This window comes from Festucalex cinctus, chromosome 9, assembly GCF_051991245.1.
Source record: "Festucalex cinctus isolate MCC-2025b chromosome 9, RoL_Fcin_1.0, whole genome shotgun sequence".
NCBI classification, from domain to species: Eukaryota; Metazoa; Chordata; class Actinopteri; order Syngnathiformes; family Syngnathidae; genus Festucalex; species Festucalex cinctus.
The window spans coordinates 20,975,248-21,097,143 of NC_135419.1; the positions used below are offsets into that span (position 1 = coordinate 20,975,248).

A 121,896-nucleotide genomic window follows, 5' to 3' on the forward strand; every position below is an offset into this window, starting at 1 on the left:
AAACGGCTTTGAAAAGGGACGAATTGGGATGCTTTCAGTTGGAGTGCGTCTTATCTTCTCACACACCAACAACTCGCTCTGCTTTTCTACTACTCGGGAGGGAAGCGGCGACAAAAGGCCGCTTGCCTTCTGGAAGCCGGAAAAGAAGAAGGAGAAGAAGAAGAGAAACGACGTCATGGTGATGAGCGATAGAGCGGCTAATTGTGTGGCGGGAGATAAAGGCGGAGGCACTAACTCCCTCTGGGTTATCTGCTCCCCTCGGAGCCACTTTTAGTTAGGCGAAGGGGGGTAAAAAAAAAAAAAAAACTTGTTAAAAGGGGGAGAGAAAAAAAGGTGCGAGCGAGGAGTCACAAAAGGCGTTTATCCTGGCGGAGTAAAGCCGACAAAGGGAAGAAATCTCGGCTTGGGCTAATTACAAGCCAGGTGATGAAAGAGACGAGCAGAGAGAGAAAATCCCGTCTTTTTCTCACTGTGGAAAAGGTGGAGAGGTCGCCGCTTCTCTGCTGACTTTGTCTCGTGCGGATGAATGAGGCGAGGGGTGCGAAAGAGACTTGCGGCGAGGAAGGTCGTTAGCGGACGCTCGTCTTCATCGGCCAACTCAAGTGTCGGCATCAAAGGGAAGGCGAGGTTTCTGCGCCGTCCGCCAGTCAGGCGCCGAAGTGGCTTCGCAAGACTTAACCTTGTCGACACGTCTCTTTTATCGACTTTGCTTGTGGGATAAAGTGTGGGAGAGGCGAGCCTAGCTGGGTGGGGAAGTGGCGGACTGGTGACTGTTTGTGGCTCTGGTTGCTCAATGGCAAGCCAGTGACAGGTGCGTGATATGATATGTGAAAGGTTGATCGCAGATCTTTGGGTGGTCATTTTAGCAACATTAGGAATGAAATCTTTGAAAATGGATCTCTTTTTTTGTACATTCCTGAGTAGTTTCAGTCAACTTAATCAGGGTGAATGAAAGCATCCATTTGGGTTCCTCGGCAAGACCTTCTACTGTTATGTTCTGGAGTTGGATCCCAAAAAAAAACCGCAGACACCAATAAGAGTTTAACACTTTATTCGCATAACATAAGAGGTGTGGAACTAACTTGACTAGACCAGAAGAAGGCATCATGGATCCAGAGGCATGGAACTAACTTGGGTCGAGGAACAGGAGACCAGAGGAGCAGATGAACAGATGAGCAGGTGGCCAGATGGACAGATGAATAATTCGGCAGAAAACACACTTCTCTGTCAGACTTATATAGACAGCGAATGGCTCTGATTGGCTGCGGCCAGACATGTGGGTAACCCTGATAGGTTGTTGAAACAAGACTGACATGGATCGCTGCTGACGGACACGCGGGTCAAACTGATTGGCTTCTGATCAGATAAAGAGATTAAAAATTCCTGACAACACATAATTACATGCCGATAACGATTCCTGACATCACATAGCTTCTGACATCACATAGCTTGTGACCAGTTGAAACTAGTTGCTGGTTACATGCTGATTGCATCAGTTCAAATAAAACAAAACACTGTAGTTACATGCCGATTGCATCAGTTCAAATCAGACACTTGCCACAAACAAAACACAGGCATGACATCTACGGTAGTTGCCGTTCCCAGTCACCACTGACATGTCAGTGCCGGTCTTTGGTTGGTTCATGACAGCTAAGTCACAAGTCAGTGGCGTGGTACGCCCAATTCACACTGACTGCGGAACGGACGCGGTGCTGGTTCCGTACGGACGCTTCAAGAATAGAACGCATTCAAGTCTGCGGTGCAAAATGGATGCAGCGATGCGGAAAGTGTCCGCAAGCATTCGATTTTTCGCGGATGCCGCCTGCCGATTTTCATGAAGCTGAAGAAATTAAAAGAGCCGGACAGGAACTCGGGTGTCTCGCATCAAGGTAAATTGTGTATATTTCAAAATAAAACCGCTTGCAAACTCATTTTTTTCTGAGAGAAGCTAGCTAATTACATAGCATGACATGAGTCGGACATTTAAGACAAAAAATAAACTCAGAATAAATCAATAATGACAAAATAACACTATTTAACTATTTCACTCCCAGCACATTTTTCGCTGTTTGCAAGGCCCACAAAATATTGTGTCCTATTGTTATCAAAACATGGAACCTGTCAAAAGAAAGTTGAGTTTTTTCTTTCATCAGGAAAAAGAAGTATATTTCTATCTATCCATTTCCTTTTTGCAGTAATTCACATTAGAATATAGCTAATTTTCATCAATATTCACATTCCTGGAGAAAAAAACGACTGTTGCATCATGGCCCTGGTTGATCTTTTGGTCTTCTGCCACCTGCTGGCCGTTTTTTGGAATAACTTCCATTGCTTTAAGCCACCTCTTCATGTTAGAAGCTGTACCTGTGTGAATTGCATGATAGCAAGTTAACCAAAGGCCACTGATATGTCTACGATAGGTCAGTACGATAGCTTCAAAACAATTTCACCTTGTGAAGATGTTTTGGGTTTTACTTGAAGACATTGCAGGCGAATACAAACTTGACGTGAGGACGGTGGAGCCGCACTTGGAAGCTCGTCGTGCGTGTTGCAGCAGCCGGGACGACTTCCAAGGAGAAGATGTCTTTGGCATGATGCTCCCTTCTTAAAGAATGGACTTTTGCTCCTGATTTATGTGCTCCTTCATCCTTTTTACGCTCCGCTCCGCCTCTCCAAATAGCAATTTGAGCAGGATTATTTTGGAAATGTCTGCGAGCGGCAGCCAAGAGCGAATCTAAAGTACTCCTTTATTTTTTATGATTCGGCTACAGTGGACCACGTCGGCTGCGTCATAATCAATCATTCAGATGGATTTAGCGGAGAGTTCTCCTCAAAGGACGCTTATTTATTTTTCGTCCCGCCTCGAGTCATGAAAATGTAGACACAGCCATGAAATATAAATATATACAAGCTGCAATATGCTTAATGCAACATTCATTAGTACAGCGTTTTTTTTTTTGTTTTTTTTTGTTTTTTATTGCACCATTAAACATCAGTGACAGCTCAGTGGTGTATCAGTAGCAGTTCAATTCCAGGACATTGGCATGTTAGTGGTACGTGACGATGACAACAAACTGGCATATCAGTGACATTCAGTAGCAAACTTGTGGCAAGTCAATCGCATGTCACTGACAGTTTAAAGACAGGTGAGTGGCAGGTCTTTCGGTAGATCAGTGGCAGGTCTTTGGTAGGTCAGTGGCATGTCAGTGACAGATTCCTGGGAAGTGTCAGATACAGGGAGTCCTCAAGTTACAAGAGAGTTCCGTTCCTACGCTAGCGATGTGTCAGGGTTCGGAAGTGTGGTGGTGGACCCAAGTGCAGGAGGCGGAACGAGTCAGGGAGGCAGAGGTGCTCAAAAGCAGTCAATTTAATCAAACAAAAAACTAAAGTGGCATACAGGCTTGGTGACAAAGAATAACAAAATACCGACGGGAAAAACTATACAAGAGCAGACTTAACTATGGCAGCATGAACGTAGGGAAACAGGAATAATGAACCGACAAACTGAAGCGAAAACCGAATAACTAAATACACACACTGATTGAGCGTGATGAGACACAGCTGGGCAAGACACAAGTGGAAGGGGGAGCTGATTGGTTGACACATGAGGAAGGGCAGGCAAACACAGGTGGACATCGGCGAGGCTTAACGAGACTAGGGAAGACAAGGAAAGCAGAACAGAAACATGACAAACTCAAAACCCAACAAAAACAAAGCAAACCCTACCCCAAACAGAACCAAAACATGACACGATGTAATCCGAATTTTGACTTAAGTCGGATTTAACCGCTAAAATCGATATTTACATCACAATACCTTGTAGAGTAATTTTAAAAAACATATATGCACCACCCGGAAGATGCCGGAACCAATATTTCCTGTTTCCACATGGACATTCATTGCTGAAAGATAGCTAAGCGAAGCTAATGGAAACTTCAACATGGAACTGTGACGCGCCTGATGGCGAGCCGACCTGCTCGATGGACACCCGTTGCTGGAGGTAACAACAACACAACTTGAAATAACCTTAATAAAATGCCCTGATTACTATGGGAAATCAATAATAAAGAACGTGTTACGGATGAGGCACCGGCACTGTAAAGTCAAAACACCGTAGGTCGCCTACGACATAACTATGTGTTATATACAATGACGTGTCAGTGGCATGTGTAATGTGGGATCAGACCGATCAGTGGCATGTCTAGTGAGAAGTAAGTCGGTATTTATCCTGGGTCAGTGGCTGTTTTTTTTTGTCTTTTTCTATGGTATACATAGCCACTGTTATGAAATCGCTTCCAGATAAGCGTAACGATGTCTGTTGGTCAGGTCAGTAGCAGGTCACTGACCAATATGTGACATGTCAGCAGCATGTTTAATAGCTGCTCAATGGCAGGTTAGTGTCATGCTCGAGTCTCGTTTTCTTCTATAGAATATGTAGAGACTAGTGGTGCAAAGGATCATCATTGATCCATGGTCGGTTCAGCTCACGCCCGATCCGCGGATTGGTTGGTGGAGGCGGGGAGAAAAAACAACAAAGTGCGCATTCACAGTCGATACCATTCTGACATGTCAAGGAGGCTGAAACATACTCAATGTAATACGCTAAGCCTAACTAAAAAATAAAGCTTACCAAATACAGTAACACATTGACGGCAAAGCAAATACCCTTAGTACTCTTTTACTTTGAAGTTCGCCTATGTCGTGTACGGCATGATGGCTAGCTTGACTTCCCTTTTAGACATTACTTTCTCATAGTTGACAGATTGAGAGTGAAGTTGCGACCAACGCTATCCCGAACTCATGTTCAATCGCTAATTTAGGACGCCAAGAAACCTCTAATTAATTATTACGTCATTGTACAATACGGCAGAAGGCTTCGACGTAAGCAGCTAGTGCTAGCTGTTAGCATGGCTCAGTGCATCGTGTGTCCTCAAGTGTGAGTTGCTTGCTATTATTGTCTTTTTGTTTCTCCTCTAAACTGGCCTTTAATTAAGCCCGCACAAACTTTATAATAACACTGACACTAAAGGCTTGAAAGGGGTTTGAAAATGTTGGCTGTGGGGAGAAACGGAGCAACTTACTTGAATTCGTTCTCAATATTCTGGACCAAGGATACTTTGTAATTCACTCTCCATATTTAAAGGATCCGATCCAAACCGTGACTTTTGTGATCCGTTGCACCACTCGTAGAGACTTTTGTGAACTAACGTCTAGATAAGTAGCATGTCTAGTGACAAGTCAATCAGCAAGAGTATTTAAGTGCTATGTCAGCATCGGGTTTTTGTTGTTGTTCCAGGCCGACCAGAGATTCGGTTAGGCGCTAACTTCAGAGGCTGTTACCTTGTACTGAGTCAATCGTTTTTTTTAGGGCAACATACCATTGTGCTCATACCCTAAGGGTATGTAAACCTATGAGCACAACTGTAGTCTTGGTATAAAAGTGAAGCCCGTGTCACTGTGCCGCCAACAGACTTGAACACATTTCAATTGTTGTGAATACGACATTTTGAAAAACAGAAAGCAGCCACAAAAGAAGCACTTCCTCCCACCTCACCACCAGCCTCAACTCAACTCTACCTGCTGCCGCTGCCAGCGAGCGCAGGCAGCAGCAGCAAGTCTACGAGTGGGGGCGAGAAGCAGGATGACGCCAAGCGGTACGCAGAGAGCCACTTTGTCATCTGTGACACGCAGGAGGAGAGTCTCTACACAGTTGCCAGCGCCACTGGAGCGACTCCTCGGAAAACCCGCTAAATAAATGCCAGCCTTCAAATGAGCTGGAGAACAACGTCAGAAGATTCGTAGCATATCTCACGCCAGAAAGTCAGTGAGATGGCAATGGCTGGTAAGTGGCAGGGCAGTGGACTGTCCAGTGGCATGTCACTGGCAGATCGTTGACAAAGCCGTGTGACAGGTTGGCGGCATGCCAGTTACAGATAAGTGCCAGGTCCACCTTAGGCAAACCCAGGTACAAAGGGTAAAACCTGCCACAATTTGGCTTTGGGGTGCTTCTACTTAACCGGCAGGTAAATGAGTTCGCGGCAAGCACGTTTACCTGACATTTTTTACTTTCTGGACCTGGATTTGTCACCTCTGCAGTTTGGATGAAATGGGAGTTTCAAAGAGACATCAATGAAAAGTTAATGTGGAGTCAATGGCAGGTCGGTGGCATAACTAGTGGCATGTTACTGGCACTCTTCTGTCAAGTGGAAGTAAAAGTGAATGTAGGGTGATTGTTCGTTCTCCGACGTCGTGATGGATTCTTCAAGAGATAGCGCCATCAACTTCGGCCATGTTTGAGTGGCGAGCAAGCTGCTGAGGCGGCAGGAAAGGAAAAATGAGGCCAGCTGAGAAGGAACGTCGGAGGAACGCGCCGACTGAGCAGCTTTAAAATTAAGCTTGATGAAGTACGCTGTGCATACGCACCCCCGCGCCCCCATGCCCTCCCCCCCAAACCACTACACCCGCTACACCAAAGCATACGTGCTAAATCACCGCCACGTCATATGACTGAATGGGCGCAGCGCCCTACATGTTAAAAATACAAACGCAACACAGCTGCTGACGACGCCTTCATTCTACAAGAAATAATGACCGCACAACCCCCCCAACTGGTGTCTGTGATGATGTCATCACTTTGAAAATGGCATCGGATGCACATTCCTCAGCAAGTCAAGTTTAGTAACCAACGACTCAGCTGGTGTAGCTGGGGCCGAATGGTTAAGATTGTCACCCGCCATTGGGGACACCCCTGGTTCAAGAACATACCACCCAGACACAGCTGTGGTGTCCATGGGCTAATTTCTAGGTTTTCCTGTATCGGAACCAAAAAAAAAAAAAAAAGAGGATTATTTTCTCCTTCTCCGTTGAAGAACCTCAATTTTTTGTGTTATATAAGTTGTTTTCGTGGACTCTCATCGACAGTAAGTGGCATTTAAAAGTTATTGGTGACTTATGGCAGGTCCCTATATGTCAGTGGTAGGCCATTCATAAGTTAGTGACTACGTTTACATATATTTACATAAGGTCAAAATCTGATTTCTGAAAGGTTTGGAGTAACCCATTTACAGTCATTTAGTCCCGTGAACACAGTCAATGCAATCAATTGGAATCTCCTCATCCAAACTGCCACACACGGTCAAGGCCATGATGCAAATAGACGTCAGTTTTGCTTCTTACCTACCGTTAATAAAAGACATTTTCTTGATGTCCTTCACCGCAATAATAAAGTAATCGGTTTTCTCCTCACTCCAAAAGTGTGTTACTGTGCTGTGTCTTGAGTTTCGATGTTTGTTTCTCTTTAGCTGATGTATTTTCGGCTGGTTGCGGACCAGATGTAGCCGTGTATGCAAGTCAAAAGTCCAACATTCCATTGCAGCTGGAGCACAAACCGTTGCTCCATTCAACGCCATACATGTATTTATGACCAAATAATCGGGTAAGAGAAGGAGCAACCCAGTGGTTTTATTCAGGTGGATTTAAAAAAAAAAAACGGAACATGAGTATAATCAGGTTTTTTTGAGTGGTGTTACACAACCACAGTAAGTGTTACTGAGTCAATCACATCATGTCCAGTGGAATGTCAGTGACAGGTGACAGGTTTTTGAAATGTTAGTCAGTCAATCAGTCAATAGCTCAGGTTGCCAACTTTCACCTACTGAATTACTTGAAACTAAGTTACTAAAACTAAACTGCCATTGTGGGGGGGCGGGGGGGGGGGGGGGGGGGGGGGGTTTATTCTGATTCTATGCAGTCCTGAAATGGAAGCAGGTCAACGTTGCAGCTTCTCGTCGAAAATGCTAAATATGCTGACGTGGCTCCCCCATGGGGGTGGGTCCGAATGGGGGGGGGGGGGGGTGCCCGGTGGAGGTAAACCCGCCCGAGGCTGCGTGCGCACGTGCGCAGACATGACGCGACCTTTGCAGCCCTCCGCGATCAACGTCACCGGCTGAGCGTTTGACCTTTTCCCACCTTGCTGAAAATAATCATTTACTTGGCTCGCTGACTGCGCACCGCCACAGCCGCTGCCATTAAGGGTGACGAAAGTTGAAAACAAACTTTGGTAACAGTTTCTTTTTTTTTTTATACATATATATCAAGCATCGGCCATTTTAAATATTCGTTGTCACAAAACAGCGAGATCTTGCGGCATGTCACTGTCGTGTCAGTGGCTGATACGTGGTATTTGTTATTCACAAATGCCGGAGAATACATCTTCAACCGCTCCCGCACATTCGTTTGCAGCCGACCTTTTTTAGGTTGGACCAAAACAATAAGTGCCAAAGGCGAGATGGAAACAAACAAACAGACGAATGGACGTTGCAATTAATTCTTTGCTCGCAGAATTGCCCACAGTTTCCTTGTTGAATTTGAACTTTGTGCATTTTTATCTGGTAAAAATATCCGTGCTTTCGTCCCTAAACCCTCCCTGAGAAGAGACGGAAAATGGCATTTTCATCCGTTGCCCTGATTGGTCAAAACCAAGGTGCAAAGATACCGCATCGTCCAATCAGCTTGAAGTATTGTACAGCAAGTCCTGCCTTTCCCATACGGGCCTGACTAAGTGAAGTACCGGATTAATAATGTGAAGAACTCCCTTGAGTGAATCACAATTATCAATCTGGCTGGCGAGGTTAGCGAGTCACTGGCGGTTTGGTGTCATCCTGACAGATGATGGGCATGTCGCTAGCAGGTAAGTGACAAGTCATGGTGAATAATTGTTCTGGCGGTGACATATCAATGGCAGGTTGGTAAGTACTACAAATCGACAAGTGACGAGTCAATGGCAGTTCATCAGACAATTAGGTTTTGGGGCGGCATGGCTCAGGTGGTAGAGTGGTCATCTCTCAATATGGCACTTTATTGTACTTTAATTTATTTACTTCAATCTCCGGTGTAATAACCTTATTTATTGATTGATTGAATTCTTATTTTTCATGTTGTTATTATTATTATTATTGTTATTATTAATTCAATCTCTGGTGTAATAACCTTATTTATTGATTGATTGAATTATTTTTTATTTTATTATCTGTTCTCATTGCTGCTGGACATGTAAATTTCCCAGAGGGAGCCATCCCAAAGGGATCAATAAAGTCAAGTCTAAGTCTAAGTCTAAGGTGTTAGCTTGGATCCTCAACCCTTGTCAAAGTGTCCTTGAGCAAGACACTGAACTCGAAGTTGCTCCTGATGTTGTGCCAGTGTCGCTCCTGTCATTTGGCGGATGCTAGGGACGCTCACAAGCAGAAAGGGCGCCTGAGAGGGGAGAAGTTTGTTTGTTTGTTTTTATCCGAAGCCCTGCGCTCATCACATCACCATGTGCACACTTACTCCAGTACTCATAAATCTGTACTTTACGAGAGAAGTACGCATACGTCAATCAAGTCGCCGGCTGTAAATGTGATGCTAGCCTAGCCCGATGATAACTGACCTGAACATGTGTATAACCGGAGCTCTTTAGTTAAGAAATCGAAATGAAAACATGCTGTCCTGGCTCAAAGCTTCAAAAAAAGACCACGGTCAGACTTTGAGGTAGATTACTAGAAGACTACCAGAAATCCTGCCTAGGGTGCCAAGTTGCTTAGGAACGCCAATGTTCTGCGCGGTAGGTCAAATGAGGCGACGGTGTTAAAATGCTTGAAGTAGAAAAGTTAGTCACATGTCACAGTAACAGGTCAAGCGGTTGACATCGTTTGTCAGTAACAAGGTAGTCGGTAGTTCATTGTCGGTAGAATGTCGCTGTCATGTTACTAGCAAGTTTGTCAATCCAGATGGGTGGCAGGTACTTGACAAGTCAGTCATGAATCAATGGCATGTCGAAGGCATGTCACCGCCACAGTGCTTAGTAACCCATCTGCTCATTTGTTTGTTGGTCTAATGAGGAGAGATCAAAACATTCTTCAACATGCAAATTGGGTTTCACATTTCCGAGAAGAATAAAACAATTGTGGAGTTATTTGTGAGAGCATTAACGAGCTGATGAATCATCTCTCTCACGGCTTACATTTGCATACAAAATACACCACATTACCCGTGAGATAGCTCAACTTTTAATGAATTTATTGGCGCTTATTTGAGCCCGCGGAATTATCTTGCATAAGCTTTATAGCACTCATCGTGATGAGGCATCATTTTACAGAAAACTTGCTGAGTTGGTGCATCGCGTCGCTTATCCCCTTCACGCCCTCTTTGTTGTGGGAAGTGTTCTTTTAAAACTGCTGTTTGGTTGTACTTTTTTTTAAGGTCAAATAAAATCACTTTTTTAGGCCTTTGCAATATTAAAACATACAGAACATGTAGCATTAGCTTCACAAACCTGATCGAACCAATGTTTTAAAATAAGAACTCCCTTTAAAGCCAGTTTGACTTGTCAACGTGAAGTGGGTTTGTCAAGAAAAAATAAGAGATAAAGTTTGCCATTGTGCTGTAAATGAGCCATTTTAGTGTCATTTTGGCCATTTCCAATATATGGAGTCCTCAAGTTACGAAGTATGCGACCTACACTGCTTCGACTTTACGGCGCCCGTGCCTCATCCGTAGCGCCTTATTTTTCATTAATTTCCCACAGTAATCAGGCCATTTTCAAGTTTTTTAAAGTTGTGTTGTTGCTACCTCCAGCAACGGGCGTCCATCGAGCAGGTCGGCTCGCCATCAGGCGCGTCATATTCCCGTGTTTAAGCTTCCATTCGCTCCGTCAGCAATCAATGCCCGTGCGGAAACCAGAAATATCCGTTGCGGCATCTTCCGGGCGGCGCAAATATGTTTTTCAAAAATTACTGTACAATGTATTTTCATGTAAATATCGACTTTAACGGTGAAACCCGACTTAAGTCGAAATTCGGTTTATATCGCCAGCGTAGGAACGGAAATCGTCCGTAACTACGTCAGGTTTTGGTGCTTTATTTTGTGTTATGAATTTGATGCTCGTTTATTTATTTTTTTATTTATTCATTCATTCACTTACCTACTTCTTGTTATTAATTTATTTCTATTTATTTATACAATGTTTTGTTTGTTCCTATTTTACTTATCTTACTCTTTACTGCATGACCGATTTCTGTTTCATGTACAGCACTTTTTATACAGCAATGCTTGTTTTAAAGTGCTTTATAAATAAAATTGAGTTGAGTTTCCCTGAGGAACATAAAATTTGGTACATTTGTCTACGAAAAGTTGAATACAAAAAGTCACGATCATGAGGCGACACTCAAAAAAAGTTTCATGAAGCTACGAATGAAAAGATACAGAAAGTCTTAAGTTTTGGTTTTCAATTTCAGTGTCAGTTCAATTCAAAATTTTATTTCATTCTTTAAAAAAAAGAAATGAAAGGGGACCGAAAGAAGTAAAACTTGTGATATCTGCCCCTAATCAGAAAATAAAAATGAAAAAAATTAATCGGATACTTTAGACTCAATTGCGAACTGATCATATTATCAAAAAATAAATAAAAAACGTAATACCCAGAAACCAGTTTGAATTGGCAAGATAGAATTTAGTAGAACCACAAAAAAGTGTCAAGAGTCAAAGTCCAGACACAGAAATTTGTCGTGTAGACTTGCAGCAGATAATTTAGGCTCATTCAGCTCACTTGAACTCCAATCATATTTTCAAATTCAGACCCACAGAAGATTCTCAAGTAGTCATACTTGAAAATACACCAGGAAGTCTGCCATTTTGGCGCAAGACACTACGTCTTGTGTGTGATCATGATGTTGGGGAGATTCAGCGGAATCCCCCGCTGGCACAAGTTTATACGTGCAAGAAGTCTTTGACTTGAATCAAATCCGCCGTCTGGCGCACATCTCACATTTCTTCAGCGGAAAACTACTGTTGAATCGGTTGTTTTGTTAGCATACGACGGACTTCCGTCTGCCGCTGTCATCATAAAGCAGACAGAAAGAGAAGAATATTTCTGCCGTGAGCCGCAACAAATAATTCCCGTTATTTTCAAACAACGGGAGAGCGCAAGAGGACTCATTACGGCGGCGAGGACGAGGCCAGCCGGGGCGGGCGGCGGAATCAGCATAATGGCGGCCGTGTTTGGGAAGATTGCGTGGCCGCGTGTAAAATAAAAGTGCTATTTGCCGCCTGTCTTCAAAAACAAAAGGATAAATATGTTCCATTTTCCCCCAACTTAGCTCTCATTTCACGCTGTTCTCTCGCGTTTCATTTCACGCTCGGCTTCAGCCTATTTATAGATGACGTGGAGGAGGGAGGCCATTACTGCACGTGTGCGCGCGTGTGTGTGGGCAGTGTCACATAAAAATCACATTCCAACACAAATTGAGTGAAAGCTACGTTGAGATTTGAGAATAATGTTCTGCCTGCGATCCGTCATCTTCGGGGAAAGTATAAAAAAAAAAAAAAGTGTCAGGTGTGCTGAGATGTTTCACCTGAGTGGAGGCAATTCATTAAGCAACTTTCGCTTCATTTGGCTTCATTTTCTCCTCAATGTTTTCCCCGGATGGAAAACAACAGAATGCAATTAAAATAAATACAATTTGCGGTTGAATCTGCATTTGAAAAACCGCCGTCATATTCGGTGTTATTATTTCATAAAGTCCGGGCTGTTATCAAACATGTAAATGAAGTTCGTTAGGGTTAGGTTTAGGCCGAATTACTCTTTAAATCACCACCATGAGAATTCTTTGAAAAATATGAGAAATATGAAGAGACCACTGGAAAATGATTATTCCAATTTTGGATGTGAAAACCGTTCACGTGCTGCAATCCGGAATCTTCTGTACTTTTTAAAACTGTTAACTCGTCATCATTTTGTTGGCAGGGGGTCGGAATAATGCGAGGATTCCGCCGCTTGGAAAATGTACTTACTTCCTGTTACGCTTCCAAATATTGAGCCGATGCATAATTGCACGTATTCTTCAAACTTGAATAATTGATGACCTCATAACGAGCGCACTCTTAATTAGCGGCGCTCGTCTCTGCTGTGGAATATGCACCCCGTGGAGGATGGAAACCCCCCGAAAGAATGCTGTATGGTTGGGGTCAGTGATACCAGCGGAGCCTTGAGATATGAGTGACCCAATTTATGAGGTTGGGCAATTTTTTACTTGGACTTGCCAGCAAAAAATTTGAGGTACAACGAGCGTTGGATGGTGACAGTGAACTCAACATACCTAAAGTCAACAAATCTTCAAGCTGGTTATTGAAACTCCCAGTTGACTCAATAAAATGATTTGAGTCTTATGGTTGACTTTTCCTGATCAAAAAACAATCATCAACAAATGAGAAAACAAAGCAATCATCAAGGAGTAGGAGGGTTCGGGTTGAACTTTTCCTGATTGAAGATCAATCATTGACTTCTCCTGGTCATAAATCAATCGTCAATGAGGGATGCACTCTTACGTCTTTTAATTAAGTTGGATGCTCTGGGCCGCTGCCACCCCAAAACATCTGTACAAGGGATAGACCGATAATGCAGGCCGATTATTGACGCCGATAATTGGGCATTTTGACGAATAGTATTGGTCTTACTTTTTTATTTTTTATTTTTAAATCTGACGGCCAATATAAGGGATCTTAGTGACCTATTTATTTAATATCTATTTATTTTATAAGAGATGTTGCTGACCCTGGGAACCTTCTGAACTTTTTGTTTTTGTTTGACGTTAAAACAAAGAAATGTGAATGTTTAAGATTTCAGGTATCTTTTAGTTTTGGGAAAAAATAATAATTGTAGAAAACTATAGAGAGCTATCAAGTATTTACTTGTTTAAGTTTCTGTTTCACTTTTTAAGACGTACTGGTAACCTTGGGAGCTCCCTTAACATTTTTTTTTAGAAATTAAAAACAATGTCTATTATCTAGGATTTAAAAAATAAAACTTCTACATTTTGAAAAGTCAGAAAAATTGTTCTATAAACATGCTTTAAGACATTACAACAGAGTCAAGATTGCCACTTAATGACGCCAATATTCCATCCCCCCGCCCCCTGTATTATTGAAAATGAATCTCAGTGCCAAATAACCAAATAATAACCATAATAATAATAATAATAATAATAATGATAATAATAATAACCAAATAAGCCAAACCCTATTTAAAAAAATTACGCCAATATTCTCCCCCCTTTTACCGGAATGAATATCAGCTCCAAATATCGGTTATTGGTCACCTTGACTGCTAAGAATCGGCATCGGAAAAAAAACAAAAAACATCGGTCTATCTCTGATATGTATGACAGAACAGAAGCTAAATTACACGAGTCAGCAAGAAAACTATTTTGATCAACGGAATCACTGAAATACTACATTGACCGGAACACAACGAGAAATAAAAAACAGGCAACTTGTGCTGAGTAGCGAATATTCTCCTGCTCTTTAAAGTCATGGTGGAGGCTCCTCCCATCCGTGATACTAAAAACAAACAACAACATGACATCAGTGTGTCTTCTAGGGGTACAATCTTATGCACACGTCTAATGAGCTAGCCCGGCTAGCACCACGCCTGAGCGGTCGCCGTCCGAGGGCGATTCGGGACGGGATGAGCGGCGCGGGACGGGGATCGATACTGGATTAAGCCGTTCCGTCCACTTAGGCTGACATAATAGCACTAATGGATTCCTGAGGGAGCGCAGCGGCGTTATGCCAACGCTGATTTATGGCGGCCGCGGCTTTTAAAAGGGCTGTTTAAAAAATGAGAGCTTTCATAATAAATACTTTCCCCCGACGCGGGTGATCAATCGCGCCCGCGGAAGCATGAAAACGGATGACGACAAAACGGATGCTCGCCGCCGTCCAACTTTTGAGACGTTCTGGACGGGAAGTGCGTGAGCAGTTGTCCGCGTAAGAAAGAATTTCAAATTTAGCCAACAACGCCTTGTGATTAAAACTCACAAGTTTGTCAATTCACAAAGTTTGAAGTCTCACTTCATTTTTTTTTTTTTCTAGTGGCAGATATTGTTAGTAAAATTGTAATTGTAAAATTGTTAGTCTGAGCGTGCGGGAAACCTCGTTGCTCGGACACGGCTTTTTCAAAAATTTGTTTGTTTTTTTTTGTTTTTTTTTAAAAGTCACTTTCCTCAAGAACAAAGTTGTATTTTATTCAAGAAAAAAAACAACATATTTAGTCTTTTGGGGGGAAACAAAAAAACTTTGAGTTTACTTTAAAAGAAGCTTTTGAAAGTTTTTAAAGTAAATATTTTTTAGGTCGCACAGTGTTTGCTAAAAACATGTTAAACTTTTCTGAGAAAATAGGTAAAAATACTGAAATAAGATTTTTTAACAATGAATAAATGTGTTTTATTTCATTAAAGTTATACTGATTTAGGGTTAGGTTAATAGCAAAAAAAAGAAAGAAAAAAAGAAAAAAAAGGATTCTTATGAAAAAGAATTTATTTCCAATGTAATAATGAAAGTAATGCAGAATACAGTATACATATCAATAAAAAAGTTCTATTTTCAAGTCTGTTTTAAAGTCTTACTAATTTCTGATAATATAGGTCAAATTTTATGAAAGTTATATTTGCAAAAAAACATAGTTGTTTTTTCTAGGAGTATTTTTTAATGATAGTCTTTTTCAATATGTTTAGAAAAAATAATGTATTTAAAAAAAAAAAATCCAAAAAGTTGGAAGTACGAAAACAATTCAATATCAAGAAAACCATGTAGGCCAAAAAATAGGAAAAATATTATGGGAATATATTTGTATTTATCACATAAATAAAAGGGAACAGATTTGTGGTTGAAGTGTGACCCCAATAAAGAAAGCCCCCTGCTGTTGTCTGTCACACCTGTCGGCTGTGCTTTTCCTCTCATGCCAGGTGACCTTTCACTTTGCATCGGGATGGCAGCACAAATATGTTATTTAAACGATAACGTGCCAAAAAAAAGCTGATCTTTCCTTCCTTGTTGACACGAGCGTACAACGAGGACGGCAGGAAGTTGACCCCTGCCTAAAATGAATCGTTTTGGAAACGCATTAAAGGAGTTGCAATACCAAAAACGAGCTGAATGGGCAGCACTGCACCACCTTGTAGAAGAAGATACGAATGTAGTTGAAAATCTAGCTGAAGGTACAAAATATTTATGATTTAAGATTGTCGGACCCGACTTGTTTTTAGTTTTTTCGTCGGGACAAATCCTGTTTTAACACACCTCAGACCACAAGATAAAAAAAAAAAAAACACAAGAAAGTCGGGGATTTGACATCCTTGGTTGAGAAATAAATGCAACCATAGTCTTTATGTGTGTACCCACAGATGAGTAAGCTAAATCATTAGCAATCAATGCTAAGTGCAGTGCAAACATGTACAGGCCACCGATTGCAGCAAAAGTACTGCGATAAGTTTTTTCTTCCTTCCGTACAAGTCAGCCGCGCCGATAACTAATCAAAATGAAAAATAAAGTGTCAAAATGTTTGTTGTTATTTGCGAAAAAGCCAAACGCGCGTCATCTAATAAGAGTTGATTTTGTTCCTATTTGCGAGGCGATGGCGTAAAAAGGCCACGCGAGCGGGCAGAAGCGTCAGACGCTTTTTAAAATGTCATTTTCCGCCCGGCCGACTTTCAAGCAAAAACAAGCAGCCGCGTTGAAATCACCGCCGGCTCAAATCAGCGCCAACGCTCGCCGCCAAATGTCAAGCGGCACGCCGCGCAGCCACGGGATGTTTGCACCTTCACACCTCCGACAACAAACCTGCGCTCACGACGTTTGATAGGAAACGCACTCACCGCTTGATTTTCTTTCTTCCGGACGCGATCGCAAACGTTGGCGTGGAATCCACAAAAAACTTTCCCGAGTAACAACAACATATTGAGTGACTTTTTTTGTGCTTTTGGGTGATGTCCAGAGACACGGACAGACGGACAAAACTTCAAACAAGTCTTTTACGTGTCCTCAGAGTCGTCGCAGGTCCTGACATTTTTTTTTTTTTTTTTATGTATAGAGTAAAACGCTTTCAATAATCCGAATGAGTACTCACAAGAAACAGTCTTTGCGCTGCATACTGATACGGATATTTACGGAAGAGGATTAGGACCGGTGAAGAGAGCACAAAAGTTTGGCAGGGTTCTCACTTTATTTGCATAATTTTCACTCTAAAGTCAGAATTCTCAGAATTCTGACTTTAAAGTTAGAATTCTTACTTTAAGTCTGACTATAAAGTCAGAATTGTGACAATTCTGACTTTAAAGTCAGAATTTTCACTTTAAAGTGAGAATTATTATTATTATTAGAAGTAGTAGGAGTAGTAGTATCAAAATTCTGACTTTAAAGTGAGAATTCCGACTTTATTCTCATAATTCTGACTTTATAGTGAGAATTTTGACCTTATTCTCAGAATTCTGAGACTTTAAAGTCTGACTTTCTGAAAATAAAGTCAGAATTCTCACTTTAAAGTGAGACTTTAAAGTGAGAATTCTGAGAATAAAGTCAGAATTCTCACTTTTCTCACTTAAAAGTCAGAGCTAGTTAATGTCAGAAATCTCACTTTAAGGACTTTAAAGTCAGGCTTTAAAGTGAGAATTCTGACTTTTTCTCAGAACTCTGACTTTAAAGTCAGAATTCTGAGATTAAAGTGAGTGATTAAAGTGAATTCTGACTTTACTCTCAGAATTCTGACTTTAAAGCCTGACTTTAAAGTCTTTAAAGTCAGAATTCTGACTTTAAAGCCTGACTTTAAATAAATAAATAAAGTCAGAATTCTCTAAAGTCAGAATCCTGCAAAACCTTTTTTTTCCCCTCTCTTCACTGGCCCTAATTCTCTTCCGTAGATATTGATGGATATTGATTGATATTGAGCATGTTATTCATGTCGCTCTTGTGCATTAGCCCGAGGGTGATTGTGAAGTTTCTCTCGTGGCTTAATGGCGTTGGCCGGGCGCTCGCTCGCTCGCTGTGATTGACGGCTGGCATTTCGGCGTTAAGAGGCGTTACGCTTTGCCACGAGGCGGCCGAGAAGCGGCCCAACCTTTCAACAATCCGCATCCTAACGTCCATCTTTTGTTCTCATTAACCCGCCAAATGAGGTCAGCGGACGGCGGCAAAAAGATGAGAACGCTGACGGGCAACACCCGGATGGCAACACGGAGATGACAACACAAAAGAAGGGAACGCCCGGACAGCAAACCAAAAACAGCATATTGAAGACAACACAAAGATGATGATGCCAAGACTGCAAGACAATACAAAAAAAATATAACGCAAAGATGGCAACACAACCACAATAACAGACGTGAAGTTGGTGACACAAAGACGACAACAGAAAGATGGAAGATGTGAAGACGAAAAGACAGCAACCTGAAGATGGCAACTGCAAAGACGGCAAAATAATGACATCAAGTCGACAACATGAAGACAGTTACACAAATACGACAACCCAAAAACGGCGACACAACGATGACAACACAACGCAAAGAAAAACTCTGCAAAGTTGACACAAAGATGTCGATGCAAAGACAGTAAGACGACGAGGACAAAAGACTCAACAATATCGACACAAAAACGGCAATCGTATCAAACCCGATCAACTGACACATTTGATTGAAAGACGTTTTTTAACAAACCACTTGTTTGCAAAGAACAAGAACCAAGTCTACGATAGTGTATTAGGGCCACGTACAAATATTTTTTGCAGCGGTTGGGGGCAATACGGTATTCAGAGAGAAAAAAATTTGCGGAATATTGCCCCGAAACTCTAAAAATATAGGTAGTCCTCGAGTTACGCCGGAGTTACGTTCCTACGCTAGCGATGTAACCCGAATTTCAACTTAAGTCGAATTTCCCGATGAAAGTCAATATTTACATCAAAATAATGAATAAAAAAAAATCAAAAATACATGAAAATTTAAAAAATACGATGCTGTACGATTATCCGACTGAAGCCCAAGTCTTTGCCGATGTTTGTCGGTGTCTCTCCTTTCTGCGATCTTTTTATGATGTCTAGCTTCGTTTCCATGCTATTTGCTTTTCTTTTGGCTGGACCGACATTGATAGTATACGTAGCTTTCTTCTTTGGGACCATGATGCGGAAAAAAAAAAGAACACAAAAAAGCCGAAGATACTCCCACAAGTGCACAAGCGCTAGCAATAGCTAACGGCTAAATAGCGGACAAGAGGAAAACACTGCGGCCAAAATGGCGGACAAGGAGCCAGCCGTCATACAAGTCAGACATGATGACAAAACGACTCATCAAGATTCTGGATTTGAAACAATTGATGTATTTATTACAAGCCTGAGTTGTAGCTTTTGTCATATAGTGTTTACTTTTCTTGCCAATTGGAAATGTCACCGTGTTGATCTGCTGCTCCTCAAGTGGACGTGTTACAGCTGCCGGCTTGTCCTCACCTGTTGTCTCTTGCTAATCATTTTTGACGAGCAGAGCACATGGCAACACTTTAAAAGCAGACAAAAAAACAAAACCACACAGGATACAGCACAATGTTCAGCTCTGTTGGCTACCTTTGGTGTGCTTTTATTTTTATTTTTTTAGTTTATTTTTTTTTCTCTCTCTTCTTCCCCCCTGTGAATGTTGTGTTTGATTACCTGAATGTGACACATTCAAGTGCTTGTAATGTTGAAAATCAAGTGTTTCCTACGCAAATCCAACTTCATTGCTCTGCAATTTAGGCTCATCGATCTGTCTTATATATTAAGTCCAAAGGGGGGGACTCTCTAGAAAATTTTTGTGTGTTGTGTGCACGTGACAATGGCAAAAGTGACCCTAAAATGACTTCGAACCAAAATGGCAGATCCAGTATGTGATTTCAGACATTTTGTGTGTCTCGATGGACAACATGCCGACCAAATTTCAGACTGCGAACTCAGTGAAATTGCCGTTTAATTGCCGGGCTATATTGAAAATGAAAATCCAAGTGGAAAGTATCCCTGGAATCACCCCTAAAATGACTTATTCAATCTAAAATGGCTAACTTTGGGTGTGTGTGTGTTTGAACCTGGCTTCTTCAGACATTTTTGTGTGTTTATTAATGGTCAACATCATGTTGGAAAATGAAAGTCTCTTTGGGGGCGGTTTCTTTTCAAAATCCTGTTATGTACAGCCACTGACCTGTAGGGATGTAACGAAATCCAAACGTCACAATGTATATTATGTTCCCCTTCATCTGACAATTAGTGTAGGTTTTAAACATAGAAGGGCCAAAACATCCCTAATGAAAATTAGATTGCACTAAAACTAGCCACCAGAGTGCTAGAACTGCATAAATGGAAATCAGCCTGACTTTTTGAATAGATGTGTTGAATTTAAATATTGTGAACATGACGACGGCGATATATTATGGCACTTTTAATATCACGATATCGCGCTTATTGTTACATCCCTACTGACCTGTATATATTACTGGATAGCTGATAGCCCATACACGCTAGTGCAAGCCGCTGAAGTCACAGGGCAGCCATCTTGCTACTCCCACCTCGTGAGTAGAGTACTGTAAAAACTATACGGTATATGTGCAGATGAGACATATACAGCTCGTGGGCAGTTAATACCAAGGTGGTCACTATTTTTTTAACAAGTATAAATAAAAAAAAAAACAAGTGGACGGTATGTGCTGCATTGAAAACACCCTTTTTCTTTAATCGCCAATAATAGATTTGGCAAAGGCACCTTTATGTTGAAATACATTTAGAATTCTTTAATTTAAAAAGAATTACACAAGTTTCCTCCTGCACTAAATATCACTAAGCATATCATTTCTTCATGTATTTAAGTCAAGTTGTAAAATGTCTGAAGTACTCGTTTATGTTTAATACATTTAAAACACCATAAATCATGCTGTTTCTACTAAGTACTGTCTCAAATGTTATCCAGTTTGGATACTGGAAATGTTAAAGGTTCGAAAACGTTTCTTAGGAGGAGCAATATGGCCGACTTGCGACCTCAAAAGTCCTGGCCTATCCAGTCAAAAATACATATTATATATAGATCAGTGTGTACAACTGTTCCAATTACACTTGTGATAGTGACTTGAAAACAAAATGGTTGAATTCCTGTTTGTTTTCAGGCACTTGGGACATTTTTGATGGATCTCATGATTGACAGGCCTACCAAATTTCAATTTGTTGCCAAGTGAAATTGCCTTTGCGGGTGAAAAGAATCGCCGTAATGGACCCCTAAAATGTGTTATTCAACTCCAAATGGCAGACTTCCTGTATTTCTTCGTGAGGTTTTGTTTTGTTTTGTTTTTTTGTTTTTTTGTTTTTGGGGGGGGGGGGGTTCAATTAATGATTGACGTTGCTAAACACTCTTGGGGGCGGAGTTTCTTTTGAAAATCAGGTTGGGTTCAACTGAGCCGATGAAGCTGGCCCCTTTAAAGCAAAATGGTTGACTTCCTGTTTTCATGACTTTTTGATTTTTATTTTTATTTTCTTAATCATGATAGACCAAATATCATGCCAATTAATCAAACTTGTTGAATTTTTGAATGGCCAAAATGGGTTAGCGTTCGCCTCACTTTTTGGATCTCCCACCTGAACCACAAATCCTAAATGGAAAGATCCCCAACTGGCCCACCCCCGGATGAACGCAGCTGCAACAATTGTGCGAGTGTGAGAAGCTGCAAATGTTGATTTATTTGTCGCAAGATTGGTCAACTCTCCAATTTGGAGGAGGGTCTGGTCCTCGACACTTTTCATGCACGTGGGCATCGCTTCATCCGTCTCTGTCTCCTCCTTTTTGTTTTCCCGCTCCACCACCCACCATCGCTCATCATTTGGAATCTGAAAGCCGCGGCTAGAAAGGAGGCAGGTCGGAAGCTCATCAGCAGCTACGTAAAAAACACAACAACTCCCGCTCATGACGTTTCTGACGGCTTTGTTAATGCCGCAAGGAAGCCGCAAAATATTCTGAACGTTGTACTTCCTTCTTTATTTTCTTTATTGTTGTTGTTCTAGTCATGGTTGTTTTTTGTTATTATTGTGTTCGTGTCATTTTTGCATCTGTGGTCATTTCCTTTATTGTTGTACTGCTGGGTTGTTTTTTTACATTGCTGTTTTGTTGTTTTGTCTGTCATTTTGTTACTGTCATCTTTAATGTTAGCTATTTTTTTGCATAAATAGTTTGGGGGGGGGTTGTTATTGTTGCTGTCTTTTTGTTTCCATTGCCTTTTCTTTTTCTTAACTGTTGTTTTGTTTTATTTTTATTATCATAACCTTTGTGACTTCATAATTTTTTCCTGTTATTTTTTGTCTTCTTTCTGGATAATTCTTTTTATTGATGGTGGTCTCTTTTTTTGTTGTATTTTTGGGGGGGTGCTTTGTGTGTGTGGGTCGGGGGGCGGGGGGCTTGTTGTGTTTTTGGTGAGTGTTTTTGTTTTTTGTTTTTTTGTCGTCTTTTGTCAGTTGTTGTTGTTGTTGTTGTTGTTTTCTGCTTATGACTGCAGTCCATCTGAAATGCAGAAAATACAATCTGCTGACGATCCCCAAAAGTCAAGCAGATTTTTGTAAGTTTGGAACGTCAACAAAATTCAAACACAATCAGAATGTCAACATTTACATAGGAGTCTTCCTGTTGAACATCTCTTGCCGTAAATTTTTTGTTCAAAATGATGACACGTCTTGCTTCAACCTTTTTTTTGTTAGCTTTAGCTTGTGACCCTGCCAGGATAAGACTGACGTGCAAATTTTTGTTCTTCTGTTCTGTCACTACCACCGAGTCACACGAGTTGAACTGCAGGTGGCTGCTGCCCTCTGCTGTTTAGATTTGCAACAACACCAGAGGAAACCGAATGCAGGACTTGATACTGTTTTGTTATTGTTTTTCATTGTAGTGATTTCAATTGTTTTTGTTAAAGTTCACATTGCTCACATGATTTTCAAGAAGGTAATCAATAAATGTGAATATTTTCTAAACGCCATTTGCACCACAATTCTATTAGTTGACAAAGACACAAGTAGAGGCGCGGGACCCACTTCGGATCAGATTGGAGTGACTGAGGCCCCACAAATGAGTTGATGCCTTTTGGCTTCGGGGAATTGTATTTGGCTCCACAAGTCTTGAAACTGTCCATCCATGAACCATCCATCCATTTTCTTGACCGCTTATTCCTCACAAGGGTCGCGGGGGGTGCTGGAGCCTATCTCAGCTGGCTTTGGGCAGTCGGCAGGGTACACCCTCGACTGTTTGCCCGCCAATCGCACATCACACAAATAAGGTCCAAGCAAATCGCCATCACGTAATTTGGAACTAGTTTTTGTTGTAATCTTTTTCGTTGTTGTTGTTGTTGTTGTTGTTGTTGTTGTTGTTGGAGGCTGGCAACCAGTTCAGGGTGTACCCCGCCTACTGCCCATAGCCAGTTGAGATAGGCTCCAGCACCCTTGTGAGGAGCCAAGCAGTCAAGAAAATGGATGGCTGGATGGAGGGTCGTTGTTGTTGTTGTTGTTGTAATCTTTTTCCTCGTCCCATTTTAGCAGATAATTATTCATTGTTTTCATGGCACTTTTGCTGTTTTTTGTAGTTTATGTTTTCTATATGTTGTAAGTAATTATTTTTCTTTGGCGTGTTTACTTTTGTGCTATTGTCCTAATTGTAGCAGATGTTCCTTCCATCTTATTTTGTTTGTTTGTTGTTGTTGTTGTTTTCTTTCGTTTTTCTTTTGTGCCATTGCTTTCGTCGTTGTTATTCTTTCTGTGGTTGCCGTTAATGTAGTTGCCGTTTGAATATATGAAGTGAGCTCTCACGAAGTTACTTTTACTCTTGAAATCAAGTGTTTTCCTGCAGCTTTGCTTTAGTTTTGTACTTTTATGTTTTTCCCCCATATGCAAACATTCTTCGCCAGTTTATATTTGCAATCTTTCATCACGCACGATGACGGCAACAAAATTAAACACCTGTTGTTGTTGTCTCGCTTTTATCGTTTTGGCTAATATTTCCGTATCCGTGCGAATGGCCCTCCGCCGGGAGCGAGCTGGCGCACTCTGAACTTCAGTAGCCGAGTGCTTTTAATCAGATTTTTATTACATTTCTGCTCACATTCCGTAGTCGCGGGTGGCACATTTTAATAGCAAAGCGCATTAGCCACACACCGCCAGGGAAGCAAAGTGTTTGTTTTGCTCTTTTTTTCGCTCGCTCGTCCGCGCTCTAAATCTTTCTTTGGCTTTCAAACAAACGGCTAAGTGGAAGATGAAGCGAGCCGAGTCAGCATGGGTTGAAAAGCGGGCTGATGTACGACGGGCCGAGGCGGCGCGAGCTTAGCGCAGGGGGAACCTTTTCACCTCGTCATCGAAACTAATGTGCAACGGATGCTAAATATGCCACACGCGCGATTCAACATGGCAGACGAGAGCCTGGGAGAGAGGATTTGTCCATTTATTATATTAGATTTCGCTTACGTTACCATGACAACAAAGCTCAGGCAGTCCATAAAGCAACACTATACATCAAAGCTTTTTACATAAACAATTTCCATCAGTCGCTTGCTTTTCATGTGCCTTTCTGTGTTTTATTTTCACCAATTTTTTCGTTTTCTTGTGGATTTCTTTCAATTATGTCTTTCCTCTTTTTTTCTTTTCTTTTTTTTTTTGGAGGCGAGGTGTCTTATTTTATTTTTTCCCAACAGTGTTATTATTCAAAATGTTTTGAAATCATATAATGTAATTCTACCGGGAAACAAACTTCAACCAAACATGTACCTCTTAGGCGCTATACAAATGAAGATTACTTATTTACAATTAATTACAATAATTGGCTCCAGGTCAGCTATTTTAGTAACTTAGATCACAGGTTGCAGCTTAGATTAAAAAAATATATATATCTTTGATTGTCATATAGTCCGCATCTATCCTTGATTGTTAGCATCATTTGTTTGGGTCTTTGTTTCATAAAGACAAAAATGATTAAAATGCTTTTAGTTTAACTGCCAAAGTTGTCAACCAATTGTGAAATTTGGATTCCAAAAGGAGTTTCCACGCCAGTAGGTTGTAACGGCGCCTAATGACCAGTAGAGGGAACCAGTGCACCAAACAAACACGCATTTTAACACACCCGCGCACACGTCACAGTTTTAATTATCAGCTTCAGTTTATTGGAAAGAAAGGTACAGAAATGTGGGGAAAAAAAAGGCAAAATTATATACAGAGTGGGGTTTTTTTCTCCACAAACAAAAGTTTGTAACATTTTCCAAGTCTGTTCTTTCAAAGCAATCAACAGCAGGTGAGCATCGCTGATGCTGCTGCTCACATAAAGCCTCACATGCATAACGTACAACTTTCTGAAACATTCTCAAAGCAAAAGCTCCGTCGGGTGGCCATTGGCCTCCGTCCACATATTGGCCATTAAAAGCTACTTCCTTTCTCGCACTTCCTGTTTCCCTTCTTCATTGTTTCCACCCAACAGCGGCCTTCTCGTGACAACTTGTCTGTTTGGTCTTTGTCAGCCAAAACGTCCTAATTTGATTCAGTGTTGACACAAACATTCCGTTGACATTTTTGTCAGTGCAATCAACGTTTGACATTAAAACACTCAAACGTGTCATAATGCAACTTTTCAGTTTTTACAACTAAATTGTCCTTATTTTTGTCCCTTGCTCAAAACTGCGGAAGCGTATTGCATTCACTTTGGGGACAAAAAAACTGCTGTTTTTCTAACTAATTTTTGGGGAGCTTTGTTTTTGCGTATTTTTTCCCTGAACAGAAAACTTGGGGAATTAGTCAAGATAATTACTCAGAAAATCTTGGGTATAAAAAAAATAAAAGAAAGCAGAAAAAATATTCAGAAAAACAACAGCACCAGCTTCTGTTTTATGGAGTATTTCTATTTATTTATTTATTTATTTATTTATTTTTATATAATTATTACCCCCACCCCCCATGTTTCTTGAGTAAAATTTTCCCCAAATTTTCAGATTATTTTTTTTTGTATGAAAAAAAAACATTCAGTAAAACACAAAAAAAACGTTCATAAAACAGAAAATATAAAAACAAATTACACACAAAAAAAACAAAGCTGCCCCCCAAAAAATTAGTCAGAAAAACAGGAGGCTTTTTTTTTCTTCAAGTGAATGCAATACACTTATGTACAAAACTCGCAATTTAAACAAGATTTTATTTTTTTATTTATTTTTTAATCTAGCACCAGTTGCCAGTTTGACTTAACATGACAATTGTTCAAAACCCTAATAAGGTGATAAAACCAAAAAAAATGCTTCCATCATAGCTGACAAGATTCAAGAAGGCGGCCATTTTGGATTTGAAACGACCATTTTAAGGCCTTTTTTTCTCGGGTACATGATGAAAAGCAAAAAATCGTAGTTATGGTTATTTTGTGGGCGGAGCGTGATGCACAAATTTTGATAACGTAGGAAATTTTTAATGAGTCATTTAGGTTCTATTTGGACATCTTTTTTGCCTCCCAGTTCGAAAATGTTGCAGTCGAGCAAGAACAAATCACTTAGCAGTTTAAATTAAAGAACAAACATGAGATGATACAACATAATTCTTTGGTTTACGTTCCAGTGCTTTTTTGTTTTTGTTTTTTTTAAAAGCGTCCAGGTTGCGGCGGCGGGGCGGGGCCTCTGGTTGGGCTGCCGGTGGCGGGCGTGGCCAGGTCCGCCTCCAACGAGCGGCGATAGGCTGAAGACAGCCGGTAGAGGACGTCGGCCCCGGGGCCCGGGTGGGCGTCGGCTTTCTGCGTCATCAGCATCTCGAAGAGCGTGCTGACGTCCGAGAGGAAGGCTCCGCCCAGTGGGCCGTCCTTGTCCGGGGATTTCCCTGAGAGAGGTCACGAGAGGCGAATTTTCAGAAAAAAAAAAAAAGATCTATTAATGTTAAGTAGTGCTGCTTATCAATTGTAATTTCCCCCAATAGATTCAATTTCGATTCACAAGAGTTGGATTAGATTTTTCCCGATTTGATTCACTTCAACTTAATCCAATATTGATTAATTATGGAACATTAATTCTTCTTAAATATCATGGACATAAGAAAAACTCCACAAACATTAAATTTTGCCGAGGCAGTAACTGGTTAAATGATTTTTGTTTATCAATGAACGGTAACACGTGTAACGCAAACATTACTAAGGATGAGATGTCTTTTTTTCACAATTCTAATTCAGTAATTGTAACTGTAAATTAAAAAGATTCAGAATTGTCTTGAAGTGCATTAAGTCCTAAGTCATGTCGTTCATAAATGTAAGAAAATAATAAAAAAAATAATAATAATAAAAAATTGGTCTTTAAAAATTATATTTTCTTATGAATTTATGGGAAAAAAGATATTTAAATAATTGATTCATAGATTTATGATAGTCTTGAAAAGGAAAATCAATTCGATATCAGTTATTTGATTTATTTATTTTTCTGTCATTAAAAAAAATCTGAAAAACAGAAAATTTAAATAAATTACACACTGTTTTAAGAAATCCCAAAAAAATCCAGGTGGAATATAAAAACATATTCAGAAAAAGAGAGCTAAGAGAGTATTTTTTTATTTTTTTTTTAATAATCCAGCCCGTGTTTTACTGAGTAAAATTTTCCCCCATTTTTCGGATTTTTTTTTTTTTTTAAATATTCAGTAAAACAGAAAAAAAGATTCAGAAAAACAGGAAATTGATATGATTCATAGTTTTATGAATTTATCAGTCTTGAAAAGGAAAATCAATTTGGTATCAATTATTTTATTTTTATCTTTTGTTTTTTTAAACCCAGCCCTAATGTGAAGTCATCTTTCCATCATTTCTGGCCATAATTATTGGCATAATTATTGGCATTAAATAAAACATCTGAAAACAGAAAATTAAAATAAACTACAGTGTTTTACTACATTTTATTTTCTGTCATAAAAGAATTCAAAAAACGGGTCGGAAGTTAGTCAGAAAAACAGGGCGGTGAAGTGTGAATATAAGAAAATAAAAGAAAATTTAAAAAATATTCACAAAAACAGAGCTTATGTTTTTTGGAGTATTTTTTTTCTGTTTATTTTTTTTTTAATAATCCAGCCCCATGTAAAATTTTCCCCCATTTTTCGGATTTTTTTTTGTTTTTTGTTTTTGTTTTTGTTTTTTTTAAGAGACAAAAACATTCAGAAAAACAGAAAATTAATATGATTCATAGTTTTATGAATTGATATCAGTCTTGAAAATGAAAATCAATTCGGTATCAATTATTAACCCAGCCCTAATATGAAGTCATCTTTCCATCATTTCTGGCCATAATTATTGGCAGCCATTGAAGTATACAAGATCAAGGAAATAGATGAAATGACTCTTAAAAAGGCCACTTCGAACCAAAATGGCAGGCTTTTTTTTTTTTGTGGGTTTGTGCATAAAACTCATGGCTACCAATGTTCATGTTGCTGCGTCAAAATGTATTTTAAAAAGAAACTCCAAAATGGCCAACGTCTCGTCTGTTTTTGTTGCATTGCGACTTTTTTGTGCCGGTTACCGAAAGTGGAGAAGGAGGAGTCGGAGGCGTGTCGCGGCATCAGCTGGCTGTCGGACGACGACGACGGCGGCTGGTCAGGCACAAAGACGTTGTCGTGGTAATCTCCCGACAGGGTGACGGACAGACGCGCCATCCACGACGGGTCGCTGACGTCATCTGAAAAAGAACATGGCGTTGTCGTGATTGGTGGGCTTTTTTGTCTTGTTGATATGGCGACTGGCCTTGACTTATTTGACTCATGTGAGGAAGTCAATGAATGGAAATTTGTTTTTTGTTTTTGGTCTGGACTTGTCCTGTCGTGATCCTTCTGTCCTGTTCTTGATCTCGTCCTGACTGTTTATATTTGCCTGTCCTCTTATTGTTTTTTATCTTTTGTCCTGTTTTTGTCCAATTCTTCTTGTACTAGTTCTCTTCACTTTCCTTGTTCCTGTTCTTTTGTCCTATCCTTGCGCCAGTCATTATTTCAGCCCTCCCTTTTATAGTTGTTCTTGTTCCTGCAAGTCCTGTTCTGTCTGACAGGGCAGTGTTGAAGGTCTGTCCAGTTTTTATCCTGTTATAGTTCTTATACTGACAGGACTTGCCTCTTTTTTTCGTGTGTATGTGTGTTCCTGTCCCGTTCTTGCTCTGTCCTTGATTTGGTTCTTCTCTTGCTGTTGTTCCTGTCTTGCCCAAACAGTGTTCATGTATTATATATATATATATATATATTCTTGAACTTCTTTTGCCTTGTTCGAATTCTATCTAGGTCTGTTTTTTTCCCATTTCCCCCCTGTTCCTGCTCAAGTTCTTTCTTTCCTGTCCTGTTCTTTTTCCTCATTCTCTTTCCATTTTCATGCTGTTGTCTCTGTTCATCTTTTTCAGTCCTGTTCTCGCTTGTTTCTTGTGCTAGTTTGGACTTTGGCTCTTCAGTTCTTTTGTCCTCGTGTCCTGTTATTACCGTTTTTTTCCCAGTAAGTTTCCCAATTAAAACCAGGTGTTAAAAGTATGTTTAAAGTGTTGAATGATGAAGAAATGAGACGTTAACGGCAACAAATAAAAGCTTTCAAATGGCAAACAGTTGAACAACAGAAGCGGCCTCAGGTGTCGTTTTGAAAAAAAGAAGTCAAACAATCTCACTCAAGTTGGCGTCTTTGCTTTAGCCACAAACACATGCAAGACATTAGTGCGCACACGCACACACATGCACACACACGCACACACAAGCAGCGGTCGGGGATGTGGCGCCCACTCGGTTGAGCTCTTTCTTTTCCTGTCTTTGTTTTAAGGCATTTAAATCCTCTTGAAAACCTTTTTCAAGTTTCAGCCGGGAACAAAAACAAACAAACAAAACAAAAGCACGTCTGCCTCGCAGTCCACAAGTTCTGGGTTTGAATCTGTGTGCAGTTTGATTTCTGTGCAAATACAGCATGTGTGAATGCAAAGAAACGTTCGTGAAAATGTCAGTCATTGTTTATCTTGAACCGATAGACCGATGACCAGTCCATTGTTGGCCAGTCATTGACTTTTTTTTGTTTTGTTTTGTTTTTTTGACCAACTCATTTTTAACTTGGTTACTGGGTGGCATTCACGTCATTCTGGCATTTTTATTTATTTATTTATTTATTTATTTATTGTCGGAATGCTGAAAGCATTCCACACGTTATTTTTATTCTCCTCACTTTTTTGCAGAGAAACAACTCCCACGTCATGCTTCCGATTTTCACCGTTCAAATTTCAACTCGCTTCAAAAATTCACGCCTTCCGGGGTATTTATCGTCTGATTCCACATTACTTGCAGTACTCGCACAATTTAACGTTAAATATCAACTTTTCCCCATTCATTTTCAATGGGGCTGACTGACATTGAACATTTTCCAAGTCCCACTTTCCTCGCCCACTTCCATGCATACAACTAATCATCACTACCAGCTGTCTGATGCTGTTAAGTGCGTTGTCCAGTAACCAGGAGGTCGTGGGTTTGAATCCCACCTCCGATTGTACATTGCAAATATATCCATGACAATTATGCTTAGTGATATAAATATATCCCAGCTAACTATCGTATTAGGAAATGCATTACAATTTCACTGAAATGATTAATTGAGCGTTGGCTTTCATCACGGCATTCAAACCCTGCTTGGACCACATTTTAGTACATTCGATGGTTTAGTACGAACTGACTATCAGATCAGGAAATTGATTATAATTTCACTGAAATGATTAAATCCCACCTTTAGACAGATTGCAGTTCAAATTTTCATTTTATTCATTTATCGTTCAACTTCAATTAAAACTTCTCAATTTTGACATAATCTATCTTTCAATTTACTTCATAAGCATTCAGTGTTCAGCATTCCTACGCAATTTCTCCAGAAATTTCACTTGCATTTTGTAATTTGTTGGACTTGTTTTCCGATTGATTTTGGTTCTTGGCTCCATGGTGGTTTTTGACCTTGTTTTCGCTTTGTATTTCCATCCATTTCCTTCACCGCTTATTCATTTAACTTTCTTAATTTTCGTTTTTTTTTTCCCCCCTAATATTTTTAGTAGAGTGCCTTCTGCTTTGTCTGAACCAATTCTTGACTGCAGCTCCCCCGTGAGCCGCCAACCAAACCTTGCGTGTACGCAGGATGGATTTTGCATTCATTCTCCTCTTCTTCAAGTGTAACCAAATCTCCACCCCGCAGGAAGCAAACGAAAAAAGAAAAAAAAAGAGCATCGGAATGTTGGCGGCAGAATCAAAGGTTCCGCACGTGCGCACACACAAACGCACTGAATGTGTCACAGGTGTGTGTTTTACACACACACACACTGCGTTTGACCAGGCGGGGGGGTGCAGGTTTTGGTGGTAATTCCCTCCTTAAGGGGCCTCAAGAACATCACAATAGCAGGAAGCCACGCGCACATGCACGCGTGCGTCACACTGACCCACAAACACATTTCAAATGTCAACGACAAAAAATATTTGAAAGTTGCGTGATAATGTCAAAAGGAGTTTAAGAAGCGTCGTGCAAAGTTGTCGTTTAGTTAGCATGCCGCAATAAGAAAGATGAATAAACTTGGCACATGGCAGTCTAGTGGTGTGCGATACTGCAAATTTTGGTATCGATCTGATACCATATAAATGCAGGTCAAGTATCGCCAATATCGATACTTTTTTAAAATTATAGTATATAAAAAATAAAAAAATGAAAGTAGCTGTATCATTGAATTGATTATTCACAATCAAAATTCAACCTTTAAGTGTTTTTGTGTTTATTTTTTTAAAAGGAACACTTGACTCATTGAGCCATTTTCCGCAGTAAAAAGTTATTTTGTCTATAATTAAATGTGGTCATTTCATTATTTTTCATGTACAATTAGTACCTTTTAAAAACGACCAATCATGGCTCACTTTACTGACCAAACCCAGAAAACAGGTGAGTCATGATTGGCTGTTACCTACTTCCTCAGCACAGGTGATGTCATCATCAGTCGGCAGCAAGTAGAAAACTATACTTTTTAAAGGTAATAATTGTACATGAAAGTTATCAAATTCATTCTAGACAAAATATTAACTTTTCACTGCTGAAAATGTGTTCAATGAGTCAAAAATAATTAAAATAAATCAAATATTTTTTAACGTTCTTAAAGTGCACAGAGTGATCATATGAAAATAAATGTAAACAAATACTTTCTCATATTTAAAAATGCTGCCTTCATCACTTGTTTTTAAAGAATAAACAAGATGTTAAAGTTGATCATGCAACAGTAAATATAAAACATAACACATACCAAAACAAAATCTTTTTCAAGTACAATACTGTATGTGTTCATGCAATCTACTACAAAGATGAGTTACTAAGTCATGTGATGTCACACGATCAAAACACATGACTGTGACATGCCCGTTATCGGTTTGACCAAACTACTATATCGATATTTTAGTGCCAGTATCGATAATCGATATTTGGATCGATCCGCCCACCTCTAAGCTAGTCTTTGTGTGCGTGCGTGCGTGTACCGGATTGGTTGAGCAGGTTGTGCAGTCCCTCCTCAAGTTGGGGGTCGACGGGCGAATCCCTGCCCGCCTCCCAGTCCACATCGCCCGCCTCGCTCTCGCCGTGCCCGCTGTCCTTGGTGCTCTGCCAGTCGCCGCAGTCCTGACCCGCGTACCTGCACACATGAAAATAAAAAACAAACAAATACATCCGTCAAAATTCAGTTTTGTCCAGTTTTTGTTCCAATTCAAGTGTGAGGTGATGACCCACTTCCTGCGACTGTTTTTGACTTCCTGTTTATCTGTCGCGGTTTATTTGTGGCGTGGAAAAGTCTCACGCGCACAATCACGGGTCTCCGTTAGACGGTGTTGTGACCCGTTTGGGGCTTTTTGGTGGTTCTGACCAAGATCCGGGTTTTGAAGCTCCCAATGTTTTGAGAGCTGTTCCAAATATTTTGACTAAGGTCAAAATTAGTGCGTTTACTTTTTAATTCATTTAAAGATCCTTTATTTTTTTATTTTTTTATTAATTACTTGGAAAGACTGTACTTGGGGAATTCCATTCACACGTCCACGTCAAAATTTAGCAGGAATAATAAATGTTATAATAGTGCATATATTTGTGGAGACAAGTTGTATTTTACAATTTTTAAAATGTGCAGAATTTCACAATTTACTTCATGTTAAAGATGAGCTAGCTCTTAATATGAAAATAAAAATCACTGAGCTGTCACCACTGGCATAACTGCGTTTGTAAGACATATATTTTGGCAGAAAAAATGATCTCAACACAAATCAACATCTCATTCATTTTTTTACAGTACGTACATCTTTTTAATTTAATTTTAATAATTATTATGAAATTACTGGATCAATGACTAAAATCTGTAGCCATATTTCTATTAGTTTAACATTTTTTCCCCACTTATGTTAACAAGAGTATTAAAACTATTGTACATTTAGAACAGATTTTTGAATAAAAAAAAAATGTGATTAATCGTGAGTTAACTACTAATGAAGTTGTGATTAATTACGACTGAGAATTGTCATCGTCTGACACCCCTCGTCAAAATATCATGAACATACCCCCAAAATCACACTTTCACAAAAGTTGTTTGCATGCAAAAAAATGTTGATTTATGAAAATGTCTGTTTGATTTTATTATATTATATATATATATATATATATATATATATATATATATATATATATATATATATATATATATATATATATATATATATAGTTATATATATATTAGGGCTGTCAAAGTTAAAGCGTTAATAGATTAATTAATCACAGAAAATTGTCGCATTAATCACGTATTAACGCAGATTAATCGCACTATTTTTTTCGACCGCACTTGAGCCTTGAACGTAACCGCGGATGGTTACATTGAAGGCTGCGCAGGTCAGTGATGACTAGGGATGTCACGATAAGGGCAATATCGTGATATCGTGATATTAAAACTGCCACAATATCGTCATCGTCATGTTCACAATATTTAAAAGGAACACATCTGTTAAATAAAGTCAGGTTGATATCCATTTGTGCAATTCTAGCACCCTCTAGTGGCTAGTTTATTAGTGCAATTTAATTTTCATGAGGGATGTTTTGGCCTTCTATGTTTAAAATCTATGCTAATTGTCAGATGAAAGGGAACCTAATTTGCTTGTGAAGCGATCAATGTGTGCTTGCATTAGCAAGTAAGTGCCTCAATATTGTTATTAGAGATTGTAGGTGGTTTATATGCATTGCTGTTATGTACAAAAGCACAATATTGTTCTTTTTTTTGTATGAGTTCTCTTTTTTACAATACTGTGATCTTTTTTAAATATCGCCAACGCCCCCACAATATCGTGATAATTATCGTATCGTGACCTTCATATCGTGATAATATTGTATTGTGATGTTTGGATATTGTTACATCCCTAGTGATGAGGTCAATGCACGGCATTTCCTACACCTGTTGTTCCAAGATGAGCGGGGTGACTCCAGTTGATTTGCTCGGTGGTAAATTTCGCTTTAAAAAACACCCCAACTGGACTTTAGATAAAACAAAAGTAATTTGCATTTAATTCATTAATAATTGCTGAATTGTACCCAGTTGATATGATGCTGTTACCAAGTTTTCATCAGTATTTAGCACGTTCTTTGCAATATAATTGTTGAATTGCACCCAATTGATATGATGCTGTTATGTTTTGAGCAATACACGCATGCATGCAATTGGGTACATGCATTTAATCAATGTTTGCAAATGACATTCAGATAATAAAATGCATTCATGTCAAAATATTATGGTATTTTGTATTTTATATTACTCAAGTAATTTAGCTGATTAATCGTGATTAATCAAAATTAAAAAGTGTGATTAATCAGATTAAAAATTGTAATCGTTTGACAGCACTAATATATATATATATATATATATATATATATATATATATATAATTATTGTTATTATTTTATTTATTATTATTATGACTTATTATTATTATTATTATCATTACTATTATTATTTTATTTATTATTATTAATATTTTTGGAGGGGGTTGGCCAAAGAAGAGGCTGCAGACTGACCTTCCGGCGGCTCGCTGCGAGTATTTGTTTCCGCGGAAGTTGGTCCGAGGCTGCAGCTGACCTTGACGCAGGAGCGACAGCAGTTGAGAGATCTGCTGCACGGGCGACACAAACCACAACAACAAAAGTCCATCAACATGCAAAAAAAAAAAAAAAAACACGAACGAGGGTGAGCATGTTCTACTTGCTGGTGCAAGTCATGTGACATCATGATGTTCATCATGTGACGTCACATCGAAGGCATGGAAGTGTTGGAAAATAATCATGAGCACCAAAAGAGGCCGGCCCATCGGGCATCTGCCCTGTAGGATATGTAGTGTTCTTTTTTTTCCCAACAACAAAAATACTTTATTGTTCTTGCAAATGAGTGGCGACTTTTTAGTTTTGGAATTTTTCATTTGAGTTAGTTTTTATTTCATTTTGAGGTTTTTTTTTTTTTTTTTTTAAATGTAGTTAGTTTTAATTTGATTTCATGATGGTTATGTTAGTTTTTTATTATTTTTTGTTATTTAATAAATGCTTAGTTTTAGTTTAGCTTTAGTTAGTTTCAGTATTAGTTTTAGATTTTTTTACGTGTATTGTGTGTAATATTAAAAAAACACACAAAAAAAACACCATGGGAGCGACATCGCCTCCTGGTTAATATAAAAATAAATCTACTCAAAATCATATTTAAAATGATCCTGAAAGGCTCATGCATTCAATTAATGACCAAAGACTAAAAACGAAGGACATTTTTGCTCTAATTATAGTTAGCTTTAGTTTTTCGTTTATTTTATTTCGTAAACGAAATTTTTTGGGTTTTAGGTTTTTTATTTTTTTTTTGTTAGTTTTAGTGAACTAAAATAACCTTGGCACATGTACGCCAATCATGTGAACCGCCATGTGTTAGTCACGACACATGTGCAATTTTAAGTGACGTTACGTTTGTGATGTCACGTGACCGAAGAGATATGACATGAAAGTCGTGTGCAAGTCGAGACGGACGTCAAAAGAAAAGAAGAGTGTGTGCGTGTTTTTCTTTTATGGGAGAAGCAGCTGCCGATATCCGTCACACATGCACAAATTAGTGAAGGTTAATCTGTCAACGTGTGTAGACGAATATACGACTTGGTGTGTTTTTGCACGTGTTGTGCAGGAAGTGACCTTGACGTGAATTAAAAAAAAAAAAAGTCTATTCTTTTCTGGCCGCCTTCCTTCCAGGATGGACGCTAAAACGTGCATGTGTGCGTGCGTGTGCGTAGCAGGCCATTTCCTCCCCAATTGGGAGGGAGGAGGCCGACGACGTCCGAAACGGTTCTGGTGCCAACTGGGCCATGAGGAGTGATGCATGCTGGGTAGAAACGCTGACGCCGTCCCTTTTCAACAGCCAGAGATTGGCAAGTAACGACGTACAAATACGTCGTTACTGTACTTGAGTAGTTTTTTTTCCATTCCTTAGTATTTATTTTTTTAGACTACTTTTTACTTTTATCCGTTACATTTTTACATGAGTATCTGTACTTTTTACTCGATACATTTTCAAAAAATTGCTCTTTTTTTAATAATTAAAATACTCGACCTTGAAGGAAAAAAAACACGGCTCTCAACGTCTCCGAGCTTCTGCAAATCATATGAAGCGTTTACATACGGTCCCACCCATTCCAGCTTGTGATTGGCTCTACGGTGCGCGATCACATGACGTGGCTAGATTAGAACAAGTCGAGGATTATTTTCAATTTGATAGCAAGTCAGAGAGTCAATTGGCCGATTGGATGTGTATGAATTTTTATTTTGAACGTACAATAAATAAATAAATAAATAAATAAATACAAATAATGAAAATAAAAATTGTCAAGCCAAAACTTGTTAACAGAAAAAAATAATAAGAAGAATATATTTGTACTCATCGTTCAAAATGACGTAAGAGGAAAAACATCTGGTAAAAATACTTTTTACTTCTAATCGTCAAGTACATTTCAGAGCCTGAACTTTTTTACTTTTACTTGCATAATTATTTGAGTGAGTACTTTTCCCAAAGTTTTTTGTTTTTTTTTTGTTTTTTTTTTACACAAGTAAGTAAGTAAGTGTACTTTTACTCAAATAGAAAATTGTGAAAGAGGCCTCGGCTACTGAAATTGAAGTTGGTTATGTAAATCCCGTTCCAACAATTGACATGTTGAGAGAGGTATAAACTCTTCCTGTCATTTATTTATTTATTTTTTATTTTTTTTAATCTATTTCCTGATTCAAACATGCTTGGTATAGCACCACTGACCACGACAAAAAAAATTATCCTGACTGCATTTTTCTCAAAAGTCTCTTCAAGTGGACGTCAACCCCAACATTTTTATTTATTTACTCTTTTTTTTTTTTAGTTATTTTTTTTATTTTTTTATAAAAAAAAATTATTTATTTTTATTATGTTCTGTATAACCCCACCAGTCAAAATGTGGTATTTTGGTTCTCATATTGTAGTAGAATATAAGTGAAACAGCAAAATGCAGCTGTTTTTATCCATCTCAGGAGGGCGGCTATTTTGTCAACTGAAGATGACATCACAGTCGTCGGTCTCATGTAACAACCAATCACAGCGCAGCTTCAGAAAACAGGTGAGTTGTGATTGGCAGTCACCCCTGAGCAATTGTGACGTCATCTTCCATCAACAGCAAGTGACAAAATGGCCACCCCCATTGAGATGGATAAAAAAAAAAATGGTTGGATTTTGCATCATAACTCATATTCCACAAATGTAATATTCATCAGAATGTCGTATGTAGACTAGTGAGGTCACATGACTGTCAAGAAATGATTACGGTTGACTTTTATGCTAAAACAAACATTTCAAAAGTGTTTGAAAATAACTTTTCACGTGGACAAGACCTGAAGCCTTAAAATCTTTTCACCGTTTGCGGTAAAAATGACAGTTTGCCTCGCAGTGGTGTTACCTTACACACGGCACATACGCATTCATTGTGCATTGAAATGCGATCTTGAGTTGAAAGGCACCGTTACTGGCGGCGGATGACACTGACGAATGATACAACAGAGCTTGAATACAGTTTTTTTATTTCTTTTTTTTTGCTTTTGGCCATCAACATCACCCTCCCGACTTTTTTTTTTTTTTTCCAGCTCCTGTTTGATGACTTACTCAGACATGCTGCGTGTGTGCGTGTTACTCCCAATTCTCTAATGGCCTTCCCTTCATATTAATTTCAAAGCCTGTAGAGAGGGAAGCAAATGTGTGGGGGTGCACGTTAATTAGCGACACGCTAACTGTAAGCACATGTTGAATCCTAAAGTGATCACATGCTGGCCGTGGCGGGCGAGCAGAAATTCAAAGGAAGCGAGAGAGCGGGAAATAAGACGGGCAATCAAAAGACACGGTGGAGATTTATGGATATCGTGAAATTGTCATCTGATTGGAATGAAGATGCAAGTCATGTGATGAATGGAAGTCATGTAGTTGTTTGGAAATGAATGTATGGAAGGATACATCATCACAGCACACAAAACGAGTGAAAAGCATCGTTAGCATTAGCGTGTTAGCATGTTTGGCACCAAATTGTCTGCGCTTTCAGATATGATTTCCTGCATGTAATGCTGCATTCAAGGACGGTCGTAAGTCAGACTTTTCCGAGTTCAAACCAGGAAGTGTGTACGGGAACCCCACCACCTTGAACTCGGAAATTCCACTTGCGAAGTCCGAAGAAAAAAAGAATCCCGACTTCACTGAGAGACAACAAGTGACGTCACTCGACAATGGCGACCACAAACCGTGAATAGTAAAACTCGAGTATAAAACTAAATAGCTTTCTTCATTCATAAATATTCGACATAAGTTCACGTAACACAACATACGTGTCAAACTACTGAACTGTATGGAATGCTTATGAAGTAAGAGTTAAAACAATAAATGAAGCAAAATTGCGAGAAGGTAAGTTTTGCTGGAGGTCAAAATGAGTTTTGAGGACCAAAATAAAAAAACAATTTACCACTATCCGCCATTTTTGGTTGTTTAATTTCACCTCGAACGCTTTCAGGTCGGAACTGGGAAAAACCAACTCAGATATATCCGACTTCCGACCATCCACCAATTTAGCATAAGTCATGTGATGTGGCATAAGTAAAGCATGTGATGTGACCTGGGTTGGGGAATCCAGGTCCAGAAAGTAAAAACCTTATGGGGTTTTCTACCGCTGGAACTTTTGGAGAACTTTTCCATTTACCTTGGTAAAATTCAGTTTGGGCGTTTTTCCACCAACAACAATTACCAGGGTAATGAAATTCCCCATCCAAGTACTAGAGCTGCAGCAGGGTCTTGCTAAACCAGGCAGGCACTTTGAGCGGGCGGCCTCTAATGACTCTGGCTGATTGGTCAAATTTTGGGGCGTTGTTTTTACATCAGCTGGACTCAATCAAACTCATTTAAATTAATTATCGAGAACTTGAAGACACTGTGGAAGCACAATTCTAAATTCCCTGCTGAACTTTTACAACCAAGAACTCCCTTTACCCAGAACTCAAAGTTCCTGGTCTTGTTGGAGGAAAAGCAGCTAATGAAACGCTTAGCCACAGGTGCGTCAACTCAACAGGTGGAGACGAGCTTGTTTACCTTCCAGTTAAGTGATTTCCCCAACCCTGGATGTGAGGAAGTTATGTGACATACTCAAAGTCAAAGGTGCCCATGTCCGGTCCCGGAGAAACCCCTATGCAGCTTATTTTCTATGTCTCCCTCCTCCAACACGGCTGAAATCAATGAACAGCTCATCAGCAAGTTGTGCAGAATCCTGATAAGGATCCTGATCATGCATCACGTGAGTTGGTGGTGAGAAACATGACAATGAAGCTTGATGGTGACTCTCAAGGACCAGATTTGGGCACCCCTGCTTGAAGTCTTGACTTTATAGGACAATCCCATCCCCCCCAACAGAGGCTTGAGCACTCACCTGGACTTCCGGGGAGGCGGACGAGAGCTGGATGGAGTCAGCGAAGGCCGCCATGGACAGTCGCACCAGATTCCGGAGCATCTGTCGCTGTTCCGCATCGCCGGATGCCCGATCCTCCGATGTCTTGGGCCTCCTGAGCGTCGCCTGCGGTGACGAAGCCGCGGTCTCCGCCGTCTCCCGCTTCAGAGTGCTGGAACGGGAGCCTGAAGAAGACACTGATGACGGGTTTCTGGCCTTTCGAAGCGTACGATAGGACGTCGCCGGGGTTGGAGGTAAAGCGGCGTCCAGTTGGATGTTTCCAGGTTTGCGTAGAGTTTTCCCGTGAGGGACGTCGCCCTCTAGGTGCGTTTGAGAATGGAAGCTCGAGTTCATCATCAGCGGCGTCAACTCAAAGAGATTCTCCGTGCGTTGGTCATGTGACGGTGTGAGCGGCGTCTTCTCGCTCTCGGCCAGCGGGGTCTCTTCTCTACGATCCCTCATGACGGGAATCAGCTGGATGTCCGACTTCCTGATGTTCTTCTGCGGGCGGCGCGGGTGACGGGTGTATGTGGACTCGGCTTGTCTGCAGTTGTAGGCCCGGTAGTCCCTTTTGTCGGGTCTGCAGAAGGTGGTGACCAAGGCGATGGCGAGGAGCAGTAGAAGGCACGTGGCCCCCAAGCAAATGGCCAGCATCATGGTGAAGCTGAGCCGCCTCCGGTCCCCAGCGGATGAGTTCTTCAAGTGGTCCTTGAGGTTGATGAAAGTCACCTCCAGTGTGGCCTTGGTGGCGAGGCTGGGGGTTCCCATGTCGGAGACAAAAATGTCCACCTTCACTGTTCTCCCAATGAGTTGGGTGGTGTTGGTGGTGTTGACAAACAGCTGCCCCGTGGCCTGGTCTAACCAGAAGAGGCCGTGGGGATCCCCGCCGGTGATGAAGTATTGCAGTCGTCCGTTTAATCCCGAGTCAGAATCTTCGGCCTTGATGGTAGAGGCAAGAAATCCGTCGAATCCCTCTCGGACTGCGTGCTCGATGGGCAAAGCAGCCGATCCTTCCTCGCCGTCACGACCCAGCTCCGCCACAATCTCCCCCCGGTCCGCGTTGATGGGAACACTGAGCTGAGCCACACCCTGTTTGGGTTGCGGCTCCCTGATGACCGGGTAGTTGTCATTCACATCCTGGATGTCAATCTGCACCGTGGCTGTGGTCCGAAGAGGCGGGTGGCCCTGGTCCACAGCCTCCACCAAGAATAAATACGAGCGGTACTCCTCGTAGTCCAGCGGCTGAAGGACATTGACGACGCCGCTGGTCGGGTGGATAGAGAAGGGCTGGATTGGAGTCTTTAGGTCGCTGGAGTTGTGAAGGCGGTACAAAACTCTGCCGCTGAGCTCCAAGTCGGCGTCGTGTGCATGGACCTTGAGGGCGCGGTAGCCTGCCACGTTGTTCTCCTCGAATGAAGCTTTGTAGACGGCCGAGGAAAAGACCGGCGCGTTGTCGTTCTCATCCAGCACTCGAACAGGCAGCTGTTTCACGCAGGACAACGGCGGGTCTCCGTAATCCTGCGCCACCAGCGTGATGTTATATTCCATCACCTTCTCTCGATCCAAGACACCTGCAGTGACGATCATGTAATTGTCACCGTGGACCTTTTTAATACGGAAAGGGCTGGAATCGTGTTGCATCACAGCCGTCACTTTCCCATTTTCTCCCGAGTCGGCATCGGAAACCATCACCAAGGCGAGGAAGGTGTCTACTGGTGCCCCCTCCAGCACCGTCGCCGCCGGGGAGCTGGGATGAGTCCAGGTCATGTGGATCCTCGGGGCGTTGTCGTTGACATCCACAAGATTGACGTGGAGCTTGCAGTGTGAGGGAATGGAGTTGGGTCCGCCATCACGGGCCTGGACCACCACTTCATGGGAGGTCTGGGCCTCGTAGTCCAGAGGAGCTCTGATGCTTACAGCGCCACTCTGTGGATCCACGAAGAAGAGCCTCTGCACGTCAGGATGCGAGTGCTTACTCAGCGAGTACTCCACCTCCCCATTGGCGCCCTGGTCGGGGTCTGTGGCTCTGAGGTGGATGATGGTTGTCCCGCGTTCTGTGTCCTCGGGTATCTCCACCGAGGGGTTACTGTCCTCAAATGTAGGACTGTTGTCATTGGAGTCCAGAATATGAACACGAATTAAAGTACTCCCAGACCTCGGGGGGTTCCCTTTGTCCCACGCCACCAGGGTGAGCTCGAAGGACCCTTGAACTTCCCGATCCAGTTCTTTGATCACCACCAGCTCTGCCTGTTTGGCTCCACCCAGCGCGGGAGTCACATCCAGCGCAAAATGCTGGTTGACGGACAACGAGTAGGTCTGAAGTCCGTTGTCTCCCGCATCTGGATCCACTGCACATTCCAGGGGGATGCGCATCCGTAAGCCAGCTGTCTCCGAGATCTCCACCTCCTGGACGGGGCTGGCGAAGCTGGGACTGTGGTCGTTCAGGTCCATCACCTCCACGTGAACCCGCAGGCAATGCACCGCCCCGCTCTTCCTGTACAGGACGCTAAAGGCCACCTGACACTCGTCTGCGCCGCGACACAGCTCCTCCCGGTCCAAGCGACCCTGGGTGGAGACCTCGCCGTCTCTGGCGTTGATGGCAAAGGGAAGGGCTCGCCCATGCTCTACGACCTGGAAGTTCTCCAGAGGACCCACCTGGTCCATGTGCCAGAGGTCATCCACCAGCCGGCCCACCCGGGTTCCCGCAGGTTGCTCCTCCCAGACGCGATACTGAATGGTGATGGACGACGGCTCGGAGGAGTCGGCCCTCCGGGCCACATTCAGAACCAGAAGGAGATGGAGAAGACGCATGCTGATGTCCATCAACTAATTGACAGCCAGAACAAAATCAAATCCAATAAAATCAATCAAATCATTTTTTTCCAGTTGGAAACCAAGAAGTGTTCGTTGAGAAAGGTGGTTCAGGAATAGCTCCAGCGTGCTCAAAGGTGATCACAACAATTTCTGATAAAATCATCAAGCACGAGCGCAGAAGTGAGGATGGATCAGATCATTTTTTCCAGTTGTAAAAGAAGTCAAGTAGTTTTTCCAGGTTTACTTTTGGTCCAGGAGCGAATCATCATCATCATCATTCCCATTTTTTTTCAACCCCGCTGGCATTGCTCACTCCAACAGCTGCTCCCGCCGCGCACTTCATCATCCTCCTCACCACTGGAAACTTTTTCTCACACTGAGGAAGTTTTGGAAGTGAGGACCCGCATGCCGGCGGACTCGGCCAATGGGAGAGCAGGTAGGCAGGGCGGTATGCAAATGAATCCCGGACGATCCTCTCCCCCACCCGGTCTGTGGGGAAACCTGACACCCGCGTACAGTCTCTTCCCAACCTGAGTATGATTCCCAAACATTTTCTGTGAGGCCGGAGGACACTGCTGGTGGTTTTTGGGTAGCGACGGTTTAAATTTGGCGTTAAGTGACACGTTTGTTGCATCGGCAGTGGCGCGATTACAGCTTTCAGACGGTCTTGTTGTGGAGTTGTTGTTGTTTGTGGTCTCCAACAGCAGCAATCAAATGTGCAAAAATGTTCGAAGGGGCAAAAGACGCGGTCCTGCTTGAGCCACAGTTGTAATTAGCATACATTTCAACATATTGGACATATTTGTTGACAAATATAAGATGCAGACGAATGAGGAAAACGTAGAAATAATGTAAATAAATACAATGTAAAGCAGAAAGGTTCTGTTGTCTGACTTGGCCACTAGGGGCAGTATAATACCTACCCGGTCATACAGATGTAAACAAAGAAGACTAGTATGACATGCATTTGTTGTTTTTAATTAACTGTTGTTTCTAAAACTGCAGCTATCGATGCTAACCCTTAGCATGTCAATGGCGTTTTTCATGATACGTTAGCATTATGTTAAGGCACCGTTGATGGGTTGTTCTAAATACAGAACGTTTAATACTTTTTTATTTCCTTCCACAACATAACAGTGATTTGTGTCACATGACTTTATCTTCTAAAAACGTACAGAAATGTTTGTTAAATTTGTTTATAGTCAATTGACGAATGTTTTGCCCGTGTTGACAGCCGCTGAACTCGTTCACCTTTTTTTTTCTCTCTCTCTCTCCCCAATTGTTTTGTGTCGCTGATTGCACACTGACCTCTGACCCCTTTGCTTCCCTCCACATCATCACCTCATCGCCCCCACCGCCACGCTGGTCGACTCCTTTGACTCCCCCGCGCCCGTCTCGGCCTCTCCTTCGCCTCCTCTCCCGTCTTTCTTTTTCTCTTCCGCTGAAGGAAGCGGTCAGGCGGCGGTGAAGGCCGTAAGATGGGACGTCCTGCTTGCGCACGAGACACAACAAACTTTGCATTCTTTCTCATTCTCGATTTATTACAAGTGATCCGAGATCTGCTTTTACGAGTCCGTATGTGCACAACAGAAGGTTGACAATTGAATCTGATTGGCTGACATCTGACCAGCGACAACAACGATGATGTCATCATCACAAATAAATCAAATTGGAATCCAAATAAAAAGCATATTCAAATTATTGTCTCTATCATTTACATAAGTATCCACCCTTACATTTGCTTATTGTATATGATGGCTTTTTTTTTTTTTTTTTTGCCCCTCCCCCTCAAGTCTTGACAGATGTTAATATTGTCCATGGAGCCCGCTCTGCTCTCCTTCAAACAAAACAAACATTAAGTTAGAGGGGGGATCAAAGGTGAAGCCTTTGCTCGGTGCTACGTTACAAGTGGGTGGTGGCAGCGCGCTAGCAGCGGGCTAATGTGATAACATTCACAGCTGGGAAACAACTTTATTAAATGGCCGAGTTTTTCATTGTAGTTATTTTTTATTCCGTTTTGAGTTTTGTTTTAAATTTAGTTAGTTTAATTAGTTTTATGCGTGGTTCTGTTAGTTTTTATTAGTTTCAGTTATTTAATAAATGCTTGATTTTAGTTTAGTTTTAGTTTCAGTATTAGTGTTAGTTTTTTATGTGGATAATAACTTGTGCGCAATATTTCAAAAACAGCATGGAAGTGATGTCATCTGAAGGTGCTTTTCTATTGGCTGCTGCTAGATGACATCACTTATGTGTGACAGGCTTTCAAACGTCCTTATTTACGGTTAATATTAAAATAAATCTACTTAAAATCTCATTTAAAATCATCCCCAAAGGCTCATGTATTAAATTAAAGGGATACTTCACTTATTTAGCCCATTACAGCAATAATAAGTTAATATTTTGTTTATAATTAATTAGATACTTTCATTATTTTTCACATACAATTAGTACCTTTAAAAACACATTTTGCAACTTACTGTTGACTGAAAATGACATCACAGGGGCTCAGGTAACCAATCACCTGTTTTCTAGGTTTGGTCATGTGGCATTCTCAAGCTGAGCTGTGATTGGTTACCTGAGCCCTATGATGTCATTTTCAGTCGACAGCAAGTTGCAAAATGTGTTTTTAAAGGGACAAATTGTACATGAAAAATAATGAAAATATTAAATTTATTTTAGACAAAATATTCTTGTTAACTGATGTAAAATGTAAATACTTAAAAAAAAAAAAAAAACTTGTATACGCACTTCAAAATGTTTGCTTTGTTCTTGTTTTGTTACCTTATTCTTTATTGCACAACCGATATTTATGTTTATGTACAGCACTTTGTATACAGCAATGCCTGTTCTTAAAGTGCTTTATAAATAAAGTTGAGATGAGAATGTTTGAACTGCCCAAAAATGGCTAAATAAGTCAAGTACCAAAGTCTAAAACGAATGACATTTTTGCTATAATTAGTTTTAGTTAGTTTTGTAAACATAAAATGTAATTTCAGTTCATTTTCGCTTTTTTTAAAAAGCTTTTTCGTGTTTTTTCATTAACGAAACTGTTTTTTGAATTCTAGTTTGTTTTTTCCGTTAGTTTTAGTTCACTGAAATAACCTTGGTCGAGAGCCACATGACATTTATGAAATGTGTTTATTTTCACGTGACATGATTGTGAATATTAAGGATGTCATCATTTGACATTGTTGATTGGTTCAATGTTTATAGTCACATTATGGATTACTAATATGTATGGTCACATGACATTTTCAACTGTGCTTATTGTCAAATGACAATTTGTATTTTGGGGCATTTGACATCATTTCATAATTAAATTGTACATAGTACCATAACATTACTAACTTTACTTATTGCCACATGACATTCAATGCATTTTTGTGACATTACTAAAAATGTTTGTCATGACTTATTTTTTTAGTTACTGTCACATAACGTGTTAATTAAAGTTGAGATTTAAAAAGAACACGTTTGTGTGTTTTTGGGGGGGAGATTTGCACATAAATATGATGAGACAAGAAAAGTAGTCATTTGCGTGTGCGTCCTTGATTGATTTTTCCTGTCATTGTGAGTCTTCCTGTGCAAACCAATACACGTCAGCACTCAGTATTCAGTGCGCGCATGCGCTCGTGCATCCACGTTAGTAGTAGAGATCCGCTTTTGTTCAAACGTGTTCGCGTTTCTGCCCTCTAGTGGACAACAGGTGTCGTTACAGGTGCATTTTTTCCCCCATGAATAAAGAACAAATGTTTCATTTTGATCCCGTTTATTACAAAACTGTACACTGTGTAACACTTCCGCAAGTTTAACAGCAAATTCACTCATCGTGATTTGCATCCATCGTTTTCATTTCCCATCATCTAATCACCAAAATTCCACCAAAAAATGTATTTGTTAATGAGAAAAACATGTCTATAACTAATAAAAGCACAAATTAGTGCTCTTTATCTTGTAATACATGTTGGGTAAAAACCAGAATTATATGTAAAGCAAAGAAACGTTCTTATGAAAATGAGCTTGTTGTGCATTTTATTCCGAGTGGAGCGCTAGCGCCACCTTGAGGCAGCCCAGCTCCTCGCCGCCGGCGCCCAGGACCCCCTGAAGACGATAATCTCCGTTGGTGAGCCACGACGGGACGTCCACGAAGGGCAGGAAGAAGTCAGACTCGGGCAATGAGTACAAGCCCTCGAAAAACGACAACAAACACAATATTTACATTTCAGACAGAGTCGTCGTCGTCTTTGAAATATCTGTGATGTGATCCACTCTGGTGATGATGATGGTTTGACATTTCGCATTCTGCTTAGCAACAAGTGGCACAAAAACCTGAGCCTGTTTTCTGACCGGATGTATTTATTATGAATCGCTCATTAATTTTGTTGTGGGCTGCTGTTTTGGTTAGCAAACGAGTCGGTGGGAAAGTTTTTTTTTTTTTTCCTCCATTGGCTTTGGAGTCAATTCTGCTGAGGAACAAGTAAAATTAACAAATCCAAATTATTTTATGACACCACTGTGTTTGTAAGATTGTGACCTGCTGTTTTGGTTAGCAACAAAGTTGGCAAGAATGCTACTATGGGGGGGGAGCTTTTTTTTTTTTTTTTTTTTAATGTTATGGTAACTTCTTTCATTTAATCTTAATTTTGTCATTGTAGTAGATCTTATTTTTAATTAATTATATAATTATTTTTAAACATTTATAATATATATTATAATAATAATAATAATAATTTATTATTATTATTATTATTATATAAGTTATAATTTAAATTATTTTAAAATTTAATTAAAAACTAATTTAGTCTGAATTTTGTCATTGTAGTAGAATATTTTTAATTATAATATATATAATTATTATATAAATTATAGTAAAAAATGTAAATTAAATTGATTTTTTTTTTATTATTTAAAAAAAATGACAAAAATATAATTTTTATCTTAATTTTGTCATTGCAGTACAGATTATTTTTAATTATTATAATATATATGATTATTATATAATATATAAATTATAATAATTAAAATAATTGTATTAAATGAAGTACAGTAAATGAATAAAAAGATTAACATATAATAATATATTTTTAAATTACTCAACAAATGCAGAAAAATAAAACAGAATGAAGGCGGAAACAATATATTGTGGTGTTAATAGGATTGCAATGTCAAACTCCGACCAGCAGAGGGCAGTGCTAATGCTAATCCATGTGAAGTGAATGCAAGCATGCGGGTTTTGTGCATTTTTATCCAGGTGTGGAGTTGAAGGGCCACTTACAGGCTTAAAGGGGCAGTGACAGGGCAGCCCGTAGGTGTGCAGCGGTTCGGGGCAGTCTTGTCCCGGCGGGATCAGCTGGTTCAAAATGTCGCAGGCGTCGGCGTAGTGGCAACTTCCCAGCTGGTCCACGCACGGGATCTTCACCCAAAAACCTGCCACCTCCTTCTCCAAAGTCACATTCACCTGGTCGGGGACACACAAAACATGTCACATGTTTCTTTGTTCAAAGTCTGTTTGAAGGCATTTGACTTTGTCATCACATTTTGTGGCACTCGCTCACTGATTGTTACCGTGACGACCTGCCATTTAACTCGTTAAAATGTTTTTATGACGCCATCACACTAGTATCACATGAACTTCGGCCAATTGGACGAAATATTTTACCCGTAAAACATTATTGAAGAAATCAGAAGTTTCCGACGCTGGGAAAGTACCCCGAATGCACCATTTTTGCTTGCGTAGCATTAGCAACTAGCAAGCGTGTAGCAGCGTATGTTATTCTGTTGTCCCAATGCGTCCTTTCAAGTTTTTTTTTTAATGACACCACAGTTGGAGTTAACTGTAAAACTAAGTACACAACATTAAGAATTACATCCACTCTATAGTATTTATGCTTCATTTTTAAAACATTGCTAGGCTAGCACTAACAGGGAGTTAGCGAATGCTAACAGGAAGTTAGCAACGACTTTCCACAAATAACACTACTCAAAGACACAAATTCTTCCCAAATGTGTGCAAAAACGAGTTATTTGCAACTTTCTCCTGTACTCACTTTATGTGTGTAAGGCCATGGATGCACGGCACCACACTGTCCCCAAGAGGCCAAAACGCACCAGAACAGTCACTATTTATTCACACTGTTTGTTTGTTTTTTTAAATTTCACTGTCTTACTGTTTTTATTTTGTCATTGTCCTTTCAAGTTATATTTTATTTTATTTATTAAAGTTGATATTTCAAGGATGCATAAAAAAAATCAAAATTTAAGGATGCAAACACCCAATATATTATACACATTTCCATATGACATGGCATAAAATCCAATCCCCGAGGTCCCAGTTAGCCCAGTAAATCCCAAGACTTGTGACAATAACACAATATAAAAATATCTAAATCTAAAAAAGGTTCATGCTTTACAGCAGTTGTAAACAAGTAAGTGATTTTATTATTGACACATAAATCTATCCAATAACCTTGTATACTTCATGAAATTTGTTGATATGGACTTGGGGAACGGATCAGTTTTATGCATCATATATATTTTTAAATAATTGGCAGATCAATCAGTATTGTTTTTTTCTGCCAATAATCGGTATCGCCCTCAAAAAATGCATATCAGCCGGTCCCTAAAATAAGAGTTTCGAAGTCCGGATTTGCTTGTCAAAGGAGACTTTGAAAACAAGGTTATATGCCCTCAAATGATGGTTCACGTCAGGGTTAAACTTTTAGCGCTTTGCAGGAGTGTCTCAAGACTTGTTGTGCTTGGTTTCAACCTGCTAGTTGTCCCAATAAAAGTCTGTTCTAATCCAAAGTGTGCAAGCGGTGTCGAGAAGAGGAAGAAGTGGTCAAGAAAAATAAGTAATTTAGCTTGTTGGCGATATACAGCCAATTGCACCTTGTAAAAATCAAAACGCATTCATAAAATGTCCAGTACTGACGCTGAGAGGCGCACGGAGCTCGACGGACGTGGACCCGGAGGCGGACGCGGTCAAGTCTCCGGGGATGCTGATGGGGTCCGGAGACACGCTGAGGGTCTTCAGCACCGCCGCCGCGTCCGGCTTGCCGCAGTTCTTCCACGCAAAACCCGAAACCTGCACACGGAAAAGAAAAACAAGAAAAGAAAAAAAATCACGCACCGGACACTTTTTTATGACGTACAATCAAATTCAATGTTGGGGAAACACGCCAAAAAAATATCACACATTTGTTTAAGCCTACAATATGACAATTGAGTTTATGAGATGGGGAAAATAAATAAATAAAAAACAAACAAATAAATAAATGTGTTTCAACTTCACCTTAACTTTGTTGATTCTCTTCCAATCGTGCTGCCTGTGGGTAAAAACTCCACCTGGCAACATGCTCAACGTGACAGCAAAGATCACAATGTTCCTCATGTTTGCTTCGTTACGATGAAATATAAAACAAAAAAACGAGCAAATAAAAACAAAGGTAGCGGCTGAAGACGTCTACAGCCGACGCTCGACAGACGACTGACTCCGACTGTTGTTTACTTCCGCGTTTGACGTCATCGCAGAGCTGTAAGTCATATGACCATCACGTGACGTCAACGTGTTTAGGTTCGGAAAATTCAGTGAACTTTTTACGCTTGATCATCCATCCATCCATCCATCCATCCATTTTCTTGACCGCTTATTCCTCACAAGGGTCGCGGGCATATTGACTCTAATTTCTGTATTTTCTGGAAAAATGTACAGCTTGGTTTGTGTAATGATGATAGTGAACGAAACAAAAAAATGTTTAGGATTAACTTGATAATTATTTTGGCGAAATTTTATATACACAAATCCAAAGTTAGTCATTCAATACCTTTGTTTTTAGTTTTTGAACTGGAACCCAAACAATGCATTAATACGATATTGAGATATACAGAAAGCAATGAGAACTGTGGCTTTATACTCTTTTAAAAATGTTTTTATTTAAGTATCCCCATGGCTTATTTGTTTTGTTCGTGTTTTTGAAGTGTTTTCAAGTTACTTGTATAACTTGTTAAAAAAAATTACACAATAAAGTTATATGGGGAAAAAAAAACTTTTCACACGCACGTTCTGATATTTTTTATTTTATTAATACTTTATTTATTATTCACATTGTGGTTTTTATTATGATTAAAAGTTAAACAACGAGCTAATGTTAGTATAATTTTTTTATTATTTTGATATTCAAACTTTTTATTCACAAGTTATTTAAATCTTGTGCGATTCATCCTTTGTTTTTGATTCCCCCAAAATAATTACTTAGCTTTTCAAAACTAAACTCAAACTTTATAGTTGCATTTTTTTTTTTATTAATCTCTCAAAAACGACTAAAACTACCAAACTCTTCCCGCTAATGTCCACTAGAGAGCAGCACTTGATTTCTATGCAGAGTTCTCAGGAGATGTTTCAAAAGTGTGTCATTTGCAGCCCATTTGTACTGATGTCCTTTAATTGGGGGTGGATGCAAACTAGAAAACAGCTGTGACATCTACTATTGCCTCCTAATTTTTTGCTTTTCATTCTGAAATAGAAAAACACAAATTGTAGTTTTGCATTGTAATTTATTTCAAGTGATGTTATAGAAAATGGATAGTATAGGTTCCATGAAAATGCATAATTAAAAAAAAAAAAAAAAAAAAAAAAAAAAAAAAAAAACTTCAGCACTCCATATATTTATGTATATATCCCCACACACATACACAACATCAAGTCACCCAAAGCGAAGTGTGAATGTTTAAAAAACGTTAATGGCAGGAGGAGCCACATAACGTGTGAGGCCTGCAGGAGGTCCCGATATGCATAAGAGGCCCTCATCATGTCCGACCAATCAAATCATTTGCTGGACGATGTCAAGTTAAAGCAGACATAACAAAATCAAAGCGAGGGAATGTCGACAACCTGGCAAGATGGAAGACGAGTGTTCCAATTGAGGGTTTCAAGACTGGGTTTGTTGTTTTTAAGGCAAGGTTAAGGTTTCAAATGAGGCTTTTTGCAAAGTAGTTGACACATCCCTAAAAGGTTTGTCCATATATGCCACTAGATGGCACCAAAATACTACTTGAATATTAGACAAGGCTTTGTATATACAGTATGGTGGATGGATGAATATTAATAGCTGATAAAGTGGTTATTGAGTATATGGTAAACAATACACATTTTGCTTTTTTTTTGGTTTGTATCAAACTGTATGTAATCGATCTCCATTCATGTTTCATAATATCAAAACTCTGAGCGTATTTTTTTAACGTAATGTGACACAATATGAGACAGACATCATTCGTGCAATCAACAAACAAACAAAAAGTCAGCCTCCATCAATACATCTCACAGGTGAAAAAAAATGTATGAAAAGCAACAAACAAGAAAGCTTCACTTCTATAACATAAAAAAAAAACATTTTTAAAAGCTAGTATTACTGTCATTGGCCAGCAGGGGGTGACATCAAAATGTGATGTGTTGTGTGGTCTGCTTGATCATGTCAGATTAGCGCACTGATGTTAGCAGTACGGGCTTCGCTAACCCTTGATGTTTTTTGTTCAAGCGTGTCTCCCATGCCAGTAATGGCAGTCATGTGACCTAACAGGAAGTAGTCATTAGTATGTTAGCATGAACCGGAACAAAACCTCACTTGTTCCGAAAAAGAAAGTGTCTGTGGATTGTTTGTTGTATGAGATACTGAGTGTTACCATGCATGTACGAAAGGTAACCAATCAGGCTATCATTGTTAGCATTATAGCAAAACAGAAAAAAATATCATGTTTGTTGTACACAAAAAACGTCTGTGGATTGTTTGTTCAATTGCATATGTGTTTCAAATAACGCCAGTCATCTGACCTAACAGGCTACGGTCGCTAGCACGTTAGCATTTTAGCCAGTTAGCCTGCTAGCATGAACCCGAGCAAAACCTCACGCGACGGTACAGCGTCAGCGCCTGTGCATTGTTTGTGATTTTAAACGTGCATATTAGACAAATATCCTCAAAGCGCCCCCTGGTTGTCGCCCTCAGCGTCGCCGCCATTCATGTCGCCCACAACGAAGATGGCAGCGTGCGCATCCTCACCGTGGTCAACACCGTTAGATCGGACGGACGCCTTTGCAGCGGTGACGTCCTCTGTGACACTGCAGATCAGAAACAAGTCACACATTGAATTGCAAAAGTTAAACGGTGTCAACTGGACTCTTGTTAGTTGGTGAAGACGTTTCACAAAAGAACCCGAGACGTAAGAATTCAATCAAGAATAATTTGCTGAGGTCATCCACCTATGCTGGCTGCCGTTTCCGACAGGAGAGTCGGCCGTGTCTTTTTCCGACACAGAGCATCTGGATCGTCTTTTTTGACAGGTTCCAGATTTGTCCGAGCTCCTCCTTCTCACCACCACGGGTCCCGGACCGGATCCTCGCCTCTCGCCAACCACCCGTGGTGGTGCCACCGTGGGGTTGGATGGCGTGACGGAACCGTCCGGATCTTTGCCCGACTCACTGCTGGCGCGTCTCCCATTGAGACTGTCGCAGGATGACACGTGACTCAGATGACCGTCACGCTCATCTGACCGAGAACAAAGGGAACACAACACAAGAGTATTGCCACATGACAACTTCAGGCAGTCAAGCAAAGAGTCAACTAGGAGATGATAAAATGAGAGTTCTAAGGCTCAACCGCATTAGAGCATAGTCAGCTTCGTCATGAGAGCCTCGAGAGTCAGTTGTGATGAGAACCAGACACTCAACTACTTGTCTCACATGAATCAACTACAACATAAGAGACGAAAGCAGGGTTCACCAATTCCGGTCCTCGAGGTCCGGAGTCCTGCAGGTTTTTAGATGCTTCCGCCTACCAACACACCTGATACTAAAGTTCAGGATCGTTATCAGGCATGCTGATGAGCTGGGTGGAAACATCTAAAACGTGCAGGACTCTGAACCTCGAGGCCGGAATTAGCGAACCCTGGACTAGAAAGTCAGCTCTCAGTCAACTACGATCTGAGAGAATTAACATTTCCCATCATCCATGTGAGCAACAGCATCCAATCATGTTTGAATGTACTGCTCTAATAATTTATAGAGTGAATGAGGTCGAGCCGGGGTCGGTTCAAACGTTCCCCATGGAAACGTCAATCGACCAATGACACTACTTTGGCCGCCCTCTACTGAAGACGTGCTGACACTGCAGGTCACATGACATAGCCTGAAGCGTGAAACTGGCATGAAGTTAGCATGCTCAATTGTCAGTGTGATCCCGCCGTGGTTTTCTGATTGCTGGCGGCGGGACCTCGTTTCAACCCACCAGACGAGTCAATGAGCTCCGTGTAAAACGTATTTAAACATCACTCAATTTATTGAGCTCCACTCGGTTCAAATGTAATGAGGTGAGAGCCAACAATGACATGGAGCAAATTGAATTAGCTGCCACATGAGAGCCAAGAGTATCAACTGCAAGAGTCTAGTGAGTTAACCCTAATGTAAGACTGTCAAATAGATAGAACGCAGAGTCAACTACGACATGATGATTTGGGAGCCAACAACTGTGGCATGAGAGCCAAGAGAGTCAACTACAAGAGTCTTGAAGAGTCAACCAGGTGAGAACCGAAGGATTCAACTACGACGCGAGAACTGAGACAATCAACGAGGCTTAACGTAGAGTCAACTACAGCATGAGAGCCAAGGGCGTCAACTACGACACGAGGGTGAACTCCAGTAGTTTGAAGTGGTTGTACCTGCAGAACCGGCCTCTCCCGCCTTGTTGCGGCGTCTCCTCAGAATAACTTCCAGCTCGCTGTCCTTCTTCCCCGTTGGCGACGGCGCCTCCTGGGAACCTCGACTGGGACTGCGCTTCACTGTCTCCTGGAAGAGGAGACAAAGTTGGTAGTTTGTTGGGGTGTGTGTGTGTGAGTGTGTTTGGACATGTATAAATGCATTGTACCAGGATGCCTTTCAGTTCGTCCATGGCGCTCTCCTGAGATTTCTCCTCGCTTGCTGGAGGTTGCTGACCACAAAACAAACAATTTACTACTTTACGTACTTAGTGTAAGTGTATGTCAACGTACTCACTTTGACGGCAACCCTCTGCTGCGTCATTCAAGTTTGAGTTTGAGGGGAGACAAAATGGCATTTTGTGAATGTTGGAGAGGGAATTAGAAAAACGAGAAAAATGCTCACAAACGACAAAAATCCTGACCTTGCTGTCCTGACTCTTAACGGGCCGCAGTACCACGCCGTGTTTGATACGCTCCATCATCTCGTTGACGGCCTTCACCTTCACAGCATCATCAGAAGCTACAAAAAAAAAAAAATCAAATGTTAGCATGTTCTATCGAGCTAGTTCTTGTCAGACGCTAAAAACAGATTTTAATTATTTAACAGGTGCTAACATTAGCTAGCATCATCATAAGACGCTAAAAAGATATAATTAGTTAGCTTACGCTAACATTAGCTTGTGGCATCAGAAGCTAAAAGACGTAAAAACGTTAGTTAGCATATACTAGCATGTTAGCTTGTTCATCACAGGAAAAAAAAAGGGCCATTACCCGCCGGCTGCTCCACCTTCACTGATGTTTTGGATCCTTTGGACGACTTCCTCATGATGGCAATCAGAGAACTGAAGAAGTTTGAAATCAATCAATGATATTTTACGAACACTCGTAAAATTATGTCACTCTTTGGTCACTCTGGAAACATGTGAGACACTTTGAAGCTAGCTTCATTGATGTGAAAATCAATGACACCTCGCCATTAAGAGTCTAAAGACGTATGTAACTACAGCATGAGAACCTACAGAATCGATTAAGATGAGACAGACGATAAATTCAACTAGGACATGAGAGCTTTGAGTCAACAAGAATTTGATTGCTTTTAGAATCAACTAAGACACACAGTCTAAATACATAGAGCCTAAAAACGCAACTACAACATAAAGTCCAGGTGTCAATAATGAGAGGAGAACCAAGGAACTCAACTACAACCTAAGAGCCCAGAATATAAACTGCGACACCAGTTCCAAGAGCGCCAACTTGGGAGTAAATTCCAACATGAGTTTCGATCGGTTTAAAATACAACATGAGTGCTTTAAAGTCGACAAATTCTGCCTTGCAACAGGCACTGTACAACTGGAATTCGTTGGTGTGCAACTGTAGGACAAACATTGTGGATGACTCCTCACCTGAGGGGGTTGCATCTGGACGGGGGAGGCGGAGGAGGGGGAGGAGGCGGTGGAGGGGGCGGGGGCGGCGGTTGAGGGAGTGGCGCCGGTGGCGAGGCCACACCCGGGGCCATGGGAGCAGCGGGGGGAGGGGGTGGTGGTGGAGGGGGTGGAATGTCGGTAGTCATGGCGACCCTCTGGAGCAGCTGGACTGCAGATGACAAGAAGAAGACGACATCTGCTCTTGGTTGTGTACTGAAAACATCTGAGACGGAACACACAACGTAGACCACGGGACATAGTACAAAGACATAAGGCCTAGAGTTGGACTAGGTAGGCAGGTAACTGGACTAGGTAACAGAACATGGGCATGGTCACAGGGCATCTCGCTCATGTTTCATAGAAAACATTTCCTGGACCTTCTAACAGTTTATAGACATAAAATTGCACAAAGAACCGTGTGCATAAGACACAGGCTATAGATAGTCCACATGGTCCAAGGTCATGAACCACAGGACACAGATCCCAATATTTAGAAGACAGAACATACAGACAGAGGACATACTACATAGTACATATGTCAACCACAGGACATGGAACATAGGACACAGACATGTTAGCTCGTGCGTATTTGTACCTACGTTGCGTTTGCAGCTGCTGATTGTCCTTCTCGACGTGTTCCAGTCGTCCCTCCAAGTTTTTCTTCTCCTCTTCCAGCAGCTCTACTTGTCTCTGAAGACTCTCCAGGTTCTTCTTCGCGGCTCTGTCGTCCAGCTCGGCCTGCAGCTCACACACCTACACTAGTGTTAAATACGTCAACGGAAACTAAACCAAAATAATTTCGTCAACGCACATTTTTCACCGGACTGAAACTTATGTTTCTGTGTCCTTGATGCTGCTCCTTAATTGGTTTCCTGCTTTGTCCCTAGTCGTCAGGGCAACGGTGGTGAGCAGGAACTGGCACACCTGCTTGCTCGTCAGCAATGAGGTGGCTTTATAAGCTGAACAGCTGCAAACAGGAGGCATTGGAGTACTTTGCCTTGCTACCTTGCTTGCTACCTCAACAACTTTGATCTGTTCTCTTGCTAAGTATCGCCTCATTGTTATTGTTCTAGTTTTTCCACAGTGGCTTTGCCATCTTGGGCATTTTGTGTTATTAGTGCCTTTGCTATAGTTTTCCTGGTTTGTACTTTCGGGCTTTTGTTTTGTTACTTTGAGTGTTATTCCATGGCTTAGTCCATGCACTTTCTGTTTGACTAGTGTTGTGTTTTATTTTGATACTTTTTGTACACCTCGGATTTGTCCTTGCACCTTGTGTATTGGTTATTATTAAACCTTTGACGTTTCCCCAACCTGATCGTTGTCTGCTCTGTGGGATCCAAAACGCACCCATACACACATCCCTAACAAAACTAGACTAGACTAAAACGCTCATTAATAAACAATAATAGGGACTACATCAGAATGCATTTTTTGTCAACTAATGAAGACAAGATGAAAATTTACTTGACTAAACTAAAAACTGGACTAAAATCTATGGACATTTTAGTTCATAAACAAGATGGAAAATTTGATGATTTTGTTAAATCCTGTTTCTGCTAATCTCTCACTGTGACACTCTCATGTGGTACACAGTGACACGCCCCCTTTCAAATCTGCAGCTAGCGAGTACAACATACACAAACACATGGAACCGACAGGAGGTGGATTCACGGTGAACGGTTAGGGAAAAAAAAAGAAGTAAATTTCGCAATAATTTAACATTAATCCTACGGCTATAACGTTCCAACAATGTTAATCCAACAGCTAACTAATGCTGGCTAACTTACTAGCTCGTAAAATAGAGCCATAGTAGCCACAATTGGAATTGTGTGTCAAGTTGTTTTCCATCAAAAAGATGAGAGAAAAAAAATTGTGAAATTATTTTAGATATGGAATGTTCAACATTATCTGCTGGCAAAAAAAAATATACAGGAGTAAAATGATTATCCTGACTAAAACTAGATTAACAGTTATTTTTTGTTGACTAAAACTAGACAAATAAAATTACCTTTTCTTGGGCTAAAATAAAGATTAAAGTGCTACTTTTATAGTCAATTAAAATGGACTGAATAAAAACGGGATGAGGTTAACAATGATAAAAACTCACAAGCATGATTGAAATTGGACTAAAACTGAGACTCAATTTAAAAATGGTGGCTAAAATTAACAATAACCTACACACATAGCTTGGCCGTCAGGACTAGACCAACATTTAACTTGACTGGTCAATTCTAAACACAGCTCCGATTTACAAGAGGGTGTGCATACATATGCAACCTCTCATCACTTGTTTGTGTAGCACGTCGACAACCAGAAGCAATTACAGACATAAAGGTGTTTAATCGTTACCTGTTGCTGATGCTGCATCCGTTCGTCCTCCAGCGTCTTGGTGAGGGCGGCGACCTCCTCCAAGGCGCCGAGCAGCTGCAGGGTCGGCTCAGCGTTCTGCAGCAGCAGCGCGCTCTGGCGATTGGCCTCCTTCTGCTTCACCAGCATCTGCTCCGCCGCGCATGCACAGCACACGGGAGCGGTTATCTGTTAGCGCGGCAAATCTGCAAGCGAACCGTCTGAGCCTGGCGCTTTACCTTTATTTTGCTTGTCATGTTTCACCAGTGCCAAAATAATGCTTTTAAACCTTTTTTTTCTTCTCTAACCCTAAACAGTAATATTAGTCGTTGTCTGTACAGGATACAGAATACATGCCTGTGAGTATTGTTATATTGTCTGTGTACCCTTTGACTGACAAATGGGTGCCAGTTTCCCATCTATGGCATTTCCCGTTATGTGTTAGCATTAAGCTAGCAGAGTCTATCGGTTTATTTTGAATAGCCAACAAGTCATTCTTAAAATCACAACACGCAACAGGCTTGACCTCGCAAGTCAAAGCGTAAAATTAGCATAGCGACAACTCGTGTCTAGAAAAACTCATAAATCGAGTCACTCGTATCTCTAGGCACCACTTACACGCTTGTCAATTAATGTTAAGATGTGTAGCATGCTTGTCACAAGCTAATGCTAATTGCTAAAACTGCAGTTTTGTTTACCTTTTGTCTCCTTTGACGTTATTGTAAAACTTGTTTTGTGCGGTCTATCGGCCAAGTCATTAATTGAGAAATGTATTTGGGGGCGGGGTTATGTAAATGAGCCACATTGTGATGTCACAGTGTGGCGGAATTGCACAGATGCATTTTCAATGCAATTTTTTTGTTTTGTTTTGGGTTTTTTTGTGGAAAAAAAATGAAAATGCAATTTTTGCAACATTTTGTACTTTTTTGTGTTTTTCCTGACCTGGTGCGCGTACGTCTCAGCTTTGACGCGAAGGCTCTGCTCCAAATCCAACTGCTCCTTCATGTCCTCGTACTCCTGTGTCGCCATCGACGACACTGGAGCCACAAAACACCCGTTAGTCGGCCAGACTTTCGCCCTCACAACATCCGTTTTGACTGAGCATGACTGCCAAATTTGGTGTTGCTAAATTGCGGTCGCCAGCCTCTCACCTCTGTTGAAGCTCTCGATGGTTTTGCTGTGTCGCTCCACGGCGTGGCGGAGTTCCTTGGCGTCGCGCTCGTCTCGCGCCGACTGCCGTCGTCGTGTCAAAATCAAACGCTTACGTTATGTTGAAAAAGAAAAAAAAGACTATTGGAAAAGAGGCCCACCTTGTCGATGAGCTCCTCGATTCTTCTCTGTTGGTCGTCAATCTGGCACAGGAAGTTCTTCTTCTCCTCCAACAGGGCGCTCACCGCCTCTCGCAGTTCTGAACAAAAATACACATGCATATTTTCTTTCCACTTACTGAGTAGGAGTGTGACGATATATCGATGATATCGACAATATCGTGATAAATCGTGATGCTTTGTCTCCCGATATAGCAGTACGCCTACTCCAAGTATCGCGATATTTGTAGTGACTATACAGCCACTATAACGGCTCCATTGTTCATAACTTATTGAGCAATTACTTGGCGGGCCACTAGGGGGAGCGCCTCATAAGAGTGGTGGGGAAATGGTTGCAAATCTTCAGGCGAAGAAGACTCATGAGCTCCCGATATTTGAGTCCCCATTTTCTTTTCACTTCCTGTTTGTTGATTACCTTTGACCTGCTGCCGGTAGCGCTCGAAGGCGTCAGGCACCGCATCATCCTCGTCGTCGCGGGTCGTCTCACCGTCGTCGGTCTCCATGGCGACGCAGTCGGAGATGCCGGCAAGCAGCTCGTCCAGACACGGCGCTCGTGACGACAGGCTCAGGTACTTCAACTTCCTGTTTTCGCTGTTCAGCTGTCGGCAGTGGGGAAGGGGGGGCGGGCAGAACAGGTGTCAATCAATGTCATTTTATAACATTATTATTTGCGTCTAATTCGATTGCGCCGGTGTTATCGTGATACTGCTTACAGCCACTAGGGGGGCAATTTTTGAATGGGATTGGGCAGCGCTAAACTGGCAATAGTTTGAAATTCATTTACCTCATTAATTTGTTAATTCATTTTACATAATCTGTATATTCAGCATTCCATTTGTTTGATGAAAATCCTTACTTAAAATAAATATTTTTGCCGTTTTCAATTAATAAAATGGTTTAAATATATTTTTTTTCACATTTCAACATTAACATATTTGATTAAAAAAAATACTAAAATAAATTTAACATCACATTTTTTTTCTCCAATTTATTATTTATGCATGTGTATCGTATAATTGTACGATTTGATTAAATGATTGATCAAATTAAATACAAAAAATGTAATTCATTTAATTATTTAAAAATAGATTACAATATAATAATAATAATAATAATAATAATAATAACTTATTCTTATTTAGAAAATCTGTCATATTTCATGTACACATTTTAACTATTACAAGTATTTTGTTAATTTTATTATTTATGCGTACAGTATTGTGTAATTGTACGATTGGAGTAAATGATTGGTCAAATTCAATACATACAAAAAAAATTAATTCATGAATTATTAAAAAATATATTACAATATAATAATAATAATTAGAATAATAATATTAAATTATTATTATTTCGAAAATCTGTCATTTTATGTACACATTTTAAAACTACTATGAGTATTTTTTTTTTCATTTTATTATTTATGCGTACAGTATTGTATAATTGCACGATTTGATTAAATGATTGGTCAAATTAAATACACACAAAAAAATTCATTCATGAATTATTTGGAATTAGAAATATACAATAATCATCATCATCATCATCATAAATTATTATTATTTAGAAAATCTGTCACATTTCATGTACACATTTTCATTACTGCAAGTATTTTGTTCGTATTTGACTCTGAGCACAAAAACGTGCCCATCCCTGATTTCGCGTCTGAGAGCATGTTTTAAATGATTTTGTTTTTGCTGATGCATCAGAAGTTGTCACAACTGAGAAGGAAAACGACGGCTATGGCTAATCCCTTGGAGGATTATGGCAGGCAGGCGGGCGGGCGGACCTTGGTGGCGAGCGCCTCGGCGTTCTCCCGACACGACTTCTCGATCTCCAGCTGAGTCTGTAGAACGCTCACCTCCTCGATCACCATCTGAGACACTGACACGCATGCGCACGCACACACCCACGCACACGCCCAGAGTGTAGGAGAGCCTTTCAGAGCAGATGATGATGGATCCACTTTGTGAGCACGTCGATTTTCTTTCCCGTCCACGAACAATGTTGTTGTTGTTTTCACGTGCTTCCTGTCAGCCGACATCTTCTTGTTGTTTTTGTTGTTGCGTCAACACGGAAAAAGGGAGGTTCATATTGAAGTTGTGGGCGTGAACAAGATTGATTTTGGTCTTATTTTGACAACGTCAACATGTGATTTTTTTCCTGGTCTCGGCTCATGTGTTCTTTTATGAGAACTTATTTTGACAAAGATTTTGTTTTAGTTTGGAAGAATGTTATTTTGGATTTCTTGAAAGAGGCTGAAAAAAAGCAAAGCAAAGGTGTGTAAATTGTAAGTGTAAATTTACGGGAATTAAGCCTTCTTTTTTTGGCCTCCATTACCAAACTCATTGCTTTATTTTTTGTCAATTAAGATATTGTAAGAATAAAACAGCAATGAAGACTGTTTCTGCTTGTATTGAATGTAACGTATTTATTTAATTTGACATGTATTTTTAGTTACCCCTTAGCTTTTCTTGTGGTTTTATTTGTATTGTTTTGTTTGATATTCATGTTTGAATGGTACTGGTTTGATGTACTGTACTTGATTGTAAATGGAAAGTATTTATTTAATGACACTTATCAAACTCACTTTCGGCGCAACTCAAGTCCAAATCTTGTCAAGTGTATATAATTTTGTTGATTTAATTGATTAAATTTGCTCTACTAAAATCACTATAAATGAACTAGACTAAGTGCAATTTCTGGAGAAATGCGTTGGAATGCTGAAAGCTGAATGCCATTAGCCTGAATGCTAAGCTGAATGTTTTTGAAGTAAATAGAAATATGAATTATGTGAAAATTACAAAGTTTTAATTGAAGTTGAAAGATAAATGAATAAAAAGAACAGAGCAGTATCACAGAGCTGGCAATGATAATCAGTTGTATGTATGGAAGTGGGCGTGGAAAGTGGGACTTGGAAAAGGTTCAATGTCAGTCCCATTGAAAATGAATGGGGAAAAGTTGATATTTAACATCAAATTGTGCGAGTACTGTAAGTAACGTGGAATCAGATGATATATACCCCGGAATGTGTCAATTTTTGAAGCAAGTTGAAATTTGAACGGTGCAAATCAGAAGTATTATGTGGGAGTTGTTTTTCGGCAAAAAAGTGAGGAGAATAAAAATCCGAATAACATATGTGGGATGCTTTCAGCATTCCCACAATTAATCATATGCTTAACATGCACTGTAAAAAAAAGTGAGTAATATTTACTTGAAAACACCTAGGATAGTTTTTTCACTCAGAAAATCTAAGTCAATTTCAGACGAGGATTTTTCAAGTTAATTTTACTTGCATATTATTGTGGGAATACTGAAGCATTTGCCGCATACTCCCACCTAATACTTCCAATTTACAATGTTTAAATTTTAACTAGATTAAAAAAAAATCACGCGTTACATGGTATACATCGTCTGATTTCACATTACTTACCGTATGTGCACAATTTAACACTTAGTATCAACTTTTCCCCATTCATTTTCAATGGGACATTCCATATACAGTATATAACTTATCATCATTACCAGGTGTCTGATACTGCTCAGTGGCACAGTTGGTCAAGTGCATTGTCCAGTAACCAGGAGTTCATAATTTCATAATATATCTCTCCATTTACTTCATAAGCATTCCACATGCATTCAAATCTAAGCATTCAGCTTTCAGCATTCCCCCGCAATTTCTATATATGATTAACAAAACTCATACAAAAACAAAACACTGAATGTAATTTAAGTTTGGATATGGAATGAGCACAGTCATTCATAAAAATAACAAGAAGTTACATTGACTGAAAATTATAATTGCAAAAGTAAACATACTGAAAAACTTTTTTTCTCCCATTTTTAATTAGCTTTTCCTCTCAAAAAATTATTCTCCATCCCGTTTGTGAGCACTTCTCCTTTGCCACAGTAACACAGTAAAGTACAGCAAAACTGCACAATTTTACTGCCGCCTTTTAATATGGGCAGCTAAATAAGAATTAACTCATTTGCTCCCAAAAAAGTATAAAAATGTTTTTTTTTATGTTTTAAGTGTCCCAAAGACGTATTTATACGTTTTTTCCCCTTGTTTTTTTTTTTATGCTAGAGCATACAGAAGGCTTTGTGCAGCCTCTCAACTGCAAAGAATGGTTGCAGAAATGGTAGTTATTACATAAACCGCCAAGAGGTGGCAGCAGAGTATAAGAGATCAACCAGGGCCATGTTGAAAAAAAGCTCAATTACTCAAAATTCTAAATAGATTTGTGAAAATGTATTAAACTTAGTAATATTATAATGCTAATTGCTGCAAAAGGGAAACAGATAGAAATATAAATTTTTTCGGATGAAAGAACAGACTTTAATCTTTCTTTTGGTAGTTTTTATAGCAATAGAACACAATATTCTGTGGGCCTTGCAAAATCAATCCAAATCCAGTAAAACAGCCGGGAGCGAACGGGATTGCTTCTGTGAAAATGGCTGTGAGCGAATCTTGGCAAAGGAGAGGTGCTTACCAAAACACATTTTGGCAGATTTGTGTTTTTGTTGACTTGTCATTTATTTCCACAGTGTGAATTGTCATCATGAGCGTTGCCCAATCAGAGAGGACTCACAGGGGGCGGGGCTTCAAAGAGACAAGCACCATATAAGGTATTTAAATATACGCAAACCACCCCAGGTGCTTTTTTTTTGTGACCTTTTTGACCTGAAAAATGTAAAGAATGAAACACAACGAGTCCCAGTGGAGAAAGTTGATTTTGTTGTGCGAGAAAAGTGAAGTTGCTGCGGCGTCATCCGCTCGCTTGGCGAGTCATTTATTCATGCGCGCCGCCGCGGTGCTGTTAGCGCCGTCAATTATTCAATTCTTCCTGCCTCAATAATTCATGCAGCACGCGAGGAGTGAGTCCAGCTGAGGTATTTTTTTACAACAAAGACCTTTTAACACCTCGCGCAAAGGGGGCAAAGGTCACTCACGAGTTTGATGCTTAAAAAAATGAAAAATTTAATTTAAAAATTGAACCTCTTCAGTTTAAAAAACGAAGATTTGGTGCAATGTTTTTTTTGTTTTTTGTTTTCTTCGTTTACATCCAATATAGGCTACATCAGTGGTTTTAGTTTAGTTTGTTAGTTTCAGTATTAGTTTTAGTTTTTTTTATTTAAATGTGTATTACTTGTGCGCAATATTTTTAAAAAAAAGTATGGGAGCGACGTCATCTGAAGGTGCTTTTCTATTTTTTTATTTGTATAATTATAGTTAGTTTTAGTTAGTTTTGAAAACATAAAATGTAGTTTCAGTTAATTTTTGTTTTTATTTTATTTTGTTAACAAAATTTTGCTGAATTTTAGTTTTAGTTTTTTTGTTAGTTAGCTAAAATAACCTTGCCCCTAACTGGTGCAAAGATTTTCCGTTGAAAAACAGAAAAGAATTAAGTAGTATTGCAGAGAAAGAATAAATTATTTATAAATGTTGTGCATATAGCACGTTCGCCTCCCAGTTCTGAGGACTTGGGTTCGAGTCTAGGCTCCGGCCTTCCTGGGTGGAGTTTGCATGTTCTCCCTGTGCCTGTGTGGGTCTTCTTCCGGTCTCCTCCCACATTCCAAAGACATGCATGGCAGGTTAATTGGATGCTCCCAATTGTCCCTAGGTGTGCTTATGAGTGTGGATGGTTGTTTGTCTCTGTGTGCCCTGCGATTGGCTGGCAACCAGTTCAGGGTGTACCTCGCTTACTGCCCAGAGCCAGCTGAGATAGGCTCCAGCTCCAGCGACCCTTGTGAGGAATAAGCGGTCAAGAAAATGGATGGATGGATATTTTGCACATTGAAATTATCACCACAAACTGACCTCCTTTTGGAGTCAGAGCAAAGATCTGTTCTCAAAAATAAATCGTAAAAATAAATCAGAAATTTAAAATACAATTTTTTTAAACGATTGGCAGGCGATACTAGGGGGCAATGGTGGGATATATATATATATATATATATATATATATATATATATATATATATATATATATATATATATATATATATATATATATATATATTATCATGTATTATATTGTATTATATTGTATTTAATATTATTATTAGATATGTTTATTTTTATAAATATATTTTATATTATATTATATATATTTATTTTTATATTTTATTTGTATATATGTGTATATATATATATATATATATATATATATATATATATATATTTATTAACTTAATATATTAAATAATTAAATATTTTTCTCAATTCTTGACACAATTGAATAATTATTTAATATTAGTTATAACAATTTTTGCATGTATGTGGCTTTTGAAATTTATTTTAAAATCTCACGTACCCCCATTTGAGAACTACTGGGCGACATAACTTCTGAAAAGTTCCGGCTCTCAGTTTGCACGTCAGATCGATGCGGGAAATGATTTTATCAAGTTGTTTCAAAGAAAGTATGTCAATGAAAAGACTGGTTCTAAATGTTGGACTGCTCATATGATTTGCAGCAATAGATCATAATCAAAGATGTATTTCCCAAATGTGTGTGTGAAACGCTCACAAACGGCCATATTTGCATATTTTGCAGACGGGGTGGTGCAAACAAATTTTTCAAGCTGGATGATGGACGTCTTGAAATTTTTCACCTAACGTCTGAATGGCTTGGGGCCGTTGACGACCCCGCCCAACCCCTTTCCCGCCTCAACAGCAACGGTCCTCAATATCACAACTCAAAGTATTTCGCATGAATTGTTTTACACAACATCATTAACATAAAGTCACTTATTTATTTTCTTTATATGTAAATTTCCATTTACTTCACAAGCTCAACTCTATTTAGCATTTTTTTGTAGCCCGTGTACAAAAGCAACAAAATGTGTTTTCTCAGACAGTGTTGATTATTATTTGAAAGGGAAAAATATATATATTATTTAAATATATTCTTACCTGTGTGGATTGTCATGACAGTAACAGGAACGAGCAGATGCCTGCGACTGACTCGCTAAACCCGTCGTCGCCGAGGTAACCACTACACTAGGTCACGCCCCCAACCCCCTCGAGGAGGTATGTGCATGTGAGGGTCTCAGGTTCTAGAGCTGTGCGATACTTGAGATTTTGGTCTCGATCGATACCAACTACATACTGGTGCCAATATCGCCGATACAGAGTACTTTTAGATTCATAAATATTATGGTATTTTAAATCATTTACCCAACCAAGTTTTTTTTGTTTTGTTTTTTTCAACATGAAAAAGCTGCCCTGCCATTGGTTCAGAGCATTCAAGGGCCAATAGGATATCTTGGCTCGGCATGCAGTGAACATGTCACACATCAGTGAATGTCGTGCATGAACAAGACACAAGATGCTGCATTCAAGGTCGTATATTGGTGTCGGAAATAATGATCGGCATGTTACTTGTTAGTACTTGCCGATGCCAACACCACTGTTTTAATGAAGTATTGGGGCCTCTCGAGACACCAGTTTCGGTATCAGAACAACACTAGATTTTGGTGTCGATCGATACCGAGTATATACCGGTGCTAATAACTTTTAGGGTCATAAAATATTATGGTATTTTAAATCATTTGTCCTATTAAATAACTTTTTTTTCCTTTTTTTTCTTTTTTTTTTTCAAATTAGACTTTCTTGTTAGGTTCTTAAACGTGCCATAATATAATATCCTCAATGGAAACATACCTGGGCTGTTAATTAAATTTGCATAGAGTCTAGTCGTGTCATGGTTCGGTTCTCAGCCTGTTGTGCTTTTGTGTGTGTGTGTTCCAGTGCTGCCAACGAGGGGGGCGTTCCCCAGCCCCGCACCTGCATCGCGTTGACAATCAGGACTTTAAAAGGACTCCGAGCGGCACAGCAAGCCGTCGGATTATTATTTGCTCATCTTCGTGTCCAAGTGTTCTCCGCGTTTCCTTGTTGGTAAAGTTTCTTGAATCTGCCGTCGTCTTTAGTTTACTTGTATTCACGTGTGTATTTCCGCGTCGCCTTTTGTTGTTATTCTCGTGTGATTGATTCCGTGTACATTTCGTGTCGTCCTTGCCGGGTGCAAGCGATTTATGTTTTTCTAGTCCTTGCTGTTAGCAAGTGTTTTTTTGTTACGTTAGTTCTCCTTGCCGTTTGCAAGCGATTTTGGTTATGTTAGTTTTCCTTGCAGTAGCAAGCGCTTTTTGTTACATTCGTGTTCCCTGCCTTTTGCGGGAGTTTTGTGTTTCCCAATTCCTCCTTGCCTTTTGCAAGTGCCTTTTGTTATTGCCGTGTGCCTCGCCTGTGTGCAGGGGCACCGCTGTAAATTTCGCTTACTTGCCTGCGAGCAAGCTTTGTTTCCTCGGTGCATCCAAAGTGATTAAACGAGATTGTTTTCCTCCTCTGAGCCTGCCTTTCTGGGATTCGTTTTTTATCGACTCTGCTGAGTCGTGTCAGAATAATCCGACCATGGATCCCGCAGACTCGGAGAAGGTGAGACAGGCTTTGACCAGTCAGGGACAACGGGTCGGGCAAACCGAGACCACCTTGGCCGGTCTTCAAGAGGTGGTGGGTAGACTTGCTCATCGTTGTGAGGAGATGTTCGGGAGACTCGAGCAGCTCAGTTCCCGCGGGGTGCTGAACCCGGAACTTCCGCGTTCAGACACGGCCATGTCGGCGCTCCCGGTTACGTTTAGAGAACCCGTTTTGCCCCACCCGTCACGCTACGATGGATCTCCTGGAGGTTGCGGTCAGTTTTTACATCAGTGTTCACTCATTTTCGACCAGCAACCATTTACTTACGCTCACGATCAATCCAAAGTAGCGTTCGTTATGAGCCTCCTGACTGGTCAAGCCGCTACCTGGGCTATGGTGGTGAGCAACGCACGACCAGACCTTCGGTCTTCTTTTCCAAATTTTGTGGGTGAATTTCAACGCGTGTTCGACCATCCGGTTAGGGGGAGAGAGGCCGGGGGTCGGTTGCTAGATTTAGTTCAGGGGGAAAAATCGGTCGCTGATTATTCAATCGAGTTTCGCATTCTGGCCGCCGAGAGCGGTTTTGGAGACTGTGCGTTGCGGAGCGTTTTTCGTCGGGGACTGAATACACAACTCAAAGATGAACTGGCAGTCCGCGACGACACGAGCTCTTTAGAGGGACTCATTGAACTAACAATCCGTTTGGACAATCGGGTACGGGAACGGGGCCGAGAGCGTGCTGTTGAGCGGCGTGGAGCAGCCATGAACAATGACATGTCTAGACTCTCTCTCAACGACGTCGCTGAAGCGCGCACCCTTCCTGGACTTCCGGACAACGGAGGGGAGCCCATGCAAATGGGTGGTGGACGCCTGCACCCTGAGGAGCGTCGTCGCCGGTGGCTCGCTGGAGCCTGCCTGTACTGCGGTCAGCCAGGACATCGTGTGGCGTCGTGCCCAGCGCGCCCTTCACGCCAGACGCGGCCGAACGCTCGACTGGGGGGCCGTGCCGATGAGATCCTGAAGCCCGAGAAGGATGCAAGTCAGGGTAAGCATGAACCGGGGGGAACCGAACCCAGCCCTCCATCGGGGACTTCTCTCAGTGAGAAACGGCTAGAGTTGTCGGGGGAGCTGTCTGGATACGGGTTGAGTGTTAGGGTATGTGCGTTAATCGATTCCGGAGCAGATGATTGTTTTATAGACCCGTGTGTGGTTGAAGCATTAGGAAGCCCGGTAGAGACCTTGGAAAAGGTCAAGCAGGTTTTCGACCTCAACGGGCGCCTACTGGCGGAGGTACATCTGTCTACCGGTCCTCTCAACCTGAGACTCTCGGGAAATCACGAGGAGAGAAGGAGGTTTTTTATTATGCCGTCCCGTTCTGCGCCCCTAGTGTTGGGCCTTCCATGGCTTAGAACGCATAATCCGGACATCGACTGGGAAAGGCCGGCTTTAGAGAACTGGAGTCCCTTCTGCCATGCCCACTGTCTAAAGTCGGCAGGAGGGGCAACATCGGTACCAGCTAGCTTAACTCCCGAACCGGTATGTTTTGACCACGTCCCCAAAGAGTATCATGATTTAAGTAAGGTCTTTAGTAAAGATCGTGCACGAGCATTGCCACCCCATCGTCCGTATGATTGTGCGATTGACCTGATTCCCGGTGCACCATTGCCGGGTTCTCGCTTATATCAAGTGTCCCAGCCGGAACAGGACGCGTTACGGGAGTACATTACTGAATCGCTAGCGTCAGGTCAGATACGCCCGTCCAAGTCTCCCGTAGGAGCTGGATTCTTCTTCATTGAGAAAAAAGATAAGACACTCCGCCCTTGCGTCGACTATCGCGGTCTGAATGATATTACTGTTAAGAATAAATATCCCCTTCCCCTGCTTGACTCAGCATTTGCTCCATTGCAGTCGGCCGGGGTTTTTACTAAACTGGACCTCCGAAGCGCCTATCATTTAGTGAGAATACGGGAAGGGGACGAGTGGAAGACTGCATTCAAGACGCCACTCGGACACTTTGAGTACTGTGTCATGCCTTTTGGACTGACCAACGCCCCGGCAGTGTTCCAATGTTTAATTAATGACGTTCTCAGGGATATGTTGAATACATTTTGCTTTGTTTACCTCGACGATATCCTGATTTTCTCACGCAATATTCATGAGCATAGGCAACATGTTCGCCTGGTCCTCCAGCGCCTATTAGAAAACCGGCTCTATGTGAAAGCAGAAAAGTGCGAGTTTCACGCCAAGTCTGTGCAATTCCTGGGGTTCATTATTGAGGGAGGGCAGTTACGGGCAGATCCGGTGAAAACTCAAGCCGTGGTCGAGTGGCCGACTCCCAAAAACCGTAAACAGCTTCAAAGATTTTTGGGGTTCGCTAATTTTTATCGTCGCTTTATTAAAGATTATAGTTTACGGGCAGCCCCCCTTACTAAACTGACGTCAACTAAAGTACCCTTTAGGTGGTCACCTGTTGCCGAAGATGCATTTTTGAAATTGAAACAGCAGTTTGTCAACCCGCCAGTGCTCATCCACGCTAATACAGATTTGTCTTTTGTGGTCGAGGTTGACGCGTCGGATTCAGGAGTGGGGGCGGTCCTGTCCCAGCGGTCGCCAGAAGACGGGAAGCTCCATCCCTGCGCCTTCTTCTCCCGGCGACTGAGTCCCGCAGAGGCCAACTACGACGTCGGGAATCGGGAACTTCTGGCAATCGTCTTGGCTCTACAAGAATGGCGACATTGGCTGGAGGGCGCAAAGGAACCCTTTAGGGTGTTGACGGACCACAAGAACTTGGCATACCTTCAGTCAGCCAAAAGACTCAACTCTCGGCTGGCACGTTGGGCCTTACTGTTCACAAGGTTCAACTTTGTCGTGGACTACCGCCGAGGATCCAGGAACCAGAAGCCAGACGCTTTGTCCCGGATCCACGATGCGGCCGCGCCGGAGGATGGAACAGAACCAGTCCTACCCGCACATTGTTTCGTGGGGGCAGTTCGTTGGGAGGTCGAGAAGCAAGTCACTGAAGCCCAGGAGGGGCTCGCTGTGCCGGAAGAGTGCCCGGCAGAGAAACTGTTCGTTCCTGACCCGGTGCGGGCTGAGGTCCTACGATGGGGTCACACCTCACGAGTGGCATGTCACCCAGGGATCAACCGGACTCTTGCCCTGATCAGCCAGCGGTTTTGGTGGGCCGACATGAAGAAAGACGTCACAGAATTCGTCAAGGCATGTACCGCTTGTGCGTGCGGGAAATCGTCCCACCAGCCGCCGATGGGACTGCTGAGGCCGCTACCCATCCCGACGCGGCCTTGGTCTCACATCTCGTTGGATTTCATCACCGGCCTCCCCCGGTCAAGTGGGAACACGGTAATCATGACCGTAGTCGACCGGTTTTCGAAATTGACTCACTTTGTTGCTCTATCCAAACTGCCATCGTCCTGGGAGACTGCTCAACTCCTCGTCCGTCATGTCTTCCGTCTTCACGGCATTCCGGTGGACTTGGTGTCCGACCGGGGTCCTCAATTTGTCTCCCAGGTCTGGAGGAAATTCTGTAAGCTGTTGGGCGCCACAGCCAGTTTGTCATCCGGATATCATCCACAAACCAACGGCCAGACGGAGAGGGCCAACCAGGACCTTGAAGCTGCTCTACGATGTGTTTGCCTGCACAACCCGGAATCCTGGTCTTCGCACCTCTCCTGGATCGAGTACGCCACGAACACTCTGCCGTCCTCTGCGACAGGTCTTTCTCCCTTCAAGGCGGCGTACGGCTACCAGCCACCCCTGTTCCCTTCTCAGGAAGGTCCCGTCGAACTGCCCACCATCCAACACCACCTCCGGCGGGCCCACAAGGTATGGCGGGAGACCCGAGCGGCGCTATCTCGCTCAGCGGCCCGCAATAAGGAGATTGCGGACCGTCGGCGGCGTCCGGAGCCCTCTTACAAGCCAGGAGACAAGGTCTGGCTCTCATCCCGGGACATGCGTCTGGCTGGTTGCTCGAAGAAGTTGGGTCCGCGCTACATTGGACCTTTTGAAATACTCACCGTCATCAACCCAGTAACTGTGAAACTCCGTCTTCCGCCTTCACTCAAGGTGCATCCAGTGTTCCACGTTTCCCTCCTCAAGCCAGAGACTCCCAGCCCACTGAACCCGCCAGCACCCGCTCCGCCTCCTCCCCGAGTGGTCGATGGGGATCCTGTCTACACGGTCAAGGAAATCTTGGACTCAAGGTGCAGGGGCCGGGGCTTCCAGTATCTGGTCGACTGGGAAGGTTACGGACCAGAGGAGCGGCAATGGATCCCCCGCTCCTGGATCCTTGACCCGTCTTTGCTCGACACCTTCTATGCTGCGCATCCTGATAAGCCAGGTGGTCCGCCAAGGGGCGTCCGTTAAGGGGGGGTACTGTCATGGTTCGGTTCTCAGCCTGTTGTGCTTTTGTGTGTGTGTGTTCCAGTGCTGCCAACGAGGGGGGCGTTCCCCAGCCCCGCACCTGCATCGCGTTGACAATCAGGACTTTAAAAGGACTCCGAGCGGCACAGCAAGCCGTCGGATTATTATTTGCTCATCTTCGTGTCCAAGTGTTCTCCGCGTTTCCTTGTTGGTAAAGTTTCTTGAATCTGCCGTCGTCTTTAGTTTACTTGTATTCACGTGTGTATTTCCGCGTCGCCTTTTGTTGTTATTCTCGTGTGATTGATTCCGTGTACATTTCGTGTCGTCCTTGCCGGGTGCAAGCGATTTATGTTTTTCTAGTCCTTGCTGTTAGCAAGTGTTTTTTTGTTACGTTAGTTCTCCTTGCCGTTTGCAAGCGATTTTGGTTATGTTAGTTTTCCTTGCAGTAGCAAGCGCTTTTTGTTACATTCGTGTTCCCTGCCTTTTGCGGGAGTTTTGTGTTTCCCAATTCCTCCTTGCCTTTTGCAAGTGCCTTTTGTTATTGCCGTGTGCCTCGCCTGTGTGCAGGGGCACCGCTGTAAATTTCGCTTACTTGCCTGCGAGCAAGCTTTGTTTCCTCGGTGCATCCAAAGTGATTAAACGACATTGTTTTCCTCCTCTGAGCCTGCCTTTCTGGGATTCGTTTTTTATCGACTCTGCTGAGTCGTGTCAAGTCGCATTGCATAAATGATATTTACATGTTGTACTACACAAATACTTAGCTCAAAAATTTGTTGTAAAAGCTCAATCGAAGCATTGTATGTTTCATTGTCATATTATGTCATTCACTACCAATTAATTGTTACCAACAATGCTACAAAGGAATTTGCACAAGGGACCCATGAGAAACCAAAATAAATAAATAAATGTAAAATATCGATATTAGTGCTCTGGTATCAATCCGATAGCTGAACTCACGTTAGTATCGATTCTATCGATACTTGTATCGACACGATATCGCTACTCGCGTTGGTATCAATTCTATCGATACGTGGATCGATCTGCACAGGCCTATTGTGAACTGCCTTTAGCCTAGCCTGTTAGCATTGGAGACAAGATTTTGTGGCGTAAGCCTCACCCCTCTTGATGCGCTTGAGTTGTCTCTCGGCCTCGTCCCTCTGCTCGGTCAGTCTGCTGCACTGCGGGACGCAACCGTTACACAACGTTAGACGTCACACAACATCTCACATATGTTACAAAATGCTGGACAACGCGGCACATTAGACAATACGCAGCTAAACTGCTCTGTAACGACTAACTCGCAAGGTCGTGCTACATGTTGGACAATGTTACACAACATTACACAAAATGTTCTTTTTTCTTTAAACCACTTACAACGTATTTGTGGCAATGTTACACAACATTCACGACGTAAGTGTTACACATTACACGACGTCAGCTCCGCCTAGCGAGCTAAACGTGAGTGTGCGCTTGCTAACGTGTTGGTGTGACGCTACGTGAAGCCGACAGCGTCATGGCGAGGTGAAACAACCCCGCTCACATTCACTAACACCCCTCCACCCCACCCCACCCCCCTACGCCATCCTGCCTCCCAGCAGCAGCATGAAGCACTTGGCCCACTTTTCCACTCATCTACCTGCTGTGTCTCTCGCTAACGGCTAACATTAGCAAAGGACCACATTTGACCGCATTTGACGTTGCCTTCATTGTAGAGTTTATTTCGTCAACAAAAACAAATGAGACGAGACGAAAATGTACTTCACTGAATAAAAACTGGGATAAAATCTATGGACATTTTTAGTTCATGAACAAAAACAAGACAAAATGTATATGATTTTGTAAAATCTTGTTGTCTCTGCTAATCTGTTACTGTGACAGTGTGTAGTAGCCACTTGTTCATATACTGTAATTGTGTGTCAAGTTATTTTTCATGAAAAAGATGAGAGGAAAATTTTATGTGAAATAATTTTAGATCCGAAATGTTCAACATAATCTTGAAAAATTGCGTGGGAATGCTGAAAGCTGAATAGCAATTTCTCCAGAAATTGCACTTAGTCTAGTTGTGTGTGTGAGGTAGTTTTTCATCAAAAAGATGAGAGGAAATGTTATATGAAATATTAGATCTGAAATGTTCAACATAATCTGCTCACCAAAAATAATAATAATAATAATCCAGGGGTTAAATGATTGTCTTGACTAAAACTAGACTAGACGTTGACAGTTTTTGTTGAAACTAGACTAAAATAAAATGATTTACTACTATTACTACTACTACTAGTTATTAATAGTTAATTACTTTGTAATTTTCACAAAATTCATCTTTCAATTTCCTTCATTAGCATTCAGCTATTAGCGTTCAGCTTTCAGCATTCCCATGCAATTTCTCCAGAAATTGCACTTAGTCCAGTTGTGTGTGAAGTTGTTTTTTATCAAAAAGATGACAGCATTTTTTGTGAAATAGTTTTAGATCTGGAATGTTCAACATTATCTGCTGGCACAAAAAATATCCAGGGGTAAAACGATTGTCCTGACTAAAACTAGATTAAATAGTTGACATTTTTTGTGGACTAAAACTAGACAAATAAAATTACATTTCCTTGGACTAAAAATAAAGACAAAAATGTTAGATTTATAGTCAACTAAAAATTGACTAAATAAAAACCGGATGAGGTTGAATAACTATGATTAAAAACTTAAAAAAAAAAAAAAAAACATGATTGAAACTTGACTAAAATGAGAGTAAATTTCAAAATGACGGATAATATTAACACTACTTCATTGTACCAAACATTTTTCAATGTTCATTTGAAAAACCCTGATATTACTTTCAATCATGTGCAAAAAATATAAAAAATTGCTGGCATGTTTGGTGGCCATCTTTCTGCTGAAGATGAAGAATTAGGCAAACATAGCTTGCAAAGTTTGTTCTCTCTGAGGCACCATACTTCACCATATTCAACATTACAAACAATTTTACGCTACAAACGTGAAACATTACAAATATTAACCATGAAAACATTCTCGCAAAAAATTTACATCACGAACATTAAATACAATTCTTTGACAGTACAAATTGGAAGGTTGAATACGTTACATTGAATGCTAAATTTTATTAACTGGCTTCACACATGTAGCACTATATGGAAATGACCTCGAAACACGAGTCTTGGTTATAGCTGTTGCCGTGACGACCTGCATCCCGAGATTGGTCTTCATGTTTGTCATGGTGTCACTTCCCGCCCGGGTCAAACACTACTTGGATAGCACATATTAGCATGTTAGCATTCTCGTGTTAAAATGTTGTTGTTGTTTTTATAAGAATCCTTTTTAGCAAAAATGTTAAACCTAAAAATCAAGACATAGATGGGAGAATAAATAGCTTACACTACAGTATACGGGTCCGGTTACAGAAAGTCGTTTGCATATGTAATGCATGCGTGCAAAGATGCTGAGTGGGCACATTAATTCAGGGAGGGGTCCTGAAAGCCAGAAAAAGCCGGCCGGTGAGATGAGGTCGTAAATCACAACTAGAAATCATCATCATCCTCCATCACATTTTGTTCAGTAAACGCACCACACCACAAATTGTCTTCATTCACCTGCATTGCCTCGCATGTAAAGCATTTAACAGCTTTTTTTTTTTTTTTTTAATGTGATAGGCTTAATGAATGAATGATTAATTTGTTGGATTTACCTCCGTGTGCATGCGCGCGTCTTTTTTCTCCTTCTCCTCCTCTTCGCATCCTTCCACCGGCGACGACGAGCAGGAAAGCATTTTTTAAAGGACCTAATTTGAATTTTTTAAAAAGCAGATATGCAATAGTTGCATGAGACGTATATGAAAGGGTTAAAAAGAGCTCGGTTCCGCCGGTCCAGATGTCATCGCCAACACTCCGAGGACCGCTGCAGCCGGCAAACACGAGCCAACCCCCTCGTTCTTCTTCTGTGACGTCACCATCAGTCTCCCCCCCCCCCCCCCTCCTTCCCCATCCTCAAATGCTGAAGCGGCAACAATACATTTTGTTGTTGTTATTATTATTATTATTATTATTATTATTATTATTATTATTATTATTATTATTATTATTATTATTATTATTGTTGTTGTTGTTGTTGTTGTTGTTGTTGTTGTTATTATTATTAGTAGTAGTAGTAGTGGTAGTAGTCGTAGCTAGTAGTAGCATTGTGTTGTCACTCTGCATAATCTACAACAAAATATCACTTACCTAAAAAAAATGATCATGAAAAATGATCACTATGCATTTAATTATAGTATTGAATCGATAATAAAGCGTTAACGTATTGTAGACATTCCGTCTCGTAAGTATACTAACTGTCAAACAGCGATACCCAGAGGTTTTAATGTGCAAGTGCTTGGAAGCAAACTACAGTAAGTAAGTAAGCAAGCTTTATTTGTGTAGTGGGTAAATAAACAAATAAAGTCGATTCCACAAATGATTTTAACATTTAATATGCTAAAATATGACATCTTCGTTCAGTAGATATTCAAATTTATACAATTTACAAGTGGCAAATATAGTACAATACAGTAGGTATATTAGACTGTTGAATACTAATTTATACAGTATTACTTTCTTTCACTATTGCGATTTTACTTGCGTTGACCTCTGCTGCAGCAGGGGGCGCTCAAACGTCAAGCGCCACTCTAACGCTCGCTCTGTCTCTTACCGCCGCCACTTCCTGTTGTGCTCGAGCCAAAATGGCGACGCGCTACTATCAAACGATGCAGGAGACTTTCAAAACGAACAACAAAAGTCGAGAGTTCCCAGCGCATTCGGCCAAAGTTCATTCCGTGGCGTGGAGCTGCGACGGCAGGCGACTGGCGTCGGGATCCGTTGACAAAACCGCCAGCGTTTTTGTCCTGGAAAAAGACAGACTGGTGAGTTCGTCCCTCGGGCCGCCATGGCGGGACCAATCGATGGAAATGCTTACTAACACGTTTTTCATCCATCATTATTATTCGTCATTGAAAAATGAATTACTCAAGCTATTTAAAAAAGAAAAAAAAGATAATTGTGAATGAAATCGTCTCGCGCACGTTCCATAAAAATGTAAATCCAATTCTTAAACACATTCGGCATAATATACAACAGACGTTGTGTTTTTCCATGCCTTGGCAAAAAAAACAAAAAGCAACTTTTAATTTAAACGTAGGCAAAAATATATATTAATATCTTGGCAATGTATCCAACTATGGCTGTGCAATTAATCGAAATTCAATTACAATTTCAATTATTACACTCCACAATTGCAAAATCAGCATCATTATGTAAAAAAAAAGAAAAAAGATTAATACTATTTTTTGAGTTGTTTAAATTCATACATTTGCACCTTTTTTTAAATTTTAAAATAATTAATTTATTAAATTTTGTTAATTTCAGTGCATAAGCTGCACTCCGACTTCAAGTTTTTGCCAACATAAATAAATATATATCATTATAAATCTATATTATAAAATCTGTTTGGTCCAAAAGGAAATTATATAATTACAGTGTTTCTATTGTTTTTTTTTTAATTATTATTAATTTGTCTTAATATTTAACAATTTTGTTGTTTTGTACCAAGAAATAATCGTGATCATTTTTTTTTTCTCATAATCCAACAGGCCTATATAATCCAACCCAAATTTGAAACCTTATTTGATTTTGAATCACTAAGTGACTTTTTTTTTTGAAACGCTAAACCCAGGCTTGGACCCAAATTTAAAACTCAAACATTAACCTTCAAGTTACAACCACAATATTAGCGTAAAACTCTAAACATTAATAGAAACCATGAATGTTTGACTCAAAAGCTAAGGCCTGAACCCAAATTGAAAACCCAACCTAATTTGTGGCTTGAAACACTCCTTTGAAACCCGACTTGGTTAGAACCCAAATTTAAAAGCCGATGCATGCAGTTTAAAACCCCTGTCGAATACTTTCTGAATAATTGATTCCGCTGATTTATGAAATATCTTGTCTTTCTTGTGTATCGATGTAGTACCTTTGTTTGTTTGTGTGCGCAGGTGAAGGAGAACAACTACCGCGGGCACAGCGACAGCGTGGACCAGCTGTGCTGGCACCCCACCAACCCGGACCTGTTCGTTACTGCCTCGGGCGACAAGAGCATCCGGATCTGGGACGTTCGCACCACCAAGTGCACGGCCGTCGTCAACACCAAAGGTCGGCCAGAGTGGCAAACTACCAAAAAAACAAAAAAAAAAAAACTCACTCGTCCTGGTTTAATGACCGACTTTTGAAAACCCGGTGCAGGCTCAAAAGCTAAATTTGGATCATGAGCAATTACTTGAAACAAACCTTAACTGGAGACCATAAAATTCTCCATTTGGAACCTTAATATAAGTTTCAACTTTCAAGCAATTGGAAGCCCTCATCCTGGCTTGAAATCTTAATGCCCATTTCAGAAATCAGGGCAGATCATGTGATTTTTCACATTTTAAATATATATATTTTTTTCAGTTAATTGGTATTAGATTTTTTAAATATATATATTTTTTAAGTTAATTGGTAGCAGATGAAAAATATCTGACTTTATTTTAAATGTAAATTTCTTCATTTCTGAAGCTCAGGCTCAAAAACATTTTGTTTGTGATTTGAACACTTATCATGTTAACATAGCGTTATTTCTTTATTTCTTTATTTTTAATTCTGATAAGACATTTTGGGCGTCCTCTTTTTTTTCTCTTTGTGATGGAGTTATCTACGACGGCGTATTAGGGCGACGTACAAATGTTTTTTGTTGTTTTGTTTTTTTTGGGGTTTTTTTTGCTTTTTTGATTTGCTAGTTTTTTTTTCCTCACAAATTTGCCACTTTAGAAAGTTGCAAGTTTGTCACTTTAGAAACCCCCAAATCTGCCACTTTATAAACTCCTAAATTTGCCACTTGAGACGGTCGCAAATTGGCCACTTTCTAAACTCGCAAATTTGCTGGGGTTTTTTCTCGCAAATTTGTTACTTTAGAAAATTGCAAGTTTGCCGCTTTAGAAACTCGCAAATGTGCCACTTTAGAAGCACACAAATTTACTTGTTTTGTTTTTTTCTCGCAAATTTTCCACTTCAGAAACTCGCAAATTTACTTTTTTTCTCGCAAATTTCCCACTTTAGAAACTCACAAACTTACTATTTTTGTTTCTCAAATTTGCCACTTTAGAAACTCACAAATATACAATTTTTTTTCTTGCAAATTTGCCACTTTAGAAACTCACAAATTTTATTTTTTTGTTGTAAATTTGCCACTTTAGAAACTCGCAAATTTTCAATTTTTTTTCTCGCAAATTTGCCACTTTAGAAACTTAGAAATTTGCCACTTTAGAAACTCGCAAGTTTACTTTTTTTTTTTTCTCGCGAATTTGCCACTTTAGAAACTTGCAAGTTTAAGATTTTTTTTTCTCTCGCCAATTTGCAACTTTATAACTTGACAAATTTGCCACTTTAGAAACTCGAAAATGTACGATTTTTTTTCTTGCAAATTTGCCACTTTAGAAACTAGCAAATTTGCGTTATTTTTTCCCCCTAACCGGGTCAGCGAGTCGGACACTCTTTCCTGCCCTGTCGCCATGACAACTATTTAGTTTTTATTTTGTCCCTTCCATTTTGTTTGCGCCGCCAAAGGCGAGAACATCAACATCTGCTGGAGTCCGGACGGCCAAACGGTCGCCGTGGGCAACAAGGAAGACGTGGTCACCTTCATCGACGCCAAGACGCACAAGACCAAGGCGGAGGAGAAGTTCAAGTTTGAGGTCAACGAGATCTCCTGGAACAACGACAACGACATGTTCTTCCTCACCAACGGCAACGGCTGCATCAACATCCTCAGGTGGGCGATCGAGCGAGCGAGCAAGTGAACGGCCAGACTCGTGCCTTGACCGCTTTGTCGTTGCAGTTACCCCGAGCTGAAGACCATCCAGTCCATCAACGCGCACCCGTCCAACTGCATCTGCATCAAGTTCGACCCCACGGGCAAATATTTTGCCACGGGCAGCAACGACGCGCTGGTCAGCCTGTGGGATTTGGACGAGCTGGTGTGCGTGCGCTGCTTCTCCAGGTGAGGTTGCGACCGTGGCTCGTGCCGAGATTCGAATCGGCGGCGGCCGCTCGTCATCCAACACGATCCAACGCGAGGCCTTTTGTCAGCCGATGATAAGTAATGGTCCGGCGCAGGTTGGACTGGCCCGTGAGGACGCTGAGCTTCAGTCACGACGGGAAGATGTTGGCGTCGGCGTCCGAGGACCACTTCATCGACATCGCCGAGGTGGAAACAGGTGTGTGCGTGTTAGCAAGAAATCCGAAATCAAATCACCAGCTAACTCGCCTGCACACAAACAAACTTCATAAGTCATCAGTTGGACAAAGCAAGACAACTTGAATCTATTTACACTGTAAAACTAAATAAATAAAAAAAAATTTAAAAACTGTAAAAATAGTGTGAAATAACATAAAATTACTTTCTCGTAAAAACTTTTTTACCATTGAGTACAGTTTTTATTTGTAATTTTAACAAGATTGTATGTCGTATAACAGTATGACAAAAAATTATTGTTAATATTATTTCAATGAATGCCCTACATCATAGGGCATTACAGAAATTTTGTTTTCACTTTAAAAAAAATATGTAGTTCACAAAAATTATGGTAAAATTACAAATTTTTACTTTATTTGCCTTATTTTTAATTTCTCAATAAACTTTTTTTTTTCATGTATTTTGGGGGTTTTAAAGTTGAATTTTACATTTTATTCCATTAAATAACAGACAAATATTAGTGAAATTACGTTTTTTTTTAATTTTTTTTTACATATTTTAACAATCAATATGTATTTATAATCTTTTTTTGGGGGGGGGGCAGAAATTTTGTGTAAACAGTTAGTGATTTCATGTTATTTTATGTTTGACATTTGAGTTTATTTTGTAAGTTAAATATTTTAAAAAAAAAGTACAATTCTGTCAAATTACAAGTGTTTTTTTTTTTTTTTTTTTTTTTTTAATTACGACAGGACTGTCTCAGAAAATTTGAATATTGTGATAAAGTTCTTTATTTTCTGTAATGCAATATAAAAAACAAAAATGTCACATTCTGGATTCATTACAAATCAACTGAAATATTGCAATCCTTTTATTATTTTTATATTGCTGATTATGGCTCACAGCTTAAGAAAACTCAAGTATCCTATTTCAAAATATTAGAATATTTCCTTAGACCAAGTAAAAAAAAAAAAAGACCCATAATCAGCAATATTAAAACAATAAAAGGCTTGCAATATTTCAGTTGATTTGTAATGAATCCAGAATGTATGACATTTTTGCTTATTTAAGTACATTACAGTAAATAATGGACTTTATCACAATATTCTCATTTTCTGAGACAGTCCTGTATAATTTTCCACTATTGTTCTTGCGCAGGCGAGAAGCTGTGGGAGGTACAGTGCTCGCCCACCTTCACGGTGGCCTGGCACCCCAAGCGTCACCTGCTGGCCTACTCGTGCGACGACAAGGACGACAAGTACGACAACAGCCGCGAGGCGGGGACCGTCAAACTCTTCGGCCTCCCCAACGATTCCTGACCTGGCCCCTGACCCCCCCCCCAGCGGCTGTTTTTTCCACTTTTTTTTCCTGCCCTACTCCTGCGAATTCATCTCCAACTTCAATATACTAGTAAAATGAGGATACACTAGTAGAACACTTGGATAATACTGCTAACATTTCTGTCACTACTAGTGCCACTTTTGGCCTACTAGTACAATCTTAAACTGCAGCTTCAATGTACTGCTCCATAGTACACTTGTAGAATGACTTGGCAGCATTCAAACAGTAGTCATGTCATAATAGTAATTAGACACTAGTTAGTAGTTTACTTGTCAAGTGAAATATTGGTCTGCTAAAAGTGGTTCTAGTAGAGGGAAAAGAATGTTACTGTTTTTCCACTACTGTTCCCACTGCTAGGCTTTTTTTTTTAAGTCCATATTCTTGATACCCAGCGTAAGGTACTCTACATAAAGTGTGTCACTACTAGTAGTAATGGTGTGCAGATGTCAACTATTAACGTGGTTGTCATCAATCAATCAATCAATCAATCTTTATTTATATAGCACCTTTCATACATTTAAAATGCAACTCAAAGTGCTGGACTTCCATAATACAATAAAATAAAAGAAAGAACACCCCACATCCCCATGATCGTACCCACAGACACACCCAAAACCCAACAAACACATGAAAACTACAACATGGTGGGGCACAGAAGTACCCTGTAAGGAAAGGCACCCAGGAGGAGTTCATCCACAGTGAGATGGATGAAGACCAAGCATCCCTCTCACTGTGGAGGCTCCCCCATGAGAAAACACTGGAGCTAAAAATTTAATAACAACCAAATAAAAACATTTAAACACTAAAAGAAAACAGTTAAACATGATAGAAAAAAATAAATAAATAAAACAAAGCTACAAGACAATATAGATTAAAATAGTTAAATAAATAAAAGGGGATAAAAAAAATTACAAATATATATATATATATATATATATATATATATATATATAAATAATAAAATAAATAAATAAAAACAAAGCTACAAGACAATATAGGTTAAAAAAGTTAAATAAATAAAAGTGGATAAAAAAATAAAAATATATATAAAAAATAATAATAACAAAATAAATAAATAAATTAAAAAAAAAGATCAATCAAATGCCAAACTAAAAAAGTAAGTCTTAAGCCTCCTCTTAAAAACATCAATATTCTCTGCAGACCGGATGCTCTCCGGCAGGCCATTCCATAGGTGAGGACCATAGTGGCTAAAGGCAGCTTCACCATGTGTCTTGGTCCTCACCTTTGGAATAGTTAAAAGGCCACTGCCAGAAGACCTCAGAAGCCGCGAGGGGTAATAGGTTAAAGCAAGTAAGATAAATAAGATGGGCCAAGACATTTAAAATCTAATAAAAGCACCTTAAAATCAATCCTGAAACGCACGGGGAGCCAATGCAGCGATTTTAAAACTGGTGTACTGTGCTCCCGCCCTCCGGTCCCCGTCAGCACACGTGCAGCTGAGTTCTGAAGGAGCTGTAGGACTGAAATATTCTTTTTGGGAAGACCAGAGAGCAGGGAATTCCTCCTAGTGTGCGGAAATGTCATTGGAAAAAAAACTTGACTATTAAGACTGTCATACTCAAACACAGTCCTTGTGCTAGTGAAAGCAGAGTATAATTGTACACAAACCTTATTTGGTAGATTTTCTAAGGAGGATACTAGTGCAACACATGGATTCTAGTTAGTTCCAGTTTTACTAGTATGGTTAAGTTGTGTATTGGCAGGCTCAAAGTGGGAAAAGGTTTCAACTGGCACATATGTATGATGTCATGGACTATGTTGCCAGTGGGTGGCGCTGTTGTAAAGTATTGTACAAAAATTTTGCTATTAAACTTGATTTTGTTTTTACTCTTTTTGGCTCTGACTTGATGTTTTCACTGTTTTTTTTTTATATATATATTTATTTATCAACAAATGAAGCTTATTAGGCTATTGCATCTGATTGGATACATGTTTCACTGTAATGTAAACAAATAAAAGATGGCGCTATGTGTGATTGAAGCCTGCGGGAATCGAACCTGATGCCTCGTGGTCGCAGGCGACGGACTCAACAATTACACTGACACTATTAAAAAGATCTTAACATGCATTTACAACAAATGTTGAAATTCAGCAAAAAAAAATGATTCTGATCCTGAACTCAAAACTTCATATAATCACGTTTGTGAACATGCAAATGTGAGTAATGACAAAAACGGCCAGCAGGTGGCAGCAGAGTATAATAGATCAACCAGGGCCATGATGATGAAACTTGTCTATATTCTAATGCTAATTGCCGCAAAACGGAAACAGATAGAAAAATGCACATTTTTTTCCTGATGAAAGAAGAGACTTTAATCTTTCATTTGGTAAGTTTCATGTTTTTATAGCAATCGAACACAATATTATGTGGCCTGGGCCTTGCAAAAATCAGTCCAAATCCAGCCGGGAGCGAAAGGGGTTGCTTCACTCAAAATGGCTGCCAGTCAATCAGTTCAATGTAAAAGTACTTAACAAAAAAAAAATAATGAAACTCAACTGAACCTGAAAATTACAACAACAAAAATGTCAGCATGTATAGAAACAAGCTTCATCATGTTTGCTTGGATTTGATGCTTAAAAGAAACGTACAAGAAATGTCATTTGTCTTTTCAATCTGTGGATTTTTATTTTGCACCACTAGAGGGAGCCAGCATCAAACTTTACTGGACATGCGCCAAAAGCACTCCATGTGACACAAGCGCAGATTTGACCGAACGATGCAGTCGACTTGACGAGCAGAAAGGGGAAAAGAAAAGCACCGCCCTCAAGTGATGACGATAAGCGGAAGCTAGGAACATCTGCCGGGTTTTCTTGCTTTCCTCACCTGATTTTCTCCACGTGCGCGCGCGTGTGCGTGGATACGTGTGTATGAACACACACACTTTTGACATGATTGTTTGTTCAGCTGCCCTGCGTTTTTTTTGTTTTTTGTTTTTTGTCAACAGCAAGCATCTGAAAAGGACGTAACACTGTGATAAACCACAAGCCCGAACGCAACATTTTGTTGTGGACGCTTGACTTCACTTTTTCTACTCAAGTACTTGCGTGAGTCATTTCTGCCTTTTATACTTTGATTGTTTTATTTTTATACTACTTGAGTCAAGGTTGTTTTCATTATTCTAGACTTGTTGCTACTATTGGAGTAGAATTGTTTGAAGGGACTTGACTGCTTTTACTAGCTAGCAAGTAAGCAATTAGTGAGGACGGAGTCATGACTACTTTAAGGGAATTTGTGATTTTTTTTTGGTTCTTTTTTATGACATATTTTTGCCACTTTTTTATTTCACAAACACTTGTGAGTCGTTAAATGTAACTTTATGTTAATAAACAGATAATTATTTATAATAATTATTGAGTTGAATATAAAGTATGACCAGTTTGTGCATCGTGAATTCCTGCTACTCCTTTTGGTCACCAGAGGGCAGCGTATTGTTTGTATTGTTTATCTGTATGTTTTTCGCAACGTTAATGTTCAAAATTACATTTGTTGCTTGAAAGTCTCCTGACATTTGTTTTGTTATCCCGTGTTAATATTTTTGTGTTTAATTAGCCTTTTAAGCTAACATCTCATTCTCTACGTCTTACGTTTTAGTTTTTACCGCCTACTGCTTTGTCATGAAGTTTGCTATTGCCGCCGTTTGGCGCTCGTAACTCACATTTTTTTTGCTCTCAGGTCAAAGCATTAAATTCACCCTTATTTTGAAAACTCACAGGTGGAGCTGCACCTTTTTGTTTGGGTGGGGGCTCAACCTGACGTCAGAGCTTGGGGTAAGACACGCCCATTACCACCACATCGTCCATATGCTGCCGACACTGTGAGCTGATGAAGCTCCGGAGGAGGGAGGGGGGCGGGTTGAGAGACAAAAGGCGTGTTGGCCGGCGTGCGCGTGCGCAAGCGCGTGCGTGCGTGTGTGTTTGAGAGGGTCTTATATGAGGGTCGTCAGGCGGGGACTCGGCGGCACTTTGGTGGGATCTCCTCGACAGCAGCAGCAGGTCGGTAGATGTGCACGTGTGCACGCGCACGCCTTCCTTCATTGCGGCTTTTTTTTTTTTTTTTGCCACTGTTGAGGTATCGAGCGTGCGCGTGCACATGCATGGCGGGGGAAGCGAGCGCTTGGTCAGATGAACACACCTTACTTAAAAAACAAAAACAGGGATGATTTTTTTTGTTTGTTTGTGCAACCTCCGCATGGAAGGCGAGGCTTCATCATCATCATCATATGATGCATGCAAGTGACGGGAAGAAGAGGGAGGAAGAGGAGGATTTGATGAAGGTGGAACCAGGTTTTGATTAGGCGTGTGCGCGTGCGTGCGCGCGTGTCCGCGATCTTCATGTTGTGTGGTTACGGTGGAAGTCACTGCTCCTCACGTTTATTTATTTATTTATTTATTTATTTATTTATTTATTTTCAAAATTCAGCCTTAAGACAGTTTGACTTTAAATTTTGATCGACGTCATCACCAGTAGACCCACAAAAAAAAAGTCATAAACATCGGAAGACTCAACAAGTCTTCCGTTTAAGTTTGAGGCGGCCATCTTAGGGTCCATATACTAATTTTCATTTTAGCTAATTTTGATTTCGTTTTGAGTTGTTTTTTTTTGTTTGTTTGTTTGTTTTTAATTTAGCTAGTTTTAATTCGTTTTCAAGGCGGTTCTGTTAGTTTTCATTAGTTTTAGTTAGTAACCCAGATAGCAAAATGTGGTTGAATCAACGTTGAAATATAGTTCGGCTTAAGTGTTGAATCTACGTTGAGATCTAAAGTTTAAATTATACAGAAAGCGCAAGGTTGATAAAATGTTGAGTCAACGTTTGCTTTCCAACCATATATCACTCAATATCAATGTCGTTTCAACCATAATCTAAATGAGAATCTACATGCATCTTTGGTTGATTTTACATTGAATTCTAACGTTTAAATTAAACAGAAAGCGCAGGGTTGATAAAATGTTGAGTCAACGTTTGCTTTTCAACCATAAATCACACAATATCAATGTCGTTTCAACCATCATCTAAATCAGAATCTACATGTATCTTTGGTTGATTTTACATTGAATTCTAACATTTAAATTATACAGAAAGTGCAAGGTTGATAAAATGTTGAGTCAACGTTTGCTTTGTAACCATATATCACACAATATCAATGTCGTTTCAACTATCATCTAAATCAGAACCTACATGCATTTTTATAGTGAATTAATGTGAGGAATAAATGTTTTAAGTTAATCATCATTTACATTGGAATTTATCTAAATGTACATTATTATTATTACTATTATCATGCACATTAATATAGAACTACTTTTTTAAACTAACAAAAAATATTGGGTTAGTCCACTAGAAAAAAAAAAGTTACCGTATGTTTTTCACCTAGTGTTTCTGCAGATGTCTTACAACTTACTTGGATGTATTATTAGCTTGTTGATTTCCTTAACCATACTTCCCCATATGTATGAAAATCTTAGGACAGAAAATATGTTTAATATTCAAACATTTATTAGAAATCAAAACACAGTACTTTGTAACTGAATTCTGGGGAGAATGGAGGCAAAGAAAATAACACCCGTTTGGCTTCTGCCTCAAATAATGTTTGTTTTTATTGTATTATTCTTTTTCTTGACAAATGAATGAAATAAACATGAAATGAACTGTAGGAACATCAGTGTATAAAGCGGTAACCATTTCACTTTGACTGTACGTCAGTCCATAAAAAGACACACTAAATTTGACTTGCGTTCGCACTTGCGTCCAAGGCACTAGCATTGCTTGGGATGCCACCGTTACGCTCATGAGCAAAACGCAGCCAATGCTTGACAGTAACACCAAAGTCCTGCTGAGTCAGTGTACGGTCAAGCTGTCGAGCAGCAACTGAAAGACAAGATTACAAAAGAGAAGAGAGTTAGTATCCAATACAATTTATTGTTTTAGAAAAAAAGCTGTTCTGTTGTTACAGTAACTATCAGTAAGTATTAAGTAACACTTTTTTGTTGAATTTGACAATGTTGGTAAATACATGCGATGTCAATATAAAAACCACTGTAGATTTATTTTAGTTAACTCATTCACTCCCAAAGACGTATTTATACGTTTTTTAGGTTTTTGTTTGCTAGAGTTTTTGTATGAAGGCTTTGATGCAGTTTCTGACCTGAAGTGGAAGCTTAAAGCGATGGTAGTTATTACAAAAAAAAGTTTCATTCATGAAACAGATGAAGCACACTTTTTTTTTTTTGTAATAACTACTATCGCTTTAAGCTTCCACTTCAGGTCAGAAACTGCATCAAAGCCTTCATACAAAAACTCTAGCAAACAAAAACCTAAAAAACGTATACGTTTTTGGGAGTGAATGAGTTAATTAGGACAATTACAGAATGTTGAATGTGCAATGTAACTAGCTACTAGCATGAAAGTGTGTCGTGTATAGTTAGGTACATTGTTTATTTTATTTTCTAGTTTTACTACGACTTAAAGAGGGTAATGGTCAGAGGCCATTGTTCAAATTAATAGCACAAAAGGAAAATGAAGTCTGGTTATTTGGAACGTCGTTAACTCGCTGTCTAGCTGGTGAAATTTAGAAGCTTCGGAGCGAGGACAGCATAAAGATGAAAAGGTAAGGGGAGTAGCGGTGAAGAAAAAAAAAATACTGATTTTTACTGAGCTAAAGAAAATAATGTTGACATAATTTATTAGAAATGATTGACTTGTTTTGATAGCCACTGCTGTTGCAGGCAAACCTCGTGTTCCAATAAAATATTTTGCAAATATATCGAGTTGCGTATGCCTAAGCCAGGTCATGCTGCACCTCCACAAATAATGGAATAAATCCTGTGCTGTGCGAGCAACCAAAAATGTTACTCGCACCAGTGCTAGTAGTGGAAAAGTTAGTGTAGAGCCCTGGCCTGATGGAGTCCATCTTGACTGCAATATATTAATGAAAAGACAAAGATACATATACTAATTGCTGTTTTTGTGAAGTATCAATGATGTTTTTTTTTTTTTTTCATTGATTTCGGAATTGACCATTCTCTAATTAATAGATAAATAATGTCTATGTGGAGCCGCACTTTTAAAATGTGTCTTTTCTTAGTGTTTTTTTTTTTTTAAAGCTTTTTCTGGGAATTTTCAGTCATTCAAAAATATTTTTGGACAATTCAAAACAATTTTTCAGTTATACAAAAATGTTTTCGGAGAGTCAAACCCTTATTACGAGGTTTCGGGTATTGGAAGGATTCTGACTCCATACCCCAGGTGGAGTGATTTTACACAACAAAAGAAAGCAGCTCAGAACATTCTGCTCAAAAACAACTCTGTCTTGTAATAAGTAGTTTACATAGGCGATAACTCACCAAACATACAGTCTTGCATCACTGTCTCCTTGAATGCCTTCTTGCCAATGCAACACTTGTCTTGCTTCCCTGCCCAGTTGTATTCATTTAACAGCCCAGGGCATTTGTCATCACAGTTGCCATCATCCGTCTGATTAGGTTGTCCGAATTGGTGCCTTCAACGACAGCCAGGTGATTAATCTATGAGAGACGACATTATTATTATTATTAATTTAATTTTTGCACTCAACTTTTGTTGATAGAATTCTCCCGATGCCTGAAGATTTTACTTTTAAGTAAATTACATAACCTTTACTAAATTTTGCAATATTCATATACATCACCCCCTCTCCACCCCCCAGATGACTAACTAAATAACTAAATGACTAAAACTGAAAATAAAAATAATACATTTGTATTTCATTTTTGAATTGTATATTTTTCATCCGTTTTTACTTTCACTTTTAGTAATTTATTTATTTATTTATTTAGTCATTTATTTATTTTGAATTTTGGCAGTTTTGGTCCTCCATAATTATGCCTTACAAATTGGTAAAAAAAATTAAAATAAAATAAAAAAAGTGTGCTAAGATTTATGATGATTTGGTTCTACAACAGTGACCTTTGAAAAACTTACCAACTACGAATACAGTATTTCCCTTTCTTCCGGTTGGTCCCCAAGCACCGCAAAAAGGGTTGCCTGAAACAAACAGAAGACCCTGTTCAACATTTTTTTTCACAATGTGATTGTGTTCTTTCATAATCATAGTAGTTATTATTACTCACAACTTAAATTAACAATGGGTCTAGGTACCTGTTGTAGAGCTGTAATTGTGTTTGTAGTCTTGAAAAAGTGAGTTGTGCACCTAAACAATATCAACAACACAGCATGTAAGTTTCAAACTTACTGTACAAGTCAGCAATGTGTTACCGCAATAATATCATCACAATCATGTAGTACAGTGCGCAGAATCATTTACCTGTCTTGCGCTACTCCTCAGAATGGATTTTGTGGACAGAACATTTTGAAGAAACACTCAGAGCCTGAAACCTGAGCACAACCGATATTCTATTAATTATTATGTTATCTTATATTATGAATTCTGAAAACATACCAACATTACCTTAAAAAAATTTGCACTTTGCCCTCTTCCTCCTTATAGGTAAGACAGACCTCTGCATGTTCTCCTTCCCCATTAAACCTGTGCCAAGTTATATTCTCTGTCACTAATTTCAACATTTGGATGTGGTGAAAGGTAGTTCACCTAAGCTTTCTTCAGATTCTTAGAAATGAATATTTTGAGTGTTTGTTCACTTGTTTACTTACCAAAGAGGTTCACCAAGCTCTGGCCAAGGTACAACATGCCTTCTTAGTTTGAATAAGTAGTAAATTACTAATTAGCCATCTGGTTTCGAAGACGCTGGCACCACCTGTACGCCATGTGACTCGTCAAAACAGCACAAGTAACCTGTACATCAACAGACAACAAATGATATTAAAAGCAACAAAGTACAACATTTACACCTTTGTTTTATTACAGTGTGAAAAAAATGTGTTCATTATAGGCTCAATAATTAGTAATTACTAAAAAAATACTTTTACTTCCCTCAACAAATAAATATCCTGAAGCATGATTCGACTAGATTTCGTGATGAATTAAGTTATATACAGAAGTTAAACAAATTACAGATAAACCTTACATTACTATACAAGTGGACTTAATTTACTTTAAAAACTAAACCTAAAAGAAAACGCTATTCAAAGTTCTATCTTCAACTGTTAAACCAGCCTGTTAAAAACGACTGAAAAAAGATACATTCTTCATGTAAACGCTCCTGTAGCGCTTCAGTGTAGTTCGTTAGCTTACTAGCATATCAGCAACATAGCACACAGATAGGCTTGTAGTAACTCTCATTGTTAAGAGGCCGTCGGAATTAGCAACTTAGCTTCAACGTTTAGGATCATTCGAAACAATTTCTTCACTAAAACCACCTCTAAAGACCAATATGCTTAGCGACCCAACTGACAATGGACATGGTGATACATATTTGTTTTATTTAATGTAACTTTTACCGACCTGAAACACAGAACGTCGACGTTTGGATTCCCGCTCTTAGCACGGCTGTCGGCAATTTGAAATTCTTCTTCTTCTACGCTGTGTATGACTGTGTGTGTCAGTCTGGTTAGTAGCATGTCCCGCCATCTAGTGGCGCACTGTGGAACAGCGATCCAATAACGTTAGAAAGTACAGTAGATATTTAAATCAACTCGATGAAATTAAAATTGTATGAGATATATAATAGATTTTTAAAACATAACCTGGGAAATGTGTGTAACGCATAAGTCATTCCTCTTTTGTATTTTTTTAATATAATATTATGCACACAATGTACATATCACACAGCACTATAAAAAATACATAATTCAAGCTCTGCATATTTTACAATACAAGCTGAATATTATCCCAGAACAATGTAATATTTGGTGCTAGTGATAATTTGGTACCTTTTTATATGATTATACTCGCAGAGTTGCGTCTCAATAAAATAGCTTCATTACAATATTGCCCCCTAAAAGCTTTACCTCTGAATCAGATTTCCACTAAATGTAAATAATTATCTCTTTCATATGAATATTCATAGTTGTTTTTATTTTAGAATTGTTAGACTTAAAGTTTATGCGTTGCAGGTTGAAACAAAACTGGTCAGATAAAATGAGATTTTCTCTGATCAGCCAGTGAGTGCACCTAACTAAATATTATGGCATTGAAACTATTAACGGGAAAATTTAGATAACCACAAACGCACGCACGCACACACCAATGTCTGTGAAGTCAATTCAGTAGTTGTGTCAATATGAAGCCATAAAATATCAAATGTAAAACATAGGAAAATTAAATACTTACCCTTGAATCGCTACAAAGAAATGGTGAACGCACGTTCGAAGAACTTCTCTCTGGAAGCTTCATGAAAGTTCGTTCACAGAATTCACACACAAACTTTGATTGTTTGACCAGAAACATATTGAAATGTCTGTGTGATGATGTATTAAAATTCTTCTTAACATCTGTTATGCAAATAAGTAAAAAAATGTGTGTAGAAAAAATAAATAAATCTGAAACTGCATTTAAGAGTGGGACAAGACTGGCTATACATATGTGGCCCAGAGTTGTAAATTGATAGCTGGGCCAGATGCGTCACACAGCAACTGGCCCACATCCTGTTTGCCAGAGTCAAGCCAGTGCCACCTTTGCTGCTCCTGGGCCATGTTCGGCCCACATGCCTTATGCCAGTGTCGACTGAATGCCACCTGTGCCGGACTTATGCCGGATGTGGGCACATATTTTTGATGACTGGGCTGAAATGCACAAACTAGAAACTCTAACGTGTACAGTTTATTTGGTGGAAATGCCAGGTGTTTCGAGTACATTCAAATAATTTACAAGTTTTGCAAATACAGTGTTCCCTCGTTTTCCGCTGGGGTTAGGTACCAAAAAATACCCGCAATAAATGAAATCCGCAAAGTAGTTAGCTTTATGTTTTATATTTATTATAAATGTTTAAAGACTCTAACACCCCCCACCCACCAACCTGTCCCCAAAATACTTCCCCTCCCCCTCTCCTAGTCAATTTCTCAGCTGAAGGGAAAAAAAAAACAAGAAGGGCAAACATAGATTCAACGTTAATTAAACATTGACCTTTCAAACGTTTTAATTCAACCAAAATACAACGTTGATTCAATGTTATCTTTTAAACACAAACTTCAATGTTAACATAATGCTGTTGAATCAATGTTGATTGACCAATCAATCTTCAACCGTAACCAAAAATCATCCATTTTAACCCTAATTCAACGTTGAATAAACATCTTTTGCTATCTGGGAAATGCATAGTTTTTGTCATGACTCGAGTCATGCAGGAGTGATGTTTGGTTCTGGTATCATGTCTGGGGTCACGCCTGGGATAAGTTTGAGTAGAGTTCATGACCGTGCGCCAGAGTTCACGACCCACGTGTCTGTTTTGGTTCTGATGTAACAGCATCCAGCTTCAACTGTTTTTTTTTCAGCACACAATAGTTTTAGTTTACTTGTGCGCAATATTAAAAAAATAATAAAATAAACAGCATGGGAGTGACGTCATCTTTTCGTGCTTTTCTATTGGCTGCTGCTAGGTGACGTCACCTCTATGCGAATTCCGGTTGATGTCAAAATAAATTGACTTCAAATCATCGCCAAAGGCTCATCATGCATGAAATTAATTACCAAAGACGATAACAAAGGACATTTTTGCTATAATTAGAGTTAGTTTTAGTTAGTTTTGTAAACATAAAACGCAGTTTCAGTTAGTTTCCATTTTTTAAAGAGCATTTTTGTTTTTATTTTATTTTGTTAAAGAAATTGTTTTTCAAATTTTAGTTGTAGTTTTTTTTTTTATTAGTAACCTTGGAGTAGACCCACAAAAAAAACGTCTCCAGAGTCTACCATTGCTTTATGATTTATGTATGATTTATTATGATGCTTTTTATGATTGCTTGATGACGAGTTGGTTGAAATGTATACATTTATAAAGTATTTGCTGATGACATTCCTCTAACAATATGCAATCTGTGTTTTAGTAGTTGTTGTTGTCGTCTGCGTTGCCGTCACGCGACGCTAATGAAAAATTAATACGCTCATCTTTTAGCAACGAGGCCTGAGCGGCAGCAGCGGATTGTACGAGCGCACTTCAAACAAAAACAACAACAAATCTTTCAAATCCGTGTTTTGCCGTTGAAATGCTTTTCAAAAAGTCTCATGTGTGTGTTGCATGTGCGCCTGTAAAGGGCGTGGCCTCGTCACGGGAGCATGTGGGCGTCAACTTGTGGTCCTTGTCAGTGTTGTCATTTCGTACTCGTCAAAATTCAAAATAAACAAATAAATTAATTAATGACTAAAAATGAAAATAAAAATGTATATAAAAAAATATAATTTGAATATTAGGTCCCCCAAAAAATAATAAATATAAATGTTAATAAAAAAGAGAAAAAAAATACATTTGTATTAAATTTTTTTAATTATGTTTTTTATATCCGTTTTTATTTTCATTTTTAGTCATTTATTTATTTTTTTTAGTCATGTATTTTGTTTGAATTTTGGCAGTTTTGGTCCTACATATATTTCGACGGTTTGTCCTGCTAGCATAAGCGCCGGCGTTAGCTTTCCTTGCAAAACAAATAAATAAATTAAATAAATAAATAAATAAATCCAGTTTCCTTTTAACGGCGCTTCCTGTTACCAAATGTAAACACTGTGCGCTTATGTGTTGCCGTGGTAACAGACATCACACACCTGTTGCCGGGGACGGAGGAGAGGTTCAAAGCTCACCCGAGCGACAGAAATGTTGACTTGAGTGCGTGCGTGTGCGTGTTTACACCCGTGCGCCGCGTCGGTCGGGAAAAACGAATGCGCGGGAAAGTCGGCGTGAAAGTGGCGAGTGACAAACATCACTTCCTGTCCTTTTCCTCGCCTCGATATTCCATGTGTGCAACGCATCTACGCCGCAGAAGCTAACAAGCTAGCAACAAGCTCGGTCTGGTTACTAGTTTGGTTCAACACGTTGCGTTTTTTCCGCTAAGTCTCCGTCTGTCATCTTTGCCCTCCGTGGTGGTGAATAAGCTGCAGTAAACTTCTTACAAAATGTGGTTTTCAACAAGTTATTATAGGAGGAGTAATTCAGATGTAAAAAAAACGTGCTAATGGCTAAGCTAAGCTAATGTTATCTCACTGATGTGACTACATGACTGTATAGCTGATAGCGCAAGACTTCTGAGGTGGTCAGGCGACCATATTGCTCCTCTCAAGAAACGTTTCTTGCCAGTATGGAAATTGGAGAATATTTGAGACAGTACTTAGTAGAAGCAGCATGATTTATGCTGTTTTACATTTGTTAAAGGGATACTTGACTCATTGAGCCATTTTTAGCAGTAGTAAAAAGTGAATATTTTTTCTATAATTAATGTGGTAATGTCATTATTTTTCATGTACAATTAGTACCTTTTAAAAAGTACTTTTTCTACTTGCTGTCGACTGATGATGACATCACTCTGTGCAGAGGAAGTAGGTAGCGACCAATCATGGCTCACCTGTTTTCTGGCTTTTGGTCAGTAAACTGATGCTGCATTCGAGGATGGTCGGAAGTCGGAAATATCCGAGTTCAAACCAGGAAGTGCGGCTGGGAACGCCCCCTTGAACTCGGAAATTCCACTTGCGAAGTCGGAAGGAAAAAAGGAACCTGACTTCACCGGCGGACAACAATGTGACGTCACTCTGAATGGCAAAACACAATTTACTCGATTATAAAACTAGATAGCTTTCTTCATTCATAAATATTCACCATAACTTCATGTAACGCAACGTACGTGACAGTATTGCCGCTATATCCCTGCATGAAATTATACGGTAAACTACTTAACTGTATGGATTGCTTATGAAATAAGATTAAAACAATAAATGAAACAAAATTGCAAAAAGGTACGTTTTCTGGAGGTCAAATTGAGTTTTGAGGACCAAAATAAAAAACAATTTATCACTATCCGGCATTTTGGTTGTTTACTTTCACCTCGAACACTCTGAGGTCGGAACTGTGAAGTTTCAACTCGAATATTTCCGACTTCCGACCATCCTCGAATGCAGCATTAGCCATGATTAGTCATTAGCACAGGTGATGTCATCATCAGTCGACAGCAAGTAGAAAATTTACTTTTTAAAGGTATTAATTGTACAAAAAAATAATGAAGTTACCACATTAATTATTGACAAAATGTGTCGTAAAAAGTGAATATTTTGTCTATAATTAATGTAATAACGTCATTATTTTCATGTACAATGAATATTTAAAAAGTAATTTTTCTACTTGCTGTCGACTGATGATGACATCACCTGTGCTGAGGACCAATCATGGCTCAGTTTACCGACCAAACCCAGAAAACAGGTGAGCCATAATCGGCTGTTACCTACTTCCTCAGCACAGGTGATGTCATCATCAGTAGACGGCAAGTAGAAAAAATACTTTTTAAAGGTATTAATTGTACATGAAAAATAATGAAGTTATCAAATTCATTCGGGACAAAATATCAACTTTTCACTGCTGAAAATTGTTCAATGAATCAAGTATACCTTTAAACGTAAACAATAGCACTTAAGACATTTTACATTTTTGTTTGTTTGTTTGTGTGTGTCATTGATCTCAACTGGTTCAATTGTGGTCACATGTTCACAACTACAGCTAGTAGTGCGCAATAAAACTTTGTACACATTAATGATATTGGCCAAAAATAAGAGGGGGGTGGGGAGGGGGGCTGAATATATAAATATATATTTCGTCAGGTGGCTGCCAGCACATGGTCAATAATTCATCAGCGACTTATACCTGCTGCTATTTTTCTGTTTTGAATTATGAATGAAAATGTTGACGTTTCCATGGCAACCCTGTCTCGTTGTCTTCCTGACAAGAGTTGAAGTTGTCGTGTTATTAATGAATGAATGAGCTTATGAGAAGGAATAACGACGTGGCAAACAAACAAACAAACAAACAAACAAACAAACAAACAAACGGGGGCCTCCTGGGCACATTGAGCGGCTCCTGTTTGAATCCCGCTAACTTGTAAGCCATCCATCGCTGTCCACTTTTGCGGTATTGATTTTTTATTGCTGTCCATCTGCGGTTGCCTGGGGGGGGTGTTCATGACAGGATGGCATCTGGATTGAAGATGTGTATATATATTTTTGTAATGAAAGGGAAGAATAAAATCTGTAATCCAAAAAGGTGGAAAGAGACGGGAAGGCCGAAATGAAGGGAAAAAAAATCATCAAAGAAAGCGAAAATATGAAGAAAATGTGAAGGAAAGGGAAGCAAAAGAAGGAGAGGAAAGCAACGAGAAGGCGTGCAGGCTCTTGATGAGATTATCCCGCCAGCCTTCGCGACCATCAAATTAAACACAAGAAGAGCGCGCAGACGAAAGGAAACAAGAAGAAGCGGAGGAGGATGTTGGAGACGTCGCATCTCACTCCGAGAAAAGAAGCGATTGGCACAAAAAAGAAAAAGCAATTTGATCAAAATCAATACATTACATTTTAAAAAACAGTGATGTCACAAGTATTTTGTGCCAAGATTTTTTTTCACGCTGTGACAGACTGCACGCAGCCCTATTGACGACGCCATCTTGTTTTGATCACATGACTACAAAGAGCCAATCAAATTCTTTGACTGTCTCTGATTTGATTGACAATGATTTTCTGCTTCATTTTGTAGATAAGCAAATAATCGTCATGATCTACTCCAGTCTGACTCGCTAATGCTAATTAGCGCAGTAGCGGCACTGTTATCCCTCAAACGAACGGCTATTCAACTCAACTCAACTTTATTTATAAAGCGCTTTAAGAATAGGTATTACTATTTACAAAGTGCTGTACATAAACATAAATATTGGTTGTGCAGTAAAGAATAAGACAACAAAACAAGAACAAAGCAAACATTTTGAAGTGCGTATACAAGTTTTTTTTAAGTAAATACATTTTACGTAAGTAAATTAATGAGAAGTAAGCGAATGAATAAAGAAATAAATAAATGCATAAATAAGTCGACTAAACATCAAACTCATACACACCACAAAACGCCAAGAACAAGTCTCATGATACGCCAAAAGCCAAAGAATACAGAACTGTGTTTTAAGACATGTTTTAAAAGAGGATAAAGAGGGGGATTGCCTAATATGGAGTGGTAGGTCATTCTAAAGGTAGGGACCGGCAAAAGCAAAGGCTCGATCTCCAGGATAGGGATTATGTGTTCCCTCTTACGGGCACCAGTAAGGAGACGAGCAGCAGCATTTTGGACAAGCTGGAGACGCTAGAGGGAGGACTGGCTGATTCCAAAATAAAGTGCATTGCAGTAATCTAGCCGAGATGTAACAAAGGCATGGATTACCATTTCTAAGTGCTGCTGAGATAGATTTTGACCTTAGCTAGCTGCCTAAGATGAAAAAAGCTGGATTTGATAACAGCGGCAATTTGCCGGTCCAGTTTAAAGTCACTGTCCATCTTGACACCCAGGTTTGAGAATGTTGGCTTTAGATAGTGTGCCAGAGGATCCAAGTCGGCAGGATGAGAAGAGCCGCTGGGACCAAAGACCATAACATAACATCCTCACATTATGCTCTTCCTACGTAAAAAAAATAATAATCAACTTTTATCGGCATAAACTTGATCGTGACTTTTCCCTTCTACTCTCTAATGGGGCTACATTATTAGAATGTACAGAACCACACTGCCCCCTAATGCCAAATCAGGTACAACATGTGTTCCAAGTACTCAAACAAGGGCAAGACAGTATCAAATCATTTAAATAAAATGGATTTTAGGACCTTTAAAATCACATTTTTTTGGCACATGCTTAGAAAACAGAAAATTGAATAAAGACGAATGCAAGTGACTTTTATACATGGGGAAAAAAAAATTCTAATTGGCAGTAACACCAACAAACCACCACCACAGGCATGTTTTCGCTTCTGCCTCTTCTTCTCACTTCCAATTCCGCTGTACATCTCCCAACAGAGCTCAGTGCTGCCTGGCATGTTGTGGCACAAAGTGGTACTACAGTGTTGCCTCGCTATAACGCGGTTCACTTTTTACAGTCTCACTATTTTATGAATTTTTTCAAAGTGCAATTTTGCATGCATTTTTTTACAGTAAAGTACCTATTTAATAAAATTTATTAATGTTTGAACCTTTATTCAACATTTAAACGAGAAAAATGTGAGAAAATGTTTAACCCTTGATGAGAAAAGTGTACAGTATAAGCATTAAAACATTCATAATAAATGTAAAACATAAAGCTAACTACTTCCCGGATTTCATTTCATTGCGGGTATTTTTTGGAAGCAAAAAACGAGGGAACACTGTACATTGAAGTCGGACAATTCCAAATTCCCATAATCGCATTAGCGTGCGCACTACCATGTTCTTGTTGTCGTCTTCCCTGCGGACATTTTGGATGCAGACCATGTGACAAAAGTCATCTTTGCGTTGATGTACTTCGTTTTTCTTTCTTGCGGCAGGTGCGTTCCAAAGAAATTCCGATCCTGGTGCGTGAACTAGCGGCCAAGGCTACATGCTAGATCGACGTTGAAGAAAAAGAAGAAGAAGTTCAACACGCACCCCCCAAAAAAGTCAAGATGGACTTTGTGATGAAACAAGCTTTAGGCGGTGAGTTAATCGACATGTCGTGTTAGCTTAGCATGCTACTTATTATGCTACTTGTTAGCGCCGAATGACGCTAGCTTGAATGTTTCTTTGAAAGCTGGTCTGAGGATTTGAAAAGTGGTTCCAAGATGTCTGATGTGGTCTCAAGGCAAGACAATTTCATTTACTCAATAAACTTCAACGGGTTTGGGATGAGAAGTGCAGAGATTTGGTGTGCCTGTCAGTAAATACGAGCTTCTGTGGCTAGCATTAGCATTAGCGCAAAAGTCATGAAGGGAAATTACATTAGTGACACGTTAGATGCAGCAAACTGTCAACAAAGGGCGACACACGCACAGCTGAATGTGCTAACGTGATTAGCGGAGGCAAATGAATCTTATTGGAAGGGAAATATTGACTTTTTTTTTTTTTTTTTTTTTTTTTTTACTGATGGTTTCATTAGAAACAAGCCCAGCAGCTCTTTTTTTTACTGATGGTTTCATTAGAAACAAGCCCAGCAGCTCATCTAAAAACAAATCAAAAAGGAGCAAACAGGAAGTGCGTGTCTTTTGATTTCCTGTGCTGCGATCAGCGGGCTGAAAAAATCAATCGGCGACATGTCACGAACGCGTCCTCGGAACAATATCCGGATTTACGGCATAGCGTGAGGTAAAAATAGCGTACGAGTGATGACGTGCGGACAGCAAGAGGCAGCGTGATGAAAAAACTGATCTGGGATCAGTCGTGTGCAGGGCCAATCCTTCCTGCTCATTTCCTTTTTCATTTTATTGATCTTTTTTGTTTTCCCTCCCATCCCGAGCGTGCTTCCTGCCGGCACCCAAAGCTGACGTCTGATTGGATGGTGAGATCCGATCAGGTGATGATGCAGCAGATAAGACCACATTATTGTGCCGAGTCATCTCCTTCAGATGGAGGAGAGCGTGTTTGAGCCACGTCGTCAATGGAGTTAACGAGCAGCACTTCAATTAGCCTCCTTTGTGCTAATGCTAACGACCTGCAGGAAATGGGAGGAGCAAGAGGAGCAGTCCCGTTTATTTACAACCCCAATTCATCCTCATCTTCACGCTCATGCATTTATGTAATGTTCATTTAATCAACAAAAACTACACAAAAATAATTTTGTCAACACCAGGGTTATTATAGTTTGGAATTTTTCTTTTTTTTTTTAGTTTTTATTTTGTTTTGAATTTTGTTTTTTAAATTTAGTTAGTTTTAATTTGTTTTCAGGGTGTTTCTGTTAGTTTTCATTCGTTTTAGTTATTTAATAAATGCTTTGTTTTAGTTTAGTTAGTTTCAGTATTAGTTTTATTTTTTTTGGAAAATGTGTATTACTTGTAGGGCTTGGTTTCGATTCAGATTTCCAAATTCGATTCGATTCAGAAGGGCCTGATTCGATTTTTTATTTGAAGGAAAAACACTCCCAAAGTCGATGCTAACTTCCCGTTAGCATTTGCTAACTTCCTGTTAGTGCTAGGCTAGCAATGGTTTTTAAAAACGAAGTGCGTTTTGTATTTCAATATACAGTGGTTGTCATTCTTAACGTTGTGTATTTAGTTTTACAGTTAACTCCAACTGTGGTGTTATTAAACAGCTAAAAGGATGCTTAGGGAAAACATAATAACATACACAAGCAAAATGATGCCTTCAGGGTACTTTCAAAGCGTCGGAAACTTCGGCATTCTTCGATAATAACCTGGGGGGGGGGACTGTAAAAGTATCGATTCATGGTTTTATGAATCGATATTGGGCTATGAAAAGGAATATTGATTCGATGTCGATATATGGATATTTTAGACCCTGCCCTAATTACTTGTGTGCAATATTTCAAAAAACAACATGGGAGCGACGTCATCTGAAGGTGCTTTTCTATTGGCTGCTGCGAGATGACGTCACTTCCGTTAATTTCAAAATAAATGTACTTAAAAATCACATTTAAAATCATCCCCAAAGGCTCATGCATTCAATTAATTACCAGAGACTAAAACGAAGAACATTTTAGCTTAAATTATAGTTAGTTTTGTAAACATAAAATGTAGAAACAGTTTTCGTTGTTAAAAAAAAGCATTTTCATTTTTATTTTGTTAACGAAATAGTTTTTTGAATTTTAGTTTTTTTCATTAGATTTAGTTCTGTAAAATAACCTTGGTTGTGACGCATTTTTCACTGGACTAAAACTAGACTAGACTAGATGAAAACCCTCATTATAAAACAATAACTGGTACTAAATAATTATGCATTTTGTCGACTAATGAAGAAAAAATGTATTTCACTTAATAAAAACTGGACTGAAATCTATGGACATTTTCGTTCATGAAAAAAATGAGACGATTTTGTCAAAACTTCACACTGTCATGTGACACACAGTGACCACGCCTACTTTCAAATCTGCAGCTAGCGAATTCAACATGCACAAATACACGGGACGGACAGGAAGTGGATTCACAGTTGAAAGGTTAAAAAATATATAAATATATTATAGTTAGAATGTAACATGAATCCAACGGCTATAACGTTCCAACTATTATGTTAATCCAACTGCTGACTAATGCTAGCTAATTTACTAGCTTGTAGCATGTAGCTAAAGTAACCATTGTAATTGTGTCAAGTTGTTTGTTGATGTTGTAATTTCGCAGATTTGGAGGCAATATTGCAGGCCAACTAATTTTTGTTGCGTCTGACGCCTTTCACACTGCTGAACCGCCACTTTTAACAAACGTGTAGCCCCCTTTTCACCCTGCTTTTATTTCTCGGATGACTGCACAATGTTGCACGGAGCTCCCGAGTGCTCCGAAGGACAAACGGCGGATATTTCTGTTCCGTTTTTGCTCAGCAGATTTTGAGGAAAAACTGAAGCCCCTTTCATACAGCAAGGAGGTTGTTAAGCCACCAGTTTCTTTGCTTCACATGTAGACCGGATCTTCTTTCACATCTCTGATTCAGTAAATTTGGGGGAACTCGAGCCCCTTCTTTTTTGCTGTCCTGCATGGAAGGTATCGATACAGAATTGATTGATTTCCTGGCATCTGCAATAGTACTGAATCTTTGATGTGACAATTTTGCTGTAGCCCCTTTCACGCTGTCCATCATTTAAAAAAAATCAGTTTTCGCAGGTTGCATTTGTTTTGTGTAACGTGTAAAAGAAGGAAGTGACATGCTAGCCCATTTCACGGCACCCATCAAAGCATGCTCATTATGTACGGTACCGATACAAAAATGGAGGGACGAAGGTGACCTTGCAAATTAATACGACTAATGAGGTCGGAATGAGGGATGGCGAGACAATCACGGCATGTGACATTTTAACACCGACACTCCCCTCATATGTTCCACTTTGTGGATGCAATGTTTGTTTTGGTTTGCTGTCACACGCCCGCAGCGCACAGGCTGACCTTAGCCCCACCCTCATGCTGGGCACTGACCTCACATTAACCCCCGCACCCACCCAACCAACCCCCCTTTCTCACCAGCTGGGTGTTAATTTGTCACCCTCAACGCTTGTTGCAGTCGCACGGCGCCACGGGCAGGAAAAGACCTGATGAAGATGATGATGATGATGATGATGATGATGATGATGATGAGGTGCGCTTGTACGCCACAGCCATCACATCAATGCGTGCAATAAATAACACATTACATGTAAACAATACACAATAATAGCTTATATTTCATCATATTGTGCATAATTATACTATTATTGTTATATATATATATATATATATATATATATATATATATATATATATTTAATTATTAGTGATATTATTTTTTATTAATATATATAAAATATTAATAATGATAATAATAATAATAATAATAATAATAATAATAATAATTATTATTATTATTATTATTATTATATTCTTTATAATTAATTATGTGGAAGTAAATCAGTGCCATCAGAATTTGAATTTGTAACACTGATTTTATTTTTGCACTGAATTTCTTTCACCTAGCATTTCTTTTTTTTTACGTTTATTAACATGTTGAATTTCGATGCTAAATAAAATTCAATGTTTGTAACGTGGAAAAAAAATTGGTTTAAAAATTCTAAGATATTCACATGTTCAAAATAAGGAATAAAATAATAATAACAATAATAATGACTTGCTTGTGCACTGAAGCTGATGAAGTCCCTTTCACTGCATTTTGAGACGTTCGACGCGCACGTGTTGCGCGTGTGCGCGCGCGCCAAGAAGAAGATCGATTAGCGTGACGCAGTTGTTTTCTTTCTCTGTTGCTGGATCCATAATTCATACAACTCAGGTGGTCCCGTATTTACGATCGACCGCAGCCAGGTAATAACGAGACTCCATCGACGCTTCGTGATACGTTCAGGCGCCGCCAAACACGTGGACCTTTTCACCATCTTCTCTTCTTCTCTTGTGTCTCGGTGATGCGTTCAGGTGCCACCAAGGACATGGGCAAGATGCTGGGCGGCGAGGAGGAGAAGGACCCCGATGCGGCCAAGAAGGAGGAAGAGCGTCAGGAGGCTCTGAGGCAGCAGGAGGAGGAACGCAAGGCCAAACATGCCCGCATGGAGGCCGAGAGGGAGAAGGTCCGGCAGAGCATTCGCGACAAGGTAGCGCACAATTTTTATTTATTTTTTAATCCTCCGTTAGCCTGCCAGGCAAGCTCACAGTGGGCAGTGGTAACTTGCTAAGCATGTTGTATTGCTAATGCTAATGTTCAGCAGAGCATTCAGGACAAAGGCAACACAAACTCTTCCATTAGCTTCTCAGGCTAGCTCCCAGTGGGCAGTGGTAACTTCCTTAGCATGCGGTATTGCTAATGCTAATGCTAATGTTCAGCAGCGTATTCAGGACAAGGTAACACAAACTCCTCCGTAAGCCTCCCAGGCTAGCTCACAGTAGGCAGTGATAATTTGCTTAGCATATGCTAATGCTAATGCTAATGTTCAGCAGAGCATTCAGGACAAGGTAATTCAAACTCCTCCATTAGCCTCCCAGGCTAGCTCACGGTGGGCAATGGTAACTTCCTTAGCATGTGCTAATGTATCTGTTAGCCTGACAGCAAGCTCACTGTGGCCAGTGGTAACTTCCTTAGCATGTGCTAATGGTAATGCTAATGTCCAGCAGAGCATTCGGGACAAGGTAGCGCCAAATCCTCGGTCTCCCAAGCCTCCCAAGCTAGCTCATGGTGGGCAGTGGTAACTTGCTTAGCGTAATGCTAATGTCCTCCATTAGCCTGCCAGGCTAGCTCACAGTGGCATGTGGTAGCTTGCTTAGCATGTGCTAATGCTAATGTTCAGCATAGCATTCAGGACAAATGCAAACTCCTCCGTTAGCCTTCCAGGCTAGATCACATGGGCCAGTTGTAACTTGCTTAGCATGTGCTAATGCTAATGTTCAGCAGATCATTCAGGAACAGGTAGTGCAAAAAACTCCTCCGTTAGCCTGCCAGGCAAGCTCACAGTGGGCAGTGGTAACTTCCTTAGTATGCGGTATTGCTAATGCTAATGCTAATGCTAATGCATGTGGTAGCTTGCTTAGCATGTGCTAATGCTAATGTTCAGCAGAGCATTCAAGACAAGGTAACGCAAAAAACTCCGTTAGCCAATGGGCTGCCAGGCAAGCTCACGGTGGGCAGTGGTAACTTCCTTAGCATGCGGTATTGCTAATGCTCATGTTCAGCAGAGCATTCAAGACAAGGTAACGCAAACTCCTCTGTTATCCTCCCATGGTAGCGCACAGTGGGCAGTTGTAACTTGCTTAGCATGTGCTAACGCTAATGCTAATGCTATTGCTAATGTTCAGCAGAGCATTCAGGACAAAGTGGCACAAACTATTCCCAGGCAAGCTCACGGTGGACAGTGGTACCTTTCTTAGCATGTGCTAATGCTAAAGGTACTAGCACCTTCACTGTTGCCAATGCTAACGTTAACATCACTGCTTATGTTACATGTATTTGTTTGTAGTTCTAGTGACAATGCTAATGCTAACTTATTAGTGAGCTCTACCGTTGACGGGCTCAAGAGACGCGTGTCGTTTTGTAGTACGGCCTGAAGAAGAAGGAGGAGAAGGAGGCGGAGGAGAAGGCGGCAATGGAGCAAGCATGCGAGGGCTCCCTGACGCGTCCCAAGAAGGCCATTCCCAGGGGCTGCGGGGACGACGACGACGATGACGACGAGAGCATCCTGGATACCGTCCTCAAGTTTCTGCCCGGTCCGTTGCAGGACATGTTCAAGAAGTAGAACCTGGTGAGGTGGGGAAAGGGATTGTAGGAAAGATGATTCATAGCCCGGGACGAGGGACATTCTTTGCCAAAACTGTTGGAGGCTTCACACTGCCCTTTTTTTCTACACATTTCTCTTCCGCAAATTCTCCCTGCAACATTTCTTTGAATTCATGTCTTTTGATTTGGTGGCATGTCACCTGTTGCTAGGCAGAGTCCACCAAATCCAAAATTGAAAGTCTTATTTTTTTTCCGGACACGTGCCTTCATCGCAAATGGTTGCCATGCCGACGTTTTCGGATTGCCTGATTGGCCGGCAGACAAACAGAAAGTAACAACGACACTGCCAGATTAAACGTGTTGCATTCTATTGGCTCGAGAGTCGAAAACACCTTTTCACGCCGTCAAAGCGGAACTTCAACGGTCTAAGGGTAAAATGAAGTAAGGTGAAAAATGTTTACGCAGTAAGCATCCTATTAAGGGAATAATTTAGTATTGATGTAAAAGTTCGAACACTGTATGAGCCGATGAAGATGACTAAACTGACTGTTATGCCTCGGATGCACCAAAACGAGCCCCTTTCACACTGCCTATTACGCGACTTATCCCTGACCTTCCCCCTGATTGTTACCCTGCCTAAAAAGTACCAAAAATGTTGATGGGAATGAACTAAACCTTCAGATTTTTCAACTTGGAGGCCTCACAGCAGCTGTGTGAAAGGTCCAATTGGGTAAAGGCTCTTCGGTTCCGTTTCTGATGCGCCCATTTTGCAGGAACCGTTTCACACTGCCCTTTAAAGCATTTCTTCGACTGTTTTTTTTGTTGTTGTTGTTGTTGTTTTGAAGTCGTCCAGAAGTTCAAGTCGTCTTCTGAGGTAGTATCGATGGTGGTGTGAAAGGGAATCTGGTAAAATCCATTTTCTTGCTGGCTTCCTCGTAAACGTCACAGGTCGATAAAGACCACATCTCTGACACACCCTTTCACATTGCCCTTCAAAGACAACTTATCCTAGATTGCTAACCTGCGTGAAAGGTACCCACACAGATGGGGGATACAATTTGTCAACTTCCATGGTTCCGACTGAGGTGTCTGCTAAAACATCTTGTGTTTGCCAGAATCTGCTTGAAAGGCAAAACTGGATGGATGCTCTTCTGTCTCAGTTGCATGAATTTTGAGGACAATAGCCCCTTTAACGCACACAATCCACCAAAGGCAGTCTTTTTTTCTGCTGTCTTGTGTGAAAGGTATCAACAACTTTTAAAAGTGACTCATGTAATTATTCAATCGCAGGATTTTGTTTCTCTGTGTGAAAGTGCTGGATTCCTTAAGAAAGCGCCAAATTTTGCAGACTGTACCGTATGAAAGGGGCTCGTAGTGTAAAGTTTCTCGCTTCTTTTTAGTGTTAAAAATTGGACACGTATATGCACTAGTGTGCTGTGGCCAATGAAAAATATTGGGGGTGGTGAAACTTCTAAATTCGTCACCATGGAGACCAAAGAATACGATTGCTCTCGACATCAACCCACCCCCAATTCTGATTTCAAACTGTGCGTCAACAGTGTGCTAGTGATGCATTATGGGTACATTAGTGGTGCTTCATCAGCGCGTCAGCAGCACTGATCTATATATGTGACTGGATAGCCGATAGGCCAAGCTGTATATGTCTCATCTGTACGTATAGCGTATAGTTTATACAGTATTCGAGTAACAAGATGGCCGCCCTGTGTCTTCAACGGCTAGCCACTCATATGTACAGGTACAGTGGCTAAAGGGCGAAGAAGCTAAAATGCTATGAAGCTAAAAGCTCACAACAAGGCTAAACGCTTTGTTGAGTGCAGGAAGATCACAAAACACTTGTACTTTTTGACTTCACGGTGGCAAAGTAGAAGATGATTTGGGACTAGACCACAAAGCCATATACTTTAGACTTTTTTGAAATAATTTCTTTGAATGTTTTCGTTTTTGTGTGCGCGTGTAGTGAAGAAAATATCATCACGGTGTGTTGTTGTCTTATGTGTGTCTTTAGACTGAGCACGTTCCTCAGGTTGACGCATGCAAACCCAATACCAAATTTATGGATTGATAAATTGTTCGCTTCTTTGTGATTTTCAGTCGATTGGTTTGTTTGTTGGCAGTTTAGCCAACGGCGTTTTGATGCCGCCACACACAGGAAGTTTTCTTACAAGCGGGCAGGAAGTGGTAGCAACGAGGTGTTTTTGCCGCTATGCTACATTAGCGATGTGTGGGGTGGAAGCACACAGGCTAAAAAATGCTAAAAGCTAACTTTTAGCACATTTTTCTACATCTGTTAGCTCCCAGTGGCTAGATCTTTGCTAATGAGGTGGTGTTGTAGCTATGCTACATTTGCGACGTGGGTGGAAGCACACAGGCTAAAAAAATGCTAAAAAGCTAACTTTTAACACATATGGCTACATCGCTTAGCTCTTAGTGTCTACATCTTTGCTAATGAGGTGTTGTTGCCACTATGCTACATTAGCGACATGTGGGGTGGAAGCACACGGGCTAAAAATGCTAAAAGCTAACATTTAGCACATTTGGCTACATCCGTTAGCTCCAGGTGGCTACGACTTTGCTAATGAGGTGTTGTTGCCGTTATGCTACATTATCGACATGTGGTGTGGAAGCACACAGGCTAACAATGCCAAAAGCTAACTTTTAGCAAATTTAGCTACATCCATTAGCTCCTGGTGGCTACATCTTTGCTAATGAGGTGTTGTTGCCGCTATGCTACATTAGTGACGTGTGGATAGAAGCACACAGGCTAAAAAAAAATTGCTGAAAGCTAACTTCTACCACATTTGGCTTCATCCATTAGCTCCTGGTGGCTACCATGTTTGCTAATGTGTTGACTCCATATGTTATCTAAAAGTAATATTTTGGGAAAAAAATATGGATTTAAAGTTTCTGTGTTAATCTTTAAATGCTAAAACCTATGAGACACTTAGCACACCTTGCTACACCTGTTAGCATCTGTTAAAATATGTCTTGGAGGCTTTTTGACAAATCTCTCTTTTTTAACACTTTTTTTTTTTTAAAACGTTTCATTTGAACCTATTAGGCCTTGTGATTGGTTGGCAATCACATGACTTCATCGCAAGCGGATGTGATAAAATGCACACCACCCGATTGGCTAGCGAGCAGACAAACAGGAAGTAGCAACACTGCCAGATGTGAGTTACTTTCTTTTTGTTTCTTGAACTCATTATTGGTTCTGTGTGAAAGGTACTGGTGGGGTAAATTTCAACTCAACCATTCCATAACGGATGCAACAATTTGTGAAGAAACTCGAACCCCTTTCACGCCCCTCGAGGCCAAATTATTCACGGATTTGATCCCACATTTCTCACGTCTACACTCATGCTAAAATGCTAACGGTCATGTGAGCAAAAATATACTTCTGACTTGGTCGCGCTTTAACTGTCTGTACGAACTCACTCGATGGAATTCATAAGAATGTTATTGTGTAGAAGTTAATTTATTCGTCTGCGTTTCCTGTTCCAGTTTGCTCGTTTGTCCTCCTATTTGCTAACAACAACACGCCTTTCCGAAGGGCTATTCCATATTCTCATTGTGGTGTATGCACGTTGGCCACCTGGGGGTAGTATAAAACAGGCAAACGCGCACAAAACTCTCGTTCTTGATGCGCCACCGTATTTAAATTAAACCTGTTTGAACATTTCATTTGCATGAGTGGATCTCAAAAGAGACTAATTAGGTCGTGTTAGTTGGCATGAGTTTGTGTTCATATACTTTAGCTCGTGTTAGCTTCTGTTAGCTCGAGTTACATTCCGAGACGCGTTAGCGGTTAGCTCAACCGCAATGTTATGCGAGTCAACTGCCATTTCTGCTCTGAACTTTTTTGATATCAGCAGAATGTCATCAATCAAGTTTGAAAAAAAAAAAAAAAATCTGAAAAATGTGTGCTAAGCTTTGCATGTCAGTTGTCCTTGTGGCGCTCGGCTGTGTCAACAAACGTGCGTCTTCTTTGCGTTCGTCTTTTTTGGATGTCATGTTAAAAAAAATATTAAAATTGTTTACTTGAAAAGTTTGTGTTATTTTTACAACTGTATTAATGTTGGTTTGACATCTTCCAATGTTTGCTATCGATATCAGAAGTAAGCAAACTTTTTTTTATTTTTTTTTATTAAATTTCTCCAATATTTTATTTATAACTTAAGGTTTTCAATAACAAACGAAAAACAAAACAATACAACAAAAAAAGACCAGGAAAAAAATAAAAATAATAAATGAGTAAATACATATAGTCCTCTCACAACAACAAAAGTTATACATGCAAAAATAGTAGAAATTAACAAAACACAAACTTTAGATTTTTAAAAGCAAAGCAAAGAAAAATAAACTTCTTGTCCGTTTTCGTTTTTAGAATTACCAATTATTTAATTAAAATATACAGTCGTTAAATATATTGACATAAAGGTTTATTTAACAAGTGTTTGATTAAAAAAAACAATTGTTAACTGAAATTAGTAAATTAAAAAAAAATACAGACATTTTAGTGATCTAATCTTTTGAAAGAATAACTAAATTAATGCAACAAATAGAACAGCTCGTTAATCATTAAGAATTTTCATGTTCATTTTTTTTTGTTTCGTCTATAGTTAATTATTTAATCAAATGAAAATATTTTTTTCAAAACATATTTATACATTATTTAAAGTTGTATTAATTTTTTTAAACAAATACCTTATCGCCATTTTTGGGGGAGCAATCAAACACGGTAAGTCAAATATATATATATATATATATATATATATATATATATATATATATATATATATATATATATATATATATTGCCATGCTTACTTTTCACATTTTAAATAATGTTTGACCAACTATTTCTATAACTGTTTTAAGTTAATGTAACAAATATTGTTTAAAATAAAAAATGCTACAAATATTTGACTAAACAATTAAAAAAAAAAAAAAAGCGTGCATTATTATCTTTCAACGGGAAACATTTTGTATTGAAATTCGTTTTGCTGGCCTACCTAATAAATTGTCTCGACTTTTTCCAATGTTGCGCAACACTTCCATCTAGTGGACGTCAGTTGCATTGCAGACAAAAGTGAGGATAGACGTCCAGACTTTTGCACCAAATGTGGGAGAAACTTTTTGATTTATTTATTTATTTATTTTTGGAAAAGATGAATTTTATTTTAGTACAAAGAAAATTCACTGGAATGGCAGTTTGCACATGAACACAGCAACAAAACTTACAAAAAAAATATACAAAACAAATACGCACGCTGGCGATTTATGTCGGAATGCACCTTATTCAAATGTAACGGCTTCGTTTCATATACACAGTATATTGTTTCATATACACATTTCAGGCTACACACTAAGTAACGTACCAAGCGTGGATATAAAGTATTCTTAATATAAGAAACAGAAAACTATTTACATTATCTTACATCGTTCTGAATACTTTCAAAAAAAAATAGGTCATATCCAAATCAGTTATTATTGTAGTTTGTGTAACGTGACAAAAAATAGCACTTGCCGTTCAGACATGTTACAAAAAAAGTTTAAAAAAAACGAAACAAATGTTGCTAAAGCTAGCTTATCCTAGCCCAAACTGACGCGGCTGAACGAAATGTTGACCTCGACGAAGTGTCGCCACGGCAACGCTTTTGCCCCTCCCCCTACTAAAAGCTCCGGAAGAACTGCAACGAGAGCTCGTAGCCCAAGAACATGGTGGCGCTCATGGGGAAGCCTCGGATGACGTTCACCGACGCGCCGCGGAAGAACACCTGCACGCGTGCACATACATACAAAAAGCGTTAAATGGGGATCCTTTCAAATTTACAATATCAGTCGAGACTGACGAAAACAAACAATAGCCGGGTTTACATGGAGACTTTTTAGTCATTTGTGATTGAAATCATTCCGAATGAAGAGCTCTGGTCACCTTTCGATCTGCCGTTTATATGCCAGCCGCACGGACATCGATTACGTGATTTATCAAAATGGAGTTTATTCGTCATTTATTGAGCACCGTAGTTGTGATAGTGTGAACACTTTGACTGAAGTAACATCTTGAAAAAAACAAGTTTCAAGTTCTCCCCTCGCAGACAAGCTCTGGGGAGACGCTACCATTTTAGTGGGCGGAAACAATGACGTCATGACGCATTTACGTCCAGACAGAGCATCCGCGTCGCCGCACGCAGCATCTCCATTCCGAATGAAGTGTATACATAACGATCGAAAGAAATATAAGCATCCCTGTGATTCCGAATGAAATTCCATTCGATTGAGGTGTTTATATGGAGCATTTTGATTCCGTTTGGCCGTTCTGATTGATTCTAATCGTATTACATGGCTCCATGTAAACCATGCGGGCTAATGTTTGCTGTTGACATTGCGGCGTCCAGCCAGCAGAGGGCGGCCAAGCGCTGACCTTACCTGCGCTCCTTCTGTCTTGTAGCTGTGCAGAATACAGTGGAGGACGCCCTTGTACTTCCTGTGCAGGTGAGCGTCGGCCTGCAGGCGACTCTTGACCACGTCGGCGGGCGTGGCCGTCACCCAGGAAATGGAACCTGCAAAAAAAAAAGAAAAAAAGGTTTGCACTCCTTCACCTGGCTGAAGTCACATGACGTTTATGAGCGGACAAAAGCACGCTTCCGAGTTCATGTGGTTCAAAGTACAAAAGTACGTCAAAAGTAGGACATGTTTTGTTTTTTTCGGAGGGTAAACAAAACGAGTTGCTGCCTGTCTTGCAAAATGGATTCCAGATGAGGATCGATGTTGGGAAAAAAAAAAAAAAAAGCAAAAAAGAAGCAAACAAACAAAGTGCGCTTGTGCAAAAATGTGAATGACCGCCTCGTCACCTTCAACAAATTTCAGTCTTTAAATCTGAAGTTTGGTTTTATTATTATTATTATTATTATTAATTATGAAAAATGGGCCACTTTTTTTAAAAATTTATTTTTTTTTTTTTATGTCCCATAATTTTTAATTTAAAATTAGTCTTTTCTCGAGTTCAGACTTGTTAAAAAAAATTAAAAAAACTAAGATGTCTTACAATTTAATAAAACATTAAAAACATAACTAAATGTCAGCTGCTTTTGACACTTTGATAGCAAGTAAATATAATAGTGACATTTAAAAATGTTTTAATGTTTTTTTAAAAAATATTATTAATGATGAAAAATGGACAGACTTTTTTTGATTTACGATAATTATTTTAATCTAAAAAGTAATTACTCTTCTGGATTTCGTACTTGGTTTTAAAAAGATTAAAGGGATACTTCACTTATTTAGCCCATTATAGCAATAAAAAGTTAATATTTTGTCTATAATTAATTTGATACTTTCACTATTTTTCACATACAAATAGTACCTCTAAAAACACATTTTGCAACTTGCTGTCGACGGAAAATGACATCACAAGGGCTCAGCTAACCAATCACAGCTCACCTGTTTTCTAGGTTTGGTCATGTGACATTAAAGCTGAGCTGTGATTGGCTACCTGAGCCCTTACGATGTCATTTTCAGTCAACAGCAAGTTGCAAAATGTGTTTTTAAAGGTGCTAATTGTACATGAAAAATAATGCCATCCATCCATTTTCTTGACCGCTTATTCCTCACAAGGGTCGCGGGGGGTGCTGGCGCCTATCTCAGCTGGCTCTGGGCAGTAGGCAGGGGACACCCTGGACTAGTTGCCAGCCAATCGCAGGGCACACAGAGACGAACAACCATCCACACTCACGCACACCTAGGGACAATTCAGAGCGCCCAATTAACCTGCCATGCATGTCTTTGGAATGTGGGAGGAGACCGGAGTACCCGGAGAAGACCCACGCGGGCACGGGGAGAACATGCAAACTCCACCCAGGAATGGCCGAAGCCTGGACTCGAACCGGAGTCCTCAGAACTGGGAGGCGACGTGCTATGAAAAATAATGCTAATATCAAATTTATTATAGGCAATATATTAATGTTTGACTGCCAAAAATGGCTAAATAAGTAAAGTATACCTTTAAGATGTCTTAAAATTTAAATAAACATTAAAAAAAAAACCGTTAAAAATAAACATTAAACGTAAAAAAGAAACGTCAGCTGCTTTTGCCACTTGATCACAAGTGAATTTCTAACAGTGACATTTAAAAATATATATTTTTAAAATTATTATTAATGATGAAAAATGGACAAACTTTTTGACTTACCATCATTATTTTTAATTTAAAAATTAATTTGGCTTTTCTGGATTTCATACTTGTTTTTTTAAAAAGGTTTAAGAGGTATTAAAATTTAAATAAACATAAAAACATAAAAAACAAACAGGCACAAAAAATGTTAGTTACTTTAAGTGAAATTCTAACATTGACGATTAAAAATAAATATATATTTTTTAAATAAACATCCAGCCATCCATCCATCCATTTTCTTGACCGCTTATTCCTCACAATGGTCACGGGGGGTGCTGGAGCCTATCTCAGCTGGCTTTGGGCAGTAGGCGGGGGACACCCTGGACTGGTTGCCAGCCAATTGCAGGCCACACATAAATAAACATAAAACATAAAACATTAAAAACAAACATTAAACAAAACAAAAAAGTCAGCTGATTTTGCCACTTCATCGCAAGTGAATTTCTAACAGTGACATTTAAAAATAACGTTTTTGTTAATTATTATTATTGATGAAAAATGGACAATGTTTTTTTTGACTTACCATAATTATTTTTAATTTAAAAAATAATGAGTATTTTCTGGATTTCATACTTTTTATTTTTTTCTAGACTTCCCCTAAATCAAACAGAAAATCCATACATAACTATTAATACTATGTTGGCAAAACTCAACATTTGATATTGTTTATAAATGTCATGATTACATTTGGGGATTTTTATTTTATTTTTATTTTATTTTATTTTTGGGATGTCGTGTTACCGAACCTTGGAAAGTTTTTTTTTTTTTTTTTGTCAACAGCAACATAATTATTATTTTAGTTTTAATCTGCTACCAACTGAAAAGTTGCGCGAAAAGAAACGGATGTTGTGACCTGCGAGTCCGCCGGCCAGCCAGATGGCAAACGGGTGCGGCGCGTCGTCGTGGGCGTCGGCTTTGAACAGGTCGCAGAAGACGGCGTAGGGCAGGAAGTAGAGGGCGTAGCCGGGGACGTCCCTGAGGATCATGGCCCCGCCCCCGCGGTACAAGCCCTGCAGGCCCTCGCGCCGCACGATGCTGCCGATGCAGTGGAGCGGACCGCGATACGCGCCCACAAAGCCGCCGCCACCGTTGGACATGTGCAGCGAGCGGACGCCCGCCATATTGTGAGAAGAAGCCCCGCCCGCCAGCTGGAAACTCTCTGCGCATAAAAACAACAACAAACAAAAACATCAATCAACAATTTGTTGTCAAGCAGCAAAAAAAAGTTTTCGGAAGGGGCGGGATCGGATCGTGTCACATGTTCGCGTTAGCATTCACATTTTCCGCCATCAAATGTCACTTCCCAAACCATGGTCTCATCAGACCGCAGGACATGTTTCAACTGCTACTCTTCAGCAAACGTTGACAGAATCATATTCACGAGCAATTTCATGTGTTTTACAATTGATTTAAAAACGTCAAAGAAGTCATTTTTGGGAGAAATGCAAAAAAAAAAAAAAAAAAATCAAAAAAAAATTCAGAGACCTTATGCGAGCCATATTTTGCAACTAGGGCTACTCGATTAAGAAGAAAATATTAATTGTGATTTTTTTTATTTTTGTACGAAACAAGAAAATGTTTCAATGTAAAAATATTTAGAAAAATAAAATTCTTTGTAACATTATTTATTATGCAATTTTGGATGACACATTTATTAAATTATTAAAAAAAAAATTAAAAAAAAAGTGCAAATGTATAAATTTAAACAACTCAAACAACTCCAAATTAGTATTAATACAGTAAACATAAAAACAATTATTTGAAACACTATTATGCAAGTTTTGGATGAAACAAAATTTATTCAATTAATTAATTTAACAATTAAATGTGCAAATGTGCAATGAATAACCTTTTTTGATTTTACGATGATGCTAATTTTGTAATTGTGTAGTGTCATAGTTGAAATTGTAATTGAATTCCGATACCGGCCTCAACTATGTGAAACGAAAGCAGATGATCAATGTTTCACAAGTTGCTTACTAATTAACAAAAAATTCTCCACTGTGAAATGAAAAGTTCATTTCAAGGAAAAACTTCACAGATAAGCTGGCGTATGTGCGTGCACGCGTACGTGTCACATGAACAGCAGTGAGTGACACGTGCGCATTGAGGTCATGATCGCGTCTGCCAAACGTAATCCTGCTACTTGACATGCGATCGTGGCGATCCAAAATATCACAAACCAAAAAAAAAGAAAAGAAAAAAATACACGCATGCCACACTGATGGCAATTTGGTATGCTTTTAATCGCTTCCATATGTCATTCCGCAGTGAAAAAAACAAAACAAAACATTTGGCACCAGGAAATGGGAAATGGGTCAATTGGTACTGTTGCAAACAAAACTTCACAAAAAAGTTTGTTCAAATTAAATACATGAAATGATTCATTATTATCATAATTATAACTAAATATAAATAATGTTAATTAAATTCATTTTATATATAAACAATAATGTATTATATTTTATAAATGTGTATATATATATATATATATATATATATATATATATATATATATATATATATATATATACACACACACACATCGATAAATAATTACTATATTTAATTTAATACATTTTAATAATTAACTTTATAATAATAATAACTATTAATTATAATCATATTGATTTTTTTAATTAAAATCTAAAATGTAATGTAATAAATTTAGAAATAAATATCACATAAATTAAAGTGTAAATAATATTAATTCATTAATAATTATCAAGTTGTATTTTACAATTTGAAAAAAAACCACACTAATGTCTTACCAATGCAAATATGCCATCTAGTGGCAGAAAAATTACATCGACACAAATCAATATCACTTAAATTTTTTTACAGCACTGTGTATCTTAATTTTAACTCAATTTTATGTATTATTATGAAATTATTGTATCAACGACTAAAAGATGCAACCATATGTCTATTCAACAATTTTTTCCCCTCCCTTTTATGTTAATAAGAGTATGAAAACTTAGGGGGGGGGGGGATTATTGTACAATTTAATTCATTCATTAGTTTATTTGTCTATTTATTTACTTGTTTATTTAACTATTTGTTTGTTTATTTATTTACTTATTTATTTGTTTGTTTATTGGATATTTTGGCATTGATATGATTGTGGCGCACTTACCGGCCACACCGGCGGCGTGCGTCTGCATCTGCAGTCGGATCTTGACCAAGTCGATGGGGGCGCCCATGCTGACCGACACCAGGCCGGTGAGCATGCTGGCGGCCGCCACGTCGGCCAGGCCGGCGGGGTGGCGCTCGTCGCCGTAGCGACGCTTGGCGATGAGGCGCTGCGCGTTGCTGAAGAAGCCGAACACCAGCGAGTTGTATGCCGTGATGGTGGCCAGCGGGAAGGACATGCCTTTGAAGAAGCCCCAAGCCTGAACAACAATATCAAAAACACACACTCATTCACAATCAATGACATTCCACCATCGCTCAATGGACAGAAATAAAACAATGTCATCATGTTGGAACGTTGTCATACCGTTTCCTTCCTGTAGATGGTGACGATGCAGTCCATCATGTTCTTGTAACCTTTTCCCGCCTGCAGCCGCGTCTGCCAAATTGGATACAACAATCAGCATACAGTCAATAGCGTACTTATTTATTTTGTATTTAATTATATATTTATTTTTGTATTTAGTTATGAATTATATTATTTATTCAAATATTTATATTTGTATGTATTTATGTATTTATTTATTTGAATGATTGATTGATTTTATTTACCTTGACGGTGTCCAGAGGATGTCCCACCACCACACTAGACGCTCCTGCACGCAGTACACGCACACACACGTCAATGAACACAACTCAATTGATCACGTGACTTTTCCGACTTTTCTTCCACGCAAGCGACTTGCTTGTTAACGTCGACATTCTTTTTTTTTTTTTTTTTTTTTATCCCAACATTTCCATCCTTCCCTTTTTTTTTTTTAAACATTTTGATAAAGACATTTTTGGGACCACCGAACACACGCCCCGATTGACCTCAAGCTAGCTAGCTAGCAAAAACAACACGGCGAGAGCGAGCGCCCCTACTGGCCACACGTGCGCGTTCATCTGTAGGTCATACTTCTTTCAACACTGCCAGATTTGAGGACGAAAATTTATTTAATAAGATAATGCATCCTAATTATCAACTGTTCCCGATTTTTTGGGCACTCTCGAATATGGCTAATTGGCGTGGTCAAAACACACACACGAACTCCAAACCGTTCCTAATATTTTGACTTTTTCACGTGGCTAAATATAGTAGTCACACGCAGACCCAGGCGTCCCTAATATTTTGACCAATCGGGGCTCCAGGTGGAGGAGTGGAACCGTCATTTGCCTTCGGTGCTGGTTGGCTCACTTCTCCGCCTGGGAGACCATGTGTGGCTTACATGAGGTAAGCTTGTGTGAGTGAGTGAGGATTAATACCCCCCCCCCCCCAAAAAAAATAAAAAATAATAATAATATATACATATATATATATATATTATTATTATTTTTTTATTTTTTTTTACCAATCGGCGCACGCGCACAAGGAAACGCGTCCAACTGACCTCCTACCCATCCAGCGAGGAAATCGTCCATCCGGAAGTTGTTGGAAGTCATTTTTGAAGTCTTGTCACTCTTCAAACTTCATCCGCGAGCACGCGGGCGCGCACGTCACATTAAAGTTTGTGTGCGCGTGTTGTTGTTTCAAAGTGTTGTGAGTCGAACGAGAAGCAGCAACACGAACGCTTTGACTTGCAAAGCGAGGTGCCCTCCTCCCCCGTCGGGCCGGCGGCCAATGAGGACGCGCGGCAGGCTCCTCCCAACCAATCGGGCGCCAGCTGGGTGCCAAGCTGCGAGCCAATCGGCAGCGCGGTACGCAAATGAGCCACGAGGAAAACATGCCAGCGCCAAGATTTTTATTTTTCAAGAGGATATTTTTTGATTTATATAATTGTAGACTGTATTCTTATCATTATGTACTGATTTGAAATGTAAATTATGTTTTAAAAAGATTTATGTTTTGATTTAAGAGGTGCTATTAATTACACTTTAAATTAAAATCAGGCTATTTTTGTTATTTAGCAGACGTGAAATATTTTTTGTTTGTCTTCAGTCTGATCATTTTGCTGTGTTTCATGTGGACAAATCAAAGTTAAACAAAAAGAGAGCAAGCAATTGAGCAACAAGTCAAAGTCAAATGAACAACAAATGTTTGGCAGTTTTTCCTCGTTTGTGTTTGTATTTTCTTCTGTAAACTTTTTGTCTTTAATGCTGCTTTGAAATGTGAACCAAGTTATCAACAAGTAAAAAAAAAAGTATCATAATGACTGCATAAGAAAGTAGCTCAATGTATTTTCTTTGTTACAAATCAATCATTGTTGTGGTGAAAACATCCCAATAATCAAAAGTGCTGTTTTTGCTGTATGGGAGTTCAAAGTTCATTTCCAGCATTTGAATCGATTCTTGCGAGCGTTAGCGCCTCCCATCACACGCACGAGTCGACAGGACATTTTGTCACTTATTTTGCTGCGCGTGGGCGGGGCTTCAAGGGAAGTGACCTTAGGCCTGTTAAATATGATGTCGCCTATCAGCACAAACACGACACGAGTGACGCGAAGTCAGTCGGGCGACCTTCAGCTTGGCGGCCGGTGGTCACTCGAGGACACAAACCTCGGAAATGAGACGCGGAATCTGCAATGTGACACGCAAATTGGAATAAGTTTCAATCAGTCGAAAAAATATGGAAGGCCAAGGTCAATGTGTAGAATGTCTCTAAATTTGGGGAATTTTACACTGACCTGAATATATGACTGGATAGCCGATAGCCCATACGCGTCAGTGCAAGCCGTTGAAGTCACAGGGCGGCCATCTTGTTACTCCCACCTCGTGAACAAGCTACTGTATAAACTACGCTATACGTACATATGAGACATATACAGCTCGTCGGCAGTTAGTATAATAATAATTAAATATATAAATATAAATAATAAGTAAAAATATGGTAAAATAAATAAACAAGTTTCCTCCTGTGTACTAAACATAATTCAGCATATAATTTGTACATGTATTTAAGGCATGTTGTAGAATGTCTGAAGTCCTCTTGTTTATGTTAAATACATTTAAAATATGATAAATCATGCTGTTTCTACTAAGTCCTGTCAAATGGTCGATACTGTAAATGTATTGGAGAAACGTTTCTTGGGAGGAGCAATATGGCCACCCCGCCACCTCAAAGTCTCGACCTATCGGCTATCCAGTCATACATATTTATATTTGTTTTATCAGGTGCATGTGGCCATTTGGGGCAATGTAATGAAAAAAGTTCCCAACATGAGCTGAATGAATTGAACATTTGGAAGTGTCTGAATCGGATATAGTGTAAGATTGGGAATATGTAGCACATGAGAAATCCTTCGCAAAATGTGTGGAACATTTTAACGTTGGAATGATTTGATCGCAAATGTGCAAGCAGGAGGTAAATATGGCAACCATTTCTTCATTAAAAGTAAGAATTGACTGTGAAAATTGTGGGAGTATGCTTGCCAAGATGTCCTGAATTCTGTTAGCATTTGAAAACTTGAGGTGCTTTTAATTAGTCAACAAATGTGGAAGGAGGAGTAAATGTGTGATTTTCTGTCACATGTTGACTTTTGAAGACGAAGCTCATGCAAGTATTTCATAAACAGGGAAGTTGAGTACACTTGACTTGTACTTTTACCAGAATCTTTGTTTTACACAAGTATGTTGTGTACTTGTACTTGCGTATTGCGTGTGAGTACTTTTGCCCCCTTGTGAAGTTCAGGTTTCTGCTCAGTTTGGGTTAACTGCTCAATCGCAACACAATGCAGATGGATTTACTGGAACGGAGCAAGACAAACAAAAACAAGCTGGATTCGACCACTGGCCAGGCGATGACGAAGGATTGCAGACGTTGAAGAAAGATATTTAAAACTCTTTGACTGCCAGGCGTTATAAAAACAAAACAAAAAAATCCACAGTGCCAGCCGCTTTTGAGCATTTTAACTCATCTTTCAAGGCAAAAAGAATATTGTTTGCCTTTACTACATATACAATGTGGCTACTCAATGAAAGATCGCATTCCATTCATTGGAATTTTACTAATCATCATGAAACGTCTTTGGCAGTCAAAGAGTTAAAATGAAAAATAAAAAAAAACGTTCTGTAGATTAACGCTGTTGCGTCAACGCACTCCACTTCAATCCATACATTGATATGTCTTCAAATGAGTGAACCAATAAAGATATCTAAAGTGCTTTGGATGCCGTAATCGTGTTCATAAAGTGTTCCAGTTGACATTTTCATCTTTTTTTATTTTGTGTTGGACTGTGAAGAAGTTTCCAGGAAAAGTAATATAAGTCACTCATTCCAGTTAATTCAGTGAACGAGCAGATTTTCCATGCGAGTTCCAGCTCGAACAAATTTGCTATTTAACAGATAGGAGAACATTTCTATTCATAATGGATCATTCATTTTGCAGCTCTTAGCGTGCCAAGGTTTAAACTGTGAACGTAACCACATTAATGATCTTCAAAAAACTGTAAAAAATAAATAAATAATAAGAAAAAAACAAAAAACAAAAGTTAAACTTACAGCTTACACAAGATTGCTCCTTTGGGTTTCGAAATTAAAATTGTGTTGTCATGGTAAACAACCGGGCCCAGAAAGCCCAATATCGTCGTCATAAATTACACAAAAACAAATCTGGAACAAGTAAACCGTATATTTATGATTTTGGCGTGTTTTATTGTAAGCAGAAAAATGCTTGAAATTGCCGTTGCTTCACAATTTTCAAGGAAAAAGTCTTCACGTCCCTGCAACTATACTGATAGATAACACGGCGTATTAGGGTCACGGATTCATATTTTTTTTTAGAGGGAGGGGCAATATTCCGAGCAACAAAACTTACCACTTTCTAAGGTGGCTAATTTGTGAGAGAAAAAAAACCTAGTAAATTTGCTAGTTTAGAAAGTGGCAAATTTGTGAGAATTTTTTTTTAAATTTGTAAGTTTAGAAAG

At 39.7% G+C, this 121,896-nt stretch overlaps 6 protein-coding genes and 1 long non-coding RNA gene across 14 annotated transcripts; 2 read left to right on the forward strand and 5 right to left on the reverse strand.

Moving 5' to 3' along the window:
* Window positions 1–25,155: 25,155 nt before the first annotated feature.
* pcdh12 (protocadherin 12) lies at window positions 25,156–44,176 on the reverse strand. The gene is made up of 6 exons (XM_077532869.1): window positions 43,964–44,176; window positions 39,824–42,667; window positions 34,896–34,990; window positions 32,336–32,487; window positions 28,354–28,509; window positions 25,156–26,680 (listed from the first exon to the last, which is right to left on the reverse strand). Exons 1-6 carry the CDS (start codon window positions 44,174–44,176, stop codon window positions 26,448–26,450), a joined length of 3,693 nt encoding a protein of 1,230 aa, XP_077388995.1. The 3' UTR covers window positions 25,156–26,447.
* A 2,231-nt stretch (window positions 44,177–46,407) lies between these two features.
* gm2a (ganglioside GM2 activator) lies at window positions 46,408–50,167 on the reverse strand. Its single transcript, XM_077532061.1, has 4 exons — window positions 49,947–50,167; window positions 49,587–49,739; window positions 47,931–48,113; window positions 46,408–46,843 (listed from the first exon to the last, which is right to left on the reverse strand). The coding sequence occupies exons 1-4, from the start codon at window positions 50,043–50,045 to the stop codon at window positions 46,688–46,690; spliced, it is 591 nt and encodes a 196-aa protein (XP_077388187.1). The 5' UTR covers window positions 50,046–50,167; the 3' UTR covers window positions 46,408–46,687.
* Window positions 50,168–51,286: 1,119 nt separating this feature from the next.
* Window positions 51,287–76,222, reverse strand: shtn3 (shootin 3). Of its 5 annotated transcripts, none has more exons than XM_077532209.1 (17): window positions 75,992–76,222; window positions 73,415–73,475; window positions 61,288–61,382; window positions 59,914–60,097; window positions 59,481–59,578; window positions 59,322–59,403; window positions 59,113–59,207; window positions 58,174–58,320; window positions 56,424–56,577; window positions 55,804–55,993; window positions 55,172–55,242; window positions 54,823–54,920; window positions 54,696–54,710; window positions 54,568–54,630; window positions 54,362–54,488; window positions 52,908–53,193; window positions 51,287–52,766 (listed from the first exon to the last, which is right to left on the reverse strand). In XM_077532209.1, the coding sequence occupies exons 1-17, from the start codon at window positions 76,070–76,072 to the stop codon at window positions 52,625–52,627; spliced, it is 1,989 nt and encodes a 662-aa protein (XP_077388335.1). In that variant the 5' UTR covers window positions 76,073–76,222; the 3' UTR covers window positions 51,287–52,624. The 5 variants fall into 5 exon arrangements, with proteins under 5 accessions (XP_077388335.1, XP_077388333.1, XP_077388334.1 ...); XM_077532207.1 differs by having other exon boundaries at window positions 54,696–54,713; XM_077532208.1 differs by lacking the exons at window positions 73,415–73,475; window positions 75,992–76,222 and adding an exon at window positions 66,415–66,445 and having other exon boundaries at window positions 54,696–54,713.
* Window positions 76,223–76,976: 754 nt separating this feature from the next.
* thoc3 (THO complex 3) lies at window positions 76,977–83,748 on the forward strand. Its single transcript, XM_077532219.1, has 6 exons — window positions 76,977–77,197; window positions 78,326–78,482; window positions 79,932–80,136; window positions 80,203–80,364; window positions 80,481–80,581; window positions 81,718–83,748. Exons 1-6 carry the CDS (start codon window positions 77,018–77,020, stop codon window positions 81,876–81,878), a joined length of 966 nt encoding a protein of 321 aa, XP_077388345.1. The 5' UTR covers window positions 76,977–77,017; the 3' UTR covers window positions 81,879–83,748.
* Window positions 83,749–84,756: 1,008 nt separating this feature from the next.
* On the forward strand, window positions 84,757–107,426 carry LOC144025854 (complexin-2). 3 transcript variants are annotated; one of them, XM_077532221.1, is made up of 5 exons: window positions 84,757–84,771; window positions 84,867–84,966; window positions 99,333–99,480; window positions 103,881–104,056; window positions 105,491–107,426. In XM_077532221.1, exons 3-5 carry the CDS (start codon window positions 99,450–99,452, stop codon window positions 105,686–105,688), a joined length of 405 nt encoding a protein of 134 aa, XP_077388347.1. In that variant the 5' UTR covers window positions 84,757–84,771; window positions 84,867–84,966; window positions 99,333–99,449; the 3' UTR covers window positions 105,689–107,426. The 3 variants fall into 3 exon arrangements, with proteins under 3 accessions (XP_077388347.1, XP_077388346.1, XP_077388348.1); XM_077532220.1 differs by lacking the exons at window positions 84,757–84,771; window positions 84,867–84,966 and adding an exon at window positions 85,773–85,914; XM_077532222.1 differs by lacking the exons at window positions 84,757–84,771; window positions 84,867–84,966 and adding an exon at window positions 86,117–86,195.
* On the reverse strand, window positions 87,572–91,440 carry LOC144026193 (uncharacterized). Its single transcript, XR_013285071.1, has 8 exons — window positions 91,321–91,440; window positions 90,570–90,711; window positions 90,367–90,444; window positions 90,223–90,293; window positions 90,057–90,108; window positions 89,880–89,942; window positions 89,264–89,443; window positions 87,572–87,788 (listed from the first exon to the last, which is right to left on the reverse strand). It is a non-coding gene; the product is annotated as an uncharacterized LOC144026193 (long non-coding RNA).
* A 3,387-nt stretch (window positions 107,427–110,813) lies between the features above and the next one.
* On the reverse strand, window positions 110,814–118,619 carry slc25a48 (solute carrier family 25 member 48). Of its 2 annotated transcripts, none has more exons than XM_077531954.1 (7): window positions 118,426–118,619; window positions 117,608–117,651; window positions 117,363–117,434; window positions 117,000–117,255; window positions 114,717–115,022; window positions 112,120–112,253; window positions 110,814–111,467 (listed from the first exon to the last, which is right to left on the reverse strand). In XM_077531954.1, exons 1-7 carry the CDS (start codon window positions 118,475–118,477, stop codon window positions 111,363–111,365), a joined length of 969 nt encoding a protein of 322 aa, XP_077388080.1. In that variant the 5' UTR covers window positions 118,478–118,619; the 3' UTR covers window positions 110,814–111,362. The 2 variants fall into 2 exon arrangements, with proteins under 2 accessions (XP_077388080.1, XP_077388081.1); XM_077531955.1 differs by having other exon boundaries at window positions 112,115–112,253.
* Between the last annotated feature and the right edge of the window lie 3,277 nt (window positions 118,620–121,896).

What these genes read in the sequence shown, in the direction of transcription:
- pcdh12 (XM_077532869.1), bottom strand. Translation starts at nt 44,176, where the DNA reads ATGCAAAGTTTGTTGTGTCTCGTGCGCAAGCAGGACGTCCCATCTTAC. An exon ending in CAACCTGCTCAACCAATCCG is followed by an intron (nt 28,510 to 32,335) that starts GTACACGCACGC and finishes GTTCTTTTTCAG; the next exon opens with ATGACGTCAGCGACCCGTCG. An exon ending in CTCCTCCTTCTCCACTTTCG is followed by an intron (nt 26,681 to 28,353) that starts GTAACCGGCACA and finishes GACCTCTCTCAG; the next exon opens with GGAAATCCCCGGACAAGGAC.
- gm2a (XM_077532061.1), bottom strand. Translation starts at nt 50,045, where the DNA reads ATGAGGAACATTGTGATCTTTGCTGTCACGTTGAGCATGTTGCCAGGT. An exon ending in AGCTCCGTGCGCCTCTCAGC is followed by an intron (nt 48,114 to 49,586) that starts GTCAGTACTGGA and finishes GTCCCCGACCAG; the next exon opens with GTGAATGTGACTTTGGAGAA. An exon ending in GTCACTGCCCCTTTAAGCCT is followed by an intron (nt 46,844 to 47,930) that starts GTAAGTGGCCCT and finishes TCGTTTTTCGAG; the next exon opens with GGCTTGTACTCATTGCCCGA.
- shtn3 (XM_077532204.1), bottom strand. Translation starts at nt 61,542, where the DNA reads ATGTCGGCTGACAGGAAGCACGTGAAAACAACAACAACATTGTTCGTG. An exon ending in CTGAGACGTACGCGCACCAG is followed by an intron (nt 58,321 to 59,112) that starts GTCAGGAAAAAC and finishes GCGGCGGAGCAG; the next exon opens with ATGCTGGTGAAGCAGAAGGA. An exon ending in GGAAACGGCAGCCAGCATAG is followed by an intron (nt 52,767 to 52,907) that starts GTGGATGACCTC and finishes TCTGATCTGCAG; the next exon opens with TGTCACAGAGGACGTCACCG.
- thoc3 (XM_077532219.1), top strand. Translation starts at nt 77,018, where the DNA reads ATGGCGACGCGCTACTATCAAACGATGCAGGAGACTTTCAAAACGAAC. An exon ending in GGCCGTCGTCAACACCAAAG is followed by an intron (nt 78,483 to 79,931) that starts GTCGGCCAGAGT and finishes GCGCCGCCAAAG; the next exon opens with GCGAGAACATCAACATCTGC. An exon ending in CATCGCCGAGGTGGAAACAG is followed by an intron (nt 80,582 to 81,717) that starts GTGTGTGCGTGT and finishes GTTCTTGCGCAG; the next exon opens with GCGAGAAGCTGTGGGAGGTA.
- LOC144025854 (XM_077532221.1), top strand. Translation starts at nt 99,450, where the DNA reads ATGGACTTTGTGATGAAACAAGCTTTAGGCG. An exon ending in GATGAAACAAGCTTTAGGCG is followed by an intron (nt 99,481 to 103,880) that starts GTGAGTTAATCG and finishes TGATGCGTTCAG; the next exon opens with GTGCCACCAAGGACATGGGC. An exon ending in GGCAGAGCATTCGCGACAAG is followed by an intron (nt 104,057 to 105,490) that starts GTAGCGCACAAT and finishes GTCGTTTTGTAG; the next exon opens with TACGGCCTGAAGAAGAAGGA.
- slc25a48 (XM_077531954.1), bottom strand. Translation starts at nt 118,477, where the DNA reads ATGACTTCCAACAACTTCCGGATGGACGATTTCCTCGCTGGATGGGTA. An exon ending in GCTGGCCGGCGGACTCGCAG is followed by an intron (nt 112,254 to 114,716) that starts GTCACAACATCC and finishes TTTTTTTTGCAG; the next exon opens with GTTCCATTTCCTGGGTGACG. An exon ending in ACAAGACAGAAGGAGCGCAG is followed by an intron (nt 111,468 to 112,119) that starts GTAAGGTCAGCG and finishes GCACGCGTGCAG; the next exon opens with GTGTTCTTCCGCGGCGCGTC.